Source organism: Gracilinanus agilis, chromosome 1, assembly GCF_016433145.1.
Source record: "Gracilinanus agilis isolate LMUSP501 chromosome 1, AgileGrace, whole genome shotgun sequence".
NCBI classification, from domain to species: domain Eukaryota; kingdom Metazoa; phylum Chordata; class Mammalia; order Didelphimorphia; family Didelphidae; genus Gracilinanus; species Gracilinanus agilis.
In genome coordinates, this window is record NC_058130.1 from 202,221,171 (window position 1) to 202,364,748 (window position 143,578).

A 143,578-nucleotide genomic window follows, 5' to 3' on the forward strand; every position below is an offset into this window, starting at 1 on the left:
ATACCTATTTCCATATTATTCATTTTTGTAATAAGGCAATCTTTTAAAACCAAAACTCCAAATCATGTACCCATATAAAAGAATGATAAATCACATATTTTTCTTTTGTGTTTCTACTCCCACAGTTTTTTTCTCTTGAAGTGGGTAGCATTCTTTCTCATAAGTCCCTTGAGAATGTCCTAGATCACTGCATTGCTATTAGTAGCAAAGCCAATTACATTTGATCATTCCACAATGTATCAGTCTCTGTGTACAATATTCTCTTGGTTCTGCTCATTTCACTCTGCATCAGTTCATGGAGATCTTTCCACTTCATATAGAAATCAAGCAGTTCATCATTCCTTATAGCACAATAGTATTCCATAACCATCATATACCACAATTTGTTCAGCCATTCCCCAATCAAGAGATACCCTCTCATTTTCCAATTTTTTGATATTACAAAGAGCACAGCTATAAATATCTTTATACAACCATTTTTATTATCTCTTTGGGGTACAAATCTAGTAGTGGTATTGCTGGATCAAAGGGTATGCATTCTTTTAAAACCTCTTACACATAATTCCAAATTGCTTTCCAGAATGGTTGGATCAAATCACAACTCCACCAGCAATGCTTTTGTGTCCCAATTTTGCCATATCCCCTCCAACATTTATTATTTTCTTTTACTGTCATATTGACCAGTCTGCTAGATGCTAGGTGGTACCTCAGAGTTGTCTTGATTTGCATTTCTCTAATCAGGAGAGATTTAGAACACTTTTTCATGTGACAATAGTTTTTATTTTTTCCATTGAAAACTGCCTGTTCATATTAATGGTTTGATTTCTTGTACATTTGACTTAGTTCCTTATAAATGAACCAAAATTTTTTTTAGTTTATTTATTTTTAGAATATTTTCCCATGGTTACATGATTCATGTTCTTTCCCTCTCCTCACTACCACCACCACCACCACCACCACCACCACCACCACCACACACACACACACACACACACACACACACACACACACACACACACACACACCACTACCCTCGGTAGCCAAAATGCTAGGTTTTACATATATCATTGATCGAGACCTACTGGAAATATGGAATATTATTGATAGTTGCACTAGGGTAATTGTTTAGTGTCTACATCCTCAATAATATCCCCCTCAATCCATGTGTTCAAGCAGTTGTTTTTCATCTGTGTTTTTACTCCCACAGTTCTCCCTCTGGATATGGATAGTTTTCTTTCTCATAAGTCCCTCAGCATTGTTCTGGATCACTGCATTGCTACTAGTACAGAAGTCCATTACATTCGATTTTATCACAGTGTATCAGTCTCTGTGTACAATGTTTGCCTAGTTCTGCTCCTTTCGCTCTGCATCAATTCCTGGAGGTCATTCCAGTTCACATGGAATTCCTCCAGTTTGTTATTCCTTTGAGCTCATAGTATTCCATCACCAGCAGATACCACAATTTGTTCAGCCATTCCCCAAATGAAAGGCATACCCTCGTATTCCAGGTTTTTGTCACTACAAAGAGTGCATCTATAAATATTTTTGTACATGTCTTTTTCCTTATGATCTTTTTGGGGTATAAATCCAGCAGTGGTATGGCTGGATCAAAGGGCAGACAGTCTTTTAAAACTCTTTGGGCATAGTTCCGAATTGCTATCCAGAATGGTTGGATGAATTCACAACTCCACCAGCAATGCATCAATGTCCCAATTTTGCCACATCCCCTCCAACATTCACCTCTTTCCTTTGTTGTCATGTTAACCAATCTGCTAGGTGTGAGGTGGTACCTCAGAGTTGTTTTGATTTGCATTTCTCTAATTAAAGAAGATTTAGAACACTTTCTCATGTGCTTATGGATAGTTTTGATTTCTTTATCTGAAAATTGCCTATTCATATCCCTTGCCCATTTATCAATTGAGGAATGGCTTGATTTTTTATACAATTGATTTTGCTCCTTATATATTTGAGTAATTAGACCTTTGTCAGTTTTTGTTGTAAAGATTTTTTTCCCAATTTGTTGATTCCCTTCTAATTTTGGTTGGATTAGTTTTGTTTGTACACAAACTTTATTATTTAATGTAATCGAAATTATTTATTTTACATTTTGTAATTTTTTTCTAACTCTTGCTTGGTTTTAAAATCTTTCCTTTCCCAAAGATCTGACAAGTATACTATTCTGTGTTCACCTAATTTACTTATATTTTCCTTCTTTATATTCAAGTCATTCACCCATTCTGAATTTATCTTGGTGTAGGGTGTGAGATGTTCAACTAAACGTAATCTTTCCCATATTGTTTTCCAATTTTCCCAGCAGTTTTTGTCAAATAGTGGATTTTTGTCCCAAAAGCTAGGCTCTTTGGCTTTATCATAGACTGTCTTGCTGATGTCACTTACCCCAAGTCTATTCCACTGATCTTCCCTTCTGTCTCTTAGCCAGTACCATATTGTTTTGATGACCACTGCTTTATAGTACAGTTTAAGATCTGGTAGTGCTAGGCCCCCTTCCTTCACATTTTTTTCCATTATTTCCCTTGATATTCTTGATCTTTTGTTCTTCCAAATGAACTTTGTTATAGTTTTTTCTAATTCAGTAAAAAAGTTTTTTGGTAATTTGAAAGGTATGGCACTAAATAGGTAAATTAATTTGGGTAGAATGTTCATTTTTATTATGTTAGCTCGTCCTACCCATGAACAATTAATGGTTTTCCAATTGTTTAAATCCAGTTTTATTTTTTTGGAAAGTGTTTGGTAGTTGTTTTCATATAATTGCTGTTTGTTTTGGTAGATAGATTCCTAAGTATTTTATATTGTCTAGGGTGATTTTGAATAGTATTTGTCTTTCTAACTTTTGCAGCTGAGATGTTGGAAATATATAGAAATGCTGATGATTTATGTGCATTTATTTTGTATCCTGCATCTTTACTAAAGTTGTTGATTATTTACACTAGTTTTTTAGTTGATTCGCTAGGATTTTTTAAGTAGACTATCATATCATCTGCAAAGAGTGATAGCTTGGTCTCCTCGTTGTCTATTTTAATACCTTCAATTTCTTTTCTTCTCTAATTACACTTGCTAGTGTTTCTAGTACAATGTTAAATAAGAGAGGTGATAATGGGCATCCTTGTTTCACTCCTAATCTTATTAGGAATGCTTCTAATTTGTCCCCATTGCATATGATGCTTGTTGATGGTTTAAGATATATATAGTTTTTTATTTTTAGGAAAGGCCCTTCTATTCCTATACTTTCTAGTGTTTTTAATAGGAATAGGTGTTGTATTTTGTCAAAGACTTTTTCAGCATCTATTGAGATAATCATGTGATCTTTGTTCGTTAGCTTGTTGATATGGTCAATAATGTGGATGGTTTTCCTAATATTAAACCATCTGTGCATTCCTGGATAACGCTCTTGATCAGTTGCTGGAGTCTTTTTGCTAGTATTCTATGTAAGATTTTTGCATCTATGTTCATTAAGGAGATTGATCTATAGTTTTCTTTCTCTGTTTTTGATTTACCTGGCTTTGGGATCAGTACCATATTTGTGTCATAAAAGGAATTTGGTAGAACTCCTTCTTTGCTTATTATGTCAAATAATTTGTATAGTATTGGGATTAGTTGTTCTTTGAATGTTTGATAGAATTCACTTGTGAATCCATCTGGTCCTAGGGATTCTTTCTTAGGGAGTTCTTTGATGGTTTGTTCAATTTCTTTTTCTGATATTGGATTATTTAAGTATTCTATTTCTTCTGCTATTAATCTAGGCAATTTATATTTTTGTAAATATTCATCCATATCACCTAGATTGCTATGTTTATTGCCATATAATTGGGCAAAATAGTTTTTAATGATTGCCTTAATTTCCTCTTCATTAGTGGTGAGGTCTCCCTTTTCATATTTGATACTGTTAATTTGGTTTTCTTCTTTCCTTTTTTTTTATTAGATTGACCAGTACTTTGTCAATTTTATTTGTTTTTTTCAAAGTACCAGCTTCTGGTCTTATTTATTAATTCAATAGTTCTTTTACTTTTGATTTTATTAATTTCTCCTTTAATTTTTATGATCTCTAATTTAGTTTTCATCTGCGGATTTTTAATTTGTTCACTTTCTAGTTTTTATATTTGCAAGCCCAATTTATTGACCTCTGCCCTCCCTAATCTGTTAATATATGCACTCAAGGATATAAATTTCCCCCTAAGTACTGCTTTGGCTGCATCCCACAGATTTTGGTAGGATGTCTCATCATTGTCATTCTCTTCAATAAAATTATTGTTTCTATTTGTTCTTTAACTGATTTTGGAGAATCATACTATTCAATTTCCAATTAATTTTTTTTTTAATTTTAAACCCTTAACTTCTGTGTATTGACTTATAGGTGGAAGAGTGGTAAGGGTAGGCAATGGGGGTCAAGTGACTTGCCCAGGGTCACACAACTGGGAAGTGTCTGAGGTTGGATTTGAACCTAGGACCTCCCTTCTCTAGGCCTAGCTCTCAATCCACTGAGCTACCCAGGTGCCCCCTCCAATTAATTTTTTTTTAAACCCTTGAACTTCGGTGTATTGTCTCATAGGTGGAAGAGTGGTAAGGGTGGGCAATGGGGGTCAAGTGACTTGCCCAGGGTCACACAGCTGGGAAGTGGCTGAGGCTGGGTTTGAACCTAGGACCTCCTGTCTCTAGGCCTGACTCTCACTCCACTGAGCTACCCAGCTGCCCCTCCAATTAATTTTTGATTTGCCTTTCCATATGCCCTTACTAATTATTATTTTTATTGCATTATGATCTGAAGAAGGTTGCATTTATTATTTCTACTTTTTGCATTTGTTTGCCATAGTCCTAGTGCATGGTCAATCTTTGAAAATGTACCGTGTACCGCTGTAAAGAAGGTGTATTCCTTTTTGTCCCTATTTATTTTTCTCTGCATATCTATTAACTCTAATTTTTCTAGGATTTCATTCACCTCTCTTACCTCTTTCTTATTTATTTTTTGGTTTGATTTATCTAGATCTGATACAGGAAGGTTTAGATCTCCCACTAGTATAGTGTTACTATCTGTTTCTTCCTCGAGTGCTGCCAGTTTCTCCTTTAGAAATCTGGATGCTATACCATTTGGTGCATACATGTTATGTACTGATATTTCCTCATTGTCTATACTGCCTTTTATCAGGATGTAATTACCTTCCCTATCTCTCTCTCTCTTTTTTTTTTTTTACTTTGGCTTTATCAGTTATAAAGATTGCAACTCCTGCCTTCTTTTTCTCAGTCAAAGCCCAATAGATTTTGTTCCATCCTTTCACCTTCACCCTGTGTGTGTCTACATGCCTCATATAGTAGGCTTTTGGTTTCTAATCCACCCTGGTATTTGCTTCCATTTTATGGGAGAGTTCATCCCATTCACATTCAGAGTTATGATTGTCATCTGTGTATTCCCCAACATTTTGATGTCCTCTCCTAATTCTGCCTTTTCTTCTTTTGCTATTTCCTTTTAAACCAGTGGTTTGCTTTTAATCAGTCCCCCTAATTCCCACCCTTATTTTACTTCCCTTCCTGCCCCCTCCCTTTTTGTCCTCCTCTTGTTATTTATTTTTTAGGGTCAATTAGATTCCCTCCCCACCTTTTTCCCTCCCTTTATGTACTACTTGCCCCACTTCCCACCTTGGTTTTTCCCTTCTGATTTTCCCTGTAGTATAAGATAGAATTTGTTACCCCAATGGATCTATCTGCTCTTCCCCCTCAGAATTGATTCCTCTGAGAGTAAGGTTTAAGTATTACATATTAACACTCTCTTCCTCTCCTTCTTATAATAATATTCTTCCCCTCCCCTTCCCATACGCCTCACAGGCTCTTGAAGAGTTCCAATCTGAGATCATGAGAAAGGTAGAAGAGATTTAGCAAGAAAAGTAGGAAATATTTCAAAAAGAAAATAACAGTTTAAAAGGCAGAATTTCACAATTAGAAATTGAGGCTCAGAAATCAAATGAAATGATAAGCAAATCGAAGACCAGAAATGACCATCTGGAAGTCATGAAGAGCCAGATAGACCAGACTAAAAAGGAAAACCAAAAGATTATAGTTGAAAATCAGTCTTTAAAGGCTAGAATTGGGCAGTAGAAGCCAATGATCTCACAAGACAGCAAGAATTAATAAAGCAAAATCAAAAGACTGACAAAATAGAAGGAAACATGAAATATCTCAATGAGAAGATGATAGATCAAGAAAACATGTCCAGAAGAGACAACTTGAGAATTATTGGCCTTCCAGAAAAATCAGAGACAAATAGAAATCTAGATGTCATACTATAAGAAATTATCTAATAAAACTGCCCCAATGTCCTTGAATAAGAGGGCAAAATAGACATTGAAACAGCCCATAGAAGACCCTCTACACTAAATCCTCAAAAGAGAACCCCCAGGAATGTAACAGCCAAATTCAAAAGCTTCCAAGTTAAGGAGAAAATATTACAAGAAGCCAGAAAGAGACAATTCAGATATCAAGGAACAACAATCAGGATTACACAGGATCTGGCAGCCTCCACACTACAAGACTGCAAGACTTGTAATATGATATTCAGAAAGGCAAGAGAATTGGGTCTACAACCAAGGATCATCTACCCATTAAAACTGTACCAATCCAGTTATACATTAATTGTGATATTATTTTAAGAGTGCTCAAAAACTGACTCTTGTATGGCTAATGATTGATTTCTGGAATCTTGAGTTAAATTGAACCTCAACCTTGCCAAATTCCTAGCCCTTCCCTAAGGCTACACTCCAGAAGACTGGTCAGCTATCTCAGTCTCTTTACTTTACCTACAATGATCAATTAATATATGTATCAAACATCAGTAGATGCCTTAGGCCATATCAGCTCCTGATCCAGGTGTTAGCTCTACCTATTGTTTTAGGTTCTGGCAGTTTGTATTTCCTGATGATTACCTCATAATGTTAATGTATCAAACCACTTGGCTCTCCCCTTCCCCCTGTAAGGTTGCAACCCCAATAAAAGTAGAATATGACAGTTGAGGATGAAGCTCTTAACCATCAGAGCTCTGAACTATGAAGCTCTTGACCACCAGAGCTTACTCGCTGTCTATCTTACGCCAGAACTTTCTATGTCTGTCTGTCTTTATTCTCACCTTATGTTCTCTTTCCATTAGTCCTTCACCCATAACCCATTTTCACACAGTCCTAAGTTCCCCTTTCTGAGTGTCCTACCCAATAGGAATTTTCATGGAGCTGCTGGACGGCTTCAAAAACTGACTATATACTTCCAGGGGAAAGTATGAGCATTCAACAAAATAGAAGATTTCCAAGTATTTATAAAGAAAAGACAAGGATTAAATGGAAAGTTTGATATCCAATCACAAAAACCAAGAGAAACATGGAAAGGTAAATAAGAGAGGGGAAAGAAAAAAAAAATTTAAGGTTCTTCTTTAAGGGCTTCAATAAGATCAAATTACTTATATTCTTATATGGGAAAATGTTATTTGTAACTCTCAAAAATTGTATTCGCTATTATAGTAATTAGAAGAACTATACATAGGGAAAGGTTGGGGTACTAAGTGGTCTAAGATGATACACACACAAAAAAAGAAAGAAAAACGGTGGGGGAATATAAGATGGCACCAAGAGAAACTTAAAGGAATAAGAAAAATAGGATCATCTATACCACACAGTGAACCTAGTTTAGATAGGAGAGACCAAGCCCAAACTCAAAAGATTTCAGTTTTGTTCTGATTCATATCTTACATAAGTCAATGATAGGCAATGTAGCATTATGAATAAAACCTGGTCTCAGAGTCAAGGTTCAAGTCTTGTCTCTCATACATACTGGATTGTGACCCTGAGCTATCATGGAACTTCTCTTAAGAATATGAATTGCAAAGTTAGGTTTAGATCAACATCTCACACCCTATACCAAGATAAGTTCAAAATGGGTATAAAACATAAAGAGTGATATTATAAGTAAATTAGGTGAACACAGAATAGTCTACCAATGGATCTATGAAGAAGAGAAGAATTTAAGATCAAACAAGAGATAGAGAACATTGTGAGATGTAAAAGATATAATTTTGATTATATTAATTTTGAATTAATTTGAATATATTAATTGATTAAGATTTGTACAAAAATACCCCAATGCAACCAAGATTAAAAGGGAAACAACAAACTGGGAAAATATTTTTAAAACAAATTTCTCTCATAAGGGTCTCAATTCTCAAACATATAGAGAACTAAGCCAAATTTATAAGAAACCAAGTCATTCCCCAATTGACAAATGGTCAACGGATATGAATAGGTAGTTCTCAGAGGAAGAAATTAAAGAAATTAATAATCATATGAAAAAGTATTCTAAATCCCTGCTGATTAGAGAAATGCAAATCAAAAGAACTCTGAGATATCACCTTACACCTAGCAGATTGGCCAATATGATAGTAAAGGAAAATAATAAGTATTGGAGGGAATGTGTGTTTCCTCATCTATATAATGAGCTGGAGAGGAAATGGCAAAACTCTACAGTATCTTTGCCAAGAAAATCTGAAATCGGGTCATAGAGTTGGACACAACTGACCAGCAATAACCCCTTTTCAGAAATAGAGCAGGTACAGAAGTAGAGGGATTTTGGGGGAAAAGATAATGAAGGTCCATTTTGGACATTTTAAATTTGGGATAACTAAACTGAGGTGTTTGAATTGGAATAAAGTAGGCAATCTCAATCGTTTTGTTTAAGCTTATTAACCTAACAAATTTTTTTTTCAGGATCCTTTCATTTGGGGGCCAAGATTTGGCCTTTAAAGGACAAACAAGGAAATTTGCACCTATGCTAGGGGTGATAGAGAAGAACTAAAACTTCTAGAGTAGAGGATTAATATAATTTTGTCCTTACGGAGTTGGTTTGGAGAGGGGAGACTTAAGGGAAAGAAAAAGCACTTACCCTCAAGGAGTTTATGTTCTATTAACAGAGGGGAAACATGAATATTTTAATAATAAATTAGTAACAGTAGTAGTAGTTAATATTTACAAAGGGCTTACAATGTGCCAGTCACTTTGTGCCAATAGCACAATATGCCCAGCTCTTTATAATTATCTCAACAATCTTGAGACGTGTACACTATTATCTCATTTTACAGCTGAGGAAACTGAGGCAGGCAGAGCTGAAATAACCTTCCCCAGATAACAGGACTAGTAGCGGTCTGGAGCTGCATTGGAAATCTGGTCGTTCAGACTCTCGCCTAATATGTGCAAAACACACCGTGGGGGTTTCGGAAGCCGGGTGGGCATAGGGCAGGGTTCGAAGATGCAGCAAGCGACTTCCGCACGCAAGAACATGGTGCAAAACTTCCACACACTCTGGTGCCAGCTTTGGACTCCGAAGGTTCACAGTCAGGCATTACTCTAACCTCCCACTTTCCAATGCATACCAATCTTATTCCAAGTACCTCAGGATGCGGTGCACTCTAATACTGGTGAAGAGCAGGAGCCTGAATTCCTTCTACCCCACAATCACCTCCCTGGGAACCCAAAACCCCGCGATTCTCTGCGGCCACCGTACTGGAGGAGGGACTCTCAAAGTAAGGGAGCAAGCCTGTCGCCATGTTGGAAAAGGGCGCTGACCCGAGACCAGACAAGAACCTAATCCGAAGTAGGGGCAAGGAAGGCAGTGCACTACCAGGCTTTCAGAGCACTCTGAACGACTTCCTGTGCCTCACATCCGGCTAGTGCTCACCTGACTAACCCCAACAACTACTTCAGCCTCTTGGACTGGGATCTCCGCCAGGTCGCTTCCGGTCTCGTGGGCCGGTGGGGTGGCTCCAGACTCCCTGAGTTTCGGACACCCGAAAGTTCAGGCCCGTACCCGTGTGTCGGTGAAGGAAAGGGCACGCGAGAGCTCGCCGGGGCGGAGGATGAGTGGGCCTGAGCCGAGGACAAGGGGTCTTGTGAGCTTCTCCGATGTGGCCGTGTACTTCTCCCCGGAGGAGTGGGGGCGGCTGCGCCCCGAGCAGAGGGCCCTCTACAGGGACGTCATGCGGGAAACCTACGGTCATCTGGGCGCGCTGGGTGAGGGGAGCGTCTGCGCGGGGCCTGGGGAGGGGAGCTCATAACCGTGGGCCAGATCTGACCTTCCACTGTGGGCTCCCAACTTTCTGTTCACCTTCCAGGTTTCCCAGGCCCCAAACCTGCCCTCATCTGCTGGATGGATAAAGAGACAGAGGTCTGGGGTCCAGATGCCCGAAACCCCGAGGAGGTAGAGAAGAGAGGAAAGGAAGGCTTTGGAGGTGAGAAGATAGTTCAGTCTAATACACCCACATTTTTCCTTGGCCAGTCTTACCCACAGCTGTCCTCTAAAGAGCCTTTTCGACTAAGATATTCTGGTACCAGATCTGTGTTTCTTCTTCCCATTACTGGAGTTCAAGCAGGGTTGGAGAAATAAATCTGATTGCAGCCCTTTTTCATGAGTTGTGCAGAACTCAGCCCTTCTTATTATGCCCCTAAGATGATCCTGGTATCATTGTTGTTCAGTACTGTCCTACTCTTTGTGAGCCCATTTGGGGTTTTCTTGGCAAAGATGCTGGAGTGGTTAGCCATTTCCTTCTCCATCTCATTTTACTTTTGAGGAAACTGAGGCAAACAGGATTAAGTAACTTGCCCTGAGTCTCACAGCTATAGAGTCTGAGGCCAGATTTGAACCCAGGAATATGAGTCTTCTTGACTTCAGACCAGGTACTCTTATCTACTGCACCACTCCATAATCCCCTACTTCTTAGTGATTCTAATATATTTTATTCAGTGAATAATGCTAGGTCATGTTTAATGAGTTATTTCTATTCCTGACTGCAGAATCTCATTGAATCTTAAAACTATCACCAAAGAAACAATACAGTTAATATGAATATTAACTGTGTATAATTAATCTTCTAATGTTAACTCAGTGTTACTCAAGGAAGTTTTTGTCCCACAGACAATGACTGTTTTCTATGGAAGGAAGAGCTAAATCTCTGTGATCCTTCTGAACTGACATTGGTTATATGATTACCGACTTATTCCTGGAAAGCCACAAGAACACCTACAACATCAAACTAGCTATAGGTAGTTAATCCCTTTTAATTCTCCTGAGTGTGTGAATCCCATGTCAGTTTCTGTTTTGCTTCATGTTATTTTCAAAATAGACATTATTAGACAGATCTGACAGATTTTTGATCTGAATTCTAAACACTCCCTTTTTTCTGTAGGAACCAGGAACAAGGCTGAGAAATGGAAGAGAGAAGGGCCTGGAGTCCAGGAACCTGATGAAACACATAGGAAGAACAGTTTTTCATTTGAGGCTGTGCCAAACCCACAGCAAGAAGGCAGCAGCTCTTCCTGCGCTGATTGTGGCAAGACTTTGCATAAACACTCTATCACTGCACTTCACCAATGTAATCCCAACCAAAAGAGGTCATATACATGTCCTGATTGTGGAAGACACTTTGCTTATCCCTATTTACTGGTCAGCCACCAGCGAATGCATTCTGGGGAGCGTCCCTACTCCTGTGATCAGTGTGAGGCACGATTCTTCCAAAAAAAGTATCTTGTCCAACACCAGCTAATTCACACAGGTGAGAAGCCCTACACCTGCCCTGAATGTGGACGCTGCTTCAGACAGAGAAGATCGCTGGTCATCCATCAGCGGCGCACACACACAGGTGAAAAACCCTATTCCTGTCCTGATTGCAAGCGACAGTTTGTCTATCCCTACCAACTGGCTACTCATCGTCGTACCCACACAGGAGAGAAACCATACTCCTGTGCAGAATGTGGTTGCCGCTTCACTTATTCCTCCTTACTAATAAGCCACAGACGCATTCATTCTGATGAGAGGCCTTTTCCATGCCCTGAGTGTGGGAAGAGGTTCAAAAGGAAGTACGCTCTTGAAGCCCACCAGTGGATCCATCGTTCTGGTACTGAGATTTGGAGAAGCATGCCATCAGCAAGACAGTCTGCAGCAGAATCCTCTGTCCAGGGTGCCCGGGATCCTCCTGTGCACTGTCGTTACTACCCAGATATATTCCAGGAGTGTGGGTGAGGGAATATGAGAGAGAGACCTGAAAAAGCTAACACCAGAGGGCTGTATCTTCTCTATAAAGCATGAGGTCAGGCCATCTATGTGCTGGGAGGGCAGTGATAAGAACTGAGGGTGTAAAGTGACAGGAAATCTGGTAGAACTGCTGTGAGGAGTATTATGCAAACAGGAGATGAATAACAGAACTGATGATCTCAATAAGGAGTTTAAGTTAGACAGCTTGATCATAACAGATTGAGTTGATCATAACAGATTGAGTTGAAACTCCAGCCTTTCTTGGTAATCTACTCATGGTTCCAAAATGTTTTGGGACCAAGAAGGGAATTAAATATAGGTTCTATCCCTTGCGGTTCTCAAAGAGAAGAAGGCAATATTCCCTCCTCTATTATTTTGACAGAGCTGGACATAGAATTGGTTTTCTTTTAGAAGGCATTGCCTCATGAAAGGTCTGGTAGATCATGTCCTGTTCAGACATGGAAGTGCCCCATGGACAATTAGCCTATTAGATAATCCATGCATCCACCCCTAAAATAGATTGGCTCTAGGCAGCTGGCTAGTCACCTTGAAATTTGAACGTAAAATCTCTGAGCCCTACTTTTTCCTTGAGATAGGAATGTTCTACTGTATCCATGCCCCATTCTGGAAAAGATGCTCCATATATGAGCATTTACCAAATATTTATTCTGGGTACTCTAAAAGGGAGAATGTCCATTGTCTTGTGGCAGAGGTCCAAAGCTAATTTTCTATGTTTTCCTTCAACTCAACCCAAGTATTAAGGCTGAAGAGTGGAATGCCCTAGGTGTAGGGCAGTACCTTAACAGTACCTTCATTTTTCCTATACTGTGTTTTTTTCCACTGGGATAAACAGATTTTTAACTGATCCAGGCCTGCCCTGGAAATAGATTTTTTTAATTAATAGCTCCCTTTACTTATTATCTGGAGTTACAAGCAACTGACAGAACTATTCTAATCTGTAACATAATTGTTTCATTACATGTCAACCTTCTTTCTCATGGCAGGGATTTATAATTGTTCTTTTTTTCTTTTTTCTTTTTTCTGTTTGTGTTCATTCTTCTGACATTTTATACATGTTTCTCTTGCTCAGTTTCGTAAAAATAATTCTGGACTATCCCTTGCAAGTGCCTTATTCATACTTGTTGACTATTAAATTATTTTGTCTATATGGAATATCAGACTACTTTGTTTCTTTTGCCAAACAGTAGTTGTTTGCACAAATAATTATTTTAAATAAGTAAAATGGTCTTAATTCAAGACCCATATCTTACAATGAAAGGGTGTCCTGACAAATCCTGTAAAAACTAACTGGGCTTCCATAATTTTCCTTCACCTCGTCTTTTTGACCTTTTTATGTTATACAAAGTTCTTTCCAGCTCATAAAGTATTGTCACATAGTAGTCTTTATGCCCAGTTTTCTACACCATGGATTTGTCTGGTTGCAAATTCTTTTAAAATTTGCTTTCTGTTGTCACATTGGTAGGATGGTATACAGAGGATTGAGAATTAGAGGACCTGGGATTAAATCCCCATGTTGGCACCTATCAGTGTGGTCTTGTACATATATAATCTCTGGGCCTCAGTGTCATCTAAAAAATGTGGGGACGGATTGAGTGACCCTTAAGGTTCTTGACTGCTTGAAATTTGCTATCCTATATTAATTAAGCATTTTCTCTAGGCCATTTTTCTTTGGGGACACTTCCCTCATCTTTCTGCACCCTCTACTTCTTAGAAGCATCCTCTCTTTTCGAAAGGATGTTAACATTGGCATATTTTTGTAAATTTCATTTCCCCAGACCACTCACTACACACCTTGTAGCAATTCCAAAGATGAAATTTTGGTACCCCCTTTTATTAATTTCAAACATTTATTAGGCACTTACTGTTGTATTTTAGAAAGATACATATACTTGGCATACTGTTGTGCGTTAGCGGTAGGTAGTTCTGGCCAGGATGATATTTTGTATTTTTTCCAAGATAGGGTTCAGACTCCCACCCAAATTCTCTGCAGCCATTGTAAGAAAGGTTGAGTGAAAAAAAGCCAAGAAGCTGGCCTAGCGGCCATTTTGGAAGAGGGCAGCTGCAGGTAACCACGCAGAAACAACCGTTTGTGTTGGCGGAGTGAAGTCAGGATGCTGCCATGTACTTTAAGGGCATTCGGCTTCCGGTGGCTCAAGTGCCAGAGAACAGTTCTCTCGGGCTCAATCCAGAAGCAGTTCCCCGCAAGCTTTTTCTGGGACCTTCCCTTCCTCGGCCTAGGAGGAGTCCTTCAGCTCTCGGACCTGGGCCTCGATCTTACCACCCCCCCCACTCCCCCACCCCTGGCTGAGGCCGCAGCTTGGGAAGGGGTGGAGCCAGGGTGGAAAGTTGCGCACGCGTAAGCGCGAGCGCGCTCTCTGGACCCTGGAGGGAACTGACGCCCGCTCTCTGGGAGATCCCGGGACTTGTGATGTGGCCAGGCCACCGCGGCCCGTGCGCTACACGGACCCAAGCACCCCCGGGGAAGATGAGCACACCCGGCCCGGGGGCGAGGGGCCTCGTGAGCTTCTCCGATGTGGCCGTGTACTTCTCCCAGGAGGAGTGGGGACGGCTGCGCCCCGAGCAGAGGGCCCTTTACAGGGACGTGATGCGAGAGACCTACAGCCACCTGGGCGCGCTGGGTGAGTGTCCGGGCGGACTCTCTGAGCTGCTCTCGGAGCTGGCCTCATCTGCCTCCACTCGAGATTTTCACTAAATCTAGCCCCATTCTTAGATGCCTCCCATTTCCTCTCCCCAGGATTCCTAGGCCCCAAACCTGCCCTTATCTCCTGGGTGGAACAAGAGACAGAGGTCTGGGGTCCGGCTGCAGAGGATCCAGAGGAGTTGGGGAGAAATCAGAGAACAGCTTGTAGAGGTAAGGAAGGAGGAGATGACTGAAGGCCCCAGTTTTTTTCCCAGGAGAATTACTTAAAGAGTATCTTTCGGGGGGCAGCTGGGTAGCTCAGTGGATTGAGAGCCAGGCCTAGAGACGGGAGGTCCTAGGTTCAAATCCGGCCTCAGACACTTCCCAGCTGTGTGACCCTGGGCAAGTCACTTGACCCCCATTGCCTACCCTTACCACTCTTCCACCTATAAGTCAATACACAGAAGTTAAGGGTTTAAAATAAAAAAAAAAAAAAAAGAGTATCTTTCAAAAAGGTATCTGCACTGTTGAGGGCCACATAGGATGCATTGAAAAATGATTACATGACCGTAACTTAAGGAACGTTTGGGACAGATGGGAATGATGGGTTAAAGAGACTGACTTTTCAAGCCTGTGACAGAAGAACTGGGATACTATGGGAAAATGAGAAGAAGAGGTGATTTTCCTATGAGTAAGAGTTCAGTTTGGGACATATTTCAGGATTGATGGGTTCTGACTTTTAAGTTCTTACTAGAAGAATAGTGAAAGAGCATATTTTAACTAACAGAGGTCACAGGCAGACCAGCTGTGAGGGTGAAGATCTCTCCCTTGATTCTTTGAGGTCAGAGGTGTTCAGACCCAGCCATCCAGAATTTCAGTAAGTCAGAGTTTGAGTTACAGATTCACCCTTAAGTTATTGCTTTCCAGATAGTGAATCCACATTCAGCAGTATGACTTTTGATGCCTTTCACAGAAAGGCAGTTCTCTCATCAGATCAGGAATAAACTGTAATAGAAGAAGCTAGATTTTGAGCTTGGTATTTTCCTTATCTCTCAGCAGGAAACTGGAGCATAAAGAAGGAGAACTGGAAGAGAGAAGAGCCCCAAGCCAGGAACCCTTTGGACACACATGTGAGAGGCCAACTACTTGAACCTAGCTTCAAACTTATAGACTCAACACACAATGGATCCTTGGAATTGCCAGAGTCACCATCTAAGGCTGGCTTCAGCAAGACTTTACTTCAGCCCTCTATCCCAAAACCTCCGTTGGACACCCAGCCTGGCCAGCGGCGCCATGCCTGTCCTGATTGTGGACGCCGCTTTACGTATCCCTCCCTGCTGGTCAGCCATAGGCGAATGCACTCTGGTGAACGGCCCTTTCCTTGTCCTGAGTGTGGAATGCGCTTCAAAAGGAAGTCTGCTGTTGAAGCTCATCAGTGGATCCATCGATCTTGCTCTGGGGGACGCAGGGGTCGTCGACCTGGGATACGGGCTGTGCCACTCGCCCCTGTTCGGGGTGACCGGGACCCTCCTGTGTTATTCCGGCACTACCCAGACATCTTTGAGGAGTGTGGATGACCTGCTTCACTGGGGATGGGGGAGAAGTGATTGGAGAGGAGCTGAAGGTCTAAACATGGTCAAAGTACTAGAGGTAGGCTCTAATGGGCATGGAAGGGAGTAACCAAGCAAGACTTGGGGCCTGAAGCCAGTTCCTCATTACTCCTTTGTGGGCCTAATTCCATATTTGTTCGAAAGTGGGGGAAAATATGCCTGTATAAAGTTCAAATTAAACTTTATAAAAAAATCCATTCATGCAAGTAGAAGTTATGGAGTAGCCTAGCTTTTAATCAAGCTGTCCAATAACTAGAATTACAGTCTAGTACAAGCTGATGTCCTTCTGCACTTTACTATATGAACAAAAGTATCGCTAGCCCTGAGAAAACATACAAAATGAGATGAGGAACTGGGGCCAGAAACGATGAACCATAACTGAATGATTCTTAGGGGATAGATACAATAGCAGTTAAAGCCCAAAGAGTGGTCAAGGCAAAACTAGAGATCTAGGACCAAATGTACAGTATTTGCGTTTTCCGTATAGCAAACATCAGAGTAGGCAATAGTTCTGCAATAAGGGATAAATGTTGGGAAATAAGGATTAGCAACCAACCCAGAGGTTTGAGTTAGAGAAGGCATGGGGGGGGGTGAAGAGTTAAAGAATCTGAAACAATGTATAATGGGAAAATAGCATCAATCAGAGCATCAAGAGCAACACATAAAAGTAGTAGTGGTTCAGGTGAGTGGTAATGATGACATTACCTAGCCTATTGGAAGTTCAGTAATAAAGGAAAGAATAGAAAATCACAATAAAAGAATTGTAGGTCTTTGTAGCTGTTGGGCTAGTGTGATATAGGATGTGCAAGACAGGAGTCAAAGATGATGCCACAGTTTCAAGCTTCAATGTTTAAGAAAATGATGATATTGACAGCACAGGGGAAGTCAAATTGAGAATGTGATTTAGTGAGCACAGGGGAGCAGAAGATTTCTGATTCAGTGTTTTGAGTTTAAAGTGTACACTGGACCTAGGTGAAAATAATCAACTGGGAGTTGTCAAAGACAGGACTTTGGGGTTTAAGATTAGGCCTAACAATAGAGACATGAAAGTAATATTTAGAGGAATGGATAAGATCATGAAGGGAGAGTGGAAAGAAGAAAAAGAGGGCAAAGGCAGAGAATTTGGAGAATGCCTATTATGGGGCAGGAAGGGAAAGAAAGCAGGGCAAAAAAGAGAATAGTCAGAGAGGCAGCAAACATGCAAATCTTGGAAGCCAAGGGAAGAGTGTCACAAAGAAGAGGATAGTCAATAGTATCATGTTGCACAGTGGTAAAAGAGAATGAGGACTGAGAGAAAAGGCCATTGATTTTAATGATTAGAAAGGCAATGGTAAACTTCAGAAAAGTGGTGGGAGCAAAAACCAGATTTAGAGTGGACATGAGGATGGTCTTTAGCTGGAATACAAAGTTCATATTGTAAAAAAAAAAGTAATTTCTGTTAAGTTTAGAAAGGGCCTTAGAGATCTCCTAGTTCAAGTAGAAAACTGAATTTTACAGAAGTTGTATGACTTCCCCACGTTAACAAATAGAGAAGAAAAACCAAACCAGAATCCAGATCTCCTTATCTTTGGACCACTGCTTCATCAGCATACAATCTTTGACCTACCAAATTTAGGCTCTTCACAGACACAAAGGGAGGCACTTCTAGAATGGGGGAAGCATCCAAAGGATTGAAACCGTGTTTATTACCAAAGTGCTAGATAATGTAGAAAAACCAAAGAAGTGTGTACATCTCTTTATATGTGCTCCAAAATGTATTTTATGATCTGAAACTTTGTTGCCAAGGATGGGAATCATATAAGGTACATAAGGGCTGTATCTCAGAACTCAGACTCACTCTATTGTGCCTAGCTTTTTGTTAGTAATCAGAAAGTGACTGAGCAGTTACCTCTGTGGTCACATTTTTTGGGAAACTGCATTATATTAATCCATGACTTAGAGTCTTCTTGTTGGAAGAGAAACTTTTAAGACAGAGTTATGTTCTATTGAATCAAATATCTATTTTATGAGAGTGGGGGACTTTACACAGTGGATCTTTGTATTCTCTGCCCTGTTTAATCACATGACTCCAAAGATGTGGTTCACCATAGAGAATTGTGAAAGACTATCATCCCCTTCGTTTTTCATCAGTGCTACCAGGAGATGTGTATCATTCTCAAAAGATGTTATAAGGATGAGAATGTTTACCTCTTCCCCTCCCCTCACACTAAAAAAAAAAAAGAGAATGTAGTTATTTGGATCAGTAGCTTTGACAACCTCTCATTCACCTTTTTTTGGGTAATAATATCCATCATTTCCTCCCCCTTTTTACCTTCTCTTCACATAGATATCTCATTAAATGATCAGCCGTTGATTTCAAGATTGTTACTTCCATAATGAATTTCTGTGATATATACTTTTTTGTCTGCCTAAACATCATATCACTTTTCCCACATAGCACATTAGGCATTCAGGCGTTAAGGTCCAAATAGAATTCCTCTGTCACTGATGATGAAAATAGATGGTTAGAGGAATGTTGATTAATTTGTTCTATTCTGCTCTATTCTATTCCATTCTAAGCATCCACTTCTTGCCTGTTTAACCTATGAATGCTTTTGAATTTATGTTACTTGATTGGTTCCCATGTCAAGCTTTCTGTAGCATTTTTCCCTTTCACTACTTTTTTGCTGTTTTATGAAATAATTCTTGTAATATTCTACCTTCCTCTTAAGAGTTTTGCAAATGAGTTTGTATTTTAAACCAGTTTATCATGTGTTTTCTTATCGAAGCTGTTTCTTTCTGCTTTTGGGCCTCCTTACTATGGTTGTTGCTTTACATTATGTTTAATTTTGTAGGAAACAGTGATAAGGTCAACATCTTTGCCTTTTTCCATTTCCCGTTTTTCAGCCTTGACAAACTCATTTGAATAGATGAGGCTGAAACTGTTGCAACTGTCCTTCCAACAGAAGAAAAATAAAGGGAGCAGAGACTGTTGGGAAGATTAATCTGGAGATAGTATGCTGGAATCACACTGGAAGGGATGTCAGATCCTACCAAGGAGGCTGAAAAATGATTTTGCAATCAACACACCACTGGTGACCTTGAAGAAGGAGCAATTTCATTGAGTGGTAGGTATAGAAATCACATTTCTGGAAGTTAAGGAGAATAGGTTGTGAAGTAGAAGCATTGAATATTAATTAATACTCATTTGAGAATTTTAGCAGTGAATGAAAGGAAATAATAGTGGCTCCACCAAGGGAATATATAGGTCTTTATAATAACTGACATTTGTATGGTACTTGTTTGTAAAGTACATTGCATATATTATCTGATTTGATCAACAACCCTTTAAGGTAAATACTAGTTTTATTATCCTCCTGGTGGAACTGAAGCTTAGCATTTAAGTGACTTCATTTAATACAACTAGTCATTTTATAGATGAGGAAGAAAACTGAGACCCAGAGAAATTAAGTGTGTTGCCCAAAGTCACACAGGACAGAGCTGGCATTCACATTCAAGTCCTGAACTCTAAATCCCAAACTCCTCCTCCTTCTATGTTAGGCTTCCACTTTCAAGTATGAGAAAACCAGAGCATGTTCTTGAAGATAAAAGGGAAGAAAGCATTGGGGAGAGAAACTGAAGGCCTTGGAGAAAGAGCAAGGGTCCTGAAATGAGTTAGGTATACTGTGAAAGGCACAAGTGGAAGCGTTGTTAGCCTTTGAAATGAGAAGATAACTGCAGCTGAGCCTGAAGGGCAAGGAAGAAGAGGTAAGAAGAAATTGAGAAATTCTGAATTAGGTACAGTTTTAGAGATCTCATGCCTAACTGCATGTCGTTTTTTTCCCCTGTAAGTTAGTATAGCAGAGTAGGGAGAGGGATGGGACTAAGGGAATGAAGGATGGAGATTTTTAAACTGCTCTCTTTAACAATAAAGTTTCTAATCCAAAATAAGTTTGGTACTTTAGCAGTGGAAATTGGCCCCCAATGGACTAGAAGTTAAGAAATGTTTATTCTTATTCTAGCCTAACTACTGTGACATTACCAAGTTACAACTTCTCCATGTTTCTCATGTGAGAGCTGTTTCCTTTTAGCTCTGAAATAGATAATCTGTAATTCTGTGGAGAAATGTTTAAGAACCTAAAAGGGAAAATGGAAAAGGAGAGACTGGAAATGTTGGCATTAGAATGAGGTTATTTGAGGGAATCAAGTCCAAGTGCAGAGTGGCAAGGGATAAAATGAAGAGCAAAGCTGGAGAAGGAATGGAAAAAGAGGTACCTTTTTCCCTGTTAGTGGGAAGAATGAGTATGAGTAAATAAGCAAATTTTCATTCTTAAAAATGTGTCGGGAAATGGGAAATGAGGTTGTAACCATTCAAAAGATAGTCACTGACTTAAATCAAGTAGACGAGTATAAAACTTTTTGTAAAACCTTTTAAAAGTTAACCATAAAAGTATAGTAAGGGCTAGGTAATTGGGGTTGTTATTTGCCCAGGGTCATACAACTAGAAAGTGTCTCAAGCTAGATTTGAACCCAGGACCTTCCATTTCCAGCACTGGCTCTATCCACTGAGCCACCTTGCTGCCCCTAATGTACTTAAAGTCAGAAAGATTGTATTCTGAGTTCCTAAACAGAACCATGTACCATGGTACTTGGGTTCCCTAATGACATACAAAGAAGAGGGGTTAAATCATCTTTTTTTTTTTTTTTTTTTAATCTTCTTTTAGAAGGTGGAAAGGGACAACACCCAAGGCACAATAGCCAAGTAATGGCCAATAAGGTAGACTGGACTGGGTCTCTAGGAAAGCATTGAGAAAAAGGGTAGGGCTCCAGAGGTTTTGAATGAGTCCTCTGCAAAGGAAAACATTCATAAATTTAGTAACCAGCTAGGGTGGCTGGGAAAGAGGCAAGACCAATTCATAGTTAATTCGATCATCTATCTTGTGCTTTTTTGTTTTAACACTAGAAAAGAGTCAATCTAGAGATTCCCTAAAAATGGCACCATTTTCCCCTGATGGTCAAGCCAGTTCCACTATTGACCATGAGTAGGTGCTATAATCAAATATGCTGCTGGAGGGCTTGGAACACTAGATGGAATCCAAGCCAGCTGGGTGAAGGCATTTGTTCACCAAGGATGGGGAGAGTTGGAAGTCATTCATTGACAAAAGGACCAGGAGGGAAAAGCAAGGAGGTCCTATGGAGGGCAATGAAAAAGGGAAGGGCAACCCATTTCCCACAGTTTATTGTATGGGGTAGGTAACCTGAAGTTATCTGGGCCTTTGGGCTATGATTCTGAGAACAGCTTCTTTGCTGTAAAGAATCTGTGTAAAACCTACAACCAAATTCTCAAAAGGAACAGTAGATTCTCTGGGGTTTTGGTCATGCATATATAAAACTGATTCATGCTCTTAGCCACAATAGACATACAACATTATGGACATAAGCCATACTTGCTCTAAAGATACAGTTTTGTCAAAAAGTATCATAATAGTGACATAGTTAAGTGAATATTTTAAAAATAGATAAATTAAAGACACAGGTGACCAATGTTGGTAAACTTCACAATGAAACAGCACTGTTATTGGAAAGAAACAAACAAAAGGAAAAATCAGATAATAATAAAATTCTAATTGAATATCTCGTTATAAAACAAAACCATCTTAAAATGCTTGCTCAAGAACATATCAAATAAATACCACAAGACCATCACAGTATTTGAATGCTGAAAGCATTTACATACATGAACAATTTCAGATTCAAAAATTAAATTTAAAAATTCTTATTCCCCCCCTGAAAAGAGAAATGTTAAGGATTTAATAATAAATTACACAGATAAATTCACTTTTAAAAAGTCTATTTTAACACAGGGCTGTGATGAGGTGTCTGAGTAGAGTAGATATATCAATTTTCATTGCCTCTATTTCACCCATATCAACCACTATTTTCAAAACTTACTTCAAATCTCTTTTGAACTCTTGTACAAGACTTGATCCTATATTAAACAACAAATCCAAGTAGTTAGATGTCTCTTTAAGATAGACCATGAGTTATTCTCTAATGATAACTAATTTGACCTCACTAATCTCACTAAATAGATTTATACCTTGGTTTCACAGACTACTGCAATATTCCCCAATTATTTCCATAACACTCTTTTCAAGGACCTCATAATTAGTAACAGGTAGGTGACAAGCACAGTATTCATATCTTAAAAACTGCATCTCTTATCATGAATTTATAGAGTAGTGATGGTGAACCATTCAGAAACTGAGTGCTCAAACTGCAACCTTCTCTGCATTTGAGCCCCCTGCCTTACCCCTGACAGGGGAAGAGTGGGGGAATGACAGGCACTCCCATTGGGCTGCAGGGCAGAGGGGCAGGTGATGTGAGAATTGTCCTTAAGGGCTATGGAGAAGGTGAAGGGAGTGGCCCGCTCCGGCATGTGTGCCATAGGTTCACCAAAATGGATATAAAGGATTCTCATAAAAGGGCTCCAGAGGTTGTGAATGAGTTCTTTGCAGTAGAACAAAAGGAAAACATTAATAAATTTAGCAACTGTAACCTTTATCATACCATTAATACATAATACTGAACTTGAGGATTGGAGGTAGTAGGCATAGAAGCTCTGTCACTATGGAATTTCCCTTGTGGGAAAATCCTTTCTAGCAATCGCTCCTTGCAGTGGCTTGTTGGCCAGGAAAAGCCTCCACCCATCAGGAAAACACACCCTGACCAAAGTAGGAGCTGAAAAAAATCAGTCTTCCAGACTTAAAGGGGAGGAGATAAAGAAAATGCTAACATGTTTGCAACAGATTTCATATAATAGTGCACTTATCTAAAACCTAAGCAGAATTTACAGGCCAATACTAGGCAATTAGTTCTTTAAGCCCCATTGACTTGACACATTTGTGTCACACAAATTGCCACAATAAGAAAATTTCCCAGGCCTCCAAAGAAAAGTTACAAAAGACTTCACTAGAAATTTTTCTTTCTGAAATTAAGCTTAAGATCCAATCCACCACCAAAAAAAAAAAGCAATCATTAGTATTTAACAACTCTTTAAAGCAAAAAATATTTCTAAACATGTAATGATTGCACTCTAGAAAATTATATTGCAAGGTCCAAAAAATTAGGTAGCAAAGTATGGCCTTTTCTCTGAGTAGAATCCTCAAGGATTCCCACAGAACACAAAGAGTTAATACAGTGACTAGGAAAATGCTTAAGGTCACATTTAAAACTGATAGAGCATTTAAAATTACAAAGGCTAACATTTACTGAAGAAGATGGGCACAACTATCTAACAAACAGGTTAATCAGCTAGGGCTTCATTCCCTGGGGTAGTCAGGGACCTACAACTCTACTAGATCTAAAGACCTCAAATACAAAGTAAAGCAAATTATGCCCCTCAGAAACAAAACAAAATAAAACCAAAAAAAGCTAATCAAAGATGTCCAAAAGATTGACTAATTATAACAAAAACAATAACCAGGATATAATTCAGGATACAAAATTAATTTTTCTCATTTCTAATTGGAGGAAAGTTTAGAGGCTTTCCAAATTGGGAGGGGGAACAATGAAACAGGAAAGTACCTGTGGCAGCACAATATGGAGTTTGTGCTTTCAAGTTAAAGTTTGATTGGTCCTCTTGGTTTTGTTTTTTTTTTTAACCCTTATCTTCTATCTTAGAATCTGTACTGTGAATTGGTTCCAAGGCAGAAGAGCAATAACAATGGGGGTTAAGTGACTTGACCAGGGTCACACAGCTAGGAAGTATCTGAGGTCACATTTGAACCTAAGACCTCCTGTCTCTAGGCCTGGCCCTCAGTCTACTGAGTCCACCAGTAAAGCGGGAGGGGGGGAGGAGTGTGCCTTCTTGATTCTTACATGATAATAAATATATTTTATACATGCTCTTTATTTTTTCTTTACAGTTCTCACAAAAATTGAATCACCATCAATAGAAGGTTACTTATTTCCTCACTTTCTGGACATTTTAAAATGATCAAAATTACAGTGGAAACATTAATTTTCAAATTACTTAACTTATGGCATTCTCTTAATTCATAACCCAAAAGAATCTGAATTTAAAATAATTTATTATTTTAATAATAGGTTTCAGTTGATTATCATGCCATACAATTAATAAATTCTAGTTATTACTAAAAAATAAAACCAGAATTAATTCACTTACATCCAGATTTTTTTTCTCAAAATGGAATCATACAGAATTTCAGTTAATATTGGTGTAATAATTTAATATTAATTTAAACATTAATACCATTAGTAATTAGTACAAATTAGACATCAGCATAGTTAGTACAATTAAAATATGAGTGGTTAGCATTGTAAATTAATGGCATTTAATATTGCTATAGAGGAACCTCCATCTAAATATTAGAGATGTAATAAAAGCAAAAGCCCATAAGTTAAGTTCTCAAGTTTTCTATGACCAAAAACCTTTTGCAAACTATTATAACAAGGTGGCCTGGCAGTACCAGATTTCAAACCATATTACAAAGTAGTAATCATCAAAACAATCTGGTACTGGCTAAGAAATTGAGTGGTGGTCAAGTGAACTAGATTAGGTATATTTTACAAAATAGTAAATGACATAGAATCTAGTGTTTTGATAAGCCCCAAAATCCAAGCTTTGAATAGTTGGGAAAATTGAAAAGCAATTTGGCTAAGACCAGACATAGACCAACATCTGAACACCATATGTGTAGCAGGATTGATGCAAAATCTCTTGCATTTGCAAAATCACCGGAGGCAGTCCTGGCAGTTAGGGGAATGGAACTTTGACCCAGCAAGTCCCTGGTCTCAAGACCTGACTGTTGGAGCTGGGACTATAAATTCCCCTGAAAAACCAACCTGGGGGTTCTGATTTCCTTGACCTCACCCAGACATCCAGCTACCCCCTGGACTTCCCCTGGGGACCCTGGGAGGGGAAGGGAAGGTGTGATTGGTGGGTTGTGGAATATGGGAAGAATTAGTTAGCTTACCCTAGGCAGGGACACCCCTAAATCAAATCAATTACCCTCATTTGTCAAGCTGGTAGACCACTCTACAACAGGGCAATTATCCCTGGCTGAGGGGCTGGTTCCCTCAGCTTGATCTTACCTTCTGAGGCCTTCTGCCAGCCCTGGCCATTCACCCATAGCAACAGCTTCTTCAGACCCTAACCTTCCTCCCTCAGTTTACCCTTGTGTTAAAATAAACCCCTTGGCCTGTTTCTGAGAATTTCAGTAATTCATTTATAACATCAACCAGGGCCAGGGGCTGAGGAGAAGGAGGATAGTTGTCACTAGTCTCCAGAGGGGTTTGACCAGGCATCCATCTTGCTCAGGAAGTGAACCAGTTTCACTTCCTGTTGGTTTCTAGTTTCTCACCAGCAGGGAGGGGCTCCTCACCCCTCACCTTAAAGGAGCCTACAGACAGCAGGGAGACTGACAGGACATCTCTGCTCAAGCCCTCACATCTCTAGCTGTCACTGACCAAATACTGTAGTTGTAGGCTCTCTGACCCAAGGGACTTACAGGTACCACCAGCTTTCCAATTACCAGCCTGTCTAGCCCCTTATTACATATGCCAACATAAGGTAAAAATGGGTAAATGATTTAAATATAAAGGGTGTTATCATAAATAAATTAGGGGAACGTGGACATTTTTAGCTGTCAGTTCTATGAATAAGAGAAGAGTTTATAATCAAACGAGATTGAAAGGATCATGGGAAATAAAGTGAATAACTGATCGCATTAAGTTAAAAGTTTTTGCACAAACAAAACCAATATAGCCAAAATGAGAAAGAAAAAAGGAAACGAGGTTGTGGGGAAGGCTCATTTCTCAAATATATAGGGAACTGGGCTAAATTTATAAAAATATGAACTATTTTCCAATTGATAAATGGTCAAAGGATATGAACAGGTAGTTTTCAGAAGAAGCAAACAGCTTTCAATAGTAACATTTAAAAATGCTTTAAATCATTATTGATTAGAGAAATGCAAATTAAAATAGCTTTGAGGTATCACCTCACACCTACCAGATAGGCTAACATGATGGAAAAGGGAAATGACAACTGTTAGAGGGGATGTGGAAAAATTGGGACACTATTGCATTATTGGTGGAATTCTGAACTGAGTCAATCATTCTGGAGAACATTTTGGAACTATGCCTTTAAAGCTCTGCATCCCATTTGACCTAGAAATACCACTACTAGGTCTGTATCCCAAGGAGATCAAAGAAAAAGGAAAAGAAAAAAATATTTATAGCATCTTTTTTTGTGGTGCCAAAGAATTGGAAGTGGAAGCCCATTAATTGGCTCAAAAATGGCTCAAAAAAGTTGTGGTATATGATTACATTGGAATATTATTGTGCTATAAGAAATGACAACGCAGAATAGTTTCAGACAAACCTGGGAAAACTTTTAGTAACTGATGCAAAGGGAAATGAGCAGAAACAAGAGGATATTTTACAGAGTAACAAAAATATTGCAATCATGATCAGCTATGAAAGACTTTAGCTATTCTGATCAAAACAGTGATCTACAATAATTCCAAAGGACTCATGATGAAAAATGCTGTCCACCTCCAGAGAGAGAACTCTTAAGTGGAGATTGAAGCATACTTTTTTCACTTTATTTTTCTTTGTGTTTGTGTATATGTTTTACAACATGGCTAATATAGAACTATGCTTTGCCTGACTTAATATATGTAATAATATATTGTTTGCCTTCATGATGGGACCTCAAATTTTTAATGAATATCAAAAATTTTTAAAGTAACTGGAAATTAATGAAATTAAAATATAATTCAGTGGTGATTTTTAAAAAGTTATGAAGTCATTATATTGAACATTTTTCTGGTGACAAGAAAATGAATTACAGAAGCTTCACAAAAAGCTAGCACATGGTAGGTACTTAATAAATGTTTATTGCGTCATATCAATTCAGTTCAAAAGACATTTATTAACTGATCATAGTGACCCATTCAAGGAGTTTCAGAGATCAAGAAAACAGCCAATTACTTTTAGGAATTTATAATCCTATAAATGAATGAACAAACAAAAAAATTTTACAAAGCACACATACTATGTGCAAAGTACTGTGCCAGGAAACTGATTGTTAGCAATGGGAAGGCAGACAGAAATGGGCTGCAAATTCCAGTTGGGAGAAATATCTCCAATTCTGTGCTTTTAAATTATTCTTGAGCAGAGTAGGAATCAGTCTCAGCATGGGTAGGCCAAATTGAGAGATCAAATGTGTTTTAATCATCTACTATGTACTAAGTACTGAACAAGTAATTTGGAAGACTGGATGTCCTAAAAGATCCAAGCAGCAGCTTTTAGGAAACAGACTGTCAGATGGCGATATGGTTATCCAAGTGTTATCAAAGACAATATAGTTGTTACTGTAATGAATAAAATGAATATAGATGGATATTAAAAGTATTAATAGTTTATTTAAAGTCATTTTGATAGTTATAGCCACGTGCCTGATAAGATCTAATTCAAATCCCCTGCCATTACTTTCTCCCATCTGGCTGCCTCAAAGAGAGCGTCTCTCAATCACATCAGGAGTCTTATACCTCTGTCTACATAATCATACTTCCTGTCGTAAGAGGAATCATGGGAAATGTAGTTTCCAAGTCCCCTAAACGTCCACAGGAAGTTTATATCATATATCTAAATATTAAAGCTTAATGAACCCCAAAGAACCCCAAATTCCAATAACACAGTATAGCATTACCACCTTGGCAGTTTCATATCCATTATGAAATTTTTTATCAGCTTTCAGCAATATTGAACAACTGCCATGTGCAAGGCCTTTTGGGTAGACACTGAGAGGATAAAATGAATAAAAGAGACCCTGCTTTTAAGTAGTTCATCATAATATAAGGGGAAAACAAAGCATACACATAAATACAATACCTTTTTTTAAAGATATTTCTTAATGAAAATTATATAATTATGGTTGTCAAAAAAAACTCCTTCATATCAGGAAGGATCAAGTAGAATTGATATTTTCTCTTAGTCTCAAATGATGGGTAGTAGTTCAGAAGAGAAAGAAAGTGAATGAAATGTGCAAATGTGTGAAGACCAGCTGGAGCAAAGTATGTTTGAGAAATGGACAGTAGTTCAGATTTGGCTAGAACGTAGATTATAGATTATAATCTAATATAGAGGGAACAGAGATTATATATAATTATATATGAAAAAGTAGTGGAGACAATATTGAAAAAGTAGGTTAGGGCTAGATAGTATAAAGTACTTGCAAATTTGGATTTTAGGTGATGGGAAGTTATTGAAGGTTTTTGAGCAGAGGAATTACTGTATCAGAGTAGTGCCATACTAACACTGATTTGGAGATGGTGTATTTGATGGAGGAATAAAGACTAGAAGCAAAGAAGCCAGTTAGGAGTTACTGCAGTGGTCCAAGTGAGGGGCGATAAGGGCTTAACTGAGGGAATTGTAATCAGAATGTAGAGGACAGATTCAAAATAAGGTATCCTTTCCACATCTCAGCTTTCCCCACTGTAGTTTTGATATATCACAGGGCAGCATAAAAAATTTAATGGAAATTTTGGGGGAGTTTTGCAGAAGCCACTGATGACAATGTGAAGGCCAACACAGAAAAAGTTTAGGAACTCAGAAGTGTATAAAATATATGTATTATGGGGGCAGCTGGGTAGCTCAGTGGATTGAGAGCCAGGCCTACAGAAGGGAGGTCCTAGGTTCAAATCTGACCTCAGACACTTCCCAGCTGTGTGACCCCGGGCAAGTCACTTGACCCCCATTGCCTACCCTTGCCACTCTTCTGCCTTGGAGCCAATGCACAGTATTGACTCCAAGATGGAAGGTAAAGGTTTGGGGGGGGGAAAAGATATCTTGGACAGGTTTGGCTGACTAATCACAAATGCAGAACTGAAATTTTGGACACTTGACATAATAGATTTGGAAGTCATGCGCCCAGAGGTCACAGTTGGATTTGGAACAAGCATCATCTACAGAGAGGAAAGAATCAAGGATAAAATCTTGGGGAACATTTATAATTAGAAGACTGGCAATGGAAGAAAAGTCAGTAAAAAAGAGAAGGATTGATCAAAGGAATATGAGGAAAACCAATACATTTCAGTCATAAAAAAACAAAAGAATGTTTCAGGAAGAAAGGGGGTGGTCAAGAGTGTTACATGTTACACAGAGTTAATTAAGGATTAAAGAAAGAACATTGGATTTAATAATTAGGAAGATGTTAGTGTCCTTTGAGACAGCAGTATCAGTGAGGTGGTGGGATAAAGGATATGGTGCAGTGGGACCATGAGGAAACCAAATCTGATCAAAGTGCAAAATTCAGAGATAGGAAGTATTGGTAAGGTTTTAAAAGAACATCAAACACTTTGGAAAGTGATAGTTCAAAAACTTTAATGATCATCTAGTCCAGCCCATCTTTCCACAAAATTGTGAGCTCCTTGAGGACAGTCCTTTGCGAAGAGCGGGACTCGGGAGTGTCTGGAGGTGGGATGTCGTGGCGAAAATGAAATGAAAATGAGCCAGAGTGCAAGTGGAATTACAAAGGCTGTTCTCTGTTGCCAACTGCTGATTTTTATTTTTATGCCCTTTTTTTCTTTATCTCATACAGGTTTTGATTTTCCCATACATTCAAAATCACATATTAACTTTTGAAACATCATAAGATTGGCATTTACTAATTATCTTACTGTGGTTAAACAAAGAAGCAAGCTTGTCAAGAATTATTCATTACAGAATGGCTTAGTTGGAACTTATTATTTTCAGTCATCTGTAAGGTACAAGAACATCATTTCCAAGTTAAGCATAATAGTTAATTATATTTTAACTAATTCAATCATGTATATTGTTACGTTATACTATTCATATCTATCATCAATCAAGGAGATAGTTATAGTAGTTGATTATATCAAATAAAATACAATAATATCAGTCTGGTCCAAATTTTGTTCCCATGATGTTCTTTCATTTTTCTCTATTTTTTTAAAAGTATGCTTGCTGTTCTTTCTGCTATAGGGTTAATAAGAATGCAGTTCTGGAAGGGTGATTCTGTGCTAATTTGTCATTACCCTGTTTTCCTTGTGTTTCACTGTTTCCTTGGTCTGTGGGAGTTTGGGAACAAACCCAGGCCAGGTACTTTCTTGCTGGGGAATTTAGAAACTTACATTAACTCACTAATTGCTGGTTTATTGCAGGGATGATTCTAGGGAAAGTTTCTGTACTCTGGGGGTTTGTATAGGGGTTTATTTTGGGATAGTGGGTAGTCTGTGACTGTGGCTGTTCTTGCCATGAACCTGTATTGTTTTTCTGTGTCTCTCTGGGGCTGAATAAGGATACTGATTGCAATAATTTCAATGCAACTAAATGTCACTGTAAAAAGAATCACATAGGGTACACTGATTGTGGAATTTCCATCCTCCTGACAACCTGCTTTGCTGGATTGTCAGAGCTGCTGACTAGCTGTGCTAAACGTCACAGCTTTGATAGCTTCCTGCAGTCCTTGTTTCATGGTCTTTATTTCCCAGCCCCTAACTCTGTGATTTACATATAAGACAACTTAGTGAATGTTGAATTTATTATTGAATGAGGTTAGGTCATAGCCTGTCACACTGTTAAGTGGGAGAACTGGATGGACAAGAACCCAGGTCTACAGGCCTGATGTGTAGTAAAGAAGACTATTCTTTCTCCAACTCATCTCTTCCTGTGCTACATTCTTTTCTATCTTTTCTTTATCTTGAGACCCCTAGATATCCCTCACCTTTTCCTTTGCTTCAGCCACTTGATGGAGTCGCCCTTCTCACCAAGGCCATCTCTCTTCTGGTGCCTTTGATCTCATCCCTTCTGGTCGACAGCAACAGGTTTTCCCCACAGTCATCACCTTTATAATTTCCCACTTCTCCTTACTGATTCATTCTATAGCCAAAATTATGCTTAAGTCTCCTCCATCATTAAAAAGCTTTCCCTTAATCCTATCATCTCTTCAAACTATTGTCATAGGACCAAGGATTTATATTTGGATTGGATCTTAAAAGCCATCTAGTCCAAACACCTTCATTTATAAAGAAACAACCTCTGACCCAAAAGTTATAGAGCAAGATTCAAATCCAGCACCCTTTCCATTGTATCTTGATGCCTCCCTTTTCTCAGCCAGAGTCCTAAGAATAGCTATTTATGGTATACATGTTGCCTTGATTTTCTTCTTACTCAATTCTGTTTCTTGAAGCCTGATTCTCTAACCTCATTACTCAACTGCTTTCTCCAATATTACTCATTACCTCTCAAGTGCCAAATCCTTCTCTCAGTTCTCATTCATACAGCATTTGACTTTGTTTATCACTCCTTTCTGGATAGTGTCTTCCTGAGTTTTCATGACCCATCTCAGTTTGTTCTCTTATTATACAGATACCTACCAGATACACACAAACAGAATTTCAGGTCTATATTCTCATCTTTCTCTTGAATTCTATAATCTTATTCCCCTTTGAGCCCTTCTGTCTTTCTTTTGAGAGCACTCACTTTCACTCACACAGGTTCACAACCTTGAAATCACTTAATTCTTCCCTTTCACACCCCAGAACCAGTCTTTTGCTGTATCTCATTGATTCTGCCTCTATCATTCCATTTTCTTCACTCACACAGTTTACAACCTTAGTTGTCAGATTCAATGGACTTTTCTCCCAAATATGACTTTTCTCTTTGGTTCTCATGGTCATCCTGGTAGTTTTAGCTTTTTTTAATCACTCACTACACTATTGAAATCAATGCATAACATAATTTTTTCTCATCAATTCATTTAGCATACAAGCGATGGATTAGTCTTACTGTCATTTTGATCTCAGTATTACGCTTTTTTTTTTTAAACCCTTGTACTTCGGTGTATTGTCTCATAGGTGGAAGATTGGTAAGGGTGGGCAATGGGGGTCAAGTGACTTGCCCAGGGTCACACAGCTGGGAAGTGGCTGAGGCTGGGTTTGAACCTAGGACCTCCTGTCTCTAGGCCTGACTCTCACTCCACTGAGCTACCCAGCTGCCCCCATTACGCTTTTTTAAAAAAATTCAGATGCAGCCCTGGTGTTCAAGACCCTTCACTATCAGTAAACTAGCTTTCCAGCTTTAGGTCATTTTCTACTTCAAATGTCTCCATATTCCAGACAGATTGGTCTGGCTCTGTCCCAGGAAACCTGACCCCTATGTAGGAGAGGGAATGCCCTCCTGAAAGAAGTCTTGCAAGAAAAGGAATTTATGTTGCCTTCAAATCATCCCTAACCCCAGGCAAAGCATTTCTTACTTTGGCCCCTTACTCTCCCTTGAAGTTGAAGTACCTGGCATTATATTGCTATTTTCTCTAATGTTTTGAAGAACCCCATGCTTGTTAAGAGCCATGAGAGCAGCCAGACACCAAAATCCCTTTGAAGGCCTGGAGTTCTTGGAATAATGGAAATTTAGGGAATCTTGTATTTGTTTGCTGTGACTGAAAGGCCAAAATCTCTCTGGCCCAGAGTTTCACGTATCTGCAAAATGGGAAAATTGAATTAAACATTTGCTGCGAATAAGTCCCGGTTCACGGATACAGGAGACAACCATGGAAGGAGCCCAGGAAAAGTCAGAAGCCACACAAGTCTAGCCGTTGCTTATTTGTGGAATAGGGACGGCATCTTTCAAAGAAGTCTTGATAATGTCTAATCCGCATGCGCCCCTCAGGTTGGCGGGTTTATGTGGACGCTTGGTCACTACTATGCAATGACGGCGAGCCTTTCCCCGCAGAAACCGAAGCAAAACATCGCCATCTTGGTTAAGGTCAGCACCTTAAAGCAACATGGGGCGTCTCCTGCCAGAAGCCGAAAAGCAGTGAAGCTTGAGCGCCGCCATTTTTTCTGAGGGCACTCCCCCAGCTCCCCCAAGACAGCCACTTCCAGTCCAGAGGGAACCGGGTAAAATGCCGCCGGCTTCTCATGGCCTAGGGTGGTCTAGTAAACACTTCCGGCCCGCAAGGTCCGCCCCAGTCCTTCATAGGCGGAGCCAGGGCTGCCAGAGGTAGCTGAGGCCAAAGACTACCCCAATCCGTCTGCGCCGAGGAGTATGAGCGGGTTCGGGCCATGGGCGAGGGGCCTCGTGAGCTTCGCCGATGTGGCCGTGTACTTCTCCCCGGAGGAGTGGGGGCGGCTGCGCCCAGCGCAGAGGGCCCTTTACCGGGACGTAATGCGGGAGACCTACAGCCACCTAGGCGCGCTGGGTGAGTAGCGCGTTCGCACTGCGGAGGGGCCCGGGGTAGCGGTGGGAAGGGTACTGTTGGAATGACTGACGTGGGATCAGATCTCCTCCACCATAATCTTGTGTCCGTCCCCCTCCCTACCTCAGGTTTTCCAGGTCCCAAACCAGCGCTCATCTCCTGGATGGAACAAGAAGCTTGGGACTCTGAGGCCAGCTCTACTGAGGGCGAAAAGGAGAAGCGAGCAATAAATTGTGGAGGTGAGGGATGGGTACAGAGTCCTGGACTTAAAGCCTGGAGAGATCCAAGTTCTGACTCTACTTATTTGGGTGACAGTAAATTAACAGCTTTTATGTGGAAACCAGTTCTGTGCCATGGCTGGTAGGGGGTGTTATTTCCCCAAAAGGATTGTTATGTAGTGAGCAGTAGGATTCGAAAATAAAACAATCCTTTGATATAAGGGATGATTTTCTGAGAGTGAAGAACTATAAAAGCAAAAGATAGCAGTAAAAATTTATTTTTATATGTAAGCAAAACAAGTTGGATTCTGAATTATTCTTTTCCCCAAAGGATCTAAGAACAAGAACAAAGAGAATAGAAAGATGCTTGGAACTGAGGAAGGACCTGTGATCAAGAGACTGGAAGATGTTGGACAGCCTCTAACTGGGACCTTGGAACACAAGGAACATCCAGCAAAGCTTCCCTCAGCTCCCCATAGGGGCCTCCCTCCTTCAGGTCGAAGCCTCTGTGTCAACCCTCCAGCTTCTCCAAATAACAAACGCCATGGCTGCACCATATGTGGGAAGCATTTTGCCTGGCGCTCCACCCTGGTGGAGCACATTTATACCCATACTGGTGAGAAGCCCTTTCGTTGTCCTGACTGTGGCAAAGGTTTCAGCCAGGCCTCTTCACTAAGCAAGCACCGAGCCATCCACCGAGGGGAACGGCCTCATCAGTGCCCTGACTGTGGCCGGGCCTTTACTCAGCGCTCAGCCCTTACTACTCACCTCCGGGTTCACACTGGTGAGAAACCCTACCAGTGTGCTGACTGTGGCCGATGCTTCAGCCAGAGTTCAGCCCTGTCACAGCATCATCGGGTCCACAGTGGTGAGACACCCTTCCCCTGTGCTGACTGTGGCCGTGCCTTTGCCCATGCCTCAGATCTAAGGCGCCACCAGCGTACCCATACAGGTGAAAAACCATTCTCCTGTCCTGATTGTGGACGTTCTTTCCGGCAGAGTTCAGAAATGGTTGCTCACAGACGAACCCACAGTGGGGAGCGACCCTACCCCTGCCCTGAATGTGGGAGGAGATTCAGCCAGAAGTCAGCTGTAGCAAAACATCAGTGGATCCATCGGCCTGGTGCCAGGGGCAGGAGGGGCCAGTTGGCTGAGGTACTACCTATGCAACTTACCACTGTCCAGGGAGATTTAGATCCCCCAGTAGGGTTCCAGCACTACCCAGAGATCTTCCAGGAGTGTGGGTGACTAGCTAAGGATTTTGATGGGATAGGAGAAAACCAAAGATCCAAGAACAGCTGAGGATTAGAAAGATGGCCCACGGTTTGAGAGAACCCAGGGACAGACATAAAACCACCTGCTATTGTCTCCTCTGATGTTATGAGAAAGCCAAGAGTTGCACAATGGACAGAGTTGCTATGCCAACTCCCTGAGGGCCCAATGAGTGAGGATGGTTATCTTCCTCCTTCTCTTAAGTCTGTTCAGTCACATTCAACTCTTTGTGGCTCTGTGGACCATTTTCTATAATGGATCAAAGCAGAGACTAAGTGATTTGCCCAAGGTCACACAACAATTGTCAGGTCTTCCTGACTCCAGGCCCAGTTCTCTATCCACTGAGCCACCTAGCTGCCTCTTTTGGAGTTTACCATCCTTCAAAACTACATCTCCATCTACTGTACCTGTGCCAAAGGGTACACCTTTGGAAATCTCTACTTAACATCCCTGAACTCTCAGTCTTGAGCCTGACCCCATCTTTGGTCTTTCCTCTATTGGTTTCTAGCAGTGAACTTCCCTTTCCCACAGCAGGAAGAGGGGTGTGTGTGTGTGTGTGTGTGTACATAGCTCCTGGTTGTTAGGGCCAGGACCTCCCTCTATTGTACAATATAGGATAGTAAAGGAGTTTTCCTAAGAACTGCTTCTGTGTCTGTGTCAGCAGAGAACCTGAACCTCTTCTCTCCCACACCCATCCTCTTCAATCAGAGTTCTATTTTATATACACCTTTCTTCCATATTGCACCAAGAATAGAAAAATGTTAGGATAAAATATGAAGGTAGAGATGGAAACAAGAAAAATATTTCCCAACCCCTTTAATATAATATCACATCCTGCTAGAAAGGGAGATGGAGAAGCCTCAGGTTTGGGATAACACCTGACAATTTTAAAGTTCACTTGAATTTCTGAAGCTGCTATAAACAAAAATAGTTTAGGCAACAGAAAAGCAGCTCATCCTTCCTTAAGCCTCTAGCCTATACCCCAAGGAATTCAGTAGATACTCAATGGTGGAACATAGATCCAGCATTCAGAATGGCTGCTTAATGGTAGATGAATCATTGTTCTTCGGGAACACAAAAATTTGTACCCAGAAGCCCTTTGGGGTTATGCTCTTTTTATCCTGAGACTCTGCCTCCCAATGTTGAGTCTATAACTATTGATTAAGCACCTATTAATGCAATTGTCTGAGTCTCTCCCACCTGCCCAGCCTTTAACCCTTATCCCACAACTGTTAGGACTGAATCGAAACTTTAGGATTAGATTCTTCTGAGCAAGGAATAGACAGCTTCTCTATTACACTGACAGAAATGTTCCATGACATTAGCTTTGAAGCATGTAATTCTGAGAAAGTTTTGCTTAGGGGCCATTGCACTGGACTATGGAATAAAGGCCTTATCCATCAAATCCAACAAAGATTTCACCAGTACAACTTAAGGCATCCAGACAGTTGGCAATGACAGTCATTGTTCATACATGAATTTCTGGAACCACTTTAAAAAGCCATATCTAGGGATAGCTAGGTGGCACAGTGGATAGAGAGCCAGACCTGGAATCTGTAGGTCCCGAGTTCTGGCCTTAAGACACTTCCTAGCTGTGTGATCCTGGGCAATTGCCTATATTGGGCAATAACCCAATTGTCTGGTCCTTGTTATTCTTCTTAGAATGGATACTAAGACAAAAGGTACTTGGGTTTAGTTTGTTTTTTAATAGAAACTTCATTAGGGAGAAACAGCCATTAGGTTGATTGTTCCCTCATGGGAAAATTGGTGCTGAAACAACTTGGAAACCTGACTTGGAACCTTTGCCACTTAGGACTCACATAGGGCTTTTGATCAGGACTATGGTTAAAGGTCTTGTTAGAGAACTGGTAGAAGTATGACCAGTGTGAGCTCTCTTATGTATAATACTAATATTCTAGGAAAAACCCTTCCACTACTAGGGTTTGTTTCTCAGCCATTTGGATCTATAGGTAGGTGATAGATGTGAGCTCTGTAGAAAGTTCTTCCCAACGTCAGAGTATTTATCGGTTTTCTCATCTATATGGATTCTCTGATGCTTCCTGAATGAACAAGTGGAAGCTCTGGACAAAATCCTTTCCATAAATCATGCAACCACTTGAATGTCTAAGGACAGAAAAAAATGCCCCTGGTTAATTTCTGAACCCACACAGACAGGGTGACCTCAAAAGTCTTGGTGAAATTTAAAGCTATTAATGTTTCAATTAAATCATCTTTAATCTTCGTATCCCAGCCAAGTTCATATTCTGTTTGAGGGTTAACTATATTGGAAAGCTGGAAACACTGCTGTAAATTTTAATAGCTTAATACAGAACTATGAGTTTTGGGTCATTGTATGTCCTCTGACCTTTGGAAATTTCCCTATTCCCAGGCCTTTCCCACTTGGGGGTTCTCATTTTTACTCTTAGGCCCTGTGGTAAGAAAAGGAGAATCGAGATGTTAGTCACTTCAGAAACAATCTTCTAGCCTTTCCCTTTCCTTTTGAGCTTCTAGGCATCCACACAGGGAATACAGGCTGTTTAGGAAGACTGGTGCCCCTTCAGGGTTGCTCATCCAGCTTTGGTGTCCACTTGCCATCCAGCTCAAGAAGCTATAATTTGCACAGTGGCCACACTCTGTTAAATAATCTCAGCAGCAGGGCTAAACTATGTTGAGGGTAACCAAAAGGTCTCAAAAACCCATCTGTGAGTTAGGAAAGTATCCATCCTAAGCATGTGAAAACTTCCCCCAGCAAAAGGGGTGAGTGAGAACAATTTATTCCAGTGACTATGAAAGCTGTGGAGTGCTCAGAGCTTGGTTAGACATCAAAGAAGTCAAGGTCATCCACTGCATCCCAAGCCATCACCAGTCATCTTTCCTTTGCCTTGCTTCTAGTCTTGAATGAATGGAAGAGAGGGTGAGCCCAATGATTTTATGCAATTCTGCCTCACTTAGACCTAATTCATGTAGGAGTCACAAGACTTTACCAGCCAGGTCATTTTGGGTCCTCTTTGAGTAGGAAGAAGAACCACCAATCTAGGCATCCAAGCTGAAAAAGCAGCAAGAACAATGAATGATTCAGAGGCTTCTATTTAGTACAGCAGCAACAAGCATACCTTGTATGGTTCCTACCACAGTCACAAAGAATACACTTCACAAACAATCCTTTCCCAACAGGGTGGGGTGAGTAAGTGTCAAAGGGGCTTCCTTCAGTTCTAGAGACCTACATTTCACCTTCCTCACTCTAGACCTCTATTTCTTTGAGAGGAGTGATAACAGAAGTATACAGAAAACTAGGTTTGGCATTAGGAAACCCAAAGATTGAATCCTGTTTCTGACATTTAATTTTACAAGTGTTCATGGGCAAGAAACTACTCTCACATCCTTGTGCTCTCATAGAAAATGGATAGCACAGCACAACTCGTTTGCAGGGTTATTGTGGCAAAACACTTTTAAGTACTACTGGAAACATGGTTATTACCTGGTCCTTCACCCTCATCACTTCTCACCTACATTATTGCAATAGCCTATTAAATAGGCGCCTGCTTCCAGTTCTTTTCCTTTCCAGTCCATTCTCTCTATGTAATCTTCCTAAAGCTCAAATCTGATCATGTCATAAGATTATAGATTTAGAGCTGAAAAGAATCTCAGAAGTCTAGTCCCTCATTCCTCATTTTATAGAGGATGAAACTTAGGCCCAGAGAGGGGAAATCATTTGTCCAATGTCTCAAAGTTATTAAGTGGCAAACTGGTGATTTGAACCCAGGTCCTCTGACTCCAAATCTAGTTTTCTTGACATTCACCATTTCCTCTACTTAGGAACCTTCTGTGGTTCCCAACTCCCTCTAGAAAATATGTAAATTATTTAGCTATTTAAAGCCCTTCACAATCTAGCTCCAGTATTCCTAATCCTATTAGACATTTCATGGACTCAACTTCCAATTGAACTGACCTACCTTCTATTTTCTCCATTTCCTGCCTCCTTACCCTCCTCCACAGATCCCTGAAAGCACTCCTTTCTTATCTCGACCTCTTAGGATCCCCACAGATATCTCTTTACCAATTTTTAGTATTCTCTTCCTCCTCGATTATCAAGCATATACTGACTTCTTTGCACATTCTATCTACACTATGGCTCCCCTAAAACATAAGCACCTCAGGCAAATACTACTGTTTAGTCTTTGTACTCCCAGAGGCTTAAACACAGTAAGGGGCCCAATGACACTTATTAGCTTGGACCTGGGCCAAGTTCTTTCTAGGGGTGACTTGCACTGGACCCCAGGGAACCAAACCCCGCCCCCGCCTCCACACTCCCACCCCCATCCCCGACTCAATTCGTCAAGATACGAAATCTGGGAAGTTCTTGACTGCGGGAAAAGAAAAGGCCATGTTTTCCTCTTTCTCCACCCCGTTCTTTTCCTCTTTCCCTAAGCCCAAATGTAGGGAAGCTAGAAAGCGCAGGGGATAATGCCTCTGAATTCAAGCGTGGACTCGGACACCAGCTGCGTAACTCTGAGCAAGTCTTAATGCCTATTTGCTTCAATTCTCAATCTATAAAATGGGGTCATACTGGGAAGAAAATGGAAAACCACTTGGACAAAGTCCACGGGTCACGAAGAATCGAACATGACTGAACGACTAAACAATAACAGACCCAGGTGTCCTGCTCCCTTTTTCCCCTATACACTCACCTCTCAGTGTCCCATTTCCCCCTAGAAGCCTTTAACCCTTTGGCAAAAAGGAGGAGAAAGGGGAAAAGCAGGAAACTGAGGACCCGGGAGTCCAGAGATTTCAATAGAGCTGGGGGAGGGGGGAGGAAAAGTGGGAGGGTGGATGAATGAGACAGGAAGCGGAAGGAAGCGCTTCATCCTCCCGGTGTAGGTCCTCTCTAGGATTTCCAGACTATAGAGACTGGGCGGCGTTAACCCTTTAGCGTCTGGAATCCGTAGGCATCTTAATAAGGATCTTGAGGTGTGGGGGAGAGGATGCCTGAGGAGCGCAGAGGGGAAAGGGTAGTGGAGGGGCGGGGTGCCTTTCTCTTCTTTTGTCGAAGAGGGGAAAAAATTAAGAAGGAAAGGGTGGGGACCACATAAAAATCCTGAAGGACCACGGGAGTTCTGCGCTCCCTTCAAGCCTTTTGCGAGAGCAGGAAGACCCCGCCCCGCGAGCGCCTTAGGGCCAAACAGGCTGCGCCTGAGGCTCTTCGGGCCAGGACTGTCAGTTAACGCCCCCTCGAGCAGCCGGGCAAGAGAGAAAAGGGGCGGGAAGGGAAGAGAAAGGGGGAGGAGCAAGAGGTCCCAGAGACCAATCGCTGGCCCTCTTCAAAGGAAAGAAGACGGGGTTCCCAGACCAGTCTGCTTGCCCCACCTCCGTGGCGGAGCCGTCTCCTTGGCAACGATCCTAGACTGGAGGGAGGGGCAGGCTGGAGGAAGGGTGGGAATCTGGGCTACAGAGTGGGGATGTGGCGGGGGTAGGGGACCCGGGTGAGTCTGGGGGAGCCCAGACCTAAGCTGTGCTCACCCGCAGGGGCGGCATGAAGAGGCCCTCTCCAGGGCAGCCGTGGGGCTCCGCTGACTGCTCCGCCGCTCCCGAGCCCCGCTGGAAAGCCGGGATAGGAGCGTCGCGGAGACCCCGCCGGCCCCGGATCCGAGGGAAGGGACGAAGGCGGAGGTTGATCGCTGTACCGGAGCCGAGGCACGAGCCCGTAGGGCTGGCTGCCCTCCGCCTCGTCGTCCCCAGAGTCTGGGAGCTGCTGCTCCGGAGCTCCCGGGCACACTTGCACGAACCGAGAGGCCAGCAGACGGACCGACAGCCGGCCAAGGCCCTAGTTCGGAGTGTCTGGGCTACTATCTTCAACCAGTCTGCCACCCCTGCGGCAGCTGTTGCTGTTCCTTCAGCACCTGCTTAGGCTTGCACCCCGGGGCCCAGGGCCCTTTTGCCCTGCACAGGGTTAATGCCACCGAGTCGCACCTCCGTGGAGTCCTAGAGCGGCAGCGGCGCCAGCCTAGCGGGGAGCTGGCGGCTCACGGACACTTCCTGTGCAGGGGGCGGGGGGAGGGGGCTGGGCAGCCGCAGCCCAGCAAGGGGCTGGGGAGCCGGGCCACCGACACCTGGGTCCCAGGAAGGGTGTCTAGGGGTCGAGGACCGACAATCCTCGGGCCCAGGCCACCTTGAGTCTGAGAGGAGACGGGGCTGTGGGAGAAAAGAGGGAGCTGGAGGGAAAGGGGGGGCGGGGCTCCGGGGGGGGGGAGGGAGAGCTNGGGGGGGGAGGGAGAGCTGGAGGCCTGGGGTCAAGACATCTGGATTCTGGGAAGGGGAGCAGGGCCCCACAGCCGCGCGGGCACGCACACGCTCCCCAGCGAACCCCGGTCTGCCGGGAGCCTGCTGCTCAGGTGACTCTAACTAGACCGCGGGGGCACCCAGGGCCCGAGAGGGAGCTCAGACCTGGAGGGCTAAAGAGGCAAAATTACTCTTGTTCTTCTCCAGAGGCTTCCCTCGGCTCCTGATTTCTAAGATGGAGCAAGAGGCCGAGCCGTGGGGCCTAGATCCCCAGAGTCCTGAGGACACGGAGAGCCAGAGAGGCACCCCCACAGGTGAGAGAAGCTAGGGCTTCTTAGGCTTGCAACTCTGGTTTCTAGGCTTCCGTACGGGGAGGGAATAATTGGAATTGGAGAGGGCATCAAGTAGTAGTGGAAAGGTGGGAGGGAAATGAGGACCAAGACATAGAACACTTAGCAGTGGAAACTGGAGCACAGAATGTTTAGAAGATGAGTTTTCAGACTTTACTTTTCTTTCCACAGGCAGTGAGTGCGACAGACAAGAGAGTGTGAGTGATAATGAAAAAGAGACTCCTCAGCAGGAAGACTCTGAGAATGAAGATGTTGAAGAGATACCCTTTGGAGTTGAACCTCAGAGTCCAGGCTTTGATGAAATTGCTGAGATGCCTCCAAGCCCTGAGGAAAAGGATCCTCTTGATCTCTCTTTGGAGGATGACCCCCTGGACTCTTACACTGAAGGGTATGAGGATCAACCCCCTAGGGACCTGCCATTGGGGACCACCTTTGAGATGCCTTCAGGGACTCTGCTCACTGACCCCCGGTTTGAGATACTTCAGGAGAACCCTCTCAACCTCTCAGAGGCCATCCGAAGCCAGTCTAGACGTGGGGGGGCCCCTAAAGGTCAAGGTAGGCAGCCCCCACGACCCAATATTTGTGGCATCTGTGGGAAGAGCTTTGGGAGAGGCTCCACCCTGATTCAACACCAGCGCATCCACACAGGAGAGAAACCTTACAAATGTGAAGTCTGTGGCAAAGCCTTCTCACAAAGCTCTGATCTCATCAAGCATCAGCGCACACATACAGGTGAACGGCCATATAAATGCCCCCGTTGTGGCAAGGCCTTTGCTGACAGCTCCTACCTGCTCCGCCACCAGCGGACCCATACAGGCCAGAAGCCCTATAAGTGCCCACACTGTGGCAAGGCCTTTGGCGACAGCTCCTACCTCTTGCGCCACCAGCGCACCCATAGCCATGAGCGACCCTACAGTTGCCCCGATTGTGGCAAGTGTTACAGCCAGAACTCATCCCTTCGAAGCCACCAGCGTGTCCACACAGGCCAGAGGCCCTACAGCTGTGGCATATGTGGCAAGTCCTTCTCACAGCGCTCGGCCCTCACCCCTCATGCCCGAAGCCACACCCGAGAGAAGCCCTTCAAGTGCCCTGAGTGCGGGAAACGATTTGGCCAGAGCTCTGTGCTTGCCATTCATGCCCGAACCCACTTACCTGGCCGAACCTATAGCTGCCCTGACTGTGGGAAAACCTTTAATAGATCATCCACCCTGATTCAGCACCAGCGCTCCCATACAGGCGAACGGCCCTATAAGTGTGCTATCTGTGGAAAGGGCTTTTGCCGTTCCTCCACCCTCCTACAGCACCACCGAGTCCATAGTGGTGAACGGCCCTACAAGTGTGACGACTGTGGCAAGGCCTTCTCACAGAGCTCCGACCTCATTCGCCACCAACGGACGCATGCAGCTGGGAGGCGTTGACCATAGGAACCCCAGGGAGCAGAAAAAGGGTTACATTGGGAGGGAGCGGGGATAAGCAGCCTAGAGAAGTAGGTAGAGGTTTTTTGGGGGGAGGGGGAAGGGAGAAGGGTTAGGGTCAGGCATTTCGTTTCAGAAAAAGGAAATTGAACATGAAACTCCCTTCAGAAGCTGGGGGTAAAAAGACTTCTGTGTTCTAGGAGAAATGAATGCTTTGGCTTTTTATGGGAAGATATCCCTGAAAAAGTTTTTAAATAAGGGGCAGGAAGCAACAACCAAAAGCAGGCCTTCCCTGTGCCCTCTGAAAGTCTTTGGGAGAAACAGAGAATAGGCAGAGCTGACTGCCTACGCACCAGTGCCATCTGCTGGACTTCCAGAGATGACAAGTTGCTAGATATAGGGGGATAGCTCTCTAGGTGGTTAGGTAGTGGGAATTAGCTTAGTTGGGGAGCTCCCAGGCCCACTGGGAGAGGGTCGGGGAGAGGGTGGGACTGAGGATTAGGGTGGGGATTCAGGTATCTGGATTGGGCTTTGCCCCAGCTTCAGCCTGGAGTCTCCTCTGCCCCATCCTGCTGCGAGTCACTGATTCAATAAAAACCTCATTATGGAAATCGAGTGCCTGAGCCTCATACATCCACCTTGGGTTAGGGGTAGGCCTTCGATATCTGTTCCCCCATCCTGATTGGGCCATTTCAGGTTAAACCCAAACTGCTTAGAAACTAGATGTCCCTATAATAAGGAAGGAGGTTGGAGAAAGGGGATACTAATGCACATTTGTGGTGCTACTCTATCCAAACTGGTAACAGCTTAGTAGCCAAACAATTTAAGGGGAACTAGAGCCTGGAGGCTCCTCATTCCAACTCCAACCTATGATCAAAGTTGGGATAGTCTTTAAAGGCTGGGGCCAAAGGGAATCTGCCCTGGGGGAAAAGGGGAAGGGGAAAATTTCAGATTCCCTGAGGCCCTAGGGCTGGAAAATGGCTGGCTTTGTTTTGTTTTCTAAAGTCTCAGGAGAAGGGGCCTCGGGTTTGAAAACACTTGGTAGAGCCTTCTGGCTGATTGTAGTTCAAGATTTGAATACTGTAGGCTTCCTTCCAGATAGTTCTGGGACCCTGACTCCTTTCTTACTAACCCTGCCTTTATCAGCCCTGGGTTTTCTCCAATATTTGCACTCTCTGGCATTTTGGCCTCCAGTTTTCCCGGAACTGAGCCACTGACTGGCTGAAATATGGCCCAGGGGAATGAAAAGTTGATTGGGGGATGGGGGAAATACCATAACATTTCCCAAAAGAAACTCTAATCAGAAGTGGCTATGCCCTGTGACTTGTCTCTGGGTCTAAAAGTGAAGGAGAGCTATGGAACTTCAAGTTGGTGTCTTCATTCTAATTCACATGCATACCCCCCCCTTTTTTTCCCCATGCTGGTACCTCTTGTCTGTCACCACCAGCCTGGTGAGAGAGTACTAGGGACCAAGTTCTGACAATATGACTCTGCCCAACCCAATCTCCTTAACCCTTTAGTGGCCCAGGCTTTTGGTTTCCCTTGCCCTCAAGCAAGTATCATTTGCTCTCCAAGTCAAATATCTTGCCAAATGGATAATGGAAGGTTGGCAAAACATTCACTTGGCTTTTCCTGAGTCAACTCAAATGATAGTTTCCTTATACCTTATACCACCCTAAAAGACTTAAGCAGATGCACATCCTTCCACCATTACTTTAAATCTCCATCTCTGATTTCTTTTTTCTGTAACAAAAAAAAAGAAAGATTTGCTATCCAGAAAGGTGAGCCTGGAGGTAGGAAGAGATGTCAGTTAGCCAAGAGTAGAACTTCATCCTACCCCTAGGGAGAAAACTACCTATGACCTAGTCTGATTAACAGGAAGTTACACTATTTATTGAATGAAGAAATGAATGTCCCAAGCTCTGTATCCATTTGGACCACCAGAGGGAGCCCAGAGGCAACTCTTTCTCTAATAACCATCCTGGTTAAGAGCTTAACAGGACCATTAACAAGAGGGCAGAGGCTGGTGAGAAGCTTCCGCCTATTGCCCTCATATCTTTTTCCTCCAGCTCTTTGTCCTCCTATTCCCTCAGATATAATGGGCAGACTTTAGCCCCAGTCTACCTGGCTAAGCCATGAGGCTCTGCGGCCATGGCCTCACATTTGTACAAAATGTGTTCAGAGATGCCTCCTCCAAGCAGGAAAGGATGCTCCCCAGTCTAGGGAGGAGTCTTTCTACCATACTGATCCTCAACCCCCTTTTTAAATTCCTCATATTTCTATTATAAAATCACAGAATCTCCCAGTTTCGAGACACCTCAAAGGTCATCTTAGCTACATAGGAATCTCCTCCACAACATGCTGACAAGGGGTCAGAGCCTCAGTGATGAGAAACTCAACTAACCTTTTTCTCTCTCTTTTTTTTAAACCCTCACCTTTGGCCTTATAATTGGTTCTAAGGCAGAAGAGCAGAAAGGGCTAGGCAATGGGAGTGAAAAGTGACTTAGCCAGGGTCACATAATCAGGAAGTATCTGAGGCTAGATTTGAACCCAAGAGCTCCCCTCTCTGTGCCTGACTCTCTGTCCCCATCAACTCCTACCTTCTGAAGCAGGCAATTCCACTTTTAGGCAGCTCTAAATGTTCAAATTTATTTTAAATTAAAAAAAAACATTTCCCTTTATTCAGCTCCTAAATCTGATTCAATAGGATCTATTCATTGCTCTTCTCTGTGAGTGGGGCCAAAATAATCATAAATCCATCTTCCACAGGATAAAAACAGTTATCATGTCCCTCTGGAGTTTTTGCTTGTCCACTTGAAATCTGGTGACCCCAGTTCTGAGTTGGCTCAGACGTGTATACCCAGGCTATGTGTATTTCTGGCTACCAGTATTCCCTGGTAAAATGCCTTCTGGTTATTATATGGTATGATGGTATGATAATCCATAGGAGAGCGTACACCTAATTTAATGGGGAAATCTTTTTTTTTTTTTTTTTGCAATGGTCTTCTAATGCTATTTCAATGTCTTTTGCTTTGTCCTCTGGTTGGCTTGTAAAAAAAAAACACATGCTGGGGATGTGGTGTTGTCAAATATGGCTGACCTATACTCAAAATGGGGGGTAGCTAGGTGTTACAGTATAATGTGCAGGGCCTGGAGTCAGGAAGACCCAAGTTCAAATCCGGCCTCAGATACTTACTAGCTGTGTGACCCTGGGCAAGTCCCTTAACCACATTTGCCCCAGGTTCTTCCTCTGGAATGAACTGGAGAAGGAAATAGCAAACCACTCCAGTATCTTTACCAAGAAAACCCCATATAGGGTCACAGAGAATAGGATGAGACTGAAAAGACTGAACAACAAATACCCCAAATGTACCTCAAACCCAGGATAGGATTGAGGTGGGGAGGGGCAAGTACAGCAAAAGGAGTGTATTAGTAGTCCTTTTTGGTTTCCATGAAACACTCGTCCTAGATTTTTAGTAAAGATTTGTTGAATTAGAGTTCCCTAAAAGCCCAAATCTCTTTCACAGAAATTGTTGTCCAACTATGCCTCCACTTTTTTATTTGTATACTTCCTAATGAATGAAGTAGCAACATCTATTACTTTATTTTAACCTCACAACAGCCCCCTGAGTATAGGTATCATTATATCCATTTCAGATTAGGATAAGAAGGCTCAGAAAGGCTCCGTGATTTGCCTGAAACCACACAGCAAGTCAGTCGCAGAACAAGGGGCGGATCACATATCCTTAATTTCCAACCCAGGGTTTCTCACTCCTTGTCACACTCATTTTCTTAAGGTCCACAAAGTGAGGATGAGTCACTCTGAGACACAGGGGCCACTGACGCAGTGTCATGTGGAAGATACTGGAAACATCCTACCCTTTCCCCCTTCTTTCTGGTGAGGAGAATCTTCTGGGTCCTTGCCAGAGATGAGATGAAGAGAAGAAAAACATGACATTTAATATCTCTGGGCCTCAGTCTCCTCATCTGGGAAACAAGATTTTAGATAAACTCTAGGCTTATTCTAGATTTCACAGATAATTTCTCTGGTCATTCCAATGTGCAATTCCAAATGCAAACATCTCAGTCTGACATTCAAGGTTCACTATACTCTGTTCCTAATCTTCCTAGTCTTCTCTTCTGCTGCTGCCTTATATGTACCCAAGGTTCCTAGTACATTGGCAGAGCTTTTATTCACACTGATCTACCCATTGCTATTTTTCTATCTGAATTCTACTCAGCTATTATGGGCCAGCCCAAACCCTACCTCCTTTGTGATAATCTCCCTAACTACCCCAAAACCTAGATCTCCTGCAGTTCTTGCCATCTGTCCCTTATCACTTATCACCCTTATCACACCCATCCTTTGGCCTCATATTATCGACTATCTTCTTTGAGGGCATTTGTCTTCTCTCCCCAGCTAATTCAGAATTGGGAAACTCACAAAAGGTTCAGGGATAGAAGTGGAGAAGAGAAGATAGTTCACCAAATTTGACTTAGGGAGATACACAACTTTAACCAATTTCCCCTAAGGGAAAAGGAACCCTCAAGGAGACAAGGGAGTTTTGAGGAAGAAGAGGAAGGCAAAATAAGGTGGGTAAAGAATTGGATAGAATAGGAAATAGATTTAGAATGTGTTGAAGTCAGGCCTATAAGAGCTGAGGAAGAGAGTCTTGGAGTCAGAAGCCCCCCTTTTTTTTTTCAGAAATCTTTCACCATAATGAAGAAATGTATGAGCTTTTGCTTCCCATTGCCCTTTCTGGTCATCACAGCAGCTGAAAGGGATGAGCTATGGTGTAAATAACAACAACTCCTTGAAGACAAGGATATTTATTTGGGGGTCTCCTTTTGTACCTTCTATATCACAGGTTCTGTGTTTATTGATTAACTTGGATGACTTTCCAAAGTTCTTTCACATATATTGCCACTTTAGACTCTCATAAGCTCCCTATGAAGTAGGGCAGGTATTATTTATCCCATTTCATTTTCAAACTGGAAAACTAAACCCCAGGGAGGGGAAAGGACTTGCCTAAGACCATAGGACAGGTTGTTGGCCATGCTAATATTACATCTCAGGATTCTTTACTACCAGCCTTGAGCTCTTTCTAATTCTGGGGCCCCAGGGTATTCCCCCAATAGCTCAGACTTCATTCAGCACATCCTTCTTCTCCACCTTCCTTTGGGTAAAGGGGTTCTCTGGTGTCTGGGTCATCACAATCTTCATTCTTCCCTTCCTCTCCGTGAAGGGGCTCTGTGCAGCTTGGGTCAGTAGCAGCAGCAGGGAGACTGGAGGCTTCATCTGTCATTCCATCCTGAACTGCACCATTAGCTTCCATCTTCTCTTTGAGGTCCCTTTTGAAGAAGCCAATCTGCTCATGGGAAGAGAAAAGAGAGTGCTACCAATGCCAACCCTGATCCTTCTATACCTTTGTCCCTTAGAATAAAAAGGGAAAATTTACTTAGATCAGTTCCAAAGAGGAGCTGGCACCATGCTGAAAATCTCAGATCATTGAGTCTTAAGGACCATGGCTAGTTCCTTTGCCTACCCAATTTACCATAGGAATTGAAGAAACTTGGTAAAGTGGAAGGTGTGCTGAAATTGGAATCAGAGTACATAGGTTCAAATCCAAGCCTTACTCAATACTTGTGTGAACCTGGGCAAGGCATTTAACCTCTATGAGACTCTGTTTCCTTTTCTGTAAAATAAGGAGACTGGACTATATTGCCTCTAAGTCTCCTTTCAGCTCTAAATCTATGATGCCATAATCCCAAAAATGACTCTGCCAATCATGAGACCTTTCAGAATCCTCGACCAGCAGAGCAGAAAGAGACCTTAGAGATCATCTTAGCCCAAAGCCCTCATTTTTACAGAGGAGGACCAGACAGAAATGAACCACCCCAGATTATATGACAGGTCAATGATAGACATGGACCTAGAACCCAAGCTCCCCATTGTGTCAATTGGCCCCTCAGTCCATGGGATAGATAGATCCATTGGCTCCTACTATCTCTCTTTCCCTTAGTGACTCCAGCCCCTTCCCAAGTCTGAAGGAGACTCACCTTGTAGAGCAACCCAAAAATCAGCAGCAAGAGGACCAAGCCACCAATCCCACTAAGCACATAGAGGTAAAGAGAATTTTTCTCATACACAATGTCCACCTTTGTGACAACCTGAGGGACGAGAGAGGATTATTGTAGAGAAGGTTCGTCCACCTTCTAGAAAGAGTTCCTAGGAGCCAGGAGAGAGGGAGATGATTTCTGAAAGCTTGATAGTACCTGGGATTGGGAAGACTCCTTGCCATAGAGGTGGTAGTATTTGCTAGAGTTGAATAACACAGAGATGTTGGTGCACAGGCTGGACATGGAAGAGGCCTGAGAGAGGGAGAATCCAGTGACTGCCTTAACCCCAGTTCCTACCCAGCAGGTCCACCTCCATCCCCATCCATTAGAGGAGCCAGGGTCTCAGCCACCCCACAGGCTGGTTACCTGGATCTTTTCAGTGATCTCCACCAGCCCCCTCACTTGCACCAGGGTCTCTTTCCTGAAATCAACTGTGCACCGGAAGGTAGCCCCTGGAGTGCAGGCCTTGGGGAAAGGAAAAAGAGGAATTAAGTGAAGTTCATGAAGTCAGAGTCCCATGGTGGGGTTGGAGAGGGACTTCATGAATGAGGCTGCTCAGGTTGCCCTTGCTCCTCACCCTTCCAGCAGCTGAATGCTTACCTGGGTGGGATGGGGCAGTTCATCCAGGACCTTAGCATAACAGGGTACTGGAGGTTCCTAGAGGAATGATGGGAGGATAGGGAAAGGAGGGGAGGATTCTCCATCAGAGCATGAAAAAAGCATTGCACTGCGGGTTACTCTGAGTACACATCAGATGTACTGATCCCCAACCCTGATCTTGCCCCCGTAGGTCTCCCCAGCTCAGACCCAAGCCCCCTTACCCACCCATAATGCCTTTTTGGAATCAGAGATCTTGAGCGCCCAGTTCAGATCCAAGCATCTCCTAACTTTCAATGCCTGCTCGGACTCATTAAGCCTAGAACATGATGTTACTTGTAAACAGAAGGATTTGACGTACTGAAGTTACCACTCAGATCCAGGAGTTCCCATTCTTCCTTGGACACAGAGGTCCTCATACCCCAAATTCAGCTCCAGATTTTTTTAAACCCCTACCTTCTGTCTTGGAATCAATAGTGTATATTGGTTCCAAGGCAGAAGAGAGGTAAGGAATAGGCAATGGGGGTTAAGTGACTTGCCCAGGGTCACACAGCTAGGAAGTGTCTGAGGCCAGATTTGAATCCAGGACCTCCCAACTCTGGGCCTGACTCTCTATCTACTGAGCCACCTAGCTGCCCTCTCCAGATTTTTTCCATTGCTCCCTCTGATTCTGACCGTTTGAACAGTCCAGTTTCTTGTAAAGAATCCTCTCATCTGGCTTCTTGGCACCAAGATAACAATCTCCAAAGCAGGAGGGAAATCAATGAAGTCCTGAGTCTTCACCTGAGGACAAAGGAGAAACAAATTGTAGCCACATGCCCCAGTTCATTGGCTTCCCATAAGCTCCATATCTTGCTCTCATATGCTTTGTATTCCCAGATTCTATTCTTGGACCTTCTACCTCTCAGATAACTCATTCCCTATGTTAATCTAAAGGTAGAAATTTTATTGACAACAATAGGATTCTGCTTTCAGCCATATTGATTATTTTAAAAATATTTATTGCTATCTTTTGTTTTTATATCCTCTAAATTTCCAAACATAGTCTTCTCTCCTCCTCTCCCCAGAGTGTTCCCTTCTAACAAAAAGTGAAAATTTAAAAAAAAAGCAGTTCAGCAAAACTAATCAACACAACAGCCACATCTAACATTATATTCATTATTTTACATCCAGAGTTCTCTAACTCTACAAAGAGGGAAGGCACATTTTCTTTTTACTTCTCTGTCTGATCAACTTTTAAAAAAATTTAAAAATATTTTATTTTTCCTAATTTATACATCAAGCCAATTTTAAATTTATTTTTTTTTAATTTTGAGTTTGAAATTCTCTCCCTTCTTCTCTCACTTCCTTCACTGAGAGAGCAAGAAATTTGATATAGGTTATACATGTACAATTATGCAAAACAAATTTCCATATTATAGACTAACATTTTTAGAAATTGGAGAAAGATATAGAAGGTGGGCAGCTAGGTGGCACAGCAGATAGAGCATCAGGCCTGGTATTAGGAAGACCTGGGTTCAAATCTGGCCTTAGAAACTTCCTAGTTGTGTGACCCTGATCAAGTTGCTTATAACCCACTTTGCCTAGCCCTTACCCTTCCCTCTAAGCATTATTAATAAGATAGAAATGGGGGTATATTAATAAATGAATGAAACAGATAGAAGCAGTCTAATAGAATAGAGCTAGGACTGAACTAGGAGTCAACACACCTGGACTAGGAATTCCTGCTCTGATCTTACTACTTTTGTGATCTTGGGCAAATCTGTTCCCTTCTCTGGGCCTCAGTTTCCTTCTTTGAGGAGGAGGTAAAATTAGTGGGTTAAACTTGAGGTTCTCTAAGGCCTCTTCCAGTTCTAAAATTGTGAGAATCTATTAGTTTTATCAGGTTTGAATCATAGGACCAAGACTTAAAAACTGGAAGGGAACTTATAGATGATCAAGTCCAACTCTTTGTTTTACAAATGGGAAAATGGGGCACATAAGAATGAGGTGACTTGTTGTAGTACCCACAAATAGTAAGCATCTGAGGTAGAATTTCAACGCAAAAGGTTGACACCATCACAGTAACTGGTTCAAAATGGTCTAGAGCAGTGATTCCCAAAGTGGGTGCCACCGCCCCCTGGTGGGTGCTGCAGCGATCCAGGGAGGCGGTGATGGCCACAGGTGCATTTATCTTTCCTATTAATTGCTATTAAAATTTTAAAAAATTAATTTCCAGGGCGCTAAGTAATATTTTTTCTGGAAAGGGGGGTGGTAGGCCAAAAAAGTTTGGGAACCACTGCTCTAGAGCAATGAGCCAAAATCACTATGAAATTCAACAGGAATAAATTCAGAGTTCTACATTTAGGTTAAAAAAAAATCTATCGCCCAAGTAAATGATAGAGAATCAATTACTTGGATGATAGATTTTTTTTAACCTAAATGTGTACCAGGAACTATGTTAAACACTGAACAATTAGACAGCTGACAACAAATTTAATAAGAGCCAACATCATGATAGAGTTCCTTAAAAAACTAATAGCAGGGGGAAGCTAGGTGGTACAGTGGATCGAGCACCATGCCTGAAGTCAGGAGGACTGGGTTCAAATCTGACCTCAGATACTTCTTCCTAGCTATGTAGCCCTGGGCAAGTCACTTAACCCCATATGCCTAGCCCTTGCCCTTCTGTTTTAGAGCTGTTACTAACCAGAAAGTAAGGGTTAAAAATAAAAACAACACACAACTAATGCCACCTTGGGTTGCGTCAATCAAACTATAGTATCCAGACGGTCTCATTGCACTGCTTTGAGTTTGTCAGACTACATATAGAGGGAAGCGTGTCCAGCTTGGTATTAAATTAATTAAATTAAATAATTAATTTTTTAAATTTTAATAGCAATTAATAGGAAAGATAAATGCACCTGTGGCCATCACCGCCTCCCTGGATTGCTGCAGCATCCACCAGGGGGCAGTGGCACCCACTTTGGGAATCACTGCTCTAGACCATTTTGAACCAGTTACTGTGATGGAGCACTGCATTATAAGAGAGACTTTATCCAATTTGGGGGAGCTCAGAGGAGGACCTGAAAGGTATCTCATAAACCAGACTACTTAATTGGTTCATGTATTTGGGAAAGTTTAGCCTAGAAAAGAAAAGCCTGGGGTGACAGAGGGATGACAGCTCTCTTCAAGTACCTGAAGGGCTGTTATGTGGAAGACTGATTGGATTTGGGGCATTTAGGTGGCTCAGATAGAGAACCTGGAGACAGGAGGTCTTGGGTTCAAATCTAACCTCAGACTTGTCCTAGCTGTGTGACCCTGGACAAATCATTTAATCCCAATTGCCTAGCCCTTACCACTTGTCTGCCTTAGAACTGATACTTAGCACTGTGGTAAAATCAAATGTAATAGACTTCTGTACTAGCAGCAATGCAATGACCCAGGACAATTCTGAGGGACTTATGAGAAAGAACGCTCTCCACATTCAGAGGAAGAACTATAGGATGGAAACAGAAGAAAAACAACTGCTTGAACACATGGGTTGATGCAGACATAATTGGGGTTATGGAACCATGGAACCATGGAACCATGGAAACATTTTCTAAAAAATAAAAATTAAAAAAAAATCTATACCAAAAAAAGAAAGAAAAGAAAACTGATACTTAGTATTAATTCTAAGATAGAAGGTAAGTTAAAAAAAAAAAGTGATTGGATTTGTTTTGCTTAGATCCAGAGGTTAGAACCAGGACCGGAAGGAGGAAAGTGACACATTTTGGGCTCATTACAGGGAGCCCCCTGATAATGAGAGTCCAGCGATAAAGCCAGAGTCCAGTCTTGTATGTGTTCCAACATTAGGCTTGATGATCATTGGTCAAGGTTCCTGTGGTGTGGATCTTAGCTCTGGATAAGTCATTGGATTAAATGATCCCAGAAGTTTCTCTCTGTTTTAAGATGTTTAAAACAATTTTTAAATGTTTTTTTTTTTAAATAAACTCTAACCTTCCATCTTAGAGTTAATACAAAGTATAATTCCAAGGCAGAAGAGGGGTAAGGACTAGAAAATAGCAGTTACTTGCTCAGGGTCACATAGCCAGGGAGTATCTGAGACTGATTTTGAATCTAGGACCTTCTGTCTCCAGGCCTGGCTTGCTATGCACTGAGCCACCTACTTGCCCCCCTCAGCTTTAAGATTTTAGCCTAAAAGTCTATGATTCCTACCTCATAAATATGCTGGACCTTGTGGACTGTGGGACCTTTGGCGGTGAAATTGAGGTACAGAGTAGTGTTTTCCTGCCTGTGAAGAGAGAGAAGATGGAAATAGTGGATCATTATTAGTTCATGGGGGACTAAGATCACGGTGAAATACAAAGAAAACTGACTCTAGAGCAACAGAACCTGGGGTTCGATGCTGGTTCTGCTTCTTCCTCCCTCTATGACCTTGTGCCAGTCCTTTCCCCTCCCTGGGCCTCGGTTCTCTAACCTGTATTAGGAGGAGTTTGGAAGGACCGTTATTTAAGGTCCCTTCCCACTCTAAATCTATGCTCTGATGATTCCCATTCCTGTCTACTTCAGGGATTTGCAAAAGGAACTACTGGCGGCAATAAGGAAAGGATTAATACCACCAAAGGCAAAACACAAATGAAGCTACAATATGGCCCGGCAGAGCAGAGGTGTCAAACGTTCAGCCCCTTAACACTTCCAAGTTTGGCCCGAACCAGATTAAAATATACTTAAATATTAATTTGTTATTTCCAAATAATTAATATTGATATTAATTAAATAGTAAAATAAATCATATTGATATTAAATATTAAAACAAATAAATAAAAATTAAAACATAGATAGGGGCAGCTAGGTGGCTCAGTGTAATATATAGATATATAATATCTAATTTCTAAATATTACATCAGTGAATAGAGATCCAGACCTAAAAACAGAAGGTTCCCATTCAAATCTAGCCCTAGACACTTCCTTGCTGTGTGATCCTGGGCAAGTCACTTAACCCCCATTTCTTAGCCCTTATCACTTGTCTACCTTAGAACTAATACTCTTAGTATTGATTCCAAGACAGAAGTTAAGGGTTTTTTTTAAAAGACACAGAAAACAATACATTTGAAAACTAAGTCAATATTTGACACATAGAGATCCTTATGTATAGATCAATGATCCAGTTTTTATTTGAGTTTGACATCACTGCCCTAGTGGGCCTCTCAGTCCTCTCCCAGGCCTTACACTTTATGTTTAAGTCCCTCCTAAGGGGCAAATAAATAAGTGGCTCAGTGGATTGAGAGCCAGGTCCAGAGAAAGAAGGTTCTGGGTTCAAATCCGACCTCCAATACTTCTTAACCATGGGACCCTGGGCAAGTCACTAAACTCCCATTGCCTAGCCTCTTTTCTTCCACCTTAGAACCAATACACAATATTGATTCTGAGATGGAAGGTAAGGGTTTAAAAAGAAAAAGGAAAAAAGCCTTCCCCCGCCCCCAGGACAACTTTAAAGTTTTATGTTCCAATGTCTATTCAAGCTCTTGCATTCTATATTCCAGAAAGTTTTATAGTACATTCTAGTTCTGATGTGCTATGTTCTGTGTTCCATCCAGCTCTGAAATTCTGTGTTCTAAGATTCCTTCCAACTCTAATGTCCATGTTTTAATTAAGAGTGAAGTTAAAATGTATTTTTGCTGTGTGTGCCCTTTGCTGACCTGCACCCCCTTTCCTAAGAGAATAACACCATAATATCCTCTGGTTTTCTTGAATCAGGGTTCCAAACAATTGACCAAACAATTCTCTAGGCCAGAACCCAAGGGCATCTATGGTATAGAAAACAAAAGGCCTGTCCAGTCCAGATAGCTAAGGATTCTTCACTGAGTTTCTCATCTTGGCTTTGTCTTTTGGGCTGTACCTACTGACCTCTCTTTAGATCTACAATTCTGCCACACCAAGCCTCCTAACAGTTGCTATGACACTTCCCTGCTCAAGGACCCTTTTGCCCACCACATCATTTTTAAATTTTGGCTGAGAAATGTGATGTGGTAGAAAAGGTACAGGAGTTAAAATCATTATAGTCTGGTTCCAACTAGAAGTCTGGCCAAATCCCTTCATCTTCCTGAACCACAGGATTCTCATCTAGATAATGGGGTTAATAATAATTGTACTCCCTCCTTACAAGGTAGCTGTCAGGGAAATAAAGAGAATTTAAACCATATAGTGCTCTAGAAATATAAACTGTTCTAGCGCAGCTTAGTGGTACAATGGATAGAGTGCTGGGCCTACAGTCAGGAAGACTCTTCTGGAGTTCAAATCTGGCCTCATGTATTTACTACCTATGTGACCTTGAACAAGTCATTTAGCCCTGTTTGCCTCAGTTTCCTCATCTATAAAATGAGCTGGAGAAGGAAATGGAAAACCACTCCAATATCTTTGTCAAGAATTTCTATATGGGGGGGGGGGGGAAGCTGGGCAGCTCAGTGGATTGAGAGCCAGGCCTAGAGATGGGAGGTCCTAGGTTCAAATCTGGCCTCAGACACTTCCCAGCTGTGTGACCCTGGGCAAGTCACTTGACCCCCATTGCCTACCCTTACCACTCTTCTGCCTTGGAGCCAATACACAGTATTGACTCCAAGACGGAAGGTAAGGGTTTAAAAAAAAAAAAAGAAGAATTTCTATATGGGGGCACCAAAAGTGGAATATGACTGAAATGACTGAATAACAACTCATTCAAGAACGTACAGATTATGGAGTGCCTTAAATATCAGACAAAGGGTTTGATCTTTATCTGTTTGGTAGGTAATAGAGAGCCATTTAAAAAAATTTTGACCAGATCTATGCCAGATTATACCAGATTAATCTGGTAGAGGTAAGAAAGATGGATTGGAAAGGAGGAGAGAGTCTTAAGGCAAGATGATCTACTAAAAATCAATAGCAATGGGCTTACACAACTAGGAAAAGTCTGTGGCCAAATTTGAACCTAGGACCTCAATTCTCCAGGCCTGGCTCTCTATCAGTTGAGCTGCCTATCTGCCCCATTGCTATTGTCCCAAATCCCAACCCTAGAACTCACCTATAAAACAGGAAACACATAGCAGAATGAATTAAAAACCAGAATCCTAACCAATTGCCAAGCCTTTACCACTCTTCTGCCTTGGAACCAATTCTTAGAATTGATTCTAAGAGAGAAGGTAAGGGTTTAAAAAAAAGTCAACAGCAACAGTTTGAAACGAGTTGGTCAGTTCTAGGGTTGGGATTTGGGCAAGTCCCACCTGGGAGGTTCAGGAAAGAGCCAGAGTTAGAGGGAAGGTCACAGGGGAAGGAGTTTAAGAAGGTGGGACAGCTGAAGCCCTGGATCTTTGGTGAAAAGAGCAGAGGAAAACGTACTCTTCAATCATCACATTCACAGGGAACAGGATGGGGATCCTCTTGGTTGCCAAATTGTCTTTTAGTAGTATGGAGTCCTCATTCTCACTGCAGACACAGATCAGTTGGTCAGTCATCAAGTATTTAAGCAGGCACTTACCTTGTCCTAGGCACAGAGGATACAAGGAAAGACAAAAACACAATCCTTGCTCTTCAAGGGCTTACATTCTAATGGGGAGACATCATGAAAATATCAATGTACGAGACAGATCCCTGTAGTCAAAATGGAAAGTATTTTTAGAAGGGAATGATAAGCAGTGAGAGAAGACCAGATGAGGACTTCTAAAGATGCTGGGATTTGAGTTAAGCCTCAAAGGAAACCAGGGAAACAAGGAGGGAGTCATGAGCAGGAAGGGCACAGCAGGCTCAGGAGACAGACAGCTCACAGGGATAGCCTGGAGATAGAGAGTCATGCGTTGGGAATTGCATAGGAGGTGACATTGGGAGGGATGAGGCTTCTAGGCCTGGAGAGTAGCAGAAGACACAGAAGAAACTGAGGGAAGGCATGCTGAGATTTTATTCACCTGCTCACATTCACTTTCATCTCCAGGCTGTCCTCCCAGGAGCTGTTCAACAAGGTGTCAAACATCATCCGGACGAATACCTGGGGTTGGGAAGAGGAGGCACCAGGAAGCATTAGTTGCCTCCCAGAACTCAAGCATCACACTAGCTCTACCTCCCGTCTTCCTCCTTCCTTCCTGGGGCACAGATATTCCTCCTCCTATGCCCCAACATTCCCCTTCCATTCCATCTTATGTTCCCTTCCCAAGATGCACATATTCTAGATATTGGAGACCAGTCCCTGATTTTTCCCCTACTTCTCATTCCAGACCTATGGGGCCCATGATTCAAAAGGATCTCACCAGAGATGGGAGGTCCTGAGTTCAAATGTGACCTCAGACACTTCCTAGCTGTGTAACCCTAGGCAAGTCACTTAACTCCCTTTGCCTAGTCCTTACTACTCTTCTGTCTTGGAACCAATAAACAGTAATGCTTTGTTATAATGATAGTTAAACTGTTACAATAACTGAGGGAGAAAAACCCAAAGGTGTGTTTGGGTGATTGACAGATGTATGCGTATATGTCTAGTAGAGTTCTCCCTCCCCCTTAATTTGAAGGTTTTCAGAGGGGTATCCCTGTGATGATGTTGAGAACAGGGATGGACAGGAACCAGTTTTCAGATAAGGGACTTCTATGGATTGAGTTTTCCAGGACTTAGCATAATGCCTGCACCCCCAAGAAACCCTTTCTGAACATAGCCCTGTGGGGGTAAGATTAAATGACGGACAGTCTTGGGTTTGGTGTAACCAAAGCTTATTAGTCTCTCCCTATTCCCTCTTCTACCTTATACTTTTACTGTATCTTCAAAGAAAATTCTTATCTGACTGCTTATCTTAACAGTGGTTTATTATAACAAAGGAACAAAGATGGGTGAGGAGTGTGGGGTCCTTTTCAGCTTGGCTAAGCCCAAGGCTTTAGCCCAAAATGCTCTTTCCTCCTTCCTCTAGTCTTTCAACTATCTAGTCTATATACAAAGAAGTAAAAGTCTTTCTCAGTTGGCACAGAGTTGGGGCAGGAAGCTTCAGGTTGGTTCAGCTCACCTCCCGGATCAAGGACCCCTCTGGCTGCTGTAATGTCTAAACAGCCTCTGTGGTATTATTTAGGAAATATAGGAGAAACAGGATCACATTCAGGTCTTCCAGGCACCAAGGGAAAAGCAGGGAAAATCTTAGGTATTAATATGTTGAACCCTGAGATCAGGAAAGTCCTCTGTCTCCCACCAAGTCCAGAGATAAAAGGTTCCCCCTCCCAGTTCTATTTCCCACAAGCCTCTGATGCTATTCCAAACTGTTGTTCCTACTCTTCAAGCTTCCGTGCTTGCAACATTCCAAAAGCAAATCTCCTTTCTGTACCAACTTTTCCTATAGCTTCTAAGATAGAAGGTAAATGTAAAGATAGTTTTTTTAGTTAAAAATATTTTTTAAAGAATCTCACCGTACTGCCTCCTTTTAAGATGGGGGAGCTCACATTGCAAGATAGAGTCCAGGCAGAGAGTTTGGTCTCATGGCTTCCTTCCTCACAGCTCACAGGGACCTGACTCTGAGGTTATAAACAGAGGAGAAGAAAACTGAAGTCATCTAGGAGTGATAATTGGATGCCTAAAGGACAGAGATCCTCCTGGGCACTGGACTCAAAAGGAATAAGAATTTCCTTCAAACATGATGGCTGAGCCCTTCTATTCTGAGACCAGAGCCCACCCAAGATAAAAATAAAAGTGAAAAAAAAAAGCTGGGGAAATTAGAAAACAGAAAAAAAATCCTAACCATAGAAAATTATTATGGAAACAAAGAACAAGGCACAGACTTAGAAGGGGACATTGAAATCAAAGCAGCCACATGCAAAACTTCAAAGAAAAATGGAAATTGGTCTCAGGCTTTGAAAGAGCTAAAAAAGGAATTAAAGAATCAAATAAAAGAGGCAGAATAAAAATGGGGAAGAGAAATGAAAGCAATGCAAGAAGAAAATAATAGCTTACAAAGCAGAATTGGCCAAATGGAAAAAAGAGGCATAAAAAGCCAATGAAGAAAAGAGTTTAAAGTAAAATAAACCAAATGGAAAAGGTGATTCAAAATCTCACAAAAGAAAATCATTTCTTCTTCTTCCGGGTTAAGATGGCTGCAGAGTATTTGCAATACCTCAAAAGAACAAAAAGGCCAAGTTCAGATGAGCGAAGGGACTCCATAAAAGGGCATAGCATCGAAGTTACATGGGATTTGGGCATCTCCATGCTATAAGGGGGCAAATTAGCTCCCACCAAACCGCAAGCTGATTAAACTCTCCCCACCCCACCTACAGGGTAAGATTCATAGCCAGCACCCTAGAATTAAAGCAGTGGGGAACAACCTCTAAGTTCTTGGCAGCAGATCAAGAGCAGCTAGACCTGAAACCCCAGGAGGCTGAAAAGTGCACACTTGGGCACAGAAAGGAGAGTGGGGCTGGGGCAGCATACATGAGAAACCATGCAGACTCAAAAGAGTAGCCTCAGACAAAAATTGCTCCATAGCTCCATACACAGAGAGTCTTCCCTCTTCACCCAGACTTCTGAGGGAAGCAAGAAACAGCAGAGTAATGGCTAGCAAGGCTCAAGAAAAACCAATAAAAGAAGCAAGAAAAACCCACTAACTCTAGATAATTTTTACATAGAAAAAAGCCAGACCACAGAACATACAGCAGAGGAGGACAAACATGTAAACACATCCAAACCCTCCCCCAAAAATGAAAATTGGTCAAAGCTCTTGAAGAATTCCAATCTGTGATCATAATAAAGGTAGAAGAGATTTGACAAGAAAAGTGGGAAATAGTTCAAAAAGAAAATAACAGTTTAAAAGGCAGAATTTCACAATTGGAAATTGAGGTTCAGAAATCAAATGAAATGATAAGCAAATTGAAGACCAGAAATGACCAGCTGGAAGCCATGAAGAGCCAGATAGACCAGACTAAAAAGGAAAACCAGAAGATTATAGCCAAAAACCAGTCTTTAAAGGCGAGAATTGGGCAAGTAGAAGCCAATGATCTCACGAGACAACAAGAATTAATAAGAAAAGTCAAAAGACTGACAAAATAGAAGGAAACATGAAATATCTCAATGAGAAGATGACAGATCAAGAAAACAGGTCTAGAAGAGATAATTTGAGAATTATTGGTCTTCCGGAAAAATCAGAGACAAATAGAAATCTAGACATCATACTATAAGAAATTATCCAAGAAAACTGCCCTGATGTTCTTGAACAAAAGGTCAAAATAGACATTGAAAGAGCCCATAGAACACCCTCTACACTAAATCCTCAAAAGACAACCCCCAGGAATGTAATAGCCAAATTCAAAAGAAAACCATGTCTTAAAATTGGGCAAATAGAAGCTAATGACTTAATGAGATATCAAAAAACCATGAAACAAAATCAAAAGAATGAAAAAATAAAAGAAAATATGAAATATCTCATTGAAAAAACAACTGATATGGAAAACAGATCCTGGAGACACAATCTAAAAATTACTGGACAATCTGAAAGTCATGATTATTTTTTAAAAGCCTAGACATCATATTACAAGAAATTACCAAAGAAAATTGCCCTGATGTTCTTTTTTTTAAAACCCTTACCTTCCATTTTGGAATCAATACTGTGTATTGGCTCCAAGGCAGAAGAGTGGTAAAGGTAGGCAATGGGGGTCAAGTGACTTGCCCAGGGTCACACAGCTGGGAAGTGTCTGAGGCCAGATTTGAACCTAGGACCTCCCATCTCTAGGCCTGGCTCTCAATCCACTGAACTACCCAGCTACCCCCTTGCCCTGATATTCTTGAACAAGAGGGTAAAAAAGAAATTGAAAGAATCCACGGATTGCCTCCTGAAACAAATCCCTAAATGACAACTCCCAGGAATAGTATAGCTAAATTCAAGAGCTCTCAGGCCAAGGAGAAAATACTGGAAGCAGACAGAAAGAAATAATTCAAATATCATGGAGCCACTGTGAGGATTACATAAGACTTAGCTTCTACATTAAAGTATCAGAAGACTTGGAATATGATATTCTAGAAAAACGGAATAACAACTACACTCACAGGAGTAGAGAATCCTATCTTCCCTACAGAAAAGCAGGAGGGGGAATAAGATGGGAGGGGCGTAATACAAGGGAAGAGGAATTGGGAGGGGTGCTAATTAAAAGCAAACCACATGTGAGGAAGGACAAAGTGAAAAGAGAGAGAAAGAGCAGCTCAAAAGGGGAAAATAAGATGGAGGAGAATACACAGATAATAATCATAACTGTGAATGTGAATGGAATGAACTCACTCATAAAATGAAAGCAGATAGTAGAGTGAATTCAAAACCAGATTCCTACCATATATTGTTTACAAGAAACACATTTGAAGTAGGGAGACACATACACAGAATAAAAGTAAGGGGATGGAACAGAATCTATTGTGCTTCAGCTGAAATTTAAAAAAGACAGGAGTAGCAATCATGATCTCAGACAAAGCTAAAGCAAAAAGAGATATAATTAAAAGAGATAAAAGAAACGACATCTTGATAAAAGGTTCTATAGACAATGATGTAATATGAATGCTAAACATGTGTGCCCTAAATGGTAAAGCATCCAAATTTCTAAAGAAGAAATTAAATGAGCTTCAGGAGAAATAGACAGTAAAACTATAGTAGTGGGGGACCTCAATCTTCCTCTCTCAGAACTAGATAAATCTAACCTCCCAAAAATGAGAGAGAAATAAAGAAAGTGAATAAAACTTTAGAAAAGTTAGATTTAATAGATCTCTGGAGAAAACTGAATGGGAATAAAAAGGAATAGACCTTCTTTTCAGCAGTACATGGTACCTACACAAAAAAATGACCATGTACCAGGGCATAAAAATTTCACAACCAAATGCAGAAAAGCAAAAATAATAAATGCATCCTTTTCAGATCATAATGCAATAAAAATTATAATCAATAAGGGTCCATGGAAAAAACAAATAAATAATTAGCTGGAAACTAAATAATCTTATTCTAAGAAAGGGGTAGATCAAAGAATAAATTATAGAAACAATCGATAATTTCGTTAAAGAGAATGACAATGAGGAGACAACATATCATATGGGATACCGCCAAAGCAGTACTTAGAAGAAAATATGTATCTCTGAACTCTTACATCAATAAAATAGACAAACATGACAGCTGGATTGAATGTAAAAAGCTCTGGATGGAGATCATACATAGAGTCTGTGATTCACATAATGTCAGAGCTAAAAGGAATTGTAGGGGGGTAATAATGCCTTTATTTCACAGATGAGGAAACTAAGACACAAAGGGGTTAAATCACTTTGCCCAAGATCACATAAGTAGAAAGAAGCAGAGCTGGAATTCAGAACTTGGTCCTTCTGACTCCAAATTCAACTAGTCTTTTCCTTCTACCATTCTGTATCCCAGGAGCCAACTTACTATGTGACCATGAATAAATCACTTCCCACTCTAGGGTTCAGTTTCCTTCTCTGTAAGACGTGACTATTGGTCCAGATGACATCTAAAGCCCTACTCATCTCTAACATTATATGAATCACAAATTCCCTCTTCCTAACCTCTGATGTTTCTTTCATACAGGAGCTCATGGGTTTAAAGACTCCCCCTTTCTCCACCTTGTTTGTATTTTCAGTCTTTTAAGATTGGGAGAAGAGAGCAGAGACTGAGGGAAGAGAGAAAAGACTGTGGGGTCAGGGTACTCACTACCTTCTTCTCTATCTGGACCATGGACACTTTTCTGAAGGAGAAGCCCTGGGGAACAGTCAAGGCCAGTTGTACCCGGTAGGCATCTTCTTTGACATTACTCAGCTCCAAAACAACAGAGAGGCTGGATGAAGGGGCCAGGCGCAATTCAAGAGATCTGGGGAAGAAGTCAAGGCATAGTTCCCAGGACCCATTTATCAATCAATAAGCATTTATTAAGTTCCCAGGATGTGTCAGGCACTGGTCTAATCAGGGAAGTGGGATCAGTTTTGGGAAAGGTTTGGATAAAGATCAGTCTCAGGATGAGTGCTAAGGTCAAGGGGCAAAAGTCAGAGCATCAGACATACAAACCCTGTGTGATGGAAGTTCACCTTCAGATCAGCCTCACATTTGTTGTCATCTCCGCAATTTTTCTCAAAAGGAATCTAAAAAATATCAACATGAATTTCCTTCCACCCACCCCTAAAACATCTTCCTTCTTTTTCTGGTTATCTCTCAACCTCTACTCTTACCTCCTTGGTCTCTGAATGTGGAACAGGCCTCATTGTAGGCTGTATGGTCTTTCCATGAAGAGCCATGAGGGAAACCAGGAAAAGGGATGGGGAGGGAGAAAGAGAGGTCATTAAAATGAGAATTTTCAGAGGTTGGGTAGACTCTGGGTAATATCTGGCTATAGGCTTTGTCCCTTTTCCAGAAGCAGCTCTACTTCTCATTGCAGTATCATTGCTCTTCTCTCCCCAGCCTGCTGTTGCCTTTAAAAGTAGATGATAGGGGGCAGCTGGATCGAGAGCCAGGCCTAGAGATGGGAGGTCCTAGGTTCAAATCCGTCCTCAGACACTTCCCAGCTGTGTGACCTTGGGCAAGTCACTTGACCCCCACTGCCTACCCTTACCAATCTTCCACCTATAAGTCAATACACAGAAGTTAAGGGTTTAAAATTAAAAAAAAAAAGTAGATGATAAACCAGGGCAGTTAGATAACACAGTGGATAAAGCATCTGGCAGGGAGTCAGGAGCATCTGGGTTCAAATCTAGCCTGAAAAACTTCTAGCTTTGTCACCCTAGGCAAGTCACTTAACCCCAATTTTTGTATTGATTTTAAGGCAGAAAGTAAAGGTTTAAAAAAATGAATGATAAGCCTTCTAGTAAGAGAGGCCATGGACTTGGGATGCAAAACCAGACACACATTTTTGGTCATGGCCAACGTAAAAATTTATTCTGCTTGACAATGCATACTGTTATAAGGATTTTCTTTTCTTTCTTCCTTCCTTCCTTCCTTCCTTCCTTTCTTCTTCCTTCTTCCATTCTCTTTCTTTTTCTCTTCCTTCCTTTCTCTCTTTCCCCCTTCCCTCCATCCCTCTCTGTCCCTCTCTCTGTTTCTGTCTCTGTCTCTGTCTCTGTCTCTGTCTCTCTCAATTGGAAGAGAAGATATGGGAGGAGGAGAAAATAAATGCTTATGAACTGAAAAATAAAGTGGAGGAGGATGCTAATGGGTTGAAGCTTACCCACTAGGCTGAGAGAAGTTTGGAAAACAAGGATTACTTCATTTTAATTTTTGTATTCCCAGTGCCTAGCACAGTGGACACTTAAGAGCAGACACTAGTCGATACTTGTTGACAGGATGTTTGATGGAGTTCATAGAGGAGATTTCCCCTGATAACATTGCTCCATGATCCAAAAGGTTTCTACTGCTGGCAACTGCCTCCTAAATGGTTAATCTACCTCCAGAAATCTCCACTCATTTCATCCTGAATACCCACTGAAGATTCATTTTGTGATAGGGTGTTTGAATTCTAGCTCTACATTCTTTCATCTATGAGTTTGTTTTCCAATTTTTAAAATGAGAGAGTTTGGCCAGATGGTCTCTAAGGTCCTTTCCAGCTCTGATGTTCTAGATGCCTAAGGTCTCTTCCCCCTCTGACATTCTAAGTTCCTATGGTCTCTTCCAACAACAAGTTGAGGATTCTAAAATTACATAGAATTAAATTCTCACTCCCACTTAACATCCCATTCTTACAACTCCCTCTTACATTGTATTCGCCCTCAAAAAGAGAAAAGGTCAGGGAGACATTGATGGGGGAGATGTAGTCCTCAATGCATACCTAGAGGAAACAAGTATATCAATATTAGAACTATCTGTTGAATCTCTCTTGCCCCAAACTAGTCACATTTCCCCTCTCAGAGCCAAACCCCATAATTTCCTCACAGGAAAATTAAACCAGTGTCGTGTGCAGGATGTCTCTAAGGTGACTGTCATGTTCCCTCCAGTCTCCTGTTTCCCTCCAGGGAAATAGCCCCGACTTCTGATCCGGTGTCCATCCAGTTTTAGGGTATATGTGAGATTAGTCACTAGAGGCCCTGGACAGAGTGAAAAGGGTTGGGAAGTTGGTAAGAAGGAGGCCTGACCTCTGAGCAGGGAAATGATATAATGGAAGGAACAAATATATAAACTTGGGGAAGTCTCTTTGCTTATCTGCACTACATTTTCCTTATCTGCAAAATAAAGAAATTGGCCTAAATCAAGGGTTCTTAATCCTTTTTGGTGTCCCCCTTAGCAATCCAGTGAAGCCTATGGACTCTTTTTTAGAATAATGTACTTAAATGCATAAAAAAAACAAAACATGGGATTGCAAAGGAAACCAACTATCCCGAAATGTAATTCCAAAATTACAAAAAAAAAAAAAAAAAAAAAGTTCATGGACCCTAGGGAAGTACCCTTGGACTAAATGACCTGTAAGGTCCTTTCTAGTTCTAAGTCTATGAAAGAATGAGATTAAATGGGGCTAGTGGGTGGGTGGAGAGAACTGTTTTCTGTAGTAAAGGTGACTAAAGGATACTAACCTATGAATTTGGGTGTGAGGTTCTTGACCCAAAAGCATACAGTGATGTTGACTCCAGACCTCTTTGCAGTATCCTGGTGGGAACACTCTACTTCCTGTACTGGGATTTCCATTGGGGAGAAGTCCAATGAAGAGATGATGTCCACAACTGGACGAGAACTGGATGAAGGGAGATCAACAGGAGAGATCATTCAAGTAAGAATTCACAAAGGAAGGTGGGACACTGGATAACATTTGACTGTGGTCTTTCCCCCTTCCCAGAGCCATCTATTCCCTATCCATTTTAGATCTCATGTTTCTTTCTCTGTAGACCACTATCCTTATTCTAGCTTCCACTTTTTGAAAAGTGCATAGCATTGTCCCAGGCTGAGCTCTGCCCGATTCAGGGCAGGGGGCTGCTGAATCATCCCTTTTCCCTCAGATACCCATCCAACAATCATATCCAGGCATGAGCCCTCTCATCTCTTAAATCCCCAAAGTCAGTGTCTTTTCTAGATTGAATTCAAAGGACTTTGTTTCATCTCACCTCAGCATGATAACTTGGCCCTGAGTCCCTATGATCACATCTACTAGTCCATCTCCTCCAAGGTCCCTGACACCATGGATAGATCTCCCAAAGTGCTGGAGTCCTGGGGATACTTGGACACCCTCTATGCGCTATGACAAAAAAGAGACACACCACTAAGTTAGTAGCTCTGAGATCAAACAATTGGGAAGAGACAGGGTATAGATAAAGGAACAGAATTAGGTTCTTCTGGGAAGCTCTTCACCTGGCTAGGCTGGGAACTGAGTCCACCAGGCTTCCCATTGTAGATGTAGATGGCCCCCCTCTCTTCCAGTGGGGCTCCCACAGCCACATCTGTCAAATCATCCCCATTAATGTCAGTCAGAGCAGAGATGGCTGCTCCAAAACGACCCAGAGGATGTCCAGATTCCCCTTGTAGCTCCATCACTACCTGGAATGCCAGCTGGAAGCAAGAAAAAAAGTCATACATTCATTCATTCACTTATTTATCACTTCCCAAAGCATTTACTAAGTACATTCCATGTGCAAGGCACTATTATCAGATACTGAGATTACAAAAGAAATCAAGCAAATGGGTAATTTATGGAATCTTCAAGCTAGAAGGGACAGATTTGGAAGGGACCTCAGTAAAGCAAATCATGTTCCAGATAAGGAAACTGAAACTCAGAGAGGATAAGCCTTTTTCTGAAAGTCAAACACAGAGAATAAAACTTGGATCTTCAAAGTCTCTGCTCAGTGTTCTTTCTCCTGTGCATCTCCTCTTCAAAAATCTTACACTCTAGATAGGAAAAAAAAAACACTCACACTCTTGCAATGTAAGCTGGCGAAATAGGGGCACTGAGAGGGAGGCTTCCTTTGATCTACTGGACTAGAGCCACATGTGCTCTCGTTCCTTCTAGTGGGCTCCGTGCTTAAGGAGAGGCTGGAATGATCGATAATTATAGTAAGGGTAATAGAAACACAGGGAAAAGTGATGTTAACTCTTTAACATCAGGAGATCAGGAAGGAGGTAAAACTTAAATTTGTCCTTAGAAAGAACAGGCTTTTCTTTTTCTGTTTTCCACACTTCTCCAACCTCCTGTACCCCACTACCCCCACATACATATAAAATGCTTTTGCTTTCTACCTCTTTCCTTCGGTAGACAAAAACACGGCCTCCTCTCCACTCCCCATAGAACAGGGGGGCTCCAACCAATAGCAGCTCCATCTCTCCATTTTGGTCCACATCAATTCCACACAACTCCCCACCAAAGTAAGAGCCAACCTAGAGAGAAAGACAGAGAGAGACAGAGAGAGAGACAGAGAGACAGAGAGATGGTATAATGATGATCACTTACATAACACTTGAGGGTTTACAGAGCACTCTCTTCACTATAATGCTATGAAGCTAAATAGCAATAAATAATATGACTTCCACTTTACAAAGGAAGAAACAGAAGTTAAGTGACTTGCTCAAGGTCTCAGAATTCAGATCATGATAACAATAGGTATTATTTCATTTAATTCTTTTTTTTTTAAACCTTACCTTCTGTCTTAGAATCAATACTATGTATTGGTTCTGAGGCAGAAGAGAGGTAAGGGTTAGGCAATGGGGGTTAAGTGACTTGCCCAGGGTCACACAGCTAGGAAGTGTCATGTCAGATTTGAACCCAGGACCTCCCCTCTCTAGGCCTGGATCTCAATCCACTGAGCCACCCAGCTGCCCCTCATTTAATTCTCAGAATAGCTCAGTGAAGTAGGTACTAGAGTATTATTGAATTCTAATTTACAGAAAAGGAAACTGAGTCTTACACAGGTTAAGTGATTTGCCAGAGGTCACACAGCTGGTTTGTTTTAGAAGCAGGATGCCAATCCACTGAGCTGTAGCTAGGTAGGACAATTCAGAGCTTTGTCCTGAAATTTTGCACAGTGCTAACAATACCATTAGCCCTTCAACAATAGAGAAATAAGATTTCAAGAATAACTAGTTAAAATAGGAAGATACAAGATGGTGTTGTCCTCTCCCCACCTTCAACTCTACCTGTAGCCACATACTCTGCTCACCTGGGTTCCTTCAAACTTCTGAACTTGGCTCCAGTTTCCTCCCTTGTGGTCTGGATCTTGGAAGAGTAGCACCCGGCCCACATGCTGATATCGAGGAGCACCAGCTGCCAATAGTTTTCTCCCTCCCTTGGAGAGGAGCCAGGCCACTGAATAGCCTGCAGAGGGAGCCGGAGACTTGGAGACAAGAGCGTGTGGGGCTGGGTACATAGCCAAGGGTTTCTTGGAGTAAGGCACTTGTATTTTAACCAGGGAATTAGAGGGGAGGAGAATATGACAACCTTACCCAAGTAGCCATCTTCTGCCTCCTGGTTCATGGGCTGGTTACCCACAAATGTTTCATCCTTCAGATCTGGTTCCAGGTCTATAAATCCCCCAGCCCAATCCAGAGCCCCAGCAGCTCCCACCACACTGCCGCCCTGCAGAAGGAAAGACACTAGGGGCAGGTCAGCTGTTTTTGTGCCCATCTTCAGAATCAACTTTGTATCTGGGTTTTACTTAGCTACTTTGATCCTCAGACCACTCTGTGGGGTTTCCCCACTCCAAAGTTTATCCTCTACCCAGATGCTATGGGGATTTCCCTAGAGTACAGGTCTGATGATGTCATTCCCTCTACTCCATAAATTCCAATGTTTCCTTAACTGCCTTTTCTTCAACCTACCTTGGCCAAGTCAGCACTGATCCCACTGGAAGACAGCTCCATCTTGAAAGAAATCTTATCTTGCTGTTTACTAGTGCCTGTGAAGAGTCATAGAATAGATGGACAGTGGAAAGAATATTAGATCTCAAATCAGAGGACATGGGTTCAAATTTTAGCTCTGCTACTTGCTACCTATGTCACCTTGAGCAAACTGCTTAACTGTCATAGCCCTCAGATGTTCTACTTAACCGGTTCCTAACTTTTTTGAGAATAAGAATCCTTTTTAATATAAAAATTTTTAAGGTCCATTTCCCCTAAATAATAGTAGTTGTACTCTTTATGATCATTAATTGATAAATAATAAGAACAATAACGATAGCTAATTTTTATAGACACTGGACTTTTGACTATTTCACAGACAAAATACTTGGTCTCCAAACTCTGGGCTTTTTCACTAGCGGCTATCCGCCATGTCTGGAATGCTCTAACTCCTCATCTCTATTTCATGGCTTCCTTCAATTGTCAGCTAAAATCCTGTCTTCTACAAAAAGCCTTTCCTGATCTCCCTTAATGCTAGTGCCTTCTTTCTTTCTTTTTTTAAAGCCCTTACCTTTCATCTTAGAATCAATATTGAGAGAGGTATGGGGTTAGGCAATGCAGGTTAAGTGACTTGCCCAGGGACACACAGCTAAGAAGTATCTGAGGTTAAATTCGAACCCAGGACCTCCCATCTCTAGACCTGGTTCTCAATCCACTGAGCCACCTAGCTGCCCCCCACATAGTAGTCTCTTAATAAGTATTTATTGACTAACTCAGTGATGGGCAAACTACGGCCTGTGGGCCAGATATGGGCCCCCTGAAATGTTCTATCAGGCCTGGGGACATTATTCCTAATCTGATGAATACAATGAGTAGGATACAATACAATGAAACTTCGAAAGAGTTGCCTTAGAAATAGACTGACAGATGAGCATTTCCTTTCCTTTGGCCCCCTCTTTAAAAAGTTTGCCCATCACTGGACTAACTGATAACACATACTCTCTATGCTTACTCTCTCCTTTGGTAATTCATCACCTTTTATGAGTTTCATTATCACCTCTTCGGGAATGACTCCCAGATGTATATCTCCAGCCCTAGTTTCTCTTCTGAGCATCTCTCACTGCCTGGTGGACATTTCAAAATAGATGTTCTATAATAATCTCAAATTCAACATGTACAGACCTGAAGACAGGCGGCCATGGGTTCATATCTAGCCTCAAACACTTCCTAGCTGTGAGACCCTGAGAAGATCACTTAATCCCAAATGCATAGCCCTTACTACTCTTCTCACTTGGAACTGTTGGTACTTAGTATGGATTCTAAGGTAGAAGGTAAGAATTAAAAAAAAAAATTCAACATGTACAAGACAGAACTCTCAGACTTAGATACTTCCTAGCTGTGTGACCCTGGGCAAGTTACTTAACCTGAATTGCCTAGTCCTTACCATTCTTCTTTCTTAGAATTGATACTAAAACAGAACCCCAAACTCACTCCTCTTCTGGATATCCCTGTTCCTCTGAAGGGTACAACCATCCTTCCAATTATTCAGGTTCTCTACCACTTGGGTGGCATTCTTATTCCCACTAGCCAAAGTATCCAATTTGTTTTCAGATCTTAACTCCCCCTGAACAACATCTCTCCTCCATTCCTTTTTCTTGATTCGTAGGCTGCTACCCTAGTACAGGTACCCTTCTCAACACCTATCTCTTGGACCATTTCAAAGCCTCCTCAATGGTCAGCCTCCCTCAAGTGATCCTCTATTCCAATCTCCCCTCCATGCAACTCCCACACTGTTTTTCCTAAATCACCCACCTAATCAATAAACTCCAGAGGTTTCTTTTTCCTGTTAGGACAAATATAAACTCTGTATGAGGTTTTAAAGCCCTTCACAACCTGATCCTTATATCCTATTCCAGTCTTATTATGTCCTATCCAACCTCTGGGTTCTAACCACAGTGGCCTGCTTGCTATTATTACACAAACACACCCACTCCAATTCATCTTTACACCCACTATCCCCCATGCCTGGGAAATTTTCCTTTTAGAATTCCTTGATTCCTTCAAAAAACAAGTTCTGTCTCCAATGTGAGCTCTTTCCTGGTTCCCTCAGCTGCCAAAACTAACCATCTCCCAACAAAAAAAATTATATATATATATATATGTATATATATATATATATATATGTATATATATATATATATCACACACACACATACACACACACACACACACATTGTCTCCTTGAGAGCAGAGACTGTTTTATTTTTTGTCTTTGTAACCCTAGCACTTAACACAGTACCTGGCAATAGCCAGCAATAATGTCTGTCTGTTGATTAACTGAATATAGATGATATTCTGTCCCAGGTCATAGCATTCTGCTATGAGAAAGGAGTTAGTCCTTTCATTTTAGATGAAAAAACTGAAACTAGGAGTTGGAAGTGACTTGCCCAAGGTCACAGAGATCCTAGCCAACAGAGAAGGCAGTACAGGGAGAAAGTTCCCCCAAACCTGTCCCCAAATGATTAAAATTGTCAAGGACTGAGAAAGAAAAACTAACCCTAATCCCCAGAACTCCATAAAGATTAGCATTACACTGCAATGTTTCCAAGCACCTTATAACAAAGTTTAGCTCCCTGATGACCATTCATTTAACGTAATGTACTGACAAACAGATAGACAGACAGACAGATAGATAGATAGATAGATAGATAGATAGATAGATAGATAGATAGATAGATAGATAGATAGACGGATGGATGGATGGATGGATGGATGGATGGATGGATGGATGGATGGATGGATGAACTTCCTATTGATGTGAAGGACCTTGAGCTTGGTGCCAAACGAGATTTAAAAAACATACTAAAGGCCCCAGCCCTCAAGGAGCTAGCAAGTTAGCTCCTCTTGGGGACTAATGAGAATTGAGAAGATATAATATAATCATCATCCCTCTCTCTTGCTCAAAAATTTGAACATATGATCTGAGGTATACTGAGAGCCAGTGTGGTCTCTTGGGTGGAGTGCTGGCTAGTCCTAGAGTCAGAAAGCACTGGGTTCATTTTGCACTTCAGACACTTTTGGGCAAAGAGTCTACTTCCTCCTAACGAGTACTCTTTCCTCTTTTGGCTTCAGAGAAACCACATTCTCATAGTTCTCCTCCTACCTCTCTAAATACTCCTTCCTTTTTCTCTTTCACTGTGATCCCTTAATATGAGTGTTTCCTAAAGGTCTGTCCTTGGCACCTTTTTTTAAAGCTCTTATTTTCTGTCTTAGAATAGATACTAAGTATTGGTTCCAAGGCAGAAGAGTGGTAAGGTCTAGACAACTGGGATTACATGACTTGCCCAGGGTCACAACTGGGATGTGTCTGAAGTCAAATTTGAACCCAGTTCCTCCTTCCAGGCCTTACTCTATCCACTGAGCTACCTACCTTCATTTTGAACATCCACCTTTAGACAAATTTATTCAGATCCTTCTCTGGCCCTTTCTGCCAACATCATCATTATCATCACTCATCTATCTATAATAATAAGTAATATAACAAATATTGGATATAAATTATTAAATATATCAAGATTATATAATAATATTAACAAAATAATAAAAGAATAATAATCTCTCGCATGTCTATATAACACTTTGCTCAAACCAACCCTGAGAGGTAGGTAAGACATGTATAATTATCCTTATTTTATAGAAGAGGAACTGAAATACCAGAAGTTAAATGATTTGTTCAGATTCACACATGGCTAGTAAGAAAAGACAGCCATGCTAATACACTGTTGACAGAACTTGGTCCAAACTAGTTCAATCATTCTGGAAAGCATTTTGAAATTAGGCTCAAAAAGTGACAAAAATATCCCTTCTCTTTGGCCTAGTGGTCCTACTGTTAGGCATTTACCTTAAGGGGGCCAAAGAAAGGAAGATAGGCCTTACACAACAAAATATTCATAGTAGCACTTCTGTGGGGAACAAAGAATGGGGAAAAAAAAGTAGATGCCCGTTAATTGGGGAAAGGCTAGATAAATGGTGGTACATGTGGAATATTACTATATCTTGAAAAACAACAAACATGAAAAAATTCAGAGAATCATGGGAACACATCCCAACTGAGTCAAAGTATTTAGCAGGATCAAGAAAATATTATATGCAATAATTATTACAACGTGACAATAACACTTCCACATTATAGCCCTTCACCTATTGAAGACAGTTTTTGTGTCAGCTATGAGTCTTCTTTAAATTTGTGTCTTTCTTTTTCTTTTTTTTCTTCCTTTCTTTTTTAGGCAAACAGGGTTAAGTAACTTACCCAGCTCAAGACAGCTAGTAAGTTCTGAGTCCAGATTTGAACTCAGAAAAATGAGTCTTCCTGACTCTAGGCCAAGCACTCTAACAACTGTACCACCTAGCTGCCCACGTACTCCATTCTTTCCATTGATTTGCCAGTGGCAGGGTTTGGAGTCCCTTCCCCTACATTAAATGTCCCCTTAAAATTATTGAATGAAAAATAGAGAATAAGAAAGCTAGACTGAAATTTAGAATGTGGAACTCAGAAACTTGAAAAGGCAGAAAGAAGGGCATAGGTATGTCCCTCAATTGGGGAATGGTTGAACAAATTGTAGCATATGATGGTGATGGAATACTATTGTGCTATATATAAGGAATGATGAAGAAGATGATTTTAAGAACTGAAAAGACCTACATGAACTTATGCAGAGTGAAATGAGCAGAACCAGGAGAACATTGTACGCAGTAACTGAAATACTGTGGGATAATCAAATGTAATAGACTTTGCTACTAAGAACAATACAGTGATCCAGAGCAATTCTGAGGATTTATGACAAAGAATGCTATCCACCTCCAGAGAAAGAACTGTTGGAGTAGAAATGCAGGTTAAAACATGATTTATCACTTATTTATTTGGATATATGTTTAGGGGTTTGAGTTCTGTAAGATTACTCTCTCAACAAAAATGAATAATATGAAAATATGCTTTGAGAGATAATACATGTATAACCCAGTGGAACTGCTTGTCAGCTCCAAGAGTGGGGAGGGAAAAAACACGAATCATGTAACTTTGGAAAACTTACTTGTAAACTTGTTACTGGAATAAAATAAAGAAAAAAAATTTAAAAAGAAGGTAGAAAGCGAAAGTCAAATGGAAATGAAAGCAAAAAGAAATAAGGGAACTGACTCCAAGTCTAGCACTCCATCCACTGTGCCATCTAGCTGCCCTTGAAGCATTTTTTAAAAAACATGCACAGAAGAGAATAATAGGAAATGAGAAGGAATCACAAGCAGGAGGAAAACTTTGAAAGTTATAGGCTGAACATGTGTGTGTATACGCACACACATGCAAATACTTAAGAAAAGTAAGCTAGATATTAGAGATTCATAGTTTTATGTATATTTCCTTTTATTTTGTTGAACTCTCTATATAGGAATGAAATGCAAAATAAATAACAAAAAAATCAACTAAATGCTTTGTAATTATAATAACTAAGCTTGTCCCCAAAGAAGAGTTGAGAAAAGACACTACTATCTTTTCTTCGTAACAGTGGGGGACTATTAATGGAGAAGACAATTGATGAGTTGATTGGCTTTTCTGAACTTTTTTCTTTCCAATTTCTTTCTGAAATCTTTGTTATAAGGTATGATTTGGTGAGTAGGGGGAGAGGTAGTAGGAGCATATTTGGAAATGAAAGTAGGATTTCATTAAGATGATTGGTAAGGTTTCAATGAAAACAAGATGGAATTTTAAGTGTCAATTTCAACGTTTTAATTCCTATCTTTTTCTAAATCCAGGTTCAGTTCTCCATCCACTCTCAAAAGAGATTAAACTATGGGACTGATTTCAGCCTGGGGGGAAGCCTCTGTTGGAAGGCCCTAGGGAATCTATCCTCAACTCTGTTCTAATCACCATTTTTATAAGTAATTTAGTTGAAGGCATAAAAGGCATGTTTATCAGGTTTGCAAATGACATGAAGCTAAGAAAAATAATTAATACATTAGACAACAGAATAAGAGTTCTAAAGGATCTCAGTAAACTGAGGATTGGCTGAAACTAACAATATAAAATTAAGCAAGGAGAAATGTTAAATTTTAAGGTTGACTTATTGTTAAAAAACAAACAAATAAACCCTAACTCTAAAAATAGAGGATGAGAACTTGCTTAGTTCAAGTGAAAAAAATGTCTTTTTCCCTATGACTGACCACAAGTTCAATCTGAAGCAATAATGTGACACAGTAGCCAAAAAAACATAATGCAATCTTAAATTGCATTAAGGGAAGTCCAAACCCCAGAGTGAGGGGAAAACATCCCTTTCAGGCTATTTCAAGACTATCTTTTTCAGTTCTGGGTACCATTTTTTAGTATGTGTTGCTAAAGAAAACAGAGTACAATGTGTTAAGGTAACTATTGAGATGAGTACTATCTTCAATGTATAATAGGCTATTATATAGAAATGTTATCTTTAGCTGTGCCAGATCTCAGACTGTACTATAAAGCAGTAATCATCAAAACAATATGATAATGGGTAAGAAATAGAATAGCAGACCAATAGAATAGATTAGATACACAATACATCAAATGACGGTAGCAATCTAGTGTTTATAAACTCCAAAGATTCTAACTTTTGGGTCAAGAAATCACTATTTGACAAAAACTGCTAGGAAAACTGGAAAACAGCATGGCAGAAACTAGCTATAGACCAATATCTCATACCCTATATACCAAGATATGGTCAAAATGGATATATGATTTAGACATAAAGTGATAGCATAAGCAAATTAGGGGAACATGGAATAGTTTACCTGTCAGATCTATGGAGAAAGGAAGAATTTATGACCAAATAAGAGATAGAGAACATTACATGATGCAAAATAAATAACTTTGATTATATTAACTAAATAAGTTTTTTACAAACAAAACTAATGCAACCAAGATTAGAAGGGAAACAACAAACTGGAAAAAAATTTCTCTGATAAAGCAAATTTCTCTGATAAAGGTGTCATTTCTCAAATATATGGAGAACTGAGTCAAATTTATAAGAATACAAATCATTCCCCAACTGACAAATGGTCAAAGGATATGAATAGGCAGTTTTCAGATGAAGAAATCAAAGCTCTCTATAAGTCATGAGAAATGTTTTAAATCACTATTTAAAAAACCCCCCAACAGCAAACACTTAACTTCTATCTTGTAAATCTAAATCACTATTTTAAAAAAAAACCAACAACAAACACTTAACTTCTATCTTAGAATGGATACTAAATATCCATTCCAAGGCAGAGGAACTATAAGTCTTGGCTCTTTATCTGTCAAGTCACAAAGATGCCCCTCTAAATCACTATTGATTAGAGAAAAGCAAATTAAAACAACTCTGAGAAACCATCTCACACCTATCAGATTGACTAATATGACAGTAAAGGAAGGTGATAAATGCTGAAAGGGATATTGCAAAATAGAGGCACTAATACATTGTTGGTGAAGCTGTGAAAACTGATCCAACTATTCTAGAGGGCAATTTGTAACTATGTCCAAAAGATTATAAAACTGTATATACAAGTAATACCATTACTTGTAATTGGGAAAATAAACTTTTTTTAGTGTGTTTTTTTTAATCTTTATGAATAATTTAAAGACCTCTGGAGTTGAAATCAAAAGATTTGTGTAAGAGTCCAGGCTTTGATACTTACTAGCCCAGGGTCACCCTGGACAAGACCCTTTGAGTCTCAGTTTCCTCATCTATAAAATGAGGCAAATAATGTGGTGAAGAAAGTACTTTGGAAATCATCAAATGTTATATAATTTTATTGTTAATGTTATTATCATTATTATCTTTACAAGTAGATTATTAACTTCCAAAGGGAAGAACTAAATGTTTCTTGGGGCTTTTTTTTGGTATCCCACTCAAAAAAAGCAGAACAGATATTTGTAGGTTGTCTAAGCTATTGGATAAAATTTTCAAATTTTCAGAACAAATAAATCAAGACATGATAATTTTCACTGAAAAGAAATTTTTCTCTTTATAGCTATGTGGAATAATAGAGTATCTGGTCTCAAGCTTGCAAAATATGGCCTCAGATACTTACTGGCTAGGTGACCCCAGGAAAGTCACTGAACCTCTCTGCTTGCCTCAATTTCCTCTTTTTTTTTTTAATTAAAATTTTTTTTTCATTTTCCTCATAATAATATCACATATGGAAGTATGTGATATTATTATGAGGAAAATGAAAAAAAATTTTGTTCTGAGGATTAAATGAGATCATGTAAAGCTCTTAGCACAGTACTTGGCACATAGTAGATGCTAGATAAATATTAGCGATTAATATTGTTGTTATTGTTATCATTACTCTTCTTTCCAGGGCTTGCCACTCACCCTCGATGTCATAGATCTTCTTCTCCAGGTCATCAAACAATCCCTTAAGCTTGTCATAAGTGTCCAGAATTTTCACAAAATCTGACTTGGGAGTTGAGGCAAAATCATTAAGTTTCTCAGGTTCTTGAATTCCACCTCCAATCTGTGGGAGAGTGAAGGGGTCACCTCAGCATGCTCCCTAATGGATGCTTCAGAACCTTCAAAGAAAGATCCCTGACCAGCAGCCCACCAGAGAGGGACAAGAACAGGAAGTATCTGGGTCTGGGGAAAGAGCTGGGACTACAAGGTGGGCCGCATAGGAGATCCATACCCCAATCACGTAACGAATGATCTGTTTGGCTTGCTCGATGTTTCCAGTATCAGTGGCATCCCCATCTGTGATGATGATCATTACTCGTACGGCCTCAGGGCGGGCACCCCGATTCATATTAAACACGTCTTTACTGTGTCAAGAAATGGAATGAAGTGAGGGCCTTCCCTCCCTACCTCCCCAGTGCAAGGGCAATGGGCTGCTTCTTGGGTGATGTTCCTGCTTCATTATATCACTCTCATGGGGAAAGAAAAAAGTAGCCTAGCACAGGGGAAAGAACTTGAGATCTGGGTTTATTCCAGATCTCCTACTTCTAATCTATGGGATTTTGAGCAAAAACTGAAAATAAAGTGGGTCCACTGACTGGAGAATTGACTGAACAAATTGTGGCCCATCAATGTAATATACTAGTGTACTATAAAAATGATGGGGGGGAGGGTGGCACGCAGCTGGGTAGCTCAGTGGATTGAAGGCCAGGTCTAGAGACAGGAGATCCTGGGTTCAAACCTGACATCAGACACTTCCTAGCTATGTGACCCTGAACAAGTCACTTAACCCCCATTGCTTAGCCCTTTCCACTCTTCTACCTTAGAACCAATACACAGTATTGATTCTAAGACAGAAGGTAAAAAATGATGGGTAGGAAGGATTCTGAGAAACATAAGACAGGAATTAATTAGATGGGGAGGAGGAAGAAACATAAAAAGGCAAATGAGATTGGGATTGCAATGATCAAGATTCATTATATGTATATATCATATAATGTACAACTTATATTACCTGCCTTCTTGGGGAGGGGTGGGGAGAAGAGAGAGAATATACATTACAAATGGTCAGAAAATGAAATTTAAAAGTATTGACATGTAATCAGGAAAAACATTTATAAAAAAGATTAGTTATAGAGGTTAGACAGCAATGGATGCCCAAGGTGGAGCCAAAACAGCATAGAAGGTAAAGGGACCCACTTGATCTCTAGATAACAATGGATACCAAATGAGGCAGACATGGGCAGAGAGAATGCTGCATGGGTTAATTTTGCCTTTGTTTTCCTTAGTTATGGGGGAGAGTTGGTAGAAGAGCATATTAAAAAATAACTGATAATTTTTTTAAAAACCATAAAGACAGCATTTTTTAAGATATATAGGATCATAGGTCCTAAAGCTGTTGTTTGGAATATCAAGTGAGAAAACATATGTATATAGCCCAGGAAGTCCAAAGAACTCACACAACGTGTCTGATGCCCTCATAAGTGTTGGTGAGCTCTTGCATGTGTTTGACGTTAGCTAGCAGGGTATGGGGGTTTCTTGTCTTGATATAATCTGAGAAATAAAACTCAGTCTTGGAGGAGGTTGAGAACTGGACAGCAGCAAACTGGAAAAAAAAAATGAAGACCACACTAGGTTGACTTGCTCAGGCCTCATTTGGCCTTTGCCTCCCAACAAACTGCTCCCCCATCTCCCTGGACCCAATGACTGGGCTCTAGTCACGCACATGGAATGAAGAATTGCTCAGTTTTCTCATCACATCTTCCATGAATTCCAGGATTTTCTTAAAATCATTCTCATTTATGCTGTGGGATCCATCAAACAAGAACACCAAATCTACGTCTGCTTTTAGACACTCTGCACAGGGAATAGACATAAGAAGGTCAGGGGAAGAAATTCTCAACATCCCATTCCAGTACCACTTCTGTCTCTGTCCTTTTGGTAATGCCATTGCTGGGTCAAAGGACAAACCAATTCAGTAAACTGCATTTTTCTCTTGTGGTTCTGTTACTCTCCAAAGTGAGAGGCCACTTTGCCAGGGCTGGGTTTCCTCTTACCCTGATAACCAGGACGTACAAGAAGCTTTGTTCCATCCAGATTTGGGGGGATGATGTAGCAAAGGCCGCTTAAATAGAAATTCTGATCACATTCTCTGGCCAGACCAGGGTCACAAGCCTATGGGAAAGAAAGCTAAAGATGGAGGAGAGTCGGGGGCCTCTTAATCAAGCTGCCATCTGTTGACCTATCTGTTGCTATCGGTTTAACTTTAAAAAAAAAAAAAAAGAAAGAAAGAAAGAAAGAAACTAAACACTATTGTTATCAGATAGGGAAAGTTTTGTAGAATAGCTTGCAAAGAACCTCAGACCTAGAAAGTACAATATATAATGTGAAAACTGAAAAATACTTTAAAGCATATAATAGAGAAATGTGAAAACTAGCATGAAATTTCAAATATGGAGCATAGAATTCAGAACTGGAAAGAGACTTGAGAAGATAGAAAAGGAAGATCAAAAGGAAAAAGAGAAAACAAAAAGTAAAAGAGAAGGCCATTATAGTATTTTTTTTAAATCTGCAGAGAAGAGAGCAGTAGGAAAGCTAGAAGAAATCACAGACAAATATTGAAAGTAACACTTTAAATTGATTACATACACTTAATATAAACAATCTATACACAATAAAAATTCATAGTTTCGAGTATAATCTCTTTTTTTGTTCTAATTTGTATATGGAAATGCTTTCATTTGAAATTAAATTCAGAACAAAATAAAAAATTTTTAAAGAAAACTAAAAGGAACTTTAAAACACAGAACAAGGGATTTCAGAATAAAAAACCAAACATTTCAGGATTGGAAGATACATTGGGATAGAGAACGTACATAGAATATCAGTTAGAAGAGATTTGGGGACAAGGAGAAAAGAATGTAGAATATCAGAGCTAGAAGGACTTCAAACTCAGAGCATAGAACTTTATAGCTAGAAGGGATCTTAGAGACCATCTTCTGAGACTTCATTCCTAGCCCAGTAGTCTTCCTACTATATCAGTGATGGCGAACCTATGGCATCTCTATATATATATTTGCAAAAGCCCTATGTGTACTATACTATATATATATATATGTATATATATATATATGTGATATATTAGATATTATACTGACTGTTTTTTCTTGATTGGTGGCATATCCATATTTCTTTTGCTTTCTTCTTTTTTACTCCTGCCCTTTTGTACTCTAACTTTGTATATATATATAGTGTCTCCCCTCTCCTCTCCACCTATCAGAATACTACCTATGTTTATATTTGGTATGTGACATTCAATAAGTCATGCTCCATTTTGGCCATATTTTCTTCTCTGAAAAGGGAAGGGATTGGACTACATGGTCTAAGTTCTGTCCTAGCCTTGACATTCTATGAGAAAGTTAAATTTAAGACAGATTCCCATTCTCCATGAAACTTTAAAGCCCTCTCAAGCCCATAGTATTTTCTTCTATGACCATCTCCAGTTATTATTATTTAAACCCTTACTTTCTGCCTTAGTATCAATTCTAAGACCGAAGGGCAGCAAGGGTTAAGCAATTGGGGATAAGTGTAGTATACAGAATAGGGGATTATAGTTTTTCTAGCTTTGGCTGAGTTCCAAAATCAGTTGGGCTTTTAGAATCTTGAGGAGAGAGGCAGTTGACTGGATCTTCCGTGGAGGGAGGAAGTCAATGAGCGAGCTCTTAGATTATCTAGCTTCAATATTGAAATTTAGCCTAGCATTGATAGATTTACTTAAGAAATTATTATTTTAGATAAATCCTTTATATCTTCCTTTCCTAATACCACCCTGCCTTCCCTCCCTTACCTTAGTGGCTGTGGAGTTTATAAGGAGAATAATTAGAGAGGAGTTAAATCTGTGGAGAGCTATCTAATTGACAGCATTATTTATAATTTAATCAAATCACCTTTATTCCCTTTAGATAGATTTTGTAAAACTGAGCAAGGCAGGTCCTTATTCAGATTCCATCTTTACTTCCCTTCCCCCACCTGAGGTTCCTGAGATAACTGATAGGGCTTTCCTTAATCCACCTTCCTAACAACATCCTTCAAATAAATAAACCCTTTGTGTTTCAATAGTCCTATTTAGTGTAATTTGTCTGTTAGTTATCAAGAAGAAAGAAGAGGGAAAGAGACAACATACTTTGGGCTTAGAGGGTAGCTGGGGCATCCATCTTGAAAGGAAGGTGTTACTTCAAAATAGGTCCCTTCCTGTGAAATTAACTAAAGCCTGTTTGTTAATTTCGGTCTAGTCTATTTCCCTTAGCTTGTGTTAGAGTCTAAGTCCCATTCTGAAAGCCTGTTGTGTTAGCCTGTTTAGTTTAACTTCTTTCTCCCAAGAAGATCTCTGTTTCCCTTTTGTGTTATACTCCTGACTTCAGTCCTATTATACCCTGAATCTCCTTTAATCCCAGCCTACCTGTAGCCTAATTTATCCATTTACCAAGTCTCCAACATCCTCCTTTCAATTCCCTTATCCCAAACACCTTTCCTCAAATTACCCTCATAACATTCATGACATGCCTAGGGTCACACAGCTAGGAAGTGTCTGGGGCCAGATTTTGAACCAGGTCCCCCTGACTCCTGGCATAGTGCTCTATCCACTGTGCCACTAAGAACATGTTTGTCTATCCACTAGCTGCCCCAATCACTCTTTTCTTTTTTTTTTTTTTTTTTTTTTTTAATCCTTAACTTCTGTGTATTGGTTCCTTGGTGGAAGAGTGGTAAGGGTGGGCAATGGGGGTCAAGTGACTTGCCCAGGGTCACACATCTGGGAAGTGTCAGAGCCCGAATTCGAACCTAGGACCTCCCGTCTCTAGGCTTAGCTCTCAAGTCACTGAGCTACCCAGCTGCCCCACCAATCACTCTTTTCTTGATGAATTATGCTGATCTCTTATTCTCTCTGTTTTTGTCTGATTGTCTCAAACCCTCTAAGTCTTTGTTCTTTCCCTCTTTTTCCATTTATTTGCCTCCCCTCCCTCCTCCTCTTTCGCTTCTATTTCTCTTACCATAAGGCGCCCGTCTATGGGGTCTGAGGCCAAGGTCATGCCTAGATACTTGGAAGTGAGATTGGCATCTGCAGTAAGAAAGAAGATCAATACCAGAGGTAACCCAGAAGGTGTTAGAAACTTCTTTAGCATGATCAGGCCTCCCATTACATATCAGGGCTCTCACCTCTCAAGCCTAGAGGCTGGCAGTGTCCTGTGGCTGGCTGGCACTGATAAAGGTTCCCAGTATTGTTCCCCTCACCAGGAGCTCCAACGACGACCCTGATGGAAAATGCTTTCTGTGAAACAGAGATGCCTGAATCTTAAGGAACAATGGGATTCTTATTGGAATTAACTCTCCTCTCTGGGGGCTGGGAAGTCTTTTGGGTCCCCAGAACAATGTCAGATGCAGCTTTATAGAGTCCTCAGTATCACTCCCCATCTACTGTACTTGCCAGTGAATCATTTTCATTTTTCCATCATCCCTCCCAGCATGGGTGCTATACGATTTGAATGGGTACTATACAATTTCCAACGCACATATTTATATAAAATATAATATTACGTGAGCTTTGCAAAAAGTCCTAGAAAGGAGTCAAGGCAGAAATAATTATTCCAATGATTTTCTTTTTTTAAACCAGGCTTGTGATTCCACTGCTATAAGAAACACCTGGTGTGGAAACTCTCTCTTAACTACAACTCCTTTGTACATTATAGCCTTGAAAGTTGAGGGCACTGAGAGGTTAAGGGACTTATCACACAGTAGGTAGATGTGTTAGAAACAAGACTTGAACCCAAGTCTTCCAGACTCCAAGGCCTTCATCAGTTTTGTCAAATGTCCACAGCCAGTTAATGTCAAAATAACTAAAGTCAAGTCTCTGGACTCTCACACCAGTGCGCCTCCTGCTACCTTACACACTGTCTACCTTCTGTGCCTACAGAAGTTTGGGAGGTAAGAACCAGGGCCTCCCCCTAGGGGACTGACCTCAAAAATCAAAGAGAAAAGAATCCCTGGGAAAACCAGCATATTGCCTTAGAAAACTATAAATTCATTATTCTATTATTCAGTATTACATTTTCTAATTACATTAAGTAAAAATCCCTTGCCTTCCATCTTAGAATTGTTATTAATCCAAAGCAGAAGAGCTGTAAGGGCTAGGCAATGGGGTTAAGTGACTTTCCCAGAGTCACACAGACAGGAAGTGTCTAAGGCCAGATTTGAACTCTGGACTTCCCATCTCCAAGTGCTCTATCCACTAAGCCACCTAGCTGCCTCTCCCCCCAATTACATTTTCATCTGGTTCCCCATCATGCTGGGGTTTTACTGCCACATGGGGCCAAGTTTTACACCTTTGCTCTAAGGCCTTACTTATTTCCAACCTGCAGGACCTGATAGCCAAAGTGGATCCCCGCATCTTGGAAGGAAAAGCTCTTGGGATGTTTGGTGTCCAAGTTATAGCTTGAAGCCCGGGCTGCAAGAGAAAGAACAGAGAATTAGGGTCTGGTGGGACCTCAAAACATTCCCCTCTCTGTCTCCCCAACCCTTCTGGCTCCTTCTCCCCATTCCCTCTGACCTATAGCTCCAGAACAGATTTAGGGATGAGAAAACATAGGGGTTAGAACTAAGAGGAGGCCAGGGCCTCAATAAAGTCCTAAATGTTTCATGTTTATCTACTCTTTCCTGGCTTACAAAAAGGAAATGGGAGAATGTGCTAAAGGCCAAGAGGTAGAAGTAAGGAAGATCTGTATGATAAAGGAGAAGGGAGAGAAGATAAAAAAGGACCAGAAGAGAGAATTTTCTTTCTTCTGTTCTCCTTCCCCTCAAGGAAATGTTGGTTTAAGCTCCCAAACTGGAGCTGTCTCTCATTGACCAGGGCTGACCACTTCCCCATTTTATGAGGTTCCACTTTCCCTAAAAGTCCAAAGATTCGGGTTTCTGCCCCCCATTTTCCCCAGAAATGTGGACTTCTGCCTCTCCAGATCCAAATCTCGTTGTGTTCTACATTCAGATTTCTAGCTTCTACTTCCCCAAGTACCTCCCTTATTCCTCCTCTCACATATTGACTTGTGGTCCTCCCAACCTCTCAAATGCCCAAATCTTTTCACTCTACCCTCAATCCTGGCCTACATTGGTCATCAACTCAGTCAGGCTGCCCCAGAATATCCTATCCCACTCTACCTCAAACATTCAACCTCAAGTACCCACAGCTTCTTAATTTCAGAAACCTCTTCCCAGCCTTTCCACTCACTTGTGGAAAGCATTATGAACTGCATTTTCTAAAGTCTAATTCAACTGTTTCCCACATCTTCTTCCTCTGTTTCTGTTTCCCTGCCTGCCTCTGCTACTCTTTCTGTGTTCCTTTCCCCTCAATATTTTCTCTTTTTCTTGTCCTCTAGAATCTTGAGTCCCAATCAGGTTGTGCCTTCTCCTCCTCCTCTGATTGCTCCTCTTCCATGACTCAGTTCCCCCCAAAACCTCCCCAACTCACATGCCCACTACCCTAGGCCCTTGTTTCCCCCTTAGTCTCTGCCCTTCCATGCTCCACTCTTCTGAACCCAACTTACCCCAAAGAAAGATCCCTAGAAGAGGCAGCTTGAGTAAGGTGCTGGCACCCTTCATGGCACTATAGCCAGCGTGGAGAAGGATCAGGGAAAGAGACGAGAAAACTTAGAAATCTCCAGTTCTGGGCTCAGAGACTCAGTTGGAAAAACTAGTTGCCAAGTCAAGGTGAAAGAGGGAAATGACTGATCTCTGGGTCCCTAGTGGTGAAGATTTGAGCAGGGGAGGGGATGTGGGTGTCACTGAGTGGTTGATGGAGTTATGAAACAAAAATGGGCTTAAAGAGGAAGTGTAAGCAGGTTAGAAATTTCCTGCCTCTGCTGAAGTTCTTATCAGCCAAAACCTAGGCTGAATGCATCTCTGCACTGATAGGTTGTTATCTCATAGACTGGCAGAGCTGGAATGGGTCTTAACGATGATCTAGGCTAAACTCCCTTGTCTTATGAATAGGGAAACTGTGTTCCAGAGAGAATGAATTTACAACCTTACAGATTTGGTACAAGGGGAAAAGCACCGGGTTTGGATGCCAGAGACTTGACTCTGAATCCCAAGTCTTCTGACTCAAAGTCCATTGCTTTTGGTTTTAAATTACTGACTTCTTAATAAAAAAAAAAAAATCACTGTCTTTTGCTTTACTCACCATTCTCACCTCTCACACAACAAATAAAACTGGTTAATGGTGCAATAGATAGAGAACCAAACCTGAAATCACAAAGATCTGAGTTGAAATCCAGCCTTAGATATTAATTAGCTGTGTGACCCTGGGAAAGTCACTTACCCCTTTTTGCCTCAGTTCCTTCATAAGTAAAATAAGCCAGAAAAGGAAATGGCAAACTACTCTAATAACTATGTCAAGAAAAACCCAAATGGGTCACAAAGAGTTGGGCACAAGCAACAATAAACTAATATATATAAAAACACAAAACTAACCAACAAAGCATCTACCCGTGTATGACAGTTTATGTACTAACTTCAGTAGAAAATGCTAAAAGAAGAAATATGTTTGTCTAAAATAATCGAGGGAATACGGCAGTTAGGTAGATATACATATTGTGGATAAAGAACCAGGCTGTGGGAAGCCAATAAGAGGAGAGATAAAAATCTGAGACTCCTCTTTTGACTCCTTTTGTGATCCTTGTGATTTCTTCTTGAAAAGTATTATGGCCTTATTGAAAAGCTTTAAGTTCCTATCAAACCTGAATTTAAAGGGTTAACACTGTTAACACAGCAAAGAATGCTGCTGCCTGTTATAGCTAAAGCCAAGATACTCCCCAACTTGGCTTTCTGATAAAGAACCTAGTCAAAATTCAGCCTTGGCCTTGGTCTATTCTGAAGCCAATGTTTTGTGTTTTGATGTGACATAATTTGTAATTTCTATGCATCTGCAAAGTTTTGGGGGGGTTCTTTTGTGTGAAATGAGTCTTGAAATATATATAATAAACTCCATGCTCCTGGAGCCAGAGCTGGAAGCATGAAGTAAAAGACATTTCCCTTGTCCAGTCCTTATTTCCTTATCAACTAAACTGTCATCAGATTATCAGAGATGATAAAGAGATCTCCACACCAGGCCTGGAGACAGGAGGTCCTGGATTCAAATTTGAATTCAGGTACTTCCTAGCTGTGCGACCCTGGGCAAGTCACAACCCCCATTGCCTAGCCCTTACTACTCTTCTGCCTTGGAACCAATACTTAGTATTGATTTTAAGATAGAAGGTAAGGGTGTTAAGAAAATAAGCTGAGGGAATTAGGCAATAATGTGCTAGAGCTTATTTGTAGATTTAATGAAATCAATTCCTTAAATCTGACTTTGTGTGAAGTGTTTTTAATTGTGGTTATATGATTCCTATATTTATCTTGGCAAGTGGACTCCTAGATATTTTATATTGTCTATCTAGAGTTATTTTATTTATTTATTTTACCTGACCTTCCACCACTATGTATTAGTTCCAAGGCAGAAGAGTAGTAAAGGCTAGGTAATGGGGGTTAAGTGACTTGCCCAGAGTCGCACAGCTAGGAAGTGTCTGAGACCAGATTTGAACCCATCTCTAGGTCTGACTCTTAATTCACTGAGCGTACCCAGCTGCCCCTTCTAGAATTATTTCAAATGGGATTTCTGTTTCTATCTTTTGCTGCTGAAATTTGTTGATTATATACAGAAAAGCTAATGATTTTTGTGGGTTTATTTTGTATTCTGCAGGTTATCTAAAGTTATTATTTTTTTCAATGTCTTTTAGTTGATTTTCTTGAATTCTCTAAGTATACTATCATATCAGCTGCCAAGAGTAATAGTTTATTTCCTCATTGCCTTCTTTACTTTCTTCAATTTCTTTTTCTTTTATTGCTAAAGCTAGTATTCCTAGTCCAATATTAAATATTAGCGGTGATAGTGGGCATCTTTGCTTCACCCCTGATCTTATTGGGAAGGCTTCTAACTTATTCCCGGGACAGATGATACTTGCTGATGGTTTTAAGTAGATACTACTTATTATTTTAAGGAAAGGCCCTTTTATTTCTATGCTTTCTAGTGTTTTAAATAGGAATGGGTGTTAAATTTTGTCAAAGGCATTTTCTGCATCTATGGAGATAATCATGTGATTTCTGTTTGGCGACTGAGATGGTCAATTATGCTGACAGTTTTCCTAATATTAAACCAGCCCTGCATTCCTGCTATAAATCTCACCTAATCTAGGACAGTTCTGAAGAACATATGACAAAGAATGCTCTCCACCTCCAAAGAAAGAACTGTTGGAATTGGTTACAGATCAAAGCATACTATCTAACGTATTAGTTTATTTATGGTTTTAATGGGAGGGAGGGTTGGAATTATATAAGTATTCTATTACAACAATGACCAGTATGGAAGTATGTTTTGCATAATAACAAATATATATAACCCAGATCAATTTGCTTACCATCTCCAGGAAGGGGGAGGGGAGGGAGGGAGACAATCTGGATCTTATAATTTTGAAAAATGTATGTTGAAAATGATTACATGTAATTGGGAAAATAAAATGTCTTTGAATAAAAAAAAAAACAACACTTGCAGTTGTAACTTTTCATGGTATAGGAAAGAATGGAAGGTAGAAGAAGACACAGTTTGAAGGTACATTGGAAAGAGCACTGTAATGAGAGACTATGGATACTGAATGTTGAATAAGCTGCCATCAGTGGATGCTTTGTTTGGTTATGAATAAAATTATCTCAAGGGACTGATTTTGGGTAAGAAATATCAGGTTATTGATTAGGCCAGCATCATAATTGATAAAGTGACATAGGTCAGAGGTCCTCATGATGACCACAGACTCCAAATCTCTGTCAGGCAAATCAATAAATAAGAGTTTTAGGAACTCACTGTTCAGCCCCAACCTTGAACATCCCAAGACATTTCTAATTAGTAAATATCTAATTAAGAGATGGCTCATCAAACTATCCATGCCTTCCCATCTCTAGGTCATGGGGAACAGGTTCACAGGAAAAGAATCCTTGTCCCCTTCATTTATTAACCAAATTAGTTGAAAAAGGATTCCTAAGAACAAAGAACATTGAAAAAAAGCAATGGACTGGATAGAATCTCTGGCCCAGGACCCATTCAGAGAAATACATACTAATTCTCTCTACTATACAGGAATTGAGACCTTTCTATTCCAAGGCCCTGATATAAGAGTTAATACAGTATATGAAAAATAAATTCTCACAGTTGGTCAGTTTTGTTTAGCCAGTTTTCTTTCTTGTGGAAGAAGTCACAATAATGAATTGAGCAATGTAGTCATTCATCCATCCAAATGTGGATTCTTCCTCAAAGCTAATCCACTCTAGGTCTCTTTCACACAGAACACTAGCTGGAATTCCTCTTGGAAAATGACTTTCAGAGGCCAATATTCTTGGGAACATCATCAGGTTAGAAAATGTTCCTCCCTGAAGGATGGATGTGGTTTTCAGAGAGACAAAGAAGCCATTTGGAGCCAAGTCTAGTGAAGAACCAACCAAAGGAGAAAACCAGAGAATGTTCAGAGCTAGAAAGGACCTTGGAGACTGTACAGTCCAAATCTCCTCATTTTACAAAGAGCCAGAGAAAAGCAGTGACTTGCTTGGTCAAGGTGAGGTAGTTATGGGTTTAGAATCCAGTTAATTGCCAGGATTACACCTGCATCCTTTCTATTACACCATGCCACCCCTCAGAAGGCTGATGTCTGAGCTAGATTCTACTGGCTGAGATCTAAAAGCATGGTTTATAAAGTATGACTATAAAAGAGAATCTGATGACTATGTGACTATAATTACAGAAGAATCTGATATAATGGAAACTCCTCAGAGCAGGGACTCTTCCTGTTATGTCTTTGTGTCCTCATCACCAAGCAAAGTACATGGAACACAGTGGCTTCGTATTGAATGAAGACATTAATGTGGTTTCTGAATTAGCTTTGAAGACTAAGTAGAGACTAAAAACTATCATCTTTTCTTTGTTTGTTTGTGAAACTGCAAGCAAAGGCTCATCTCCTAATCAGTGATGGGCAAACTTTTTAAAAAGGGGGCCAAAGGAAAGAAAATGCTCATCTGTCAGTCTGTTTCTAAGGCAACTCTTTGGAAGTTTCATTTTATTGTATTCTACTCATTGTATTCATCAGATTAGGAATAATGTCGAGGCCAGATAGAACATTTCAGGAGGCTGCATCTGGCCTGTGAGCCATAGTTTGCCCATCACTGTCCTACATAATAACTGGAGAATTGAATTTGGAACAAGGAAGACTTATCTTTATATGTTCAAGGCCAGCCTCAGACATTTACTAGCTGTGTGACTCTGGACAATCACTGTTTGTCTCGGGTTCCTTATTTATAAAATGAACTGGAATAGGAAATGGTGAGTCATTCCAGAATCTTTGCCAAGAAAACCCCCAAAATGGGATCACAAAAAGTCAGACACTGCTGAACAAAAACAACTATGAATTTAAGTAGCTGTTGGCTAGCTATGGGACTATGTTTCCCACCTAGTTTTGTAGGTTCTGTCTCCCTTTTTAGGGTGAAGTTAATTGCAATGGTTAGAACAACTAACAAGTTCTACTTTCACCTGCGCCCTCTAACTAAGCTTAACTTCTTGTATGTTCTCGATTGACAAGTTTGGTTCTTTGAACAAACACTGGAATATTAAACATCACAGTGGCCTCCACTAATATAGTAGATCTGCTGTCAAGTGTAGAATCTCTCTTCAAGAAATGTGTTGTGCTCAATACTATTGTGCTCAAAGGAATAATGAACTGGAGGAATTCCATGTGAACTGGAACAACCTCCAGGAATTGATGCAGAGTGAAAGGAGCAGAAGCAGAATATTGTACACAGAGACTGATACATTGTGGTACAATCAAATGTAATGGACTTCTCTACTAGCAGCAATGCAAGGATCCAGGACAATTCTGAGGGACTTATGAGAAAGAACGCTATCCACATCCAAAGAAAGAACTGTGGGGGTAGAAACACAGAAGAAAAACAACTGCTTGAACACATGGATTTATGGGGATATGATTGGGGATGTAGCCTCTAAATCAGTGATTCCCAAAGTGGGCGCGACTGCCCCCTGGTGGGTGTTGCAGCGATCCAGGAGATTGGTGATGGCCACACTTTTTTTTGTATTACATTCTATTCTGAGTTCAATAAATAGTATCATAATTTCCAGGGGGCGCTAAGTAACATTTTTTCTGGAAAGGGGGCAGTAGGCCAAAAAAGTTTGGGAACCAATGCTCTAAATGATCACCCCAGTACAACTATCAATGATATGGAAGTGGGTCTTGATCAATGACACATGTAAAACCCAGTGGAATTGTGCATCGGCTATGGGAGGGGGTGGGAAGAGGGGAGGGATAGAACATGAATCATGGATCCATGGAAAATTTTTCCAAAAAATAAAAAAAATAAAACAAACAAACAAACAAAAGAAATGTGTTGTGACTCTTTTTGCATGTATTATGTGGAAACTTCTGATTTGGGGCAAATATATTTTGTTTTGCTAAAAAAAATCATTAGACTCATTGGAAATGTTTACCAATTATAATGCAATAAAAATGACTGGATTGTGGTTTTCAAAGATAATATATTCCAATAAATCATAAGTGAAGATGAGGCAAATTTATAAGAACTAGAGGGCAAAGTGAAAATAAAAAAGAATCTACTGATCATCACCAGGAATAAATCACAAGATAAAAATTCCTAGAAATGAAGTAGCCTCATTCCAGAGCTTCCAAGTCAAAGGGGAAAAAAAATACTGCAAGCTTCCAGGAAGAAGAAATGAAGTATTGAGGAACCACTGTCAAGAACACAGATCAAGGGGCAGCTAGGTGGCTCAGTGAACTGAGAGCCAGGCATAGAGAAGGGAGGTCCTAGGTTCAAATCTGGCCTCAGACACTTCCTAGCTGTGTGACCCTGGGCAAATCACTTGACCCACATTGCCTAGCCCTTACCACTCTTCTACCTTGGAGCCAATACATAGTATTGACTCCAAGATGGAAGAGAAGTGTTTAATAAAAATAAAAAATAAAAAATAAACCACACAGATCAGGGGTAGCTAGATGGTTCAGTGAATTGAGAGCCAAGTCTAGACAGGAGGTCCTGGGTTCAAATATGATCTCACACACTCCTAGTTAGTGATCCTGAGTGAGTCATTTAAATAGCCCCGTTGCCTAGCCCTTATCACTCTTCAGCCTTGGAACTAATACACATTATTGATTCTAAGACAGAAGGTAAGGGTTTTTTAAAAATCACATAAGACTTGGAAGCTATGACTATGAAAGAGAGAAAATATTAGAATACAATATTCCAAAAAAATAATAAAAAATAAGTTACCTTGAAACTTCAAGCACCAATTCATAAGGGGAAAATGGACTTTTAATGGAAAAAGAAAACTTTCTAGTATTCCTGATCAAAAGATCAGAAATGAATACAAATTTTGAAATGCAACAATGGTAGTCAAGAGAAGCCTAGAATGGTAAATGCAATGGAACAATTGTGAGAGGCTAAATAATGATGAAGTGCTTACAGTCTAAGGGAAGAAACATAAGTCCTATCAGAATTCCACTGTCCTCTAGGGTTACACAGGGAAGACAAATAGACATATTGGGTGTGATTTCATTCTTCATGTTTTCATTCATTCATTCATCATGTTTTGATGATTTTGAAGGAAGAAAGAAAAAGGAAGGGAAAAAAAGATTCGCTAAAGAAGAAATGCGGAAGAAGGGAGTAGAAATGTGCTACTTCTCATAATCGTGGTGCCCTAGAAAAAGTGTTTTCAAAAATAGAGGAAGGGGTTCAGGGAGTGGGAATCATTTGAACTTCCTTTTCATCTGAACTGGACAAAGAAAGGTTGAATACACACATATGCATATTCAAAAAGTTTGGTTTAGTATATATTAAACTCAATAGAAAAATAACAACAATTATAGCATTTATATAGCACTTTAAAGTTTACCAAGCAATTTACAAATACAGTCTCATCTTAATTTCACAATTCCAGAAGGTAGTGTTACTATTCTCTCCATTTGTTAGATGAGAAACTGAGGCAGACAGCTATTTGCCCAGAGACATATAGCTAGTAAGTATCTGAGTACAGATTTGAATTCAGATCTTCCTGACTCCAAGTCCAGTGCTTTATCTAATGATTGACTTAGCTATCTCTAGAAAGGGACTAGGTGAAGAAGAAAAGAGGGACTTAAGAGAGAGGGTACTCTGGAACTCTGGAAACTCTGGAAAGTGGATCATGAAGAAGGATGCAACACATGCATGCTCTAGAAATATTCTTCCAATTCCCACTGGCCAGGTGAGTCTCCAGACGTCAGCTTCTACATCCTCTATAAGGGTTTTATTTGAGGGGTTGAGGTTGGTTTTCTGGTACAATAGCTCAATAGCCCCAACCAGTATGCTACACCCTCCATCACTATCAACTGACATCAATTGGTCAGAAAGACTTAATTAGCTTTTTCAAAGGGTTATTTTACTAAGTTGGCAAAGTAAAAACAATTGGTACAAAGCATCTCTTATGAAAATCTGTGACACTCTCTCCCACTAATAAAGAGTTCAGGGGAAAGTGAGCTAATGCTTAGAGGGGCACAGGTGACAGAGACAAATACACACAAACATATACGTTGCCTACAACAATATAAACAGAAAGAACAATCACCAAAAAAAATAAAAGTGAATGTTGAGGGACACCTAGATGTCTCAGTGTATAAAGTTCCAGGTCTGAAATTGGGATGCCCTCAATTTAAAACTAGCCTCATACTTCCTACCTATGTGACTTTGAGCAAGTCATATAACCTTAATTGCCTAGCTCTTGCTGGTCCTCTGTCTTAGAATTGATACTAAGACATAAGGTAAGAGTTTTTTGGTTTTTTGTTTTTAAAGTGAATATTGCAAAATTACAAAGAACAAGCATGGCTAAAAAGAAGAGATAGGAAGACACTCCCAACCCAACACTTTGCAGAAGTGAGAAATTTGGGGGCACCTGGGTGGCTCAATGGATTGAGAGTCAGGCCTAGAGATGGGAGTTCCTAGGTTCAAATCTGACCTCAGACACTTCCTAGCTGGATGGCCCTATTGTAAGAGTTAAATTAATGTCACTTAACCCCCATTGCCTAGCCTTTACTACTTTTCTGCCTTAGAACCAATACCCTGTATTGATTCTAAGACAGAAGGTGAGGGTTTAAAAAAAAAAAGTGAGAAGTTTACAAATATTAATGTGTACATTGCATGTTTTCAGACTTGTTGAATGTATTGGTACATTGGTGTTTTTTTCTCTCTCCTTTTTCTTTCTTTGAAAAATACTATTTAAAAAATATGGTATTGTTCTTTGGGAGGTCAAAGGGAGGTAAAACTGGAAGATAGTATGGTAAGATGGGAAAAAATCAATGAAAATTTTTAAGATAGAAACTCCCAAAAGAAAAAAAAGTCCAGGGTCATATTTATAAGTAAATCCTACTGAAAAGTCGAAGAACAATTAATTCCAATATTATGTAAACCATTCATATAAAATGCAAAAGATGAACCTACCAGGGAGAAAAAAAAAACCCTAATAAGCTAAAAAAGATGAGGGAAGGACAGTAAGGGAGACTTTTGAACTAACTACTTCAAACTGAGCAGAGGAAAAAAAATGGAAGAAGAGGAGGAGAAATAGTAATGTTTCCTTTAAATATAAATTAGTAACAGACAAAAAGAAAATTATTTAAGTAAAAACTTCCCAGACAAGGGAAAAGATTGACAAATAGGAGGGAGTGGTGGGAAGAGGGGAAGGGAAGATTGGGAATGGGGTTGCATCAAAATTGTTTCAAGGAGGTGGCATTTGGGTAGCTCAGTACATTGAGAGCCAGTCCTAGAGACCAAATGTCCTAGGTTAAAATCTGGCCTCAGACACTTCCCAGCTGTGTGATCCTGGGCAAGTCACTTAACCCACATTGCCTACCCCTTACCACTCTTCTGCCTTAGAAATAATACATAGTATTGATTGGTTCCAAGATGGAAGGTAAGAGTTTAAAAAAAAATTGTTTCAAGAAAATAAATCACCTTGGAACTGTTAATTTGAAAATAATACAGAACTACTAAAGTAGTTAGAGAAACCAAATCTTTAATCAGGAAAGAGACAGGTCCAATAATCAGTGACTATCAGAGTCAGATGCCAAGATACTACACATTTAGAACCCTGGGACTCTGGGGACATTATCTGTAGGAGAATGTACCATACTAGATGATCTCTAAAGAGTGACAGAACTTGGGGGTCTTTTATACCCTCTGGAGAACTTGGTACAGCAAGCATGCATAGACAAACTGCAAACAAGCTGCAAAGAGGTTGAAGCCAGCAGTTGGGGTTTCAGGGAGCGGTCAACTACAATGAATGCAAAAAGAAAGGTCTGTAATAATTAAATTAAATTATGAGACTGCTGTCTCATTGGTTCCTGGGTTCTTTTACCTTCCTATCTATATCTGAATCTACTGGTTTTTGACCTCCAGGTCACTGAGAGATGACAGTTAACAAAGCCACATAATAGAGGGAGAAATTCTCTTCCAATAGGTCAAACCAAAAACTAGGCTTCCCTGAGAAAGGATTTTAATACAATGGGACAAGCTACTAAGACAAATAAGGGTACTCCACCTTTGACACTGCCTACCAGTCCCACCCAAACTGAGGTCACCAAACACTTCAAGATTTATGGTTCAGTCCAAAACAGGTGTGCCTGGTTCTTGAGTTCTCGAGGAGCAGGAGCAGACTTAAAACTTGCAGAAAACCCAGTTGACAGAACCAATATAGTATTGATTCTAAGATAGAAGGGTTTAAAAAAAAAAAAAGAAAGAAAGGAATGCAAAGAATGAAAATACGAGGCGGGCACCTATAGGGGGCCATGCCTCTATATGATTTTTTGGGGTCCTGAGCGGCGTGGTGGCATAGGATGGTTAAAGCAGGAGAAAGAAAATGAGAACAACTAGACTAGTGGTTAGCCCATGCTGTCCCAAAGTCTGTGGGCTTGGGAGTTTATTATATACTGGTTTCAAACAAAGAACACAGCTATGAAGGGGTAACAGATCATACATAACCCATTAAAGTCTAAAGAGTAAAGGTATAAGTACCAAGACAGTGGCCAAATTCCAACCATCAATTAGTAGGGATAATTCTGGGAGAGGAAATATTTTTATGGAGATGCTCACTTATTGAGTTCTGTCTTCCAGGATTATAGGCACCTGGACAAATAAAGTCAAGACTAAAAGCACCATACTTTATCTAAGTATGCAGACTTATCTTAAGTAATGTTTGTTAGGGTTCAGGCTTCTTAATTATCAAGGAGAGGAATCATTAACTCAGTAGATGCTGGTCTGCCACTTCAAAGTTTTCCAGTAGGAGTTCTAAGAAAGGTGGGGATCAAAACTGAGTCAAAAGAGGAGCCTCAGATTTTTATCTTAGACGGCCCATTCTGTCTGCATTCCTGACATGCAGTGCAGAAAAATCATACACACAGTTTTACTTGCCGATGATTTTGTAATGGGATCCAGATAAAATATCTGTTACAGACTCTGTTTCTCTAAATGACTCCTAATAGCCTCTTGGAGGGATCAAGTTGATTTTGGATTAACCTACCTGCTGGTACCAGAGCCTTTTGGGGCTCAGGTGACCAGGACCAAACACAAAGACTGCCTCAGCCTGGATTGGTCACATAGGGAATCCAGATAACAGGCCCTAAATTTGATCCTATTTCTCCAAAGGTTTTAATACATAGAACGGCTTCCCACAGGCACCAAGTTTACTATATGTTAGACAAGTCCAAAAAGCAGGAGTTGCAGTCATGCTTGCAGTTAAAACAAAAATAAAGATTCACAACATCCACAGAGGTAATCAAGGAAAGCACATTATGCTTAAATGAACCACAGAAAGCAAACCAATATCAATATTAAACTTAAATGCACCAAACAGCATAGCTTCTCCCTTCCAAGCACATTTTAATCTGACATAAGCTGCACTCAACTCCTGCTGTCTATGTTTGCCACCTCTGCTCTGTATCCCAAGTTAGCCAAACTTTGGGGAAGATCAGGAAAAAGTAAACAAGAAAAGCCACCTTGGACCTGGCCTGTAATGAAGCTTAGCATTCTAAAAGATGGAGGGAAGACCCATACATTTATGCAGAGGAGGCAGCTTGTGCCAACGCAGGAGATAGATAAAATGCTAATTTGGTCAAAAGCAAAAAATCCAGTTTGATAGGAAATAGGATATCTGGGATGGTGGTGATGGTGGTGGGGTTTCCTAGGGCCTGCTTGACTTAGTTGAGGTTCAGTGCACTGAGCTTGGAAATAGAACAAAATGAGATACCTAGAGACCACCAGACACTTAACAACAATAAAAGGGTTACTTAATGACAGTCAGAAAAGGCAATTGGGTAAGAGTACAACATTGTTTCTTGTGGGTGCAGTTTCTCAATTCTCTGCATTTGCAGTGGTAGAACACCTGCTAAGAAGGGTTTACAAACTGAAGCTGTGCTGAAGCTCTTTGCATTCTCAGCTTTTGTACTTAGAGGACCCAAAAGTTATGCCAACACGTTGAATCTTCAGCCCCTGGGCCAATTAAGCTTGGAGGCCTGAATAAGTCTCCCATACAGTTTTATTACCTTTTTTCTTTTTTAACTCTTACCTTCTGTCCTACTATCAGCTCTATGACAGAAGGACCAGGCCTGGGAAAATAGGGTTATGTGACTTGCCCATGGGTTGCACAGCCAAGAGGTGTCTGAGGGCAGATTTGAACCCAGGTCCTCTTGCATTGAGGCCTGGCTGTCTAGCCACTGTGCCACATAGCTGTCCCCAATTTCGTTAACTTTTAGGTATAAAGGAGGGACTGACCAAAGAATCTTTAGACTTTCCCAAAGTTCGGCTTCAGGAAATGCATGACATGGGCATTGTGCAGAGATGGCAGAGACCCTGTACCCCTTAACTCAGGTGGGTTACGAACAGGGGAATTCCCTTCCCCCTTCCTGCCCTTGTGACTCCCAAGGCAAGGACCATTGTCCTTGGAATTCCTTTAAGTTGAGATAGACAAAGAGATACACCTCCGGAAAGCACCTGGACAGTCTAAGCCCTGAGGGTCTCGGACAGACCCTACACCCACGGAGTGCAAGGAGTCACGTGCACACTACGGGAAAGGATACAAAAGGGTGAGAACTAGGGTACTGGGGGCAGCCTCCCATGGCTGTTCCACTCATGCTGTCTTGCTGGCCATTTATCCTATCTTACTAATAAATCTTTCTTTTTACTTTTAAGCTAAGTTTGGAGTCCTCTCATTCTTGAAAATGGTTTCCTTCCCAAACCCAGGGGTTCACTATTTGCTCCCCTATAACAATGCAGCCTCACTAAGCCTTTCCTTTCCAGCTTCAGAAGATGTTCTCATACTCTTTGCCATTTGTTTACTCCGTGGTGATGAAAATCCTTTTAATTGACTGCTGAAGAAAAGGGTATTCAAAAGGTTTGAACAGAAAAAAACTTTCTCTGCCTCCTAAACAACCGATGGAGGTGGGGTTGGGGTGGGAAGGAAGCTGCTTTTCCAGTCTCTTTTTGTGTTTATTCTTTCCAGTTTTTAGATGAATAAGTATTAGAAACAAAATGGGCCACGAGGCAACTTTTCAAGCTCCCAAAGATCTCAAAAGCAGGGAAGCTAAATGACTCAGTGGATAGAAAGCCAGGCTTAGAGAGAGGAAGCCTTGGGTTAAAATCTAATCTCAGAGATATTTCCTAGCTGTGTGACCCTGGGCAAGTCACTTAACTCTCATTACCTAGCCCTGACCACTCTTTTGCCTTGGAGCCAATACACAATATTGACTCCAAGATGGAAGATAAGGTTAAAAAAAAAAAAAAAAAAAAAAAAAGATCACACAAGCCATCACAGGTGCAAAAAAAAAAAAACTGTATCATGTGATGAAACTTGTCAGTAGCTATAGTAACTAAGTCTGGTGAAGAGCAGGATAGTCAGGGGCAACTAAGTAGCACAGAGGCTAGAGAGTCAGGCCTGGAATCAAGAACTGGGTCCACATCCAGAGAAAGAATTATGGGAGTAGAAATGGAGAAGAAAAACATTTGTTTGATCACATGGTTCAATGGAGATATGACTGGTGATGTTGACTTTAAGTGATCACTCTATTACAAATATTAATAATATGGAAATAGGGGAGGGAAAGAACATGAATCATGTAACCATGGAAAAATACTTTTAATTAATTAATTAATTGGATTTTTAAAAAAGAAGACCTGGGTTCAAATCTGCCCTCAGATACTTGCTAGCTATATGATCCTGAGTAAATCACTTAACCCCTTTTGACTAGCCCTTACCCTTCTATCTTAGGGTTGTTATTAAAATAGAAAGTAAGAGGTTAGGGGGCAGCTGGGCAGCTCAGTGGATTGAGAGCCAGGTCTAGAGATGGGAGATCTTAGGTTCAAATATGGCCTCAGACACTTATGGTAGTGATTCTAAGACCAGAAGGTAAAGGGTTAAAAAAAAAGTAAGGGGTTCAAAGAAAAAAAAATAAACCATGAGGAGTGACCCACTAGAGACTCAATCACTGATTTCATTCCTAGAACCTCTGCTCACTTTTCTGATGTTCAGAAGTTCAGAAGGTCTTAACCTGGTCTGATTCCTCCCAAATATTCCTTCATATAAAATCAGCAAAGAATAAACAGAATAGGGGTAGGAGTGAGGTAGCATGTATTTTGTGGACACATGGTAACAAGGTAGGGAGAAAAGGCAGACAAGAGTAGAGGAATCCACTATATTAATTGCCTCTTCTAGCTAGCATCTAAGTAGTAAAGCTATTTTCTGCTGATGCAATCATAAGTTTAACTAAATTTCCAATGGACTATTCTGACCAGCCCCTTTCCTTTTCCCCCTATGCTTTCTGACTATTCTTTGTGCAATGTTTTATCCTATAACTAGATTTTTTTAAAGCAGTTTGTTAACCTTTGATTGTGTAATATTATTTGGGCAATATGAGGAGATGCCACCAGAGTTTGAAAAATTCCATAGAGAAGTCCAACACCCACTGTAGAGATAGGCAATGGAATTGGGGAAGTAGCTAAAAAAAAGAGCTCTCCCAATTTTGATGGAGTTGCCTGAGACGAGTTTCTAAGCCAGTCCAAGGTGGTAAGCAGAATAAATAAATAGCAATGATAGAGATTTGTAATATGTAATCTGAGATTTGTAATCTGAAGCCATATATTTCTTCTAGACTAGCATCATTAGAAAGCCAGAAGCCCTGGAATTGTAAATTGATCCAACCATATGGGAAGACAATTTGGAATTATGCCCAAAGGGCATTAAAAGACCGCCAGCCCTTTGATCCAGCCATATTTGATCCAGCTGGGTTTGTATCTCAGAGAGATAATAGGGAAAAATACATATACAAAAATATTTATAGCTGCACTTTTTGTGGTGGCAAAAATTGGAAAATGAGGAGGTATCCATCAATTGGGGAATGGCTGAACACATTGTGGTGTATGTTGGTGATGGAATACTATTGTGCTAAAATGAATAATGAACTGGAGGAATTCCATGTGAACTGGAACGAGCTCCAGGAATTGATGCAGAGTGAAAGGAGCAGAACCAGGAGAACCATATACACAGAGATGGATACACTGTGACACAATTGAATGTAATGAACTTCTCTATATTTGGGACCTATGAAAAAGAATGCTATTCACATCCAGAGAAAGAACTGTGGGAATAGAAACAGAAAAAAAACAACTACTTGGTCACATGGGTCAATGGGGATATGATTGGGGATGTAGACTCTAAGCAATCACCCTACTGCAAATATTAATAATATGGAAATAGGTCTTGATCACATGTAAAACACATGTAAAACCCAGGGGTATTGCTCGTTGGCTATGGGACAGAGGTGGAAGGAGGGGAGAGAAATAACATGAATCATGGAACCATGGAAAAATATTCTAAATTACTTAATTAAATAAGAATTTTCAAATTAAAAAACTCATCAATTAATTAATTGATTGATTGATTAAAGAAAGAAAGAAAGCCAGAAGTCCAAGATGAAGCAGGGAGAAGTTCTCCCTGAATTGCATGGACATTGCTGGGCATTCTGTGTCACATGTAGGGAGCAGCGCTTCTGAGCTCTCTCCATCTGTATTACCCTACTGCAGAAACTCCTTTACATGTATTCTACCCGTGAGGAGTAATCCATACTACAATGGTGTTATTTCCTTTTCCTATTACTAAGTAATGGGGAAGGGTTATTGTGTTGACAATCTTAAACTATCATCCTTGTAAGTGGCTGATTTGAGTAAATGGAAACACCTTTGTTGGGGCTTGAGAGCTATAACATTGTATAACAGTTACCCCCCAAGACCCCAAAAGAATTTGAATGTAATCAAGCCACAAGATGCTCCTCTGAGAACCTGGACTTGCCAGTGTGGGAGAAGTTAGCCTAGAGAGTAGGTGTCCACACTTCCTCTGTGACAGATATGAGGTGTGTGGGTGAAAGTCACCTCAAGTGCAGGTGCCATGATATAAAGAATGATGATCCCTGTGGGTGCCTGAGACAGAGTGAAAGCGTGGGCCATAGAAGCTAAGGAGGTTGACGAATCGGAAAGGGACATCAATGTACAGTCATCCCTTGACATTTGAGGTTTCACATTCCTGGTTTTGGTTATTCATAGGTTGGTGGTCAATAATTAAATGGGAATTTCTGGAGATGTGTAACGTACTGTAGAAAATGGCAGGCAAGAATATGTAAAGAAAATGAAAAAAATTAGTAAGTCATAAATATTGTATATTGTGAATCTGTTTTATCATTTACTACATACATTTATTACAAACAAACTTTAAGAGATTTATTGCACCAAAGAACTAGGGGCTATGCACTTTCTTTGGGAATGCCTCCTCCTTGTCAGATGGAGTCACATGATTCTTTTCCCAGAAATCATTATATCTTGTGCTTTTCATAAGAGAAGGAAATCTGTGCAACCTTGGAGGCAGCTGCAAAGATTCTGCATAGTAGAGAAGACACCAATCTCCCTCATGTAGAAACTGCAACTTTTTTATGGGTATGGTATGTTGTTTTATTTGTTTTGGGGTTAGATAAATATGAATATAGAGAGAGGAGCAGCTAGCTGGATCAATGGATAGAGCACCAGGCCTGGAGCAGGGAGGACTCAGTTTCAAATCTGCCCTCAGACACTTTCCACCTCAGTGACCCTGGACAAATCACTTAATCCTTGATTCTCTTCTGTCTCTGAGTTGTTACTAAGACAGAAACTAAGGGTTTAAAATAAAAATATAAGATTGAAGTTATTAAAAAAAAAAAAGGGGGTTTGGGGTAGGACCTAGAGGTAGAGGTTTTTTGAATGTTGTGGAACAAGTGTATAAATTGAGGTCACCAAGCATGAGGGCAGAAAGGAAGGCTAGAAACCAACTATAAAATTCCTTAAGAAAGAAGAGAGATGGATGTGGGGAGGGGAGTGGATAGGTGGTAGAAATATCTAGAATCCATAAAATTGAGATGTGGAATTATCCTCAAAGAGGGTGCTGAATGATGGCAGAGGGAGGGAGGCAATGAGGAATAAGGAGTGTGGTAGTTCTTGTTCTTAAATCTTTCTGAGACCCATAGCATCATGGTAGGCTCTCCTGGAAACTCTGAGACATATTCTATGCCCTTACTACTGCTTGCTAAGGCTTTCCAACTGGAGTTGTCCTGTCTCTCACAGCAGATTAAAGGACATTTTCTGAATATTGGTACTTAACATATTTATTTCTTCTTTCTCTCTCCCTCTGTCCTACCCCAACTTTCCCTCCTCCTTTCTTACTCCCTGGATCTCTTTCCCTTTCTCCCTATTACTCATGGCTAGATTCCAACTGACTTTCCCCATTTCAAGTTTTCAACCTATTTCTCTCCATCTCTTATTTTCTACCTTTCTTTGACTCTTTCCTGTTTCCCTGTCTCTCACTCTCCATCTGTTTCTATCTGATCAATATTTATCCATTCTCTTTCTCACTCTGTATATTTCTGTTCTTCTGGCTCTTATACATCTCTCCCATATATATTTCTCTCCATCAGCTTGTCTTTTTTTTTCCTTTTTTCAATTTTTCTCTCCCTGCCTCTATCTCCATCTCTCTTGTCATCCTATTTCTCACTTTCTTATCTCTCTCCTCTCCTTTTATTCCTCTGTCAGTCTCTCCCTGCCTTCTTTAACTCTTACTTACCCCTCTCTGTCTCTCTGTCCCTGTTCCTGTCTCTCTGTCTCTGTCTGTCTGTCTGTCTCCCTCCCTCCTCCTCCTCTCCTCTTCCTCCCTCTGTCCCTTCCTTCCTCCCCTAGCCTCCTTCTTTCTGGCTCTCTCCATCTTACTCCTTTCCCCATTACTCCCTTTCTCATGATCTCTTCTTCCATCTCTTTCTTTTTCTTCTTTCATCTGGGATAAATCTTGTTTCTTAACACCCTTTGTTTCTCACGATTATACCAGATTTCCTTCCTACATGTGTGAATTCAAAAGGAAATAGAAGTGTGAGAACATTAGTCAACCAGAGCAGAAGCCCTGAAAGACAACTAGAAACAAAGATAGAAAGATAACAAGGAGAGCTTCAGCCAATTTAAAAACCATTTGATTTTTCTTAAACCTTTACCTTCTGTCTTAGTGTCAATTCTAAGACAGAAGAGCAGCAAACACTCAGTAATGGGGGTTGTGACTTGCCCTAGCATCTATCCACTCTGCTACTTAGCTGCCCTTCCTCACTTGATTCTTACAAGGCTGTGAAGTGCAAATATTATATCTAGTTTACAGATAAGGAAACTGAATCTAAGAAAGATGACATGATTAGGCCAAGGTCACATGCACAAGCCAGTAAGTGGAAGTCAAAACTCAAAGTCAAGTTTCTTGACTTTTAAGCCAGGATTCTTTCCTCCATTAAAAAATATCAATGGCAGATGTAGCTCAGTGTATAGAGCTTCAGTCCTGGAGTCAGAAGGACCTGGGTTCAAATTTGGATTCAGATACTTCTTGTCTGTGTGACCTTGGGAAAGTCATTTAACCCCATTCGCCTAGTCCTTGCCCTTCTGTTTCAAGGTTGTTTCCTCTGCTACATTTCTTTTTAGACTAGGGAAACCAGGATCATGAGAACATTGATGTAGATCTGGAAGAGACCTCTAAGATCATCTATCTCATTTATAGATAAGGAAGCTGAGCCCCAAAGTGACTGTGACTTCCCCTAAATCATCTGTCCTTGGAGAAAAGTAAAAGAACTGAGATTTTAACCCTGAGACCTAAACTCCAAATATGGAGTGTTTGCCCCTACTCTATATCTCCACAGTACTGAATCACAGGACCTGAGTTCAAATTCAAGTCATGCCACTTAGTGTGTGACTTTGGTCACTTAATCTCTCTGGGTTTAAAATCACTCATCCATCAAAGGAGAAAGTTGGACTAGATGACTTCTATGATCCCTTGTATGCTCTCCTTACCAACTTTCCCTAATAGGAAGCTTGACCCAGAACTTAAGAGACTGAGTAAGTGATAGGCAAATTCTTTGATGGAAATAACTCAGAATAGTATCCTGGAGAGAGTCTGGGGCTTTACCTCATTTATGTTGATGAAAGGGGCAAGGGAGTATGTACAATATCCCTTTGGCCATTAGTCATTGATATGGTGAGCAGCCTGTTCAAGAGACATCTTGAGCAAGATAGAGAGTAAGAAAGAATCCTGGGGAAATAGAGAATTTAGAGAAAAAGAGAATATAGAGTGATCTAGAATTAGAGGGGACTTCAGATAGGCTCAGATCTAGCCATTCATTCATTCAGCACACATTTTTTTTTCTAAACATTTGTCTTCCATCTTAGAATCAATACTGTAGGGGCAGTAAGGTAGCTCAGGGATAGAGGGCCAGGCCTAGAGATAGGAGGTCCTGGGTTCAAATGTGACTTCAGACACTTCCTAGCTCTTGGATGCTGGGCAAGTCACTTAACCCCAATTGCCTAGTCCTTTCCTCTCTTCTGCATTGGAACCAATACTTAGTATTAATTCTATGATGGAAGGTAAGAGTTAGAAAAAAAAAATCAATACCGTGTATTAGTTCCAAGACAGAAGAGCAGTAAGACAATGAGAATTAAGTGACTTGTCCAGGGTCATACAACTGGGAAGTATCTGAGATCAGATTTGAACCCAGGATCTCCCATCTCTAGGCCTGGATCTCAAACCACTGAGCCACCTACCTGCTGCCCCATGCCTCTCCCCTACCACCCTACTCACCAAATATTTAATAAACACCTTTCTTGGCTTCTGTAATCCTGCTTTCTTCTCTGCCTATTTTTAAATTTTTATTTTTGTTGTCATGTAAAACACAGTTCCATATTGATCATGTTGTAAGAAAACACTCATACATAAAACTCAAACCTCAAAACTATAAGTACACTGATGTCTTCTTTGATCTGCATCCTTCCAACTGCATCAGTTCTTTCTCTGGAGGTGGATAGCATTCCCTGTCATAAGTCTTTAAGGATTGTTCCAGATCATTGCATTGCTGAAAGTAGCCAAGTTTTCACAGTTGATCATCTTACAATATTGCTGTTATGGTATACAATGTTCTCCTGATTCTGTTTATTTTGCCCTGCATCAGTTCTTGCAGATCTTTTCAGCTTTTTCTGAAATCACCTTGCTTATTGTTTCTTATATTATAACAATATTCCATCACCAATATGTACCATAGTTTGTTCAGGCATTCCTCAATAGATGGACTTCCCCTCAATTTTCAATTCTTTGCTACTCCAAAAAAGAGCTGCTATACATCTTTTTGTACAAATTGGTCCTTTTTCCTTTTTAAAATTATCTCTTCAGGATATAGATCTAGCAGTGGTATTACAAGACCAAAGGGTATGTTCTGTGCCGATTTTTAAATTTGTATTTATTTGTTTGTTGGTTACATTAAAATTTCCAGGTATCTCCCTCGCTCCTTCCGCTCCTTCCCCTCCCCACACTAAAGAAAGCATCGTCTGACAAAAACAAATTATGTTTTGCATGTTTGCATTTATCAGTTCTTTCTCTGGAGGTGAAAATTCACCAATTATTCTTCAAACATTATTTCTGATGCTCTATATAATATTCTCTTGGTTCTACTCATTTTACTCTTCATAATAAATTTATAATGTCATGTAGGTCTTTCTCTACCTATTCTTAACTGCCAGACCTGTCTGACTTACATCTTAATTTGTTTTCCTGTTCCTACGTGACCCATTTTTCTCTCCAGGGCAGCTAGGTGGTGCAGTGGATAGAGTGTTGGGCCTGGAGTAAGGAAGACCTGAGTTCAAATCTGTTCTCTGACACTTCTGAGCTGTGTGATTCTGGGAAAATCTCTTAATGCCATTTGCCTCAGTTTTCTCCTCTGTAAAATGAGCAGGGGAAGGAAATGGCAAAAATTTCCCATATCTTAGCCAAGAAAACCCCAAATAGAGTCACAAAGAGTCTGACACAATTGAAAACCAAGTTTTCTCTCCACGCTTATTCCCTTAGTGATCCTACATGTTTCCATGTTTTTAATCTTTAGGTGTGTTAACTTGGAAAAAACACAGAACTACTAAAGTAGTCAGAAAAACAAAGTCTTTAATTAGGAAAGTGATAGGTCCGCTACACAGAGCCCAGCACCAAGAACTTTACAGGGCCTACACTCTGGGACTCTGGGAACATATCCCTGAGTGAAGACACCATGCTAGATGTTTTCTCCAAAGAGGGAAAGAACTTGGGGGTCTTTTATACCCTCTTGAGAACTTGGTACAGCGAGCATGCATAGACAAACTGCAAGTAGGCTGCAAAGAAGTTGCAGTCAGCAACTGGGGTATCAGGGAGCGGACATCTATAATGAATACAAAGGAAAGGGTCAAACCAAGATCTGGGCTTCCTGAGAGAGGACTTTAATACAATGGGAAAAGCTTCTAAAACAAATAAAGAGGGGGCAGCTGGGTAGCTCAATGGATTGAGAGTCAGGCCTAGAGACAGGAGGTCCTAGGTTCAAATTTGACCTCAGACACTCCCCAGTTGTGTGACCCTGGGCAAGTCACTTAACCCCCATTGGCCACCCTTACCACTCTTCTGCCTTGGAAGCAATACACAGTATTGATTCCAAGATGGAAGATAAGGGTTTAAAAAAATAAAATAAAACAAATAAAGGCACTCAACATTTGACTTTGTCTACTAATCCCACCTAAACTAGGGTCCCCAAACACTTTAAGGTCTATAGTTCAGCCCCAAACAGGTATGCCTGGTACTTGGGTTTCTCAAAGGGCAGGGGCAAACTTGGGGTGCCCAGATTTCAGGTTGACAGATGGAAGACTCCCAAATGTACATACTCAACACAAATTTCTCTTCTGAACTCCAAACATACTTCTATTTACCTGCTGGGCATTGACAGAGAGAAATGGGATCTCTTGGGAAGAGAATACCCCTGAGCAGGAGTCCAGTAACTATAGGTCAGACAGGAGACCAAACTGAAAGCCAGGGAATGTATTAGCATGCTAAGAATGTTGCTGTTAGAGCTTCAGTTTCTGAGGGTATAGATTTAGTTTGTATATTTTTCAGGGTGATTTAAAGTAGATGGTCAATCAGCAGTATTCTGCAGCAGCATAGGAGAGCTAAGTAGCACTGTTCCCTGGAGAGGGAGAGGGAGAAAAAGGGAGAATCATTCAAGGAAGAAAAGGGGGATTTCTCAGGGTATATTTGCCATGAAGCTGGTAAAGTGTGTTATCAGAATGAAAAGATATTTTCTGTTCAAGGGCAGGAGAAAAGAGGAGGCAACCAAAGACTTTTACAGTTGTGAAAGAGGAGCCTTTGGACAAAACTAAAGATTTGAGGTAATCATTTATACCCAACTGCAGGTGTCTCTTATCCAGGGACATAACTGTTAAGACTGTGGATCAGACTATCCACTTTTTACAGAGTCCTTGCATAGTTTATTATATTCTATACTTCAGTAGTGGTTGGGGACTTTCCATTATTGGGCTATCAGATGACTGGAAGGGGAGATCCCTATGTTGTTTGTTAGTCCTCCAAAATGTTGCAAAATAATTGTGGTTCCTATTTTCCTTTACCTGGATTTCCTTTTGGTAACCCAAACTCATCATCTTCCTTTCTATGAATTTCCTTCCTTATTTCTGTTGAGGATACCACTATCCTCCTTGACACTTAGGTTTATAACCTCAGAGGCTTCCCTCTTCCTCATTCCCCATCTAATTAGTTCCCAGGTCCTACCCATTGCCCTTTACTGTCCCATTTGACATTTCTTCCGTCCATTCCCTTCTCTCCATTCATTCCAGTTTAGACGAATCATCTCTAATCTAGGTTACTGTTCCTACTTGGTCTCCTTTCTCCCAGCATCTTCCCTCTCCAATCCATCCTCCACAGAAATGTTAAGATAATCTTCCTAATACACAGATTTGATCCAAGTATCTACTGCTCAAAGACCCTCAATGACTCCCTAGAATCATAGAATAATTCCTAAATAGGTTCCTAAATTCAATAGAAATTCCTTAGCATTACATATTAGGCTTTCTACAACCTGGTTTAGCACAGGTTTTTAATAAATACTTATTTATTGATTTATTAATGCTATCCTTCTATTTTTAATTTATATTATTCCCCTGTACATACTCTTTGTTACAGAAGATTAGACAACTGGTTGATCCCTAAACTTGATATTTTATCTCCTGAGTCCATGTTTCCCATGATTGGAAAGCATTACTTCTTCATCATAGTTTGAATTCTTATCTTTCTTCAATGTTTAGCTTAGGTTTTCCCTAGTCCTCAAAGCCTCCTTGGAACCCTACCCTAATTCCCTTAAATTATCTTGTATTTATTTGCCTATTTAAGTGTTGTAGAGTATCAACACGTCTTAATAGATAAAGAACCAGGCTCTGTATTCAAGTCCTGTCTTTGATACATATCTGCTTTGTGAGAAGCAGCATGGAATAGTGGGTAGGGTTTAATTTGGAGACAGAAAGACCCGGGTTCAACTTCTACCTGACAGACACTTACTACTTGTGTGACCCTGGGTGAATTGCTTAATCTCCCATGCCTCAGTTTCCCCACCTGTAAAATGAGGACTGGGCTCATGGACTCTGATGTTTCTTCCAGCTCCAAAGCTATGATCTCATGCAAGTCATTTAACGTCTTAGTGATTCAGGTAACTCTCAAAGATTATAAATTGTGGAATGGGTCCCAATCTGCTTTGGAAAGAGTTTATTCTTAGGGAATTCCATATACCAATGAAATCATGGTTCCAATCCATATATATAATTGTATTTCTCAGTAAAATGGATATTTCTTCTATGTAGACATTGTTTTCCATTCATCATGATGCCTTATAATTGGTAGTAATAAAGAAAAGTTTCTTAAAGCAGAACAACTTTGAATAGAGCATGTTGAATTTATTAAGTATATTAAAAGAAGTAAGCCGTATACAATTTGTAGAGATTTATAGTTTCATAATCAATCTTCTTATTCTATTCTCCTTTGCATATGAAAATGTTTCTGGAGAGGGAGCTGTTAAGTACACAATAAAATTTTTTAAAAACAATAAATAAAATATTTGGTGAATTGAATTTAATAAAGTGATTTACAAGGCTCTGAGCCAAAGTTGTGGGGGAAGCCCAGATGAATAAGATATGGTTCCAGCCCTCGGGGAGTTTAAAGTTGAACAGATGGACAAAAGACAAGTGCACAATTAATTCTAAAACAAGTTACTACGTGACATGGGTAGCAAAAAAAAAAAAAAAAAAAAAAAGAACAGTTTATAAAGGATCATAAATTTAGATTTGAAAAGGCTCTTAGAAAATAATTCAGATTCTTTCAGTTTAGATGATCAGGGAAGGCTTTCTAAAGGAGAGAGCATCTACTAAAATCTGAAAATTAAAAGGGAATCTGGGTTCATTTAGTCAGTCAACAATGAACAAGTATTTTATTAGGTACTTTATTATTATTTATTAGGTATTTATTTAGTAGACATTGTGTTAAGTCCAACTCTAACCTGATATATTGCATTTACATTCCCAGAGAGTAGTAGTCAATCCTCTCTTCAAAAATACTTCCAGTGGCCAGGCAGCTAGGTGGCTCAGTGGATTGAAAGTCAGAACCAGAGAAAGGAGGCCCTGGATTTGAATGTGGCCTGGGACACTTTCTAGCTGTGTGACTCTGGGCAAGTCATTTAACCTTCTTTGTTGGAGCCCTTATCACTCTTCTACCTTGGAACCAATACACAGTATTGTTTCTAAGGGAGAAGACAAAGGTTGTGTTTTGTTGTTTTTTTAAATACCTCCAGTGATGGGTAACCTCATGAGAAAGTCCATTCCATTGTTGAGCAGCAACATTCTTCCTTACACTCTGTCCATTGATCTTTGTTTTGTCCTCAAGCACTGGGCTTGGAGAGCTAAATAGTATTTTGATAGGAAGAGAAGAGAGAAGAGGGGGCATTCCAGGCAGACATACCAATATGAACAGGAAGATAAGAAAAGGCAAGGTATGTTTGGGGAACAGGAAGGAGTAGTTGAGTGTGAGGTACTGAGTGCCACAAAGGGGAAGTGACGATGGGCAAAACTAGAAGAGTAATCACCTGATACCAAAATTGTGCCTCTGAAATTTATAACCAGAAGTTCTTTGAAATCCTTAAAGAAAGCCAGCTAGAAAATCTTCAATCATTTGATAATCAAAGGATACCCTTGTAAATAGAAAGGAGATGAGGGAGGGAATGACCCCTAGGATTAGACAAGATAGGTCACAACATACCAAAGAAGCAATTTATAATACAAATTTTATTATAAAAATGCATATTCTTCTCACCTTCTATGGTATATTAGTGCTTATTTTGTGATATCAAGTCAAATTGTAAAGGGAAGACTTTTGCCAGAAGGGGAGCAGACAAAAGGCCAGACTGCAGAGAAGAGAGTAATGTAAAATGAGGCTGAAAGATAGTTTCAGGGAAGATCTTAAAAGTCTTTAAAGGCTACATAGAAATGTTTATTTTTTTCTTTTTTTAAAAACCCTTACCTTCCATCTTAGAAGCAATACTGTGTATTGGTTCTAAGGTAGAAGAGCTGTAAGGACTAGATCAATGACGGGCAAACTTTTTAAAGAGGGGGCCAAAGGAAAGGAAATGCTCATCTGTCAGTCTGTTTCTAAGGCAATTCTTTCTCGAGATTTCATTGTATTGTATCCTACTCATTGTATTTGTCAGATTAGGAATAATGTCACATGGTAGGATAGAACATTTCAGGCCCCCCCACCAATCTGGCCCTCGGGCAGTAGTTTGCCCATCACTGGACTAGGCAATGGGGGTTAAGAGACTTGCCCAGGGCCACACTGCTAGAAAGTATCTGAGGTCAGATCTGAATCCAGGACCTCTCATCTCTGGATCTGGCTCTCAATCCACTGAGCCACCCAGCTGCCTCCTATATTTTATTTTATTTTTTTAACCCTTACCTTCCATCTTGGAATAATACTGTGTATTGGCTCCAAAGCAGAAGAGTGGTAAGGATTAGGCAATGGGGGTCAAGTGACTTGCCCAGGGTCACCCAGCTAGGAAGTGTCTGAGGTCAGATTTGAACCTAGGACCTCCCATCTCTAGGTGTGGCTCTCAATCCACTGAGCCACCCAGCTGCACCTCCTATATTTTATTCCTGAAGCAAAAGGGAGCAGCTAGAATGACAAGACCAGCTCTCTAGTTAAGTAAAATCACTGGTACCTGTGGGGAGGATGGACTCAATGGGGAGGCTTGAAATATAGGTGAGGAAGGCCTCAGGTAAGGTGATAGTTAACCTAACAGAAAGAAGATAAGACATGATAACTGTTATAGAGGTAGAGATGGCACTATTTGGCAATTTATTAAATATAGAAGTAGGGGAGAACAAGGTTGTCAAAAATAATGTCAAAGTTAAGAACTGAGGAGACTGGGGGCAACTGGTTTGAGAGCCAAGCCTAGAGATGGGAGGTCCTAGGTTCAAATCTGACCTCAGACACTTCCTAGCTGGGTGACCCTGGGCAAGTCACTTGACTCCCATTGCCTACCCTTACCACTCTTCTGCCTTGGAGCCAAAATGCAGTATTGACTCCAAGACAGAAGGTAAGGGCTTAAAAACAAACAAATAAATAAATAAATAAAATTATCATAAAAAAAAAAGGACTGAGGAGACTAAAAGAATAGGGGTACCTCCATTTTCAAAGGAATATATCCAAATTATCATTGACCACATGAAAAAAATGTTCCAAATCATTATTAATTAGAGAAATTCAAATAAAAGCAATTTTGATTTTCTACCTTATATAATGACAAAAAGGTCAATGACAAATGTTGGAGGGACTACAGTAGGAAAAAAGGCATACCAGCACCACTATGAATTGTTCCAGTTATGCTAGAATACAGTTTTAGAGCTATACACAAAAAAGCAAGAATCCCTAGATTCTTTCAAGGCTCAACTCAAGTACTAGTTTATATAGGCTTTTCATGAGCCTCCTAGTTGTTAATAACCCCATCCCACCCCATTGCTTTTTCTTTTTTAACCCATACCTTCTTAGTATCAATTCTAAGACAGAAGAGTTAGCAAGGGCTAGACTAGTGATGGGCACCCTTTGGAGCTTGGTGTGTCAAAAATTGCCAAAAAAGGGGGCAGCTGGGTGGCTCAGTGGATTGAGAGCCAGGCCTAGAGACAGGAGGTCCTAGGTTCAAATCTGGCCTCAGACACTTCCCAGCTGTGTGACCCTGGGCAAGTCACTTGACCCCCATTGCCTACCCTTACCACTCTTCCACCTATAAGTCAATACACAGAAGTTAAGGGTTTAAAATAAATAAATAATAAATTTTTTAAAAAAATTGCCAAAAAAAAACGAGCATAACTCAGGTGGTGTGTCACTTTGAGAAAAAAGCCATAATTTCGCTTTATTTATAGTTTAAATAACAAAATATATAATTGTAATATATAACTGTATTTAATAAACCAAAATAGGTAAATTAATATAGGTAGAATTGTCATCTCTAGTGCACAGAGTGTCTATACTACACTATAGCAAATGTTTCATCCCACGTATGCGGCCCCAGACTTCTCTGAATGTGGTCGTATGCAGCCTCGTGTCATTGAAAATGGCTACGTGTGCCAGTGCTGACATGTGTCATAGGCTTGCCATCACCAGGCTAGGCAACTGGGGTTTAGTGATTTGCCCAAAGTCACACAGCTAGAAAGTATCTGAGGCCAGTGTTGAACCTAGGTTCTTGCAACTCCACATCCTGTACTCTATCCATTGTGCCACCTAGTTGCCCCTCCACAATTACTTTGTATTTGCTCTGTGTGTCTTATACTATATATGTGTGTATGTATGCACATGCATGTGTAAGACCTGAATTCAAATCTAGCCTCAGACACTTAATAGCTGTGGGACCCTAGGCAAGTCATTTAGCACTTTTTGCCTCAGTTTCCTTATCTGTAAAATGAGCTGGAGAAAGAAGTGGCCAACCACTCAAATATCCCTGGCAAGAAAATTTCCAAATGGGGTCACCAAGAGTTGGACACAGCTAAAATGACTAAACAACAACCGTATATACATATATGCATATTATCTTGACATATCTGTACATAATCAATCAATCTGCATTTATTAAGAGCCTACTATGTGCCATGAACCAAGCGATTCTGGGAATATAAATACAGACCCTGTCCTCAAAGGGCTTACATTCAAGTAGCAGAATGGGAAATGGTGACATGGGGAAGTTTAACCCAGGTAATCTCAGAAACCGTGAATGAAGCCATAGGGAATATATCGTCCCGACCTTTCCAGTTGCAGTAGTAATATTGATACGATTATTATTTTCTGAGCAAAAGCGGAATTGGTGCTGGGGCAGGGCGAATGGCAAGATGCTTAAACAGGCTTAGCTTTTGGTATACAGATATATATATACTGTATAGTACATATCAGGAGTTTTAATATATGCTTGTTGACTGATACCAGGACCCTCTAGCCAGGGATCCCCTCTAGGCACCTTTCCGGGGTGCTTACTTCTTGGCGCCATCTGGTGATCAATAAAGGAGTTGCTGCCGATGGCCCAGGTACGGCTTTTTTTTTTTTTTTTTCTCTTGCGCTTGCGCTCTAGTTCTCACTTCTAGTCCTTTGTGTATCATCTGGTTGATGGTACTCTAGGGCTTTACAAGGGGCCCTTTAAGAGCTCTCGCCCCTCCCCCAGGAGTCGTTCACCCCTCACCTCTATCATGGTCCAATTCTAACCCATCTGCCGGCTCTAGGCCAACCCCCTCAAGAGTTAGAGCGCGAGGTTCGCTGATTGATTCATGTGTGAGCCCGGGAGAAAAGTATGACATATGGTTGGTCCTTTCTTCCGTCTGGTCCCGCCTCCTCCCGCCTCTTTACTGCCCCCCTTTCTGCTTCTGCGCCTGCGTCATGAGAACGAGCGCTAGGGGATTGGAGCCCCGAAAAGCCCGGGTCGGCGGAGGAGGAGGGGCAGAGGTGGGAAGTTGCACGTGGCTTCAGAGTTAGTGGGTCTTTTGCGGCGCCGAGTGTCCCCTTAGCTCTGCAGCATCATGCCAGGGGGCAGCGACCCCGAGAGCACGGCAGCAGCTGCGGAACCAGCAGCAGCAGGAGCGGGGTGCAATACCCCATTTAGCTTCAGCCCGGAGCCCACGCTGGAAGACATGTGAGATGCACCCCCCTCCCCCCGCTCGGGGATGCTTCCCACCCCAATCCTCAAGGGGCGATAAAGGGGTGGGTGGGAAGGTGTTCCTGCTGAACCCACGCATTATTGGTACCTAGTGATGCTCTGCCTACACCAAAATGCAATTTGGAGAAAGCCTAGTCTTCTATTATTTCGTAATTAGTATTAGGAACGCCCAGGTGAGGAAACCCCCTCTATCAGTGCAGGTTAACACTTCCTCTGCTATTGATAGCCCCAGTTGCCTGGCGCTCTCTGTGGTTAAGAGGCTTATCCCGGGGCACCCAACCAGAACTCGAATCTAGGTCTCAAGTCCTCTCTCTGCCGTGGTACTTCTTACATATAAATTATACGGGTAAAAAACCCGAGACTTGTAGAGAGACTGATATTTACCTAAGGTCCATCCAGTTCATTGAGTGCAAAAAAAAAATACAAAAGAGAGGGACCTCTAAAATGGGGATGATAATAACAGAACCTACATTCCAGGATTGTTGAGAGATGTTTTTAAAGAACTATGCAAACCTAAAAAGCGCTGTATAAATGCTAACTGCTATTATTACGATCTTGACTAATAGTAGTTTTGTGAACTTAGATTGATTTTACTTAATCTTCTAGTCTCAGTTTCCTTTTCTGTAAAATGAGGACGGTATTAAACACTTGAGGGAGGCCACAGTAGGATTTGATGTCAGGACCTGAGTTCAAATGCTGGCCACCCGTTTACTATCTTGTGGGACCTCTTTAAAGCTGTAAAATTAGGGAATGGGACCCTTCCATCTTTTAAACCAATGACTCATCATTATGAAGAAAGCCTCTTTCAAAGTATTTATGGAAATATGAGTTGTTATGAGTATCTTCTGTGCAGAGGACTATGATAGGGGCCAAAGAAAATACAGTTTGTGTAAGACCAGGTTCCTGCCCTCATGTAGTTTATAGTGGGGAGGGATGAAGCAGCTTCCACTATCATCCCATGTATGGTAGGGGCAGTGCTATGGTAATCTGAGGAAGAGGATTCCTGGAGGACTTGGCATTTGAATTGGGCATTGAAGGATGAGTGGAAATTCAACAAGATATGAAAGAAGAGGACATAAAACATTTTCCCCAGCTTATAATGGAAGGAAAACAGTATAGAACTAAGAATCTGGAGGAAAACAAAACAAAAAAAGAAACCTGGCTTCCTGGCCCAGCATTGCCCCTGGTAGCTTGGTTATCTTGATGAGTCACTTCCCTCTTGTCCTCAGTTTACCCCTCTGTAAAATGAAGGATTTGAAATAAATTTTTCCCCAAGATTCCCTCTAGTTCTGACAATTCTTCGCACCTGCCTTGCTGCTTCCTGACTGTCTCTGGCTCCCTCTTCCCATTTCCTTCTCTCTTCTGCTCTCTCCTCTGTAGCCGGCGCCTCCAGTCAGAATTTGCAGCCGAACGAGACTGGGACCAGTTCCATAAACCCCGGAACCTCCTCCTGGCCCTTGTTGGCGAAGTGGGAGAGCTGGCAGAGCTCTTGTGAGTAATGGGATTGGGACAGGTGGGGAAGAATAGGTGCATTGGGACCCTCTTTTCTTCCTCTCTCACTGTGGCATCACTTGCTCTTGGGGTGCTAGTGTTGAATTCATCTATGGGGCTTTATCTTTGCACTATGGTGCAGTTGAGGCTTAGGGAGAATCAATAAATCATATATTATGAAATGGTTTCTACCTCCAGGGAGAAGTACTCATGAACTCTGAATGTAAATTGAAGCATTTTTTTCCTTTATTTTTCTCTCCTGGGGGGTGCTGGGGCTTAATGTGTTTTATTTGCAGCATAGCTAATATAAAAATATTTGCATTACTTTACATGTACAATCTTCCTTCTCAAGTGTAGGAAAGAGAGAATTTGGAACTCAGAAATGTTTAAAAATGAGGCAGCTAAGTGGCTCAGTGGATTTAGAGCCGGACCTAGAGAAGGGAGGTCTTGGATTCAAATGTGGCATCAGATACTTCCTAGCTTTATGACCCTTTGGGAAGTTACTTAATCCCCATTGCCTAGCCCTTACTGCACTTCTGCCTTGAAACCAATACATAATACAGACAGAAAATAAGGGTTTGAGACAGGGGAGTAAATTTAAAAATTTTTATATGTAATATGGAAATATTTAGTGAAATAAAAATATTGTTGAAAAAACATACTGTGAAAATACAAGGCAGAATTTGATAAGTGCATAGGAGAGGTATTAAGTACTGTGTTCTGGGGTTCTGATTGAGACAAAATTCTGAGGAAGGAAAGAGTATTCCTGACTTCATGGAAGTGGCATTTGAGCTGAGCCTTGAAAGACAGGGAGGGTTTTGATATGTAGGAAAGGGGGGGGTGGCACCCCAAATATTAATTGCATAAATAAAGGCGGGAAATAGTGAGGTATATAATACAACTCACAAATGGTCCGGTATGACTGAAGAGAAAGTAAAGAGGAATAATTGGAAATAATGCTATTAAAAAGTAATGCTATTAAATGACAGGGCCATATTATAGGGAGCTCATCTGTCTGGCTAAGGATTTTGTACTTCATCCCAAGTAGTGGGGGAGCCATGAAAAGCTGAGCAAAAGAGGTCTGATGTCATTAGACCTCTGCATTAGGAAATTACTTCAGTAAGGGAAGGATGCATTTAGAAGAAGAGACCAGAGAAAGGGAAACCAGTTACATTTTTATAGTAGTCCAGGCAAGAGGTGACAAAAGTTTGGAATGGGATAGCCATGGATAGGAATGGATGGATGCTAAAGACATTTCAGAAATAGCTCGGATGAGACTTGGAGACTCATTGTAGGGGGAGGTGGGAGATATTAAAAGATAAATGAGGACAAAGAATTTTCAAAGACTGGGGAATTTTGATCAACTACAATTCTAGGACATAGGTGTTGATTGTGGCAGTCTGAACCAGATTTAAAAGTAATTGGGAAGGGCAGCTAGGTGGCCCAGTGGATTGAGAGATAGGCCTAGAGATGGGAGGTCCTGGGTTCAAATCTGGCTTCAGACACTTCCTAGCTGGGTGATCCTGGGCAAGTCACTTGACCCCCATTGCCTGGCCCTTATAGCTCTTCTGAGTTGGAAACAATAAATACATTTTTGTATATTGCTTCTAAGTTGGAAGGTAAGGGTTTAAAAAAAGTAATTGGGAAATATTTAACAGATTAAATAAGACTATAATAACATAGATACTATGTGGTTTTCCAAGTCTGTGTGCAGTAAACAGATTCTTGTGGACCTGTTTCTATTTGAAGTTGACACCATTCTTTTAGAGGACTCATAATGAAACATGCCACCCACATCCTGAGAGAGAGAGAGAGATGGACTCAGTGCAGAATGAGGCCAATGCAAGAATTTGTTTTGCTTGACTCTACATGTCCGTAAATAGAGTTTGTGTGTGTGTATGCACAGCTCATGCTTTCTCAGTGGGGTAAAGCGTGTGAAGGATTGCATCTTCCCTTTGAAAATAAGATTTATTTTTTTAAAACTACCAGTTATTAATTGCATAAGGAAAGGCAGGAAGTAGTGAAGTATGTAATAGAAATAACAAATGGTCCAGAATGACTGAAGAGAAAGTAAAGAGGAATATTTGGAAAGGCTTTAAGCTTGGGGAAATGGGCTGATTTGGGTTAGAGGGAAAACTCAGTTTGGGATGGGACTGCCCTGAACATCAAACTCACCAAATGAAAGAGAGCAGGGCCTGGAGCTCGGGTGTTGGATTTGGCGTTTGGAGATATTTGAAGAGGCAGGTGAAGCTGTGGTTGTCAGGGCTTGGTTTAGGGCTCTCAGTCAAGGCCTGGTACTAACATCTGTCTCTGGGTCTGTTTGTCTCATTTTTCCATCAGTCAGTGGAAGCCTGATGGTGGACCTGGACCCCTGTCATGGTCCGAAGCAGAACGAGGCGCGTTAGGCGAGGAGCTCAGTGATGTCCTTATCTACCTGGTTGCCTTGGCGTCACGATGTCATATTGACCTGCCACAGGCTGTGCTGGCCAAGATGGAGACCAATCGGCGCCACTACCCAGTCCACCTTGCTCGCGGCTCTTCCTGCAAGTACACGGAGTTGCCCCACGAAGCCACACCGAAGGCTGAGAGCCTTGGTCCTGCCCCGGGAGCCACTGAGTGTGCACCTGTCTCCAGGGGAGGGGAGGCTACCAGCTAAAGAACACCCACACATTAGAGTGTGGACCTGGACTGGGGCTAAAATTCATGGGACTGACCAGCAGCGCTGCTGAGGGACTGCCAGGAAAGGGAATCCACTGGGAGAACAAGGACACACAAGCCTTCTCAAATCCTCCTTTAATTGTGTTCCTAGGTCTTAGAAATGCAAGATTCCTCCAGCCCTCCTAAATTCCCCTGGAGGAGGGATTGACTGAATGGAATCCTTCTGGAGTTATTTTTTTTCTTTAATAAAGCGGTTGGGGATGAAGTTATTCTTTGCTGTTACTTGGATGGGGAAGAGGAAGAGATATGACTGAAGGAGAATAGTCATTTTTATTAAATAGCTGTGAGGGATGGGAGCTTTGGAGACCCCCAAGAGAACCATAGGTCTATACGATACACCTTGCTTTTTCTAAAGGGCTCCATTAGCTTGAGTCAGTTCTTATCTGTAGAATGAAAGAACTGGACTAGTAAATAATCTACATTTGCTTCCGACTCTTAGTTCAATAGTTGATTCTTAAAATACTTGTGAGGAGGATTTGAGTAATAATATATGTATAACCCAGTGAAATTGCTTGTCAACTCCAGGAGTGGGGAGGAAAGAGGGGAGGGAAGATAAGAATCATGTAACTGTGGGAAAAATATTTTCTAATAAAACTAAAATACTTGTGAGGTTAGGATAGATGACCTTTTTTCATTTGACAGTTGGGGAAATAAGGCCTTCTCTGCCCCCAAGTCTAAGGAGGTGACTCGTCCAAACCCCCACACACAGCTAATTGTTAAGAACACAGGGTTTCTTGGGGAATCCTGCAACTGGAGCCTGAATAGTAACCCAATTAATAGCATCCACCTTCCTTTACTCAAACACAGGGCTCCCTGTTGCTTCCAGGAGCAAATGCAAAATGCTGTTTGGCATTCAAAGCCCTTCATCTTTAGCCCCCTCCTACCTTTCCAGCCTCCTTATACTTTACTGTTCTAATGACACCAGTCTTCTGGCTGATCCACAAAACTCCATGTCTTAGCTCCAGACACTTTCTCTGGCTGTTCCCCATGCCTGGAATACTCCCTCTTCTACTCATTGGCTTCCTTGAAGTCCCAGTGAAAAGCCCACCTTCTACAGGAAGCCTTCCCAGCTCCTTAATTTTTAGTGCCTTTTCTCTATTATGTTCTTTTTATCCTGTAGTTAACTATTGCTTTTTTTTTTAACCCTCACCTGCCTTAGAATGGATGCTGAGTATTGGTTCCAAGGCAAAAGTGTGCTAAGAGGTTAGGCAATGGGGTTTACATGACTTGCCTGCGGTCACACAGCTAGGAAGTGTATGAGGCTAGATTTGAACCCAGACCCTCTTGTCTCTAGGCCTGGCTAGGTCTATCCACTGAGCCCCTTAGCTCTTATAACCCATAGATACAGGTTTTTTGTAGCATATACTTTTATAATATGTAATTCGAGTTGTGTACCCCAGGACTCCATTTCCCAGAATCCCACTTTCATCCTCAAGTCCTTACAGTTTTGGAGATAAAATTTCTGTAATTTGACCCTCATTCTCTCCTGCTAACTTGGTTGAGAAAACTTCTCTTTTATTCAGGCTTTTACTTTTGTCTTTTTATTTCCTCTACTTCAAGTAGTTATTAATAAATCTTGTAAAATATAATGCTTGGAGTTATTGGATATTAATTTTAATCTTACATTAGCTTACTTTGTTTACATGTTGTCTCCCTGTTGAATTGTGAGTTCCTTAAGGGAAGGGATTGTCTTTTGCCTTTTTTTTTTTTTGTATCCTGATAGTTTAGCCCAGTACCTGGCACATAATAGGCACTTAATAAATGTTGATTGACTATGAATGGTGGGGATAGAGGAAATCTCTTCAGAGATCCAAGACACAACTGGGCCCATTGCTAATGGCAAGCAATTCTCCAGAGAGCATAAAGATAATATCAGTGAGGCCTTTTGTTTCCTCCAAGAGCACCCAGGTGGCCCTTAGGATTTTTCCCAGCAATTCAAAAGCCTACAAGAAAGTCACCGTGACATAGTGGCACATTCATTTTGATCTCTTATATATGTGTCATCTCCCTGATAGAATGGAAACTTTAAGGGCAGGTTTTTTTCCCCTTGCCTTTATATTCCTATTACCTGGCACATAATGGTATGTAACTGCTTCCTGATTTATCAAAAGGACAGTTTATTGTATATAGTCAGCACATTTGGATTTGAGGTTCTGTTGGTTGGTTTTTTTTTTTTCAGCTTAATAAATGGGCAAGCCATTTTACCTGAGCCTCTATAAAAGGCTGGAGATTATAGCCCGTGCTGACTGCTTCCCAGGTAGCGTGGGAAATGATGCTAAAGCAATGAAAAGCTCCAGTTACATGAAGGCCTGGGAAGACCAACTTGCCTAGGGGCCTCCAGGCAAATCCCAAGTTTTGGATCTGGCTGAAAGTAGGACAATCTGGTTGGAGGAACTCAATTATTGCTTCCAAACACAGACTAGATCCAGGGCCAGCAGCTTCACTGGGGAAAAGGACAAGGTCTGGAATCGAGAGGGGCTGGATTTCACAAGGGAACTGAGCCGAAGGCAGGTTTGGGGGTTATTGTGTCTGAGCCAAGGAAGGAGGCTGGTGAAAGCCAAACGAAGGGCCTCTTCTCCTTTGTGACCACAACAGAGAAAAGGGAGGGAGTTCCGGCCCTGGGAGAGGGAGCAACTAGAGAACAGAATTCTCAGGGAACAAGGGAGAAGGGCTAGAACTGGATACTAGGGGTGAGCCCTCTCCTTCCCTCTCCCGCCACTGCTGGGCAGGAAGGGGAGGTGCAGAGATGCTCGCATTTGGAGCCAGAGGGGCCAGGAGGGAATCCCAGCCCAAATTAGGTGACATCAGCCGAGTCATTTCTTTCTGTGGGGTGTTTCCCAACCTGTTGACCCGACCTGATGCCATTTCCAACTCTAAACTTCAATCAGGCCCTAAATCTGTGATCCCAGGAGTCAGTGTTGAACATGAGGCAAGAAAGCTTGGGTTTATGTGCTCACCCTTCAGTTTGCTTCCTCACCTATAAAATGGGGCCTTAATTCACATGATTGTCACAGGACTCAAATAAAAGCAGGAAAATATTTTGTAAAGCTCGTAGCACCCTGGGGATGTGTCTTGGCCCTCCATCTTCTCTTCCTTTAAATCCAGTCTGTGCCACCTCCATGAAGCCTTCCCCATCCATCTCATTTCCCCTTTTCCATACATATGCCCCTTCTCAGACAGCAAACAGCAGGAAGTCTTCCTTGTTTACTCATGTCTAACTCTTCTGGAGCCCCATTTGGGGTTTTCTTGGCAGAGATACTGAGTGGAGCAGTTTGTCATTTCCTTCTTGAGCCCACGGAACAGAGGCGTTAACTGTGGCAAAATGACTTGCCTAGGGTCACCTGTTTAGGATGGGTCCTGAGGATGGATTTGAATTCAGGTCTTCCTGCTCCAGGCTCAGCTCCTATCTCCTGTGCCACCCAGGTACCCCAGTCTGTGTCTTAACTTGATCCTTTTAGTAACTCTTAGAACTAAACAGGAGTTCAAAATCTGCCTCCAGACACTTCCTAGATGTCTAACCCTGGACAAGTCCCTTAACTTTTGTCTGTTTCCTTCAAAACAAATATACAAGATATTTGTGACGTGTTTTCGCAAACCCTCACGGGCTCTATAAATGTTTGCTATTACTAATATTTCTAAATGAGACATTTCCTGAGCTGAGTCAGTGGCCCCAAGATGTTATTCATTCATCAAACATTTGAAGGAGAGGGCTGGGGGTTCAGAAATCACCAGGGGGAAGGCAGAGACAACAGGGGAGGGGGTGTGGTACCTAAAACCGGTCACCAGGAGAAACCCAGACAGAATTTTAGACATTTTCCAGGGATCTGGCCCGAGGGAGGTTCGGGGCTCTGTGGGAGGATTGAAGATCATCTTTGGGGTCCCCTGGGCTTGGAGGTCTGGGCGAGATGGAAACAAGGGCAGGGATGGAGAAGGAAGAGGCCACCCCTGGCCGCTTTGGACACATCACAAGGCGCCGGAGTAACAGGAGGATAATACTTTATTCATGAACACAGGCCCACTGCGTGTCGGACGTGGGAGGGGCTAGTTCATGGGTAACACAGGCCCCTGCCTTCCTCCTCCTCCTCCTCCTCCTCCTCCTCCCCCCCCCCAAGCTGGAAGCATCCCTGGGAGCCCTTGGCTTAGGGGTCCCCAGTTCTTTGCTCAAACTGGTTCCCACCCTTCTCCCTTAAATTCTACATTTGCAGAGTAAAAAGCAAGAGACTCAGTGAGAAGGAAGGGGAGGGCCCAGGTAGGCAGGGCTGGAGGTCAGGGGCCCACCACGGCGGCTCCGCTCCCTCGGAAACTCTCCTGGCCTTCTGGAGACGGCGTACTGCTGACACCCTCCTCCTGTGCCGGATGCAGGAACTTCTCCCAAAGTTCTCCCGTTCAGTGGAGAGGAACCTGCCTCCCTGCTCCCTCTCCCTGGGAGTGGGGGCTCCTCTCCTGCTCCTTCCCCACCCCTTCCCAGGGGACACAGGTGCCGCCCCCCAGGTTCTCCGCCCTCAGCTCCCCTCGCACTCAGGGCACCGGTCGGTTCTCTCGTTGCCCCCGACTCTCCCCACGCCGGCCGCCAGCTTGAAGCCTCGGCCGCAGCCCTCGCAGATGTACAGCCTCCTCCTCAGGTGGGCCCTTCGGTGGCGGATGAAGTGGGAGCTGAGGCGAAAGCGGCGGCCGCACTCAGGGCAGGGGTAGGGCCGCTCGCCCGTGTGGGTGCGGGCGTGCTCCGCCAGGTTGGAGCGGTGCCCGAAGCCCCGGCCGCACACCTGGCAGCGGTGGGGCTTCTCGCCGGTGTGCACCCGGCGGTGCTTGGCCAAGGCCGAGCTCTGGGCAAACCTCGTTCCGCACTCGGGGCAGGAGTAGGGCCGCTCGCCCGTGTGGGTGCGCCTGTGCCGCGCCAGGCAGGAGCTGCCCCCGAAGCCTCGCCCGCAGTCTGGGCAGGTGTAGGGCTTCTCGCCGGTGTGCACGCGGAGGTGCTGGGCGTAGTTGGAGCTCTGGGCAAACCGGCGCCCACACTGGGGGCAGGCATAGGGCTTCTCGCCCGTGTGCCGGCGTCGGTGCTGCCGCAGGTTTGAGGCGGCCGAAAAGCGCTTTTCGCACTCAGGACACGCATAGGGCCTTTCGCCCGTGTGGGTGCGGCCGTGCTTGGTGAGCGCGGATTTCTGGGAGAAGCGGCGCCCACACTCGGGACAGGGAAACGGACGCTCGCCGGTGTGGGTGCGAGCGTGCTTGGCCAAGGTAGAGCGGCGGGCAAAGGCACGGCCACATTCGGGACAGGCGTGGGGCCGGGCCGGGTCTGCTGGAGGCTCAGGGGCTGTGCCTGGAATCTGGGGAAAAGAAAGTAAGGACAGGATTAGCTAGGAAGGAAGGATCATAAAAGCGGCCGCGGCTGCAAGGAGCTCAAGAGACCATCTAATTCAACTCCCTTCATTTAAAAGAGGAGAACTCACAACTAAACAAGGGACCCATACAAAGGAGAGAATTTTCATCAATCAGTTCTAAAGCTCTTGTTGTACTGACAAAAATCAATACACCTAAAATAAAGAGACCTGCTGAAAGGGAACAAATCTTTGCGTCCAGCATCCCAGATAATAATCTGAATTTTTCTAGGGGAAGGAGTCCATACTTACGATTTTATCAGAGTAGAAGCTCCCTCTACCAAAGCTCATTGGCTACTTGTCTTTATCTGAACAGTTTTAAAGAATGACCTGGTTCAGAGAGAAGTTAAATGATCTGCCCATAGGACTTGCCCGCAGCTAGCAAGTATCAGAGGCAAGATTTGAACCCAGGTCTTCCTGACTCCAAGTTCAGCTGTCTATCTCCTAGGCAATGCTACCTTTCTAATAATATCTAAGATATATAGAGAGAATGGTCAAAGAATATGAAGTTTTCAAAAGAATAATTTCAAACTACCAATCAATACAAAACGCTCTAGGGAATAAAGGAAATGGAGAAAGATTTACACAGCGCCTACTATGTGCCAGGCACTATGCCAAGTACTTTACTACAATGATTACCTCACTTGATCCTCACAGGGCTGAGTTAGGAGTTATTAATGCTCCCATTTTACAATTGTGGGATACAAGGCAAACAGAGGTTAAATGACTTGGTTAAGTCACACAGCTAGTAAGTGCCTTGGCTGGTCTCCACCTGCCTCAAAATGGCTAATAATAAAGAGAAATTAAAATCAAAACAACTGAGAATTCACAAAATATGATAAGAAACAGAAATAGTCCATGTTGGAGGGACTGTGTGAAGCCAAGTACATTAATGCACTGTTGGCAAAGTTGTAGATTGGTCCAACTGTTCTGGAAAAGAAGCTGAAATTATTCAAAAGAAATCACTGCACTGTTCATAATCCCCTCTGACCCTGTGATTCCACTGGTGGGCATGTATTCCCCAAAGAGGTCAGCCATAAAAAGGTCACATTTCTTTCAAGAGTCATAGCAGTACTTTTTTTATGGTAGCCAAAAACCAAAGAACAAAATGGGGCTGCCCATCAGATAGAGAATGGCTGAAGAAACTTCTAGTTTATTCATGTAAAGCAATATTATTGTGTCAAAAGAAAAAACTGAATACTAGGGTTTTAGAGGAAAATAGGATGACTTTTTTGAACTGAAGCAAGGTGAAAAATAAAACCGAACCAATGAAACAATATACAATGACTACAATAATTAAAATGAAAACAATACAATGGATTAAAAGGTCAATTAGCAATATTCATCCGACACTAAAATTCAGCTCTCTTTCTCTCTTCTTCCCTCTCTCTGTGTCTCTCCCTCTCTCCAACTCTCCCTGCCTCTCCTTTACCCCCCTTATGTCAATACTGAATGTTCCATATCCTGTCAGATGGTCACTATGTCAATATTTTGTTTTACTCTTTTTCTTTGAGATAAGGGAAGAGGTTCTTTGGGGGAAAGAATATAGAGATATGTCTGTGATGTAAAAAACAAAAATAGTAGTAGTAATTGTACTATTAATAATAACTTGCATCCCATAATACTATATGGTTTGCAGTTATTTCAATTGGTCTTCACAACAACCCTATGAGGAGATGGCTATTATTGCCCTCCACTTTACAGATAAGGAAACTGAGGCAGACAGATTAAGTGACTTGCCCAGGGTTACAGAGCTATAAAATGTCTGAGGCGGGATTTTAAACTTAGGTCTTCCTGACTCCAGATCCAAGCACTTAAGCTCCTGTGTCACCTAGCTGTCTAAAATATAAAACTTGAGGGCAGCTGGCTCAGTGGATTGAGAGCCAGACCTAGAGATGGGAGGTCCTAGGTTCAAATCTGGCCTCTGACACTTCCTAGCTGTGTGACCCTGGGCAAGTCACTTGACCCCCATTGCCTACCCTTACCACTCTTCTGCCTTGGAGCCAATACACAGTATTGACTCCAAGACGGAAGGCATGGGCTTAAAATAAATAAATAAATGAAAATAAAACTTAAAAAAATTAGTATCAATAAAACAAGAAGACTTCTATTTCTATTTGTTTCTTTTCAGAGAGCACATTACCTCAAGACTGGAACCCAGAACTCCAGACTCCCAGTCCAGTGCTCTTTCCCTAAATTGTATCTCTTTTTCTCTCAAAGGCATCTCACAGCAAAAAGCAGTTTTGAGCAGCAGCATTCAAAATACAGGGGGTGGGGCAGCAGACAATCAGGCCTGAATACAGGAGGACCTGGGTTCAGATCTGTTCTCAAATGCGTCCCAACTGTGTGACCCTAGCCAAGTCACTTAACTTCATTTGCTTAGGCCCATGACCTTCTATCTTAAAGAGTTGCTACTAAATTAGAAAGTAAGGATTTAAAAAAACCAAATAAACAAGGTAAAGGGAGCAAAGGTGGGAAGCTCTGGAAATATTTATTTGTCAAGTAACATAGTTAATACTAATTCAATTGAGGAAAAAGAGTACAAGAAAATTAATTAAATTTAGTTTTCAATAAGCTTAATAAAAACAGGCAGAAGGGGTCTCCACACAGAGATGAGGTCTAAAGAGCCAGGCATCCATCCAGAAACACTCAATGGTCCATAAATAGCCCTTCAAGAGCATCCGAAAAATATGCTGTTTTCCCAGGCATCACAAGAACAGGAAACAAGCAAACAAACAAAACCAGGTTGTTAATCCAAGAGCTCCAGTCACTCCAGAGAATGAAATTGCAAATGAGAAGAATGAAAGAAGTGGAAGTTGGGCCAATTTTTAAAAAGGAGAATGGTAAGGAAGGAGCACAGGCTCCACAGGAATACAATCAGAAAAAGCCAATGCAGAAAGAGAAAGCCGAACCTTGCCAGAAACAGGGAAGCAGCACAGCAGAACACATTCTAACTACTTGGCCTGATCCTCAAATCCGACCTTTGTAAAATCTCATGACGACCCATCACTACTCTTGGGACCACGGACTCCACTCCTAGAACACAGAACTTGGGAGTTATCTGGTCCAACCTCCACTTTTTGTGGGTGAGAAAACTAGGAGGCCTAAGAAGGGAAAATGCTTCCCCAAGTCATGTGGCCTCTAAGTCATAGGTTCATAGATTTGGAGCTGGCAGGTATCCAGAGGTTGAGTTCAACCCCCTTATTTCATAGATGAGGAAGCTAAAATGACTTATTAGTCACATAGCCAGTAAGTAGCAGAGGCAAGATTTGAACCCAAGCCTTAAGCAGCAGATGGCATAGTGGATAGAGCACCCGGCCTGGAGCTAAGAAAGCCCTGTGTTCAAATCCAGCTTCAGATACTTCCTAGTTGTGTGATCTTGAGCAAATTACTTATCCTCAGTTTCCTCATCTGTAAATTGCAGATAAGAACACCTACCTTCCAGAGTTGTAAAAATTAAATGAGATAACTGTAAATCACTTGGCCTAATGCCTGGCATATTGCAAATGCTATCTATAATTATTGCTGCTAGCTTGCTGGTCTTCCCAACAGCAGCCAAAGCAGTAGAAACAGTCTCTCCGCCAGGAGAACCCATATTAGAGGGGCCCATGGTAGACATTCCTAATGCTGTTGACAAAAATACCTCAAAAAAGGTAGGATCAGGGACTGCCTACATCCCTGCACCATGACAGAATGCCACTGCAGAGCCTGTAGAATTTCTACTTCTCCCACCAGCCTTTCCCAGACTGGAAAAGTGCAATAAAGCTGGATAAGAGAACGGGGATGCCCGAGTAGTATTCTCCCCCAAAGAGTTTGTGCCTTGATTGGTGGCTGGCACTTGCCTTTCTTAGACATATAATCACCAGTCCCCTGCTCAAAGTTGAAGAAGATTTGTGGATACCATGGAGCAGTGGGGATTTCCCAGCTTTGCAACTGAGTGAAGTGTTACCCAGAGAGCAGAGAAGGAGGGCATGAGAAATGTGCATGTGTGGTATCTTCCTCCACCCACTCAACTTCAAAAATCCCTACTTTCCACATGACTTTAACACTCTACATTTCTTTGCTTTCCTGGCCTAAAATTCATCATTGAAACTTTAACTGGATTTTGACTTTTTTTAAACTATTTTTTTATCATACTTTTTTTTATGTTGACAGTTCTAGTTTTACTGTAGTTGATAACATTAAGACATTTTTTCCAAATGGCTTTGCTCTTTAAACTTGTGTAAACTTAGTAATAAAAGATTCCTTGAAAGATGTAGCAACAGGAAACTTTGTTCCATGATCCTGTGATTATTATTTGTTGTGTCCAACTCTTCATGACCCCATTTAGGGTTTTCTTGGAAAAGATACTGGAGTGGTTTGCCATTTCCTTCTCCAGGTCATCTGACAGATGAAGAACTGAGGCAAACAAGATTAAGTGACTTACCCAGAGTCACACAGCTGGAACATGTCTTGATTATCAAGTGAAGCATAAAAAAGGGAGGCATGTGCTTGCAGAGACTATTTGCCACTGTCCAAGAAGATTCTTAGTGTAGTCTAAATGGAATAAGAATCGTATAGATAGCAAGGTCCTCCAAATGTTCCCTTTTGCCAATGATATTGTGCTGATTACATCAGACCCAGGGAACATTTCAGAACCTACTAAAAGATCAATGATCAAAGAAATTCAGCATAACTATCCACACTTGACAAAATCAAGTGGATGAAAAATATTTGCCCATAAATATGCAGTTGATAGAGAGATCATTGAGCTGGTTCATCTGAACATGTTTCTTAGATAAGACACTTTAGATGAACACAATAATGCAGAGGGCCATCCATCTTGGAGACCATAAAGGGGGGAGGTTATTCCTCACCCATCATTACCCTTAAATTTTGGGGGTATTTGGTGATAAATAATCTAGACTTCTTAATTCTAGGTTGGGCTTTTATAAATATTTCTACTATGAATAGGCATACACTGAAAAATAATGATATGGATTACCATATAAAAAAAAAAAAAAACACTGACTTTAGCTTGAGAAAAGCCTGTTACTTTTCTTAAAATGCAACCGAACAAATACTAACATTGCCAATACAGTTAAACGTTATTTGTGTTTTTAAGCGAGATGACACCTGAGGGCCTTTCCAACTCTAAATTTATGGTTTGTTTTTTGTTTTGTTTTGTTTTGTTTTTTTAATTTTAAACCCTTAACTTCTGTGTATTGACTTATAGGTGGAAGAGTGGTAAGGGTAGGCAATGGGGGTCAAGTGACTTGCCCAGGGCCACACAGCTGGGAAGTGTCTGAGGCCGGATTTTTTTTTTTTTTTTTTTTAAGATAGGGACAGGATCTGGATCTGGATGATTTAATTGGAATTTCCAGGTGAGGAAACCCCCAGAACACCCTTCATCAGAATAGGTAAACACTTTCTCTGCAATTTAGTCTTAAGAGAGTTGCAAGAAGAGCTCAGAGATTAAGTGACCTAACTCTTCCTGGCTTCAGGGTCAGTCCCATCTCTGACCACTGTTCTACACTGCCTTTCATGATACTCTTCTGATTAAATTTTTGACTTGATCCTTAAACGGACCTTTTAAAATTAAAATGGATATTCCTCCCAAAGGTACAGATTGTAATCCAAATCCATCTTCTCATCCTTTGTGACTCTTCTGTGCCCTCCCTCTAAATCTTCCACAGGTCTATCCAAAGTGCTAGGTCTTTCCTCTAAATCTCGATATTGCCTAGATACCAGTAAAGTATGTGGCTGTCTGTGGATTATCCTTTGCTCTTGACATGTGACTGGCTCATTTCCCTTTTTTTGGGACACACACATATCTGTTATGAAATCCTTTATGCTGCTGCATTTGCATAATTCTTCATTGGTAATATTGGTAATAGTTACTTAAGCCTTTTATTTGTCTCTTCACTGCCCCATAATATTGACCCACAACTTTAAATTCTTTGGATACTGTGGCATACCATAATCTATAGCATTCCTGTTTATTTCTAAGTATTTTCCCAAGGTTACATGATTCATGTTCTCTCCCTTCTCTCTTCCTGGAGCTGACAAGCAATTCCACTGGGTTTTACATGTATTATCACTCAAAACCTATTTCCATATTATTCATTTTTGTAATAAAGTAATCTTTTACAACCAAAACCCCAAATCCTATACCCATATAAACAAGTAATAAATCAATGTTTTCTTCTGCATTTCTACTGCCACAGTTCTCTCTCAATGTGGATAGCATTCTTTTCATTAAATCCCTCAGGATTGACCTAGATCATTGCATTGCTATTAGTAGCAAAGTCAATTACATCTGATTATCCCACAATGTTTCGCATTCTATATACAATGTTCTCCTGGTTCTGCTCATTTTACTCCATATCAGTTCAGAGGTCTTCCCAGTTTTTATAGAAATCAAGCAGTTCATCATTCCTTATAGCACAATAGCATTCCATCACCATCATATACCATAATCTGTTCAGCCATTCCCCAATTGATAGACACTCCCTTATTTTCCAATTTTTTGCCACCACAAAGAGCATGGCTATAATTATTTTTGTACAAACTTAAAAAAAATATTTTTGGGGAACAAACCTAGCAGTAGTATTGCTGGATCAAAGGGTATACATTCACTTAAAGCCTTTTGGGCATAATTCCAAGTTGCCATCCAGAATGGTTGGATCAATTCACAACTCCACCAGCAATGCATTGGTGTTCCAATTTTGCCACATCCCCTCCAACATTTATTATTTTCCTTTACTGTCACACTGGCCAATCTGCTAGGTGTGAGGTGGTACCTCAGAGTTGTTTTGATTTGCATTCTCTCCTGTTTGGTATTTTTAAAAAGATAGACTTTTTATTTCTGGGAAATTGGGGTTATTGAAAAAAGTGCAATTTCTCAAATTCAATCCAGTCCACTGTCCTCCTCATCTAGTTAAAGCACAATGCCTGGCACATCGTAGGTACTTAATGAATGATTCTTGGTCCCATCCACCACAGTCTCTGACACATACTAACAAGGGTAACCATCAACAAGTGGCTTAAACTTTTAACCCCTTACTTTTGAGGGTGGCTAGGTGGCTCAGTAGATTGAGAGCCAGACCTAGAGAAGGTAAACTTTGAGCTTAAATCCGGCCTCAGACACTTTCTAGCTATGTGATGCTGAACAAATCACTTAACTCCCTATTGCCTACCTAGCTCTTACCACTCTTCTACCTTAAAACCAATATATACTATTAATTCTAAGATGGAAGGTAAGGGTCCAAAAAAAAAAAAAAAAAAAAGCACAACCATTAATTTGTGTCTTAGTAACAATTCTAAGACAGAAGGATAAAGGTTAGGAAAATGGGCTTAAGTGACTTGCCCAAAGCTACATTTGAACCCAGGACCTCCTAACTCCAGTCTTGGCACTCTATTCACTATGCCACCTAGCAGCCTTCAAGACCATGTGATAAGTATTGATGGATGGAATTCCCACATCTACAAAATCAGATCCTTGATGAACTGAACCATGTTGAAAGCCTTTCTGAGTACCACGAAGCTGCCCACTGCTACAATTCATCTCTTTTAGTACCAATACTTTCCTAGTGTGTGAATCATGGAATATCAGGGTCTTAGAAGAATTGAAATTGCAGATCATTGGGGGAAAAAAAAAAAGTTCACTAGTATGTTGATGGCAAATTCTCTTATGAAGAATTTATGAAGGATTTACAGAAAGGCACAGACAAAAATACACAGGGGTGTGTCCTCCCTAGCTTGCACTAGTAAAAGGAATTCATACATTATAGGAAGAGACCTAAGGAAATACTTTACTTGGAATCTGTGAACCAGTTGGGTTTTTAAAAAAAATGTATTTTGATATCTATATTTAATAGTTATGCATTTAAAGACATTGTTCTAAGGATCCATTATTCATGGGTCCATGACACATAAAAAGTTAATAACCTTTAAAAAAAGCAAACATTTGATTTCTTCCATGTTTGAGACCAAGCAAGAAAAACAAAAACAAAACAATCTATGACTTAGTAAGTGTTAAGAGAGAGTTCAAGGCAAGACTTGAGGTCCCTCTTCCTGATACCAGGTCCAATGCTCTATTGTATACCTGGAGGCAGGTAGGTGGCTCATTAGATTGAGAATTAGAGGTAGTGGCTGGATGTCCTGGGTTCAAATGTGACCTCAGATGCTTCCTAGTTGTATGACCTTGGGCAAGACATTTAACATCCCCATACCACTTTTCTGCCTTGGAACCAATACACAGTATTGATTCTAAGACAGAAGAAGGTAAGGGTTTTAAAAAGAAGATTTCTCTTATTTTTTACTCTTCCTTTTAATGATTCAGCCTGTATTTGGACAAATGCATTAAATGAGGGAGATGATGATGAGTGAGGATTTATTAAATAGGAAGGAAAACCCAAAACCAGAAAGAGGAAGTCTGGGTGGGAGTGCAGATAAGGAAGAGACTCTATTCAAAAGACCAATACTTAACAACTTTCCTCCTACAGGACTTAAAGAACTATTAGTTGTTCTTGGGAAAATATATGAAGGATAAAATAAGTAGCTGAAAAAGTAAATAGGGTACCCACATTTAGTGGAAAAATGAAATTAGGTACAAGGTTAAGTAAAAGCCTTGTATCTTTGAGCTAAAAACAAAGGGCATAAAAAAAATCAATGGAATGAATATGGAATTGGTGAGAAGGGGCTAGAAAAATAATCCATGTGAAAACAGATTGTTCAGAGTTCTACAAATAAAATAGTCAACAATCTGACACGACAACCAAAAAAGCCAGTGCCATCTCAGGCTCTATTAATAAAGCATAAGGTTCAAGATAAGAACATTTATTGTCCATCCTGTCCTCAAAAAAGTAAGGTGAAGGGGAAGAGAGGGAGAGAGAAAGAGGGAGACAGACAGACAAAGAGATATTTTTTCAAACATTTGAAGGGCTACTTTGTGGAAGACCTGTTTTTCTTGGCCTAAGAGGGCAGATTCAGCAGCAACCAAGTAAAAGATTTAGACATGAAATAAAAGTACATTTCCTAACAATTAGAACTGACCAAAAAAAGAGGAATGGACTGCCCAAGTAAACAGAGTGCTCACTGAATGTCTTCAAGTGAAGGCTGGAATGATTGTTGGAGAGTGGATTAATATTCATGCATGCACAGGCCTATATGGTCTCTGGAGTCCCATTCAACCCTGAAATTCTGTGATTCTCTGTTTAGAGCAAGGATCATCCAAAGAGAAGGAAACACTGAATAGGGAGGTATAACATCTATGAAAATAAGAGCTGGAGAATGAATACAGACTGAATATGTGGGCATCACCAAACATAGATCACATCCTTCAAATGGGACTTTAAAGAAAAGAAAATGCACACACACACACACACACACACATCTGTATGTATTATATTTATCTACAGATATGGACTTAAAAAATAACAATGGTCCTATAATATATAATCTTATTTTTGTCATAAATTACATATGCAAATTACATATAAATAATTTATTTTGTTATAAATTATGTATTATATATATTTGCTATAAATTATAAATTAAAATAAAAGTTCTGAATGAGTTTGTTTAAAGGTAGAGAGTATACTGTATTTTCAAAACACTACAGTTCTCTCTGTTCTAATTCCAGTGGATACAATCATCTCATAAACAAGTATTTATCAAGTCCCATGTGAGAGCAGAACACCAAGCTGAGGGAGGCACAAATCATTTGCCTGAAACATACCCTGCCCTCATAGTGCTTCCAGTCTCATTCATACACATGACTACTAATATACAATAATATATCACACGCAAGAGAGGTGCCGGTAAAGTGGTTATCAACAGGTTAGATGGTATTTGAATTGGGCTTTAAAGGATGAGTAAATATTCAAGAGGCTAAGTTAAATGGAGGAGATACTCCAGGTAATGAGGACAATATGAACAAAAGTGGAGAGGGGGTATAAGTGAAGGACAGGGAATAGTGCATATAATTCAAGGAGGGGAATAATCCAAAATAATGCTGAAAGGTAGTAGAATGGTGGTAGATTATGGGAAACTTTGAAAGTCAGGCAAAGAAAAGAAGGGATTTTGTTCAGTAGGCAGCAGTAGACTATGGAAGGTTTTGTGTAGGAAAGTAGAAAGGCCCAAGCCCCTTTGCCTAAGGAAGATTACCGGATGACAAACTGAAGGGGGACAAGAGACTGGTGGTGAATATCTTATTAGGAGGCTTCTGTAATGATCTATGGGGACTTGTGATAAGAATTTGAACCAGTATGGTGATAGTGGGAGATGTGAGAGACATTGTGGAAGAAGTTTGAAGGGGAGAGATATTGTGGAGGATCCAATACCTTTATAGACATGAGAAGAGAGGTAAGAATCAAAAATAAAACCAAGGTTCTGAAAATGGCAATGGATTGAGGTGCTACCAACCAACACAATGAAGTCAGAGGGATGAGCAGGTTTCAGAAGAAAGATATTAAGCTAAGTTTGGGACATGTCAAAATGAAGTGCCAGCAAGGTAATCTATCAGGCATTTAATGAATGTATATTATCTAATAAGGAAAAACATAGTAGAAAAAGATCTAGGGACCAGAGTGGACTTCTAGAAGTCAGAGAGATGATGTCAACACAACAGTGGAATAAATATCTCTTATTTGTTTCCACGCTCCACGATTTAAATGCTTCTACTGGTTGGTACAAGCCTACCCACACTAAAACCTTTGGGAAGGAGTCTCTCAGCTGGTCAGTATTTCAAGGATAGAGACTAGACCTGAGATTTCACTAGTTCAGGAAACTCCAATGCAGGTCAGCATCTTTTCTTCAATACACAGTCTGAGATAGCTACCTAGGACACCGGGATGGAAAGTTACTTGTTCTGAGGCACATAGCCAGTTTGTATGGGATTCAGAACCTAAACCCAGGACTTCCTAGTTTTGAGGCCAGCTCTCTAAACTTCTCTACCAGACCTCGAATATTTTACAAGATCCCTAATTTTGATGTTGTGGGTATTCCTTTTAACAACATCAATGACAACTTCTTCATGCCATAGTAGATAGCTGTCATGTCTGGCGGCTTTGGCCAGCTTGCTGCCTCAGAGCCTCTCTAAAACTGGCCAGGGTGATCTCTGGACCTCAGACAGACAATCTGTCACTAGGCCTATCCTTAATGTCCTTCCAGTATAGTAGCATCTTCCAGAATTTGCACTGAATGGTCAGGGCCTTAAGGACCCACTATCACTTCTATGCCACCATGAGACATCCAAGCAAGACTTGGCAACAATGAGGATACTTTAGTACAAATTAATCTGTTTTTTCTTGCTGGTAGCCCACATCTGTTACCTGGCCTCTTTCTGCCCAGGTGCCAGATCATTACTGCCTATTTTAACTTCAGGCCTGGGTCTGATCTCTAAAATCTGCCAAGGTCTCCCTGTCATAATGGGACTTCCCCAGACTCTCAATTCTCTTAATCTGCTTTATCCAGCCTCCCAGTGCTGGCCCTTCTTAGGATGAACCCCTTGACATCATTATCCAAGCATAAAATGTCAAAGGATCTGGCTTTAGCCACTTCCTAGCTTTCTGATCATCCTAGGTGCAAGTCACTTAACCCTTATTGCCCAATTTTTGCTGCTTTTCTATGTTAGAACTGATACTAAGACAGAAGGTCGGAGAGAAGGAAGGGAGGGAGGGAGAGAAAAAGAAGACTGGACCAGGAGTTCAAAGACATAGATTCCCCATTGTATATGCCATTAAACTAATGAATCAGTGAGTTTTGCTGACCTGCTTCTCCCTCACCCCACTTGTATTCATTGGTACAAGGAGTGACTCTGTGGGGAGAGACATATTTGGAAAATGAAGGTGATACCTCCTGACAGAGGTGATGGATTCAAGATGCAGAATGAGACATATATTTTGGGTCAGAGACAATGTGGGAATTCATTTTGTTTGACAATATATATTTGTTACAAGGACTTTGTTTTCCTTACTTTAAAAGAAAAGGAAACTGTACATGATACAGCTTTCACGTACAATTCTCTTTCTGTTCTCCTGTGAATGTGGAAATACCCTTTTTATTTGATGTTTGTTACATTCAGAAGAAAAAAATTTTAAGTGAAGATGATATAAAAACAAAATATTTTTAAAAAAATTTTTAAGAAGTCCTGGATTCTAATCCTAACTCTTTCATAGACTCACTGTGTCTCCTCTTTGAGTTTATTTCTCCTACTCTGTAAAATTAAACAAGATGCTTTCTAAAGAATTCTTGTAGCTTTAAAGGGGGAAAATTAATGTGGACTGAAACATGAGTATTAAAAGATTATCCAGGGGCAGCTAAATGGCTCAGCAGATAAAAAGCCAGGCCTAGAGATGAGAGGGCCTGGCTTCACACTTTCTAGCTATTATGACCCTAAGCAAGTCACTTAACCCCAATTCTCTTAACCTTTACCACTCTTACCAATACTTCTAAGACAGAAGATAAGGGTTTTAAAAAAATTAAGCCTAAGTATTGATTATACACAAGGTACTATATTCAGTGTCTGACTTCCAGGAACTGATAATCTAACATGGGAAAGTAAACAGTAAGTACATGATTATGATATTAGGATATGTATGATAAAAGAAAAGAAGGAAAAGGCAAAATGTTAAGAAAAATTTGAGGCAGGAAAGATTGTTTTAATTGAAAAGGGGGGAAAAGGGAGTCACAGACGACTTCAGAGATGAATGGATGAGACAGTCTGTGACATGAACCTTGAGGGAAAATAGGAAAAAAAAGAGGTCATTCCAATGGCAGGAATAGAGTTGTTCAGTTTGGCTAGAATGTAGAGAACTGAGATGAGGCTGGAAAAGTAGGCTGTGGAGGGCCTGGAATACCAAGATTAGGAGTTTATATTTTATTCAGTAGGCAATGGGGAGTCACTGAAGTGTTGTTTTGTTTAAGGAGGGGAAGGACAAAGAGGAGTGTAACATGATCTGAATGGTGCATTAGGAACATTACTCAGATAATGGTCAACTGAAGAGAGGAGTAAACGGAGGCATAAGTCTAGATGATTTAGCGCAAACTTCCCACTTATGGGCACATATGCCAAGGAGGTCAAAGTCAGAATGAAATGTCTCATATTCACTAAACTATTCAAGGGAAAATTTTCTGTAGTAAGCAAGTAACTGGAAATATAATATAGATGCCCACTGATTGAGGAATGGTTCAAATAAACCGTGGTATGGGAAAAAGTGATGAATATGAAGAATTCAGAAAAGTATGGAAAGATTTATGTGAACTGATAAAACCTGAAATGATATGACAATCACGATACAAAAATTCTATGTAATTATAATGGGCAAGTTTGAACTTAAAAGACAAGAAAATGAACCTCCCTCCCTTCATTGCAAGTAGGGGACTTATGGGTATGGAATATTGTATATACTGTCATTCCTAGTTTGTATGTATACTAGTTTAATTGAATTGCTTTTTTGAAAAGTTTTTTTTATTCTTGATTATGAAGGATAGGGCTCTCTAGATAGAAAAGAGGAGACATATTTGTAAATGAAAGTGGCAAAAAACAGAAGATTTAAAAAAATTTTTAAACCAAATCTAGGCAAGAGGTGATAAGAGAATCTGAGCTGGAATAGTTACAGCATAAGTAGAAAGGAAGCTATTGTGAGCTATGATATAAGGTATGGCTTCAGTTAAAATAAAACAAGACCCAGATGTGAGGTATGAGGGAGAGTCAAGGAATAACTTTACTGTTTCAAGTTTGGAAGAAGCAGGGAGGGAGAGGGGGGGAAAGAGAGAAAGAGAAAGAAAGACAGACAGAGACGGACAGAGAGCAGGTGTAGACAGACGTAGAGACAGATTTAGAAGTCAAAGTTTTAGGGAAAAAATAATAAATTTTAAGTTGAATTTTGGACATCCTGAGTTTGAAATTCCAATGGGAACCTCCAGGTGAAGATAGGCAGATGGAAGATTATAATTCTTCTTTTTTTTTTTTTTTTAAACCCTTACCTTCGGTCTTGGAGTCAATACTGTGTATTGACTCCAAGGTAGAAGAGTGGTAAGGGCTAAGCAATGGAGATTAAGTGACTTGCCCAGGATCACAGCTAGGAAGTGTCTGGGCCACACTTGAACCTAGGACCTCCCTTCTCTAGGCCTGGCTCTCAATCCACTGAGCTACCCAGCTGCCCCCGAAGACTAGAATTCTTGAGAGGTTGAGGAGTAAAGATATAGACTTGGGGAAAAAGGACATAAGACCAAAATAGGGGTTGGAAAATAAACATGGAGGAACTAAAAATTAAGAAAAAGTAATGGGAGAAGAAAGAGGTAGCTAGGTGACTCAGTGCATAGAGCTAACTCTGGAGTTGGGAGGACCTGGATTCAAATTTGACCCCAGGCACTTCCTAGATATGTAACCCTGAGTAAATTACAACTCCAATTGCCTAACCCTTATAGTTCCTCTGCTTAAAAATAAAGTTGATTCTAAGACAGAAGGTAAGGGTTTTTTAAAAAGCGGAAGGATTAAGAGATTATTGTTTGAGAAGGGAATTCTATAGTTCAGATCTTAGAGATGGCACAATTTTGAGTGATGAAATGACAACCCTGGTGGGTAAATCTTTACATGACAGGAAAATGAAATAGCTAAGTCAATAGGTGACAGAATCATGTTTCAAAGTATCTTGCCAGGCTTGTTGGGCCAAAACTAATGAGATGAAATTTAATAGCTCTAAAAGTAAAGCCTTATTCTTCTTAGGTTCAAGAAAGAAATTAAGTATAGGGTAGGAGTTACAGGCATGCCTATGAAAATGTTCTGAGCGTGTGAGTTGACCAGAAGATCAATATTAGTCAAAAAAGTGATGAAGCTACAAAAAGATTGATGGGTTTGTCAGCTATGTTAATATAATGTCCAGATGAAATGAAATGACACTTCCACCTCACTCTGAGCTGGTCAGACCATATCTGAGTATGATCAGGACAAAAGGGTTGGAGACATGATATGAACAGGAATCATTTAGGGAGAGAGCCCTTCATGGGGCAGGATGTGAACTGGGCCTCCAACGATGAAATCCTCCATTTAGACTATCACATTCAGTTCTAGATGCTAAGGAGTGGTCTGTAGTCTACTGAAAAAAAAAAAAAAAAAAAAAAAGACCCAGGGAACAATGCCCTGCAGACACCAGGTACTAAGAAGTATTGAGAGAACTGTTAAACAAATGAGCAAAAGTGAATGTATACAGGCCTAGAGACAGGAGGTCCTAGGTTCAAACCCGGCCTCAGACACTTCCCAGCTGTGTGACCCTGGGCAAGTCACTTGACCCCCATTGCCCACCCTTACCAATCTTCCACCTATGAGACAATACACCAAAGTACAAGGGTTAAAAAAAAAAAAAAAAAAGTGAATGTATGGAATATTCCCGTGCTAAAAGATTTGAGAGAGAATGGGAAGACTTATGTGAACTGATAAAAAGGCAGAATGAAAAAAAAAAGTACATAATGACAACAATGGAAAAAGAAAAAACAATGAAATAGAATGTTGTATAATTATAATAACAATACACGGACCCAGAAAAGTATTGAGAAAGTGTACCTTTCTGCTTCTGTAGAGAGGTGGAAGACTATAGACATTGCATAAATGGTCAGATAAAATTAAATGTTGGATTTGCTGCATTTTTTAAAAACTTGGTTACAAGGGATAGATCCATGGGTAGGGGCAAAGGAAAGGGATAAATAAATGATACTGTAAAAACAAAAGATTACCAATAAAATGATTAAGACTAAAAAAAAAGTAACACAGGGGCCACTAAGTAGATAGAGAGCTGGGCCTGGAAACAATCTGACCTCTGATACTTCCTAGCTATGTGACCCTGGGAAAGTCACTTAACCCCAATTGCTTATCTCTGACCACTCTTCTACCTTGGAACCAATACTTAGTATTGATTCTAAGACAAAAGGACTTTAACTTAAATAAATGACAATTTTAAATGTGACATAACACTAGGATAAATTTACACTGTGACCTTAAAAAAAGTTTCTTAAATTGAATGATAAAACTACTTTTAGCATCTGAAGGGCCATTCTGTGGGAAAGAATAGATCTGCTTTTGCTGGCACTGGAAGGGAAGGTGTAAGTAAGCAGATTTCAATTTAACATGGACAGACACTTCTAATAGTCAAAGCTATTCAACAATGGAATAGACTGCTTTGTAAATATGTTCAAGAAACTGTATAGGGTACACATCAGGGTCCTATAAAGGAAATTCTGATATGGGCATCAAGTTGGACTAGATAAGAGGTATGGACTCTAGAGTAAAGCCTGAATTAGATTAAAATAAAAATACAACATAGATAACATTAATTTATGGTTTTCGGTGTCAATATGCAAAGGCATGGATCCCTTTCTATTTGGATTCCGAAATATCACTGGATTAAATGACTTCTAAGATCAAATCCAACTCTTAGGATTCTATGAATACAGATTATTTAGCCTGGAGGAATAAAAAGAGGGAGCAATGTTGAATGTAGAAGGAGCTACTTCTTGCAGGGAGAATTCTATTTTGGTTATAGGTTACTTTAGAATCTAGAGTCTAGATGGTTACTATTAGACTATAATCTCCAAGAAGGCAATCTAAAACCAAATATCTCAGCAAGCACCATGCTCTCTTTCCATACAGGAAGGGCTTAATTTGTTTGTCAAATTTGAATTCTTATTTGTACAGTGAGTATGCTGACCTTCTCTCTTTCCTCCTTTGTTCATGGTGCCTAGAAAAAGAAAAATGGATGTAGGTTCACAACCTAGGCCCTAATTCTGTGTGACCCTACTTACTATCCCCCCTCAATCTACTTCTCTGTATTTCTCCTCCAGTTCACAGCTAAATTCCTAGAAAAAAGTTACCTATATTCATTGTTTCCACTTTCTCAACTCCTACTTTTTTCTTTTCTTTCTTTTCAAAATAATCTCTGCCTTTTGACTTAAAATGATATTAAGTATCAGTTCCAAGGCAAAAGAGAAGTTAAGGGTTAGGCAACAGGGGTTAAGTGACTTGCCCAGGGTCACAAAGCTAGAAAGTGTTTATGGAAGTGATGGGCAACCTTTAGAGGTTGGTGTGTCAAAATGCGCCAAAAAAAAAAAAAAGCATAACTTGGGTGATGTGTCACTTTGGGAAAAAAAAAACATAATTTCAGGATATTTATAGTTTAAATAACAAAAATGCATAATTGTAATATATAACTGTATTTAATAAACCAAAATAGGTAAATTAATATAGGTAGAATTGTCATCTATAGTGCAGGGTCTACACTACACTACAAATGTTTCATCTTCACACAGCCCCATACTCCGTATGCAGCTGCATGCAGCCACGTGTCATTGAAAATGTCAGTGCTGACATGTGTGTCATAGGTTTGCCATCACCGATCTATGGCCAAATTTGAACCCAGGACCTCCTTCCTGTCCCTAGGCCTGACTCTCTATCCACTGAGCCACCCATTTGCTTCTTGATCCCTTATAATCTGGCTTCTCTCCACTACTTGACTATACCTGCTCTCTCCAGTTCTCTTTTCTCAGTCCTCACCCTTCTGGACCTCTCTGCAGTGTGACAAGTGTAAAAAGCAACCTCATTTTGCATATTCTCCTCTCTGAGTCTGTAACACTCCTATGTTGGGGTTCTCCTACTTCTCAGATCATTTCTTCTGTCTCCTTTACAGGATGGTCATCCAACTCTTACTCTCTAACTGTGTGTATGTACACCAAAGCTCTGCCCTGGCCATTTCCTAATCTTTCTCTCTTTTCTTTACCTTGGGTATAGTCATTCTATGTAGGTGGCTGTCAATCAAGAAATATTTATTAAGCACTTCCTAGGTACCAGGCAATATGGAGAAAGGGGCAAAAACAAAAACAGCTCCTGCCTGGAAGGAACTCACATTCTAAAGGGGGAAGAGGGAAGGCACCAATAGGGGTAGGGAGAACTAAGAAAGGCCTTCTGCAAAAGTACAATTTGAACTGAGACTTACAGTTTTCAAAGAACCAAGGAGTCAGGGATCAGGAGGGCATTCTAGGCCTGGGGTCAATCACTACAAATGCACATTCAGGAGATGGAATGTGATCATATCTAAAGGCAGTAGGGTGGGCCTGGAGTCAGGAAGTCTGAGTTCAAAACCAGCTTCAAACAATGTGAGCCTGTGCAAATCCTGCAACTTCTATCTGCCTCAGCTTCCCCAACTATAAAATGAGGATAACAGCACCTACCTTGTTGTTGTGAGAAACAAATGAGATAATATTTGTAAAGCACTTGGCACAGTGCCTGGCACATAATAACTATATAAATGCTTCCTTCTTACTTTCCTTTCCCCCTAGATATCTGACCCTCTTCTCTGCTGAACTCCAGCAGCCTACTTGACCTCTCCTTTGCACCAAGATGTACCTCAAGTCTCAAACATGCATATAATTTACTTCCTCACCCCCACCCCAAAACTTGCTTCTCCTCACAATTTCCCTCTTTCAGTTAAGGGCACCATCATTCTTTTATTGACACACTGCCTAGGAGTCACAGTAGGCTCTTCCTAATTCTCTCTAATCCTATTTATGCAACCAAGTGCAAAAGCTTCTTTGACATTTCTCAGACCTACCTCCTCTCCATTCACACCAGTCACCCCAGTTTTGGCTGTTATCATATCTCACCTGGACTACTGCAATATCCTCAACTGGTCATCCTTCCTCAAGTCTCTCCCCTCTCCAATCCAGCCTTCAACCTAGCTGCCAAATTGATACTGCAGGTCTGGCCATGACCCTCTTCTGCAAAAAGCTACAATACATATGGTGGCTCCCTACTACCTCTAAGATAAAATACATTCTTCTGTTCTGGCACTTAAAACCATACCTAACATGTGTTAGGTGCTTAAAAACAATTTGTTGATTGATAGTTAGCGAGTTATAACTTCTCTGGATCTCAATTTCCTTCAGAGAAAGTCCGGTTAAATGATCTTTAGACATCACTTCCAGAAATTACTTTTAAGACTGTATCCATTTTTCAAGGTCCAGTTCATGGTCTACCTCCTCCAGGAAATCTACCCGGAATTGCCTCCTAACACTATCTCCAACTCATTTGGCTCTAATTATTTGTACTGTACAATTAGTACCTGGTGATATGTATAGTCTTTTGTTCATTGGTTACTTCATACTTCAATTCAAGAAATGTTTCCTGGGCAGCTAGTGGCTCAGTGCTTAGAGGGCC

At 40.9% G+C, this 143,578-nt stretch overlaps 7 protein-coding genes across 8 annotated transcripts in view; 5 read left to right on the top strand and 2 right to left on the bottom strand.

The window, feature by feature from the left end:
• Positions 1-9,587: 9,587 nt before the first annotated feature.
• On the top strand, positions 9,588-13,321 carry LOC123249599 (zinc finger protein 785-like). The gene is made up of 4 exons (XM_044678696.1): positions 9,588-9,694; positions 9,772-10,052; positions 10,154-10,270; positions 11,225-13,321. Exons 1-4 carry the CDS (start codon positions 9,588-9,590, stop codon positions 12,055-12,057), a joined length of 1,338 nt encoding a protein of 445 aa, XP_044534631.1. The 3' UTR covers positions 12,058-13,321.
• A 1,171-nt stretch (positions 13,322-14,492) lies between these two features.
• ZNF688 (zinc finger protein 688) lies at positions 14,493-16,381 on the top strand. Of its 2 annotated transcripts, none has more exons than XM_044659761.1 (3): positions 14,493-14,729; positions 14,846-14,962; positions 15,788-16,381. In XM_044659761.1, the coding sequence occupies exons 1-3, from the start codon at positions 14,519-14,521 to the stop codon at positions 16,306-16,308; spliced, it is 849 nt and encodes a 282-aa protein (XP_044515696.1). In that variant the 5' UTR covers positions 14,493-14,518; the 3' UTR covers positions 16,309-16,381. The 2 variants fall into 2 exon arrangements, with proteins under 2 accessions (XP_044515696.1, XP_044515703.1); XM_044659768.1 differs by having other exon boundaries at positions 15,791-16,381.
• Positions 16,382-33,132: 16,751 nt separating this feature from the next.
• On the top strand, positions 33,133-35,733 carry LOC123231150 (zinc finger protein 764-like). The gene is made up of 3 exons (XM_044657392.1): positions 33,133-33,571; positions 33,697-33,807; positions 34,118-35,733. Exons 1-3 carry the CDS (start codon positions 33,418-33,420, stop codon positions 35,032-35,034), a joined length of 1,182 nt encoding a protein of 393 aa, XP_044513327.1. The 5' UTR covers positions 33,133-33,417; the 3' UTR covers positions 35,035-35,733.
• A 5,617-nt stretch (positions 35,734-41,350) lies between these two features.
• ZNF768 (zinc finger protein 768) lies at positions 41,351-43,710 on the top strand. The gene is made up of 3 exons (XM_044657393.1): positions 41,351-41,447; positions 41,542-41,648; positions 41,856-43,710. The coding sequence occupies exons 2-3, from the start codon at positions 41,570-41,572 to the stop codon at positions 43,100-43,102; spliced, it is 1,326 nt and encodes a 441-aa protein (XP_044513328.1). The 5' UTR covers positions 41,351-41,447; positions 41,542-41,569; the 3' UTR covers positions 43,103-43,710.
• Positions 43,711-47,921: 4,211 nt separating this feature from the next.
• Positions 47,922-85,664, bottom strand: ITGAL (integrin subunit alpha L). The gene is given in 31 exon segments (XM_044678709.1): positions 47,922-48,468; positions 49,160-49,270; positions 49,376-49,471; positions 49,586-49,684; positions 49,820-49,876; positions 50,492-50,599; positions 54,014-54,089; positions 57,170-57,256; positions 57,733-57,812; positions 59,204-59,308; positions 63,481-63,634; positions 63,829-63,902; positions 63,990-64,132; positions 65,494-65,578; positions 65,683-65,834; positions 66,318-66,475; positions 66,843-66,973; positions 67,087-67,284; positions 67,969-68,106; positions 68,886-69,040; positions 69,169-69,301; positions 69,544-69,620; positions 77,943-78,084; positions 78,253-78,385; positions 79,478-79,623; positions 79,744-79,874; positions 80,075-80,192; positions 83,066-83,133; positions 83,232-83,326; positions 84,414-84,516; positions 85,610-85,664. Coding segments are annotated over 31 exon segments (3,630 nt in total). The 3' UTR covers positions 47,922-48,246.
• A 28,900-nt stretch (positions 85,665-114,564) lies between these two features.
• On the top strand, positions 114,565-119,223 carry DCTPP1 (dCTP pyrophosphatase 1). The gene is made up of 3 exons (XM_044657394.1): positions 114,565-114,781; positions 116,186-116,296; positions 118,637-119,223. Exons 1-3 carry the CDS (start codon positions 114,669-114,671, stop codon positions 118,950-118,952), a joined length of 540 nt encoding a protein of 179 aa, XP_044513329.1. The 5' UTR covers positions 114,565-114,668; the 3' UTR covers positions 118,953-119,223.
• A 3,770-nt stretch (positions 119,224-122,993) lies between these two features.
• Positions 122,994-143,578, bottom strand: part of ZNF771 (zinc finger protein 771) — a 39,777-nt gene continuing 19,192 nt past the window's right edge. The window contains exon 3 of the mRNA XM_044659774.1: positions 122,994-124,338. Within this exon, the coding sequence (XP_044515709.1) occupies positions 123,517-124,338 (822 nt within the window). The 3' untranslated portion in view covers positions 122,994-123,516. The remainder of the gene's footprint in view (positions 124,339-143,578) is intronic.

Coding starts and splice junctions, on each gene's coding strand:
- LOC123249599 (XM_044678696.1), top strand. CDS start 9,588: ATGTTGGAAAAGGGCGCTGACCCGAGACCAGACAAGAACCTAATCCGA. Junction 10,053..10,153: donor CGGTCATCTGGGCGCGCTGG/GTGAGGGGAGCG, acceptor TTCACCTTCCAG/GTTTCCCAGGCCCCAAACCT. Junction 10,271..11,224: donor AGGAAAGGAAGGCTTTGGAG/GTGAGAAGATAG, acceptor TTTTTTCTGTAG/GAACCAGGAACAAGGCTGAG.
- ZNF768 (XM_044657393.1), top strand. CDS start 41,570: ATGGAGCAAGAGGCCGAGCCGTGGGGCCTAGATCCCCAGAGTCCTGAG. Junction 41,649..41,855: donor CCAGAGAGGCACCCCCACAG/GTGAGAGAAGCT, acceptor TTCTTTCCACAG/GCAGTGAGTGCGACAGACAA.
- LOC123231150 (XM_044657392.1), top strand. CDS start 33,418: ATGAGCGGGTTCGGGCCATGGGCGAGGGGCCTCGTGAGCTTCGCCGAT. Junction 33,572..33,696: donor CAGCCACCTAGGCGCGCTGG/GTGAGTAGCGCG, acceptor TCCCTACCTCAG/GTTTTCCAGGTCCCAAACCA. Junction 33,808..34,117: donor GCGAGCAATAAATTGTGGAG/GTGAGGGATGGG, acceptor TTTTCCCCAAAG/GATCTAAGAACAAGAACAAA.
- ZNF688 (XM_044659761.1), top strand. CDS start 14,519: ATGTGGCCAGGCCACCGCGGCCCGTGCGCTACACGGACCCAAGCACCC. Junction 14,730..14,845: donor CAGCCACCTGGGCGCGCTGG/GTGAGTGTCCGG, acceptor TCCTCTCCCCAG/GATTCCTAGGCCCCAAACCT. Junction 14,963..15,787: donor TCAGAGAACAGCTTGTAGAG/GTAAGGAAGGAG, acceptor CTTATCTCTCAG/CAGGAAACTGGAGCATAAAG.
- DCTPP1 (XM_044657394.1), top strand. CDS start 114,669: ATGCCAGGGGGCAGCGACCCCGAGAGCACGGCAGCAGCTGCGGAACCA. Junction 114,782..116,185: donor GAGCCCACGCTGGAAGACAT/GTGAGATGCACC, acceptor TCTCCTCTGTAG/CCGGCGCCTCCAGTCAGAAT. Junction 116,297..118,636: donor GGAGAGCTGGCAGAGCTCTT/GTGAGTAATGGG, acceptor TTTTTCCATCAG/TCAGTGGAAGCCTGATGGTG.